At 41.7% G+C, this 120226-nt stretch overlaps 2 protein-coding genes and 1 non-coding gene across 5 annotated transcripts; 1 reads left to right on the top strand and 2 right to left on the bottom strand.

Moving 5' to 3' along the window:
* Positions 1-69808: 69808 nt before the first annotated feature.
* Zfp619l1 (zinc finger protein 619 like 1) lies at positions 69809-87629 on the bottom strand. Its single transcript, XM_087607153.1, has 6 exons — positions 87508-87629; positions 86792-86896; positions 77229-77355; positions 76998-77058; positions 76250-76464; positions 69809-76141 (listed from the first exon to the last, which is right to left on the bottom strand). Exons 1-6 carry the CDS (start codon positions 87508-87510, stop codon positions 73992-73994), a joined length of 2661 nt encoding a protein of 886 aa, XP_087463279.1. The 5' UTR covers positions 87511-87629; the 3' UTR covers positions 69809-73991.
* Positions 70520-70626, top strand: Rnu6-856 (RNA, U6 small nuclear 856). The gene has a single exon (XR_015656688.1). It is a non-coding gene; the product is annotated as a U6 spliceosomal RNA (small nuclear RNA).
* Positions 87630-100331: 12702 nt separating the features above from the next.
* Positions 100332-119980, bottom strand: Zfp619 (zinc finger protein 619). 3 transcript variants are annotated; one of them, XM_087551082.1, is made up of 4 exons: positions 119639-119980; positions 106506-106632; positions 106257-106317; positions 100332-105688 (listed from the first exon to the last, which is right to left on the bottom strand). In XM_087551082.1, the coding sequence occupies exons 1-4, from the start codon at positions 119639-119641 to the stop codon at positions 102394-102396; spliced, it is 3486 nt and encodes a 1161-aa protein (XP_087407208.1). In that variant the 5' UTR covers positions 119642-119980; the 3' UTR covers positions 100332-102393. The 3 variants fall into 3 exon arrangements, with proteins under 3 accessions (XP_087407208.1, NP_001406703.1, XP_087407282.1); NM_001419774.2 differs by having other exon boundaries at positions 119870-119965; XM_087551156.1 differs by lacking the exon at positions 119639-119980 and adding an exon at positions 114705-114882.
* Positions 119981-120226: the final 246 nt, after the last annotated feature.

Genomic DNA, 120226 nt, shown 5'->3' with positions numbered 1-120226 from the left:
CCATGATGATCATGAACTAACCTCTGAAAGGTAAGCAAGCATCTAATTAAATACTTTCTTTTGTAAGAGTTGTATTGGACATGGTGTTTACTCATAGCAATAGAACAGTAAGGCACCAATGTTGCATATCAAGCCTAGAAGGTCCTTGGGGAGAAGTTGCCCCTTAACAAGAGCACAGAGGCTTAAGGAGTTAACATTTTTGAAGTCCCCTGAGTATTTTGATGGGAACTGCTACACCACTATGAAGTAATTATTTGCGCCTATGTGGAAGTAGGCCTTTTTCTCTCTGATAACTCCCATCTATCCAGCTGGTGCTAAGAAACCCACCAAGAAGGTCTCTTCGAGAGGTCAGGAGAGAAGGCAGCTCGTGCAGTCTATGCACTGTGAGATCCTTTCCTTCTTTGCCTAATGCCCCTTGGCTAATTTTGCCCACACAACATCACTGGTGACACAGGTAATTCTGCTGTGATGATGGATGCCATCTGAAGCTAAAACCCTTCTCCCAGGAAATGAATGCAAATAGATTCCCCATCCACAGAAAGAGGTCAATTAGTGTTGAGTGCAGCTTGCTTCCGCTTCCATAGTCCTCCAGGCTTATTCCATTCAGCTGCTGTGGAAGGAACTCTGGCTTTGGAGTGAAACTGGTAACAAGAGCTGGCAACCCTGGAGGCCAGCAAGCCTCCTACTTGTTCTGTACACTTCAAACCCAACGAGGGGAAGTATCCTTGTTATTAAAGATGCTACCAAAGTCTCTTATCCTACAGACTCAACTCCATCAAGACTCTGAGGCACCACTATACAGACCTTTCCACAGCCCTTAATCCTGTGGCCAATTGAAAAACAGGAGTGTGGGTCTCCCTTTCCCCGGGGTCATTGACCACAAGTCCATGAGGACAAGGGGAGCTGAGTGGTTTCAGATGGTTTGTGAGTATGAATGGAAATGGCGACATTCTGGGATCAGTTACAGGACGACAGATCAACTTTATTTGGGGTGAATCAAGGGTTATATAGTTTTGGGGTTGGGGATAGGAATACGCAGGGTAGGCAAAGGTCATTGGTTGAAGACTAACATACGAGATGCCTCAGTGCATAGGAAGGCATTCTAGGAGCCTCAAGGGTTTGCTGAATGGGTTTCTTATTGGAAGAAAAGAAGCTGAACCTGTAATCTCACCAAGGATGTGTGACATTCTGAAGGTTGAGGGTGTGGGGGTTTCAAGCTCCCCAGACAAAGTCAGAGAAGGAGTAGTCCCACTGACAAAGGGAGTCCGCCATTTTGCACTGAACCCAGGGCTTTTCATTAATGTCCGACTTCTACCTTAGCAGGGCTCAATACGGTAGCTGCTCTTTCAAGCTATAAGAACCCAGCCCTGAACCAAGTGACCCCAAGCAATGAAGAATTAACAAAATGGTAGCTGAGAGAAAAGATGGACAGGAAAGATATGGTCAGCCTTGATGTGGGCACTTGTACTGTCTTGTTTTCTGTGTCAACCTCAGTTGAGAAATGCCTTCATGATATCCAGCTGTCGGGCATTTTCTAAAACCTAGTGATCAACAGAGGAGGGCCCAGCTCATTCTAGGTGATGCCATTCCTTGACTGGCTGTTCTAAGTTCTGTAAGAAAGTAGGCTAACTGGGCAGCAGAAGCCACCTAAGAAGTATCACCCCTCCTTGGCCTCCAGGAACCTGCCCTGTGTGAGTTCCTGTACTGACTTCTTTTGGTGATGAACAGCAATGTGAAAGTATAAGCTGAATATAAACTTTTTCCTCCCCAACTTGCTTTTTGCTCATTTTATTTTGTTGCAATAGAAGCCCTAACTAACAGCATTCTTGCAAGGCTGAGAGGTAGGAAGAACTTGTGGGCTGTACACAGATCACTTAACAGTCCTACAGGAAAATGTTACTGTCTCCAGTTTGGAAAGGAAATAACCCTTCGCTGATATCTCAAAAGTGGAAGAAGAAGAAGAAGAAGAAGAAGAAGAAGAAGAAGAAGAAGGAGGAGGAGGAGGAGGAGGAGGAGGAGGAGGAGGAGGAGGAGGAGGAGGAGGAGGAGGAAGAGGAGGAGGAGGAGGAGGAAGAGGAGGAGGAGGAGGAGGAGGAGGAAGAGGAGGAGGAGGAGGAGGAGGAAGAGGTGGAGGAGGAAGAGGAGGAGGAGGAGGAGGAGGAGAGGGGGGGGAGCCATACATGATAATTTCCTTTAAAACATGTAATTAAATTACTTTAGGAGAAAGAAAATCGAATTACTTTAGGGGAAAGAAGCCACCATTTGCTAAACAGCAACAATAAATTATATAATGTTTTACATTTAAAAAAAAGATTTGGGACTGCTGATTCTACTCATTATATTGAGGAATATCTATGTAATATGGAAATTTTACAGTGACTTGGCTTAACAAAGTGGTTATTTAAAAAATAAATAAATGGACTTACAGGAGTGCTCTGTCACCAAGATAATATGAGTTTCCAAAAATAAGAAGTAGAAAATCATGTTAGCCTTTCTAAATCCCTAAAATGGGAAAACCCCAGGGCTCTGTAAAGTCTAACCTAATATCAGTACTACGTAGAAGGGCCAAAATGTTAATTTGCTCCACCAGTAGAAAGGATTTGTCTCACTATCAAATTCTAGATATAAATACCAAGCTATAAAAATAACTCTCTAATGACTCTAAACATTTTACCAATGACAATGGATTTGAAATGCATTTTAGAATGGCAGGGAAATAAATGGATTTCAAGTGCTGAAGGCTTAATATTACTTTAAAAACAGCTTAACTGCTGTCTATGGCTGCATTGCCTTGAATGTACCTGATCTCCTCAGAGAGTGTCAAACTGTCAGCCTGTCTTCTCTGCAGTGTATGCGGCACCGTGCAAGCACTTAAAAGGTGAGGAGAGGGATGCTTTCTTACCAGAGACCACGTCAGTGCTGATATGCATAACACCACAAGAAAATGTTTAAGGTCTCCAAACTAGGTCAGTTTGCAAAAGCCTTGATGGAAAATAACACGAATCCCAGGGCCCCAGTGTTAGTGGGACCTAAACTGATCCATTACCCACTGTGTTGGTGGGAATTTTGGGAACCTGCTATGGCAGTTTGACCCAATTAAAAGCAGAAGCCTTGGCCCTCTCGGTCTGGAATCGGGTTGCATGGCAGAAAATATATCTCAAGTAATGCCGGTGATCAGAGCACTGGGGTCCCCTGTGTAGGTGGATGAGAATACAGGAAGATGAAAAGGAGAAAAGACAAGGCACACTAAGGAGGCTGGGATGGGCACATGAGTGCTTGTGGCACCGAGAAAGCCTGTGGGTCTCTAGTAGCTTTGTGGATCCCATGCAAACATGAATGGTGCCATTTTGCCTCTTCTCTGTTCCCCTGCCTGTAGGACTCCTGGACAGCAATTGTACCCATCTTGCTCTCTGTTATCAGAGTTTCTGCCAAATTGTGCCTGTATCTGAGTCAGTGGGTTCAGTGTGAACAACCCAGAATACATGTGTCACCCTAGGCAGCTGCTTCCTAGATTTTCTTTTTAGTTTTCTCTCTCTCTCTCTCTCTCTCTCTCCCTTCCTCCCTCCCTCCCTTCCTTTCTTTTCTTTTTCTTCCTTTTCTTTTCTTTCCTTTTCTTTCTATAGATGTTTCTTCTTTTTTAAGCATTCATTTATTTATTTTATGTATATGAGTACACTGTAATTACCTTCAGACACACCAGAAGAGGGCATCGGATCCCATTACAGATGGCTGTGAGACACCATGTGATTCCGGGAATTGTACTCAGGACCTCTGGAAGAGCAGTCAGTGCTCTTAACTGCTGAGCCATCTCTCCAGCCCCCAATTTTTCTTTTTTTCAATTTTTCTTTTATTGCATGTGTATGGGTGTTTTGCCTTTGTCTGCGTATCACATCTGTTCCTGGTGCACACATGAAGAGATCAGAAGCAGATGTGGAATCCTGTGGAAATGGAGTTATAGCCAACTCCTAACCACCCCACTCCCTACCTCCCCACCATGATAGGTTTCAAATTGGCACTCTAGGAGACTAGGCCTAAGAACTGGGCAAGTCGGTTAAAAAACCCCACGCTTTAGGCAACTAATCAGAAACTAGAAGGTTCCCAGCCACCTAGCCTAAAGCAAGAACAATGGGTCGGCAAGTCTCCAGACCTCCCAGGTAACAAGATTCAGCCCCCATGCTCTCGTAATGGAATGCTCTTAGACATGAAGTAAGATGGAGGTCACGGAGCCGAGGATCCCCTGAACGTGCTCTAACTCTTGTTTGCCAGTTCATTCGGTTGTCTCTCTCTATCTTGGTAATGGGGAGACCCCAGCATGCTGGACTCCTCCAGAATAAAACCCTCTTTGAGGTTACATACTGTCTGAGTCTGCGGTGTTACTCTTCCGTGAATCATGGACCCTTACAATAGGATAGATTTGTGGCAGTCCTCTGTCTCAAGTTTGTACACTGCTAGTGTTCTCACTCACCTTCTATCCATTGAGCTTCCTTTCTTTTTCAGCAAATTGGCTTGGGCATGTTCCATGTGCTACACAACGCTGGGGTTGGGGGTGGGGGACTAGCGGTCCTCTTGATGCCAACTGGCTCTTTTTGTGTTCATCCTGCATCTTTTTGTCAGCCCCTTAGCTCCTCTCACAAGTGCTCTCACAGGTCCTCTCACAGATGCTCTCACAGGTCCTCTCACAAGTCCTCTCACAGGTCCTCTCACAGATGCTCTCACAGGTCCTCTCACAGGTCCTCTCACAAGTCCTCTCACAGGTCCTCTCACAGGTCCTCTCACAGGTGCTCCCACAGGTCCTCTCACAGGTCCTCTCACAGATGCTCTCACAGGTGCTCCCACAGGTCCTCTCACAGCTCCTCTCACAGCTCCTCTCACAGCTCCTCTCACAGCTCCTCTCACAGCTCCTCTCACAAGTGCTCTCACAGGTCCTCTCACAGCTCCTCTCACAGCTCCTCTCACAGGTCCTCTCACAAGTGCTCTCACAGATGCTCTCACAAGTCCTCTCACAAGTCCTCTCACAGGTCCTCTCACAAGTCCTCTCACAGGTCCTCTCACAAGTCCTCTCACAGGTCCTCTCACAGGTCCTCGCACAGGTCCTCTCACAGGTCCTCTCACAAGTCCTTTCACAAGTCCTCTCACAGGTCCTCTCACAAGTCCTCTCACAGGTCCTCTCACAGGTCCTCTCACAGGTCCTTTTGGGTGTTATTCTAGAAAAGCCCAACGACCATGGCAGGAAGCAGATCAGTGGTTGCCGTTTCCTACTTAGAAGCACAAGACTAAATGTAAACACAGAGAAGGAAACTTCTGGAAGCAGGGACATCCTATTGTAATGGCACTCGGGCAAATGGATGTGTTGTCAAGGCTCAAAGAAATGTACACTTTAGCATTTAAGTCTTACTTCAAGGCCATTAAGGTGACCGATATAATTTTTTTTACATTTATATAATTACATTATAATTTTCCATACATGTTCCTTATATGTTTGGTGAGATATTCTATAGATGTATTAAAAACAGTGGATTTGTGGTATAATTTGCCTCTGGAGTTTGTTGGTGGTTTTTAGTTTGAATAACCTCCTTAGATGTAGTAAGGAGCTGCAGAGAGAGTCATTCAGTCAAGTGCTAGCTGAGCAAACGTAAGGACCTACATTTGGTTCCCCAGACCCCTCTAAAAATCTGGGTGCCAGGGAGCATGCAAGAGATGAACCCCGTCCCCCTACACTTTTATAGCAAACGGGCAGCTTGACCTTCATGTGGGTCTCCTAGGAGGGGAGCAGGGGCTGTCCTGGTCTGTGTTTTCTACCATTGGATCTCCTTCCCCCTCTCTGGACAGTGGGAGAGGATGTGCCTATTCCTACTGGGACTGGATGCCCCAGGGTTGGGTAGCACCCAAAGGGGGCTCCCTTTCTAGTGAATCAGAAAGAAAGAAAGAAAGAAAGAAAGAAAGAAAGAAAGAAAGAAAGAAGGGAGGGAGGGAGGGAGGGAGGGAGGGAGGGAAGGGAAGGGAAGGGAAGGGAAGGGAAGGGAAGGGAAGGGAAGGGAAGGGAAGGGAAGGGAAGGGAAGGGAAGGGAAGGGAAGAGAAGAGAAGAGAAGAGAAGAGAAGAGAAGAGAAGAGAAGAGAAGAGAAGAGAAGAGAAGAGAAGAGAAGAGAAGAGAAGAGAAGAGAAGAAGAATAAAGAAAGGAAATCTGTTTGCCCTGGTGCTCACCTGGAATCCCAAGACTGAGGAAGTGGAGACAGAAAAATCCATGGAGTTTGCTGGAGACCCAGCATTACTAGTCAGTGAGCTCCAGGGTCAGCAAAACCCTGTCTCAAAAACATAAGACAGAGAATAATTGAAGATACACAACGCTATACCCAAACCTGCACACACATGTGTGCATGCATGAATATCTGCGCGCGTGCGCGCACGCGCGCACACACACACACACACACACACACACACACACACACACACACACAGGCTAATCTAGACATAAGGTAGAGTGTTGAAGTTTCCCACTGTTACAGAGTCAGAAAATATGTAGCCACCTATTTCTTTTTACGTTTATTTTACAAAACTAAAGAGTCAGTGTATAAATATAACTGTAATAACTTCCTAATAGTGTTCCCCTGTTAATGTGAGTCATTGTGCTGGTTTGTTTGTGGCTTTCATTTTGTTTGCTAAATAGATTGATTTTCATCCTTTGACTCCCTCCCCCTCCCCTATTTTTTTGGTGCTTTTTTTTACTTACTTGAGTTTCTTTGAGACAACATGCATTTGTGTCTTGTTTTGTAATCCCATTAGTCTGCATCTTTAAACCTGTGAGTTAGGGCCATTTGTATTCTAAGTTATCATTGAGAAGGTTTGCTATTAATGATGGTGTCTAGCTGGTTTGTTTGGGATGCTCTTTTCTTCTGTTTTCATATTGGATGCTCAATGGTTCACTGCATTGGTTACAATTGACTCCCTCTCAATTCTCCTGTGTTCATCTGTGGCTTTCATGAAAATGCCTCTTTACTGTGGATGGACATGACTGCATGTGCAATCTTCCTTTAAGAATTTTCTGCAGTGCTGGCTTAGCTGTCATGAATTACCTCAGCTTGGGCCTGTACAGAAACATTCTTATTTTTCTGTAAATTTTAACTTCGCTGGGCACAGCAGTAAGAATGAACTGTATCATGTGGTGCTTCCCTGCCTCTTAATGTTACTGGTAACAGGGGTGATGCCGTTCTGGTGTTAAAGGGGAAGGATAACAGTGAAGAAGAGAGCTCGTATGTTAGAGGAAGGCATGACAGTGCAGAAAACACTGTGTATTGTGTCTAGAGGAAAGAAGAACAGGCCTAGAGTCCTTTCCAATGAGATACTACTTATAACATACTAACTGGACACATACAGTATGAAGACATACACGCTAGGTTTTTAATTTAAAAAAAAAACAAAACTTCAAATAAAGTAGAATGCAGTGGAAGCAGAGGCGTGGTGCTGAAGGCCGGCACTTCCTCCTGACTGAAGGAAGGCCCGCTCCTGTTTACTCTAGCTCTGTTTCCCCCATCACAAAAGGTCTGTGATCGATACAGCTCCTCTGAGTTGTGGCTAGAGTACGGTATGTTGAGGGTCATTCAGCTTCTGACCCCCTTCCCAAACTTCTGCAGCCGCTGCCACTGCCTTGCAGCTTGGGTCCGTGGCCTCCATCTCTGTGGCACCGCTCACTGAGCTCCACCTCACGCTTCCAGGCTCCAGGCTAACCTTCTCCTGGCAGCTGGCATACTTGGTGAGGGGAGGTGATAAGTGCAATTCTCAGTCTTAGCTCCCTAACCTTACCCTGTCTCTGAGGCTGTGTGGCTGGGAGTTGCTGATCTCATTTTCTTCTCCTGGGTTCAGGCTGGAGATCCAGCCTCTCTCTGCTGAGCTATCCCACCTGACCAATAACTGAAGCACATCGGTTTATTTACTGTTTACACAAATTAAAAACTAAATTTGTTAAGATATAAAATAAAGAAGTGCTGACAAAATCAGCAGAATGACCATGCTAAAAAGAAACAAAGCATTAACATTTGTTAGCATTTTTCTAGGCTCCGCCCCCTAGTTACCTGGCAACAGCCAGGTGCACCTGACTCCCTTTGAAAGGGGCTGCTTGTCCCCTCCTCTCTCTCTCTCTCTTGCTCTCTTGCTCTTCTTTCTCTCTTCCTCTCTTGCTCTTCTTTCTCTCTTCCTCTCTTCCCCCTCTGTCCCTTTTCTCCTTTTCTCCTCCTCTGTCTCTCTCCATGTGCTCATAGCTGGCCTCTTCTCTCCCTCCCTCCCTCCCTCCGTCCCTCCCTCCCTCCCTCTGTCTCTACTACCCCCTCAACTCCCTTCCCTATGCCCTGAATAAACTCTATTCTATACTATATACCACCTGTGGCTGGTACCTCAGGAGAAGGAATAGCATGGGCCTGCAGAAACAACCCTTCCCCTGCACCATACCGCGCCTCCACCAAATATATCCCCGGCTTCTTTTTCTTTTTCATAAAACCCGAACAGTCGCTACACAGTCTCTTGATCCTCTAGCAAGTTGTAAAAGAATACACATATTCCAAAATAAAGTAGAAATTCAGATGGAAAATAAAGTTAGGTAAAATAAGTTGTGTAAAAAGGCAGTCTTTGTCTGAAGTTTTGCAGATTCAATCATTGTTTTGGGATAAATATCTTTTAAGGATAAAATATTTAAGAAAAACAATTATGTGTATGTTACTAGGGATTGAACCTAGGGTCTTGGCCATACCAGAGCAGCAATTTAGCACTGAGCTCCTTTTTTCCCATCCCTTTTACACTTTGTGTTTTGAAACAAGGTCTTAGGAAACTACCTACACTGGCATTGAATTTAATCATTAATCTGCAGCCCAAGCTGGTCTTGAACTTGTGATCCCCCAGCCTTTGCCTCCTAAGTAGCTGGAATAACAGGCCTGTGCTATCACACTTGGCAGAAAAAATGTCTTCTAATGGTCAAACAGTAAATCTAATACTTCCTTATTTAGTAGTATCTGAAAAAACAATACTTAATATTTATCCACATTTAAGAAAGAAACGTATTCTGATAACACACGAGGTGAAAAATGTATTCTTTCCAAGGCAGTACCAAGTTTCTGAAATCCTGTGTGCTACATGCACCTCTTCTGAAGTGCACTCATAATGTATCTGGGGAAATGTGATAATATTCTGTGTGGTGGTTTGGATGAAATGTCTCCCACAGTCTCGGGTATCATCATTTGGTGGCACTGTTTGGGGAAGCTTATCAGGTATGTCCTTATTGGAGAAAGGATGTCATGGGGAGTAGGCTTTGGAAGTTTAAGGATGTGCCATTTTGAGGATTCTTTCCTTGTTTTGTGCTTCCGGTTCAGGATGTGAGGCCTCTGCTTCCTTCTGCTGCTTTACCTTCTTCACCCCATAATCCTGGACTCTAACCATCTGTTATTGTAAGCTCAAATATTCCCTTCTATAAGTTTCCCTGGCCATAGAGTTCTATCCCAGCAATAAAAAAATTCCTAATAAATTCCTTTTTTATTATTTCATTACTGTATTTTAATCAGTAGACATATTAAAGGCACGTTTTTTTTTTCAGTGTGAACATGTTTAAAAGATGTAGTTCGCCATGAATGCACAAGTGGTATTCGTACCGTAAGCTAATCATTTCAGCGGTGCAAGAAATATGATCAGAACACGGTGAAAGAAAAGCCCGTTCTTTTCAGTGATTCACAGTAGTAATCATTAAAATATTCTGTGTACACATTGACTCCAAACAAAACATTCCCTATCTGCTTCAAACCAGCACTGTTATCTACTGCTCTTACAGTGATTGCAGAATTTAACATAAAAATCCAGCCCACTCCGGTTCTTGAAAAATGAGTCTGATTAAACAGATAACTTTCCAATCATAAAACCTTTTCTTTTAAGACAGGTAATATGCAAATACAGCGGGGAAATCAGAATCACTATAATTGAGATATGATGACAGCCCTAAAAGAGCACTGCATATGTAACATGTATTGAAATTTTTGTGTGCCTCTTGCCCTCCAGACTCTCTTCATCCTCTTTGAAGTACTTACGTGTATTTGTTGGCATATTTTAGAGAAAAAAAAAAGAAACAAAAACCTGTGTAAAAAAGTAAAAATGTGTCCAATTACTCCCTACTGTTGAAGCTTTTGTGGCTCAACTTACAAAGGACTGCTTGAAGCATACAAATAGAAACAAAGTGATATTTCACTCAAGCTCAGTTAAATATACAAAATGCAAAATAGGCACGCAGTTGTTGACTTAAAAAACAACAGCTCTTTCCTCAAAGGGCATAAGAGACGATGTATTTTGTGCCAAAAATTAATAACAACATCTCAGGAACAGAGATCTCAGTTACCCCAAATTTCCTGTTCTAATGTAGAAATAGCTTTGTGAAGCTTTTATAGAAACAGGGAAAAAAGAGGAAAGTTATAAACCAAGAGCCTTTTTAAAATAGGTGAGAGACAGGCACCACTTTCTTGGCCATCCATACCCTTCAATGATGCTACCTGTCTTAGCTTTTGATTGGTAGAGTTAGTGGGTCGATAAGAGTACATTTTAAAGTTGTTCTGGCTTTTTTTATTTCAAGATGTTAAGTCAGAAATAGGGATGAACCACCCTCTCCTTCTTCTCTTCTCTACGACCATGTGCCCTTTCTCCCTTCCTCTCCCCTTCCCACCACAGTCATCTCCCCTGACCTCAATCCTTGGTGGCCAATGAACTCACCCTAGAGCAGCTTCCCAATAAACCTGCCTGTAATGTAATCTAATCTGGCTCAAATTGATTCATTTCATTGATATGAAAAATAACCTTACAGATGGTGCTGAAACCCTGCAGAAATTGAGTTCCCACCCTGGTGGGCCAGGCCAGCTATGCCAAAACCATAAGGAGATCAACTTTGAGCCCAGGCAGTGACACCCCTAATATCTCCAAGAAGATAGGGACACACCAAGAAAGGACTCCTCCTGGATTGTGATATAACCACTGAGGAAGACTGCTCCATTGCCAAGCCTGAACTGTGGACAAACCAGACACCAGACATGCCTACTATTGCCTAAGTCGAACCAGGGGGGTAGTTGCAAGTTGTTAATGGTCTTGATTAGAAAAGAAAATGGAGCTAGCTTAGACTAGGGGACTTCTCTTTTTCCCTTCCTTCTATCTATCCTTTCTTTCTTGGATAAAAGGAAGGGACTTGAGAAGAAAAAGACGTAGACATGGAAATGCCATATAGGAATAATAGGACAAAAGGCTAAATTATTGAATCTACTCATCAATTTAAAGCTATTGCTAGTATCAAATAAGGCTATTTTTGTTTACACTGATATGGGTTATTGTGTAGTGATACAGGTTTAAGGTTTTTGTTGGTACAAATCTTTGTATATCGATACAAAATTTAAGTTTAATTTTGTTAGAACATAATGTATGTTTCAACTCATATAAGGTACTGTACCTATGTAAGTCATTTAAAAATACAAGGTTTAGTCCCAGTCCTTTTAATAGCTGCTATTGCAAACTGTTTAGGATAATTGAGTAATAGTCAATCAATCAAACTCATTGTCATGTCAGATATTAAATTATATTATCATACAAATATACATCCTAGGTTAAACAGATAGTAAATATTTAGAAACAAGTAATGTTTGCCTACTCAGGTGTGCAAAAAATTGAGAGATAGGTGATAGATAGAAGATAGATAGATAGATAGATAGATAGATAGATAGATAGATAGATAGTCAGACAGATAAGTAATACCTCAGAGACCTACAAAAATGGCATTTAAAGTTATTTTTATTAATCTAAAGCTTTTTCAACATGAGATATGTCAGCTCCTGACAGCACCCCATTCAACTTGGGAAAAGAATAGCATTGAAGAATTTCCATTAGGAGATAGCTTCTAATGTGACAAAGGAAATGCCCTATTTCTTCCACAGACGAAATACTGACCTAAATGGGAAAATGTGAATGCAGGCAAGGTCATCTTCTGAACTCTGCCAAGACAGGGTAAGCAGAGCCTTCCTATTTCCTGCTTTACAAATATGTCTGTCAGGTAATCTGGGCCAGAGGCTGACTATGATGCCCCAGGGTTATAGAAATGTTGGATTCTGTTTAGGAAATCAGATCTCTGTCATTTCTATAGTTTTAGAAGCTGCTTGCTCTGCACTTCCTGTATACTCAGGTAATAATTTTCCTTTTCAAGTTTCTGGTGGGATTGAAGATGGGATTAGTTTTTAAATTAAGCTTAAGTTGTAAAGGATCTAGGAAGATATTTTAGGATCTAGAAGATGTTTTAAGGATATTAAATGGAAGGTATGAAGGTTAGAGGAAGTTGTAAATGGGTGTTTTAAGTTGGTGATACAAATTAGGATAAAAATTGAGTTAGATAAAACATTCTGAACTCACCAAGATAGGATACATAGCAGAGTTCCTTCTCTGAATAGTGCCAAATACAAATGGATAGAACACTGTGAATGTAATTCATATCCGGTAGTTCTTGTAATTATTCGTTTTGTATATAGTCTTTTATTGTAAGAGAAAGAGACTTGGGGTTGGGGCTTTAGCTCAGTGGTAGAGCGCTTGCCTAGCAAGCACAAGGCCCTGGGTTTGGTCCCCAGCTCCGAAAAAAAAAAGGAAAGAAAAAAAAAGAAAGAAAAAGAGAAAGAGACTTTATTGAACTAAAAGGAGGAGGCGTCGGAATATAATGTGTGTCTCTGTCCTTCCATACCTACTACCTAAGGCATTCTCTGATTGCCTTTAAATAAAAATCTGATGGCCATTTAGCTGGGCTGGATTAAAATCTGGAAGGGAGAAAGGAACACAGGTAGAAGAAATACAAATGTCCTTTTGCTAGGAGACATAAGGGGAGGCAGACATGACTATGGGCCTGGAAGATATAGTTAGCCTCGTGGACAGATGGGGTAGGTGGATAGGTTAGCTTAGACGAGCTAGTTGAGGGTCTTCTCAGCTAAAGCCTAAGCTTTCAAATATTATGAGGTCTGTGTGTGGTTATTTGGGGAACAACTAGTTAAGGAATAACTGCCACCATACTAATTTCCAACATTAATTAATATATATAGAATATTAATAACCATTTTACAATTTCACCTAAGTGAATAGGCTTTTTAAGTAAGAAAAAAATCACAATATAAAATACTATCAATATTTTTGTACATAGTAGATATTCAATGTGTATCATTTTTTTATATATGTTAGTTATGGGTCACTACCTGGTAAGCTTTTGTCTTACTTTTGAGCAAGACCCCATATATTCACACTAAAGACATCATAAAATTCCAAAATCATAGAAATGTTTCCACCTAGTAGATTTATGGCCAATTTTAACACTTAGCTTCCAGAATTCGGCATGGTTATTTATGACATCTGGCAATTGCAATATACTTTATCACCAGTGTAGAATGAACCCATTCCACTACACTCTCTAATGGCGGTTCTGTTTTCAGCCCCAAATTGATTTTTTTTTGCAGTGATTTACCCGTAGTTGTTATTTAAACACAAATAGCCATTATACATCATGCGTTAGAGAGGAAGATGAATGAAAATCATATAGGTAAAACTAAAAAAAGGAATGAGGCAATGTATGAGTGAACCACAGGAAATTAAACTTCCATATTTGCCTCTATTAAGAAGTTTCAAGAAGATAAAAATCACAACACGAGTTGTTTATGAACAGAAGCACAGGTCCAAGCATGATATGTCATTTTTTTTTTTTTATGCATCATACAGTTTACTACTAAGAAGCTATTCCGGTAGGTAGTTGCACTTAAGTTTTAAACATAAATATACATGACTAAAATGAACATTTGCAAACTAAAGTGAATTTGTAAATCACTCCAAATGAGAAACAAGACTGTTAAAAGCAATTTTTCATCTGGGTATAGTGGTGCACACCTTTCATTCTAGCACTCTAGAAACAGAGGTAGGTGCTCTGTCTCGGTTGCTTTTCTAGTTTGTTGTGCTAAGTCACCACGGGCAAAGCAACTTTCAGAAGGAAGGGTTGGCTTGGAGCTTATGATTCCAGACGGTTAGAATCTGTGATCGTCATGGAGGGGAGCACGGCAGCACATCTACGGCCATGCTGCTGCAGCATGAGCTGAGAGCTTCCGTCTGATCCACAAACAGAAAGAGAGCACACTGTGGATTTCAAGGGTCTTTTAAAACCTCCAAGGCTGCCCCTGGTAGCCACCACCAACAAGGTCACACTTCCTAATCCTTCTTAAACAACTGGGAATCAAATCTTCAAATACGTGAGTCTCTAGGGGTGTCATTCTCCCCTGCACCACCACAAAGTTCTCTGTGAGTTCAAAGCAGCCTGGTCTACATAAGTTACAAGTCAGCAATGTGGATGTAATAAGACCATGTCTCAAAAAAAAAATAGCAACTTATTTATTTATTCATTAGAGAGGGACTGCTTTGTAACCCAGGATGCCCAAACGTTCTACCTTCCAGTCTCCATCTCCTGAGTTCCAGAATATCAGGTGTGTACCAGGATGCCTAAATTCAATGTAATCTCAAATATAATCTTCTAATATTAATACACTCTGATCAGTACTTAAAAATTTAGCATTTGCAACCTTAAATAAGTTTTCCAAGAATGAAGGTGACTTTTGTGCTAATTCAAAGGTAATTTTACTACACAAAAAATAAGTTTGACAAAATAGGTTAAGTTTAAAACAAAAAATTACCAAGAGAGGATACTGGAGAGATGGCTCAGAGGTTAAAAGCAATGCACTCTTCCAGAGAAGCCAGCACCCATGCGGTACCTCACAGCTATCTGTACTAACAGTTCCAGGAGATCTGACGTCTTCTTCTTGCAGGTACTTTGTGCCTATGTTACATAGGCAGAACAGTCATATACACAAAACACTCGGCACAAAGACATCTACAACATATAAAAAAGCAGGCAATAAATTTAAAAATGCTAAATGTATATATCTATTATTAGAATTAATATGGGGTGTCAGAAGGATGAAGAAGGGCAATGAAATAGGTGAGAATAAAACAATGTCAGATGATCTGTGCAGATGAAAATGCTAAATGAAACCCATTACTTTTTTCTGACTGTATTTTCTTTTGAAATTTTTTTATTAACCATTCCATTTGTTTACATCTTCACAGGAAAATGCAAGTAGCTGAACTCGGAGCTTTGAGCTCTGAAGTATAATAAGTTAAAAGTTAAAGTTTAAATAATGGTAAGTTTACAATTATTATTATTTTGGCCACAGGCCTGGGAATAGGGGAAGCTTGAAACTTTGGGGAACAATCGTAATTCTTAGTTTTTTGTGGGATGTGGTTATTCTTTTGAATTTGATTTGGCAATGATTATACAATGTCTTTTTTCTACCTACTTTTGAATTATTAATAAAAGACTGGGGCGGGCTGGAGCGATGGCTCAGCAATTAAGAGCACTGACTGCTCTTCCAGAGGTCCTGAGTTCCAATCCCAGCAACCACATGGTGGCTCACAATCATCTGTAATGGGATCTGATGTCCTCTTCTGGTGTGTCTGAAGACAGTGACAGTGTAGTCATCATATATAAAATGAATAAATAAAATCTTTAAAAAATAAAGAAGACTGGAACAAGAGAAAGAGGCTGAAGAGCATGAGAGAGAGAATGAGAAGAGAATGTAAAGAGTGAGTGGAGAGAGAATGTGAGGTGTTTATGAAGATTGTGTGTGTGTGTGAAAGGAGAGTGCATGTGGCATGTGTGAGATAGATGTGTGAGGTATGTATGAAAGGTGTGTGTGAGAATGAAAGGGTAATGAACAGAGGTGTGCATGAGTGTGGGAGTTTGAGAAAAGAAAACTGTAATGAAAAAAAAGAGCAAAGTACACAAGAGAATGCAGAGAAGCTTGGGGTGTGCAGCCCCAAGCTTCGAGACAGAGAGAGAGAGAGACTTTAAGCCTTGAAGTTGCCTGTCAGTTTGTACCCAAAGAGTAGTCTGTGTATATTTATTATGCGCCTTCCAGATATCCCTGCTTCCAGTTGAGAACTACGATCCTGTGTCAAGGCTGGACCCCGGCATGGGTGGGTGCTGGGAATTGAACTCAGGTCCTCTAGGAGAGCAGTCAATGCTATTAGTCACTAAGCCATCTATCCTGTTATTTTTTTCTTTGCATCCAGGAACATCTCTCTAAAAAATATACTGCTACAAAGACTTTTAACTGTGGTCAATCATCCCTATTAATCTATAAATACCCTTCGTGTTTTAAGGCAACTCACTTAAATAGCATGAATTAAAACTACATTCTTAGAGCCATTAACAAAGTCAGTGCTTACTTAAATGCAGCGTGTGAGTATTTGGTTATGCGACTGTCCATGCTTAGATTCAGGTTCACTGGAGTCAGCAAAGGAGATATACCACGCACCACATAATGGCCACAACAACCAAATACCTTACAAGCATTTATAGGCATTTATACTGCCAGGGAGCTAGAGAAAGCACGGATGCCTGCACATATCCTACTCCAGCAAGTTAAGTATTACTCTCGGCGCCTTCATTTCTCACTCGAAAATAGAGCCCAACTGCATATTTAAAGGAGCTTCTGCGGGCCAGATGTGAGAAGATGGATTCTCACTTAATAAGATGTTCCCATAAGACCTGGTTGTCGTCAAGCCTGTAGGGCATTTTTTTAAGTTAGTGATGTTGTTAGTACTAATTAAGTAAGATGATGGGAGAGGGTCTAGCATATTGTGAGAGGTGCCATCCCTGGGCTGGTGGTTCTGGGTTTTATAAGAAACCAGGTTGAGCAAGTCATGAGGAACAAGCCAGTGAGCAGCACCCCTCCATGCTCCTGGCTGCAGCTTCTGCCTCCTGGTTCCTACCCTGTATGGGTTCCTGTCCTCACTGCTTTTGATGATGAACTGTGAGAAAAATAAACCCTTTCCTACCCAAGTTGCTTTTTCTGGTCATGGTGTTTCATCATATCAATAGTAACCTAACTAAAACACACATACAATAAGTAAGTAGGTAAGTAAATAATCAATCATCCAGGCATGGTGGTGCATGCTTCCAATCTCAGCACTCAGGATGTAAAAGGAAGATGGATCTCTGTCAATTAGAGGCAAACCTGGTCTACTTAGTGAGTTCCAGGCCAACCAGGGTAATATAAATAGTCTAACTAGAAAAAGCCTAGGACCAGATAGACTCACCTCAGAATTGTAACATACCTTCAAAGAATAAACAATATCAATTCTACTAAACTATTCCATCAAGTAGAAAATGAAAGAATTTTTCTAAACTTTCTTTAGGAAAACAATATTACCCTGATTCTTAAGCCAGGTAAAGACACAGACATACAAAAAAAAGTCATAAAAAATCTTTGACAAAATTCCATATCCTTTGTGCCAAAATTCATAGAGAGGATGGAATCCTAAGTCAACATAATAAAGGCTATAAATGACAAACCTATACCCAACATAAAACTAACTAGGGAGAAATTTAAAGCATTCCACATTAGGTCAGGAACAAGATAAAAGTGTACGCCTTCCCTATTCTATTCAATATAATACAGATGTGGTTGATAAAGCAATGATACAAGAGAAATAGTTAAATGGAAACTGAAGTAGTCAAAGTAACCCTGCTTGAAAATGGTTTGATTCTGTACATAGGAGCCACTAAGGACTACCAAAAAAAAATTATTAAAGCTGAAAACACTTTCAGCATTGTGGCCAGATTGAACAAAATAACACACACACACACACACACACACACACACACACACAGAGAGAGAGAGAGAGAGAGAGAGAGAGAGAGAGGGAGGGAGGGAGGGAGAGAGAGAGAGAGAGAGAGAGAGAGAGAGAGAGAGAGAGAGACAAGGACAACAAAAATCAATACCCTTACTATAACTCCAATGACAAACAATGCTGAGAAAGAAACTGGAAGATTGGGGAGTCCCAAACCCAAGGATCCTGGCCCGCAGCAGCTCTCTGCTCCCAGACCCCGTGGGAGAGAGACCTCACCGCCTGGTCAGGTGGGCACTCCTGAGGCTGCAGAGCGGAAGAGACCACCAACACTGCCCACCCCTGCCCACATCCCTGGCCCAAGAGGAAACTGTATACGTCCTCTGGGTTCCCGTGGGGGAGGGCCCAGGAACGGCAGGACCCCTGCGCCTGAGACACCGCCAGAACCTGAAAGGACAGACCGAAAAAACAGTTCTCTGCACCCAAATCCCGTGGGAGGGAGAGCTAAACCTACAGAGAGGCAGACACGCCTGGGAAACCAGAAGAGACGGCACTCTGCACACATCTCTGACACCAGAGGAAAACACCCCACGAGCAAACTTGAGCCTCGGGACCACAGGTAAGACCAACTTTTCTGCTGCAAGTGAGCTGCCTGGTGAACTCCAGACACAGGCCCACAGGAACAGCTGAAGACCTGTACATAGGAAAAACTACATGCCCGAAAGCAGAACACTCTGTCCCCATAACTGGCTGAAAGAAAACAGGAAAACAGGTCTACAGCACTCCTGACACACAGGCTTATAGGACAGTCTAGCCACTGTCAGAAATAGCAGAACAAAGTAACACTAGAGATAATCTGATGGCGAGAGGCAAGCGCAGGAACCCAAGCAACAGAAACCAAGACTACATGGCATCATCAGAGCCCAATTCTCCCACCAAAGCGAACACGGAATATCCAAACACACCAGAAAAGCAAGATCTAGTTTAAAAATCATATTTGATCATAATGCTGGAGGACTTCAAGAAAGACATGAAGAACTCCCTTAGAGAACAAGTAGAAGCCTACAGAGAGGAATCGCAAAAATCCCTGAATGAATTCCAGGAAAACACAATCAAACAGTTGAAGAAATTAAAAATGGAAATAGAAGCAATCAAGAAAGAACACATGGAAACCACCCTGGATATAGAAAACCAAAAGAAGAGACAAGGAGCTGTAGATACGAGCTTCACCAACAGAATACAAGAGATGGAAGAGAGAATTTCAGGAGCAGAAGATTCCATAGAAATCATTGACTCAACTGTCAAAGATAATGTAAAGCAGAAAAAGCTACTGGTCCAAAACATACAGGAAATACAGGACACAATGAAAAGATCAAACCTAAGGATAATAGGTATAGAAGAGAGTGAAGACTCCCAGCTCAAAGGACCAGTAAATATCTTCAACAAAATCATAGAAGAAAACTTCCCTAACCTAAAAAAAGAGATACCCATAGGCATACAAGAAGCCTACAGAACTCCAAATAGATTGGACCAGAAAAAAAACACCTCCCGTCACATAATAGTCAAAACACCAAACGCACAAAATAAAGAAAGAATATTAAAAGCAGTAAGGGAAAAAGGTCAAGTAACATATAAAGGCAGACCTATCAGAATTACACCAGACTTTTCGCCAGAAACTATGAAAGCCAGAAGATCCTGGACTGATGTCATACAGATCCTAAGAGAACACAACGGCCAGCCCAGGTTACTGTATCCTGCAAAACTCTCAATTAACATAGATGGAAAAAGCAAGATATTCCATGACAAAACCAAATTTACACAATATCTTTCTACAAATCCAGCACTACAAAGGACAATAAATGGTAAAGCCCAACATAAGGAGGCAAGCTATACCCTAGAAGAAACAAGAAACTAATCGTCTTGGCAACAAAACAAAGAGAAGAAAAGCACACAAACATAACCTCACATCCAAATATGAATATAACAGGAAGCAATAATCACTATTCCTTAATATCTTTCAACATCAATGGCCTCAACTCCCCAATAAAAAGACATAGATTAACAAACTGGATACGCAACGAGAACCCTGCATTCTGCTGCGTACAGAAAACACACCTCAGAGACAAAGACAGACACTACCTCAGAGTGAAAGGCTGAAAAACAACTTTCCAAGCAAATGGTCGGAAGAAGCAAGCTGGAGTAGCCATTCTAATATCAAATAAAATCAATTTTCAACTAAAATTCATCAAAAAAGATAAGGAAGGACACTTCATATTCATCAAAGGAAAAATCCACCAAGATGGACTCTCAATCCTAAATATCTATGCCCCAAATACAAGGGCACCTACATACGTAAAAGAAACCTTACTAAAGCACAAAACACACATTGCACCTCACACAATAATAGTAGGAGACTTCAACACCCCACTCTCATCAATGGACAGATCATGGAAACAGAAATTAAACAGAGACGTAGACAGACTAAGAGAAGTCATGAGCCAAATGGACTTAACAGATATTTATAGAACATTCTACCCTAAAGCAAAAGGATATACCTTCTTCTCAGCTCCTCATGGTACTTTCTCCAAAATTGACCATATAATTGGTCAAAAAACGGGCCTCAACAGGTACAGAAAGATAGAAATAATCCCATGCGTGCTATCGGACCACCACGGCCTAAAACTGGTCTTCAATAACAATAAGGGAAGAATGCCCACATATACGTGGAAATTGAACAATGCTCTACTCCATGATAACCTGGTCAAGGAAGAAATAAAGAAAGAAATTAAAAACTTTTTAGAATTTAATGAAAATGAAGATAAAACATACCCAAACTTATGGGACACAATGAAAGCTGTGCTAAGAGGAAAACTCATAGCGCTGAGTGCCTGCAGAAAGAAACAGGAAAGAGCATATGTCAGCAGCTTGACAGCACACCTAAAAGCTCTAGAACAAAAAGAAGCAAATACACCCAGGAGGAGTAGAAGGCAGGAAATAATCAAACTCAGAGCTGAAATCAACCAAGTAGAAACAAAAAGAACCATAGAAAGAATCAACAGAACCAAAAGTTGGTTCTTTGAGAAAATCAACAAGATAGATAAACCCTTAGCCAGACTAACAAGAGGACACAGAGAGTGTGTCCAAATTAACAAAATCAGAAATGAAAAGGGAGACATAACTACAGATTCAGAGGAAATTCAAAAAATCATCAGATCTTACTATAAAAGCCTATATTCAACAAAACTTGAAAATCTGCAGGAAATGGACAATTTCCTAGACAGATACCAGGTACCGAAGTTAAATCAGGAACAGATAAACAAGTTAAACAACCCCATAACTCCTAAGGAAATAGAAACAGTCGTTAAAGGTCTCCCAACCAAAAAGAGCCCAGGTCCAGACGGGTTTAGTTCAGAATTCTATCAGACCTTCATAGAAGACCTCATACCAATATTATCCAAACTATTCCACAAAATTGAAACAGATGGAGCACTACCGAATTCCTTCTATGAAGCCACAATTACTCTTATACCTAAACCACACAAAGACCTAACAAAGAAAGAGAACTTCAGACCAATTTCCCTTATGAATATCGACGCAAAAATACTCAATAAAATTCTGGCAAATCGAATCCAAGAGCACATCAAAACAATCATCCACCAAGATCAAGTAGGCTTCATCCCAGGCATGCAGGGATGATTTAATATACGGAAAACCATCAACGTGATCCATTATATAAACAAAATGAAAGAACAAAACCACATGATCATTTCATTAGATGCTGAGAAAGCATTTGACAAAATTCAACCCCCCTTCATGATAAAAGTCCTGGAAAGAATAGGAATTCAAGGCCCATACCTAAACATAGTGAAAGCCATATACAGCAAACCAGTTGCTAACATTAAAGTAAATGGAGAGAAACTTGAAGCAATCCCACTAAAATCAGGGACTAGACAAGGCTGCCCACTCTCTCCCTACTTATTCAATATAGTTCTTGAAGTTCTAGCCAGAGCAATCAGACAACAAAAGGAGGTCAAGGGGATACAGATCGGAAAAGAAGTCAAAATATCACTATTTGCAGATGATATGATAGTTTATTTAAGTGATCCCAAAAGTTCCACCAGAGAACTACGAAAGCTGATAAACAACTTCAGCAAAGTGGCTGGGTATAAAATTAACTCAAATAAATCAGTAGCCTTCCTCTACACAAAAGAGAAACAAGCCGAGAAAGAAATTAGGGAAACGACACCCTTCATAATAGACCCAAATAATATAAAGTACCTCCGTGTGACTTTAACCAAGCAAGTAAAAGATTTGTACAATAAGAACTTCAAGACTCTGAAGAAAGAAATTGAAGAAGTCCTCAGAAGATGGAAAGATCTCCCATGCTCGTGGATTGGCAGAATTAATATAGTAAAAATGGCCATTTTACCAAAAGCGATCTACAGATTCAATGCAATCCCCATCAAAATACCAATCCAATTCTTCAAAGAGTTAGACAGAACAATTTGCAAATTCATCTGGAATAACAAAAAACCCAGGATAGCTAAAACTATCCTCAACAATAAAAGGACATCAGGGAGAATCACTATCCCTGAACTCAAGCAGTATTACAGAGCAATAGTGATACCTGCATGGTATTGGTACAGAGACAGACAGATAGACCAATGGAATAGAATTGAAGACCCAGAAATGAACCCACACACCTATGGGCACTTGATTTTTGACAAAGGAGCCAAAACCATGAAATGGAAAACAGACAGCATTTTCAGCAAATGGTGCTGGTTCAACTGGAGGTCAACATGTAGAAGAATGCAGATCGATCCATGCTTATCACCCTGTACAAAGCTTAAGTCCAAGTGGATCAAGGACCTCCACGTCAAACCAGATACACTCAAACTAATAGAAGAAAAACTAGGGCAGCATCTGGAACACATGGGCACTGGAAAAAATTTCCTGAACAAAACACCAATGGCTTATGCTCTAAGATCAAGAATCGACAAATGGGATCTCATGAAACTGCAAAGCTTCTGTAAGGCAAAGGACACTGTGGTTAGGACAAAACGGCAACCAACAGATTGGGAAAAGATCTTTACCAATCCTACAACAGATAGAGGCCTTATATCCAAAATATACAAAGAACTCAAGAAGTTAGACCGCAGGGAGACAAATAACCCTATTAAAAAATGAGGTTCAGAGCTAAACAAAGAATTCACAGCTGAGGAATGCCGAATGGCTGAGAAACACCTAAAGAAATGTTCAACATCTTTAGTCATAAGGGAAATGCAAATCAAAACAACCCTGAGATTTCACCTCACACCAGTGAGAATGGCTAAGATCAAAAACTCAGGTGACAGCAGATGCTGGCGAGGATGCGGAGAAAGAGGAACACTCCTCCATTGTTGGTGGGATTGCAGACTGGTAAAACCATTCTGGAAATCATTCTGGAGGTTCCTCAGAAAATTGGACATTGAACTGCCTGAGGATCCAGCTATACTTCTCTTGGGCATATACCCAAAAGATGCCCCAACATATAAAAAAGACACGTGCTCCACTATGTTCATCGCAGCCTTATTTATAATAGCCAGAAGCTGGAAAAAACCCAGATGCCCTTCAACAGAGGAATGGATACAGAAAATGTGGTACATCTACACAATGGAATATTACTCAGCCCTCAAAAACAATGACTTTATGAAATTCATAGGCAAATGGTTGGAACTGGAAAATATCATCCTGAGTGAGGTAACCCAATCACAGAAAAACATACATGGTATGCACTCATTGATAAGTGGCTATTAGCCCAAATGCTTGAATTACCCTAGATGCCTAGAACAAATGAAACTCAAGACGGATGATCAAAATGTGAATGCTTCACTCCTTCTTTAAAAGGGGAACAAGAATACCCTTGGCAGGGAATAGAGAGGCAAAGATTAAAACAGACACAGAAGGAACACCCATTCAGAGCCTGCACATGTGGCCCATGCATATACAGCCATCCAATTAGACAAGATGGATGAAGTAAAGAAGTGCAGACCGACAGGAGCCGGATGTAGATCGCTCCTGAGAGACACAGCCAGAATACAGCAAATACAGAGGCGAATGCCAGCAGCAAACCACTGAACTGAGAATAGGACCCCCGTTGAAGGAATCAGAGAAAGAACTGGAAGAGCTTGAAGGGGCTCGAGACCCCATATGTACAACAATGCCAAGCAACCAGAGCTTCCAGGGACTAAGCCACTACCTAAAGACTATACATGGACTGACCCTGGACTCTGACCTCATAGGTAGCAATGAATATCCTAGTAAGAGCACCAGTGGAAGGGGAAGCCCTGGGTCCTGCCAAGACTGAACCCCCAGTGAACTAGTCTATGGGGGGAGGGCGACAAGGGGGGGAGGATGGGGAGGGGAACACCCATAAAGAAGGGGAGGGGGAGGGGGATGTTTGCCCGGAAACCGGGAAAGGGAATAACACTCGAAATGTATATAAGAAATACTCAAGTTAATAAAAAAAAAAAAAAGAAACTGGAAGATTTATCGTATTCATGTATCAGAAGACATAATATTGTTTAAACAATGGCCTTTCTACCAAAAGCAATCTACAAATTAAAATGTAAGTTTAATCAAAATTCCAGGACAATTCTTCATATACATAGGAAAAAGTCTTTAAAATGTATATGGAAATACAGGAGACTCTGGATTGCCAAAGCAATCTTGAACGAATCAAAGATTGCAGAACTAAAGTAGTTTTTAAAAAGCAAGGTGCTGGCTCAAATAGGCATGCAGATAGAAGGAGTAGAACAGATGACGTAGGATAGGTTCACACAACTGTGGATGCCTGACCTCTTTGAAGACGCCAAATACATGCTGAAGGAAAAACACATCCACACACAGTACAGGTGACGAACGGGGCTCTGGGATCTACAGATGAGATCTCATGAAACTGAAAACCTTCTACAGAGCAAAGGAAGCTTTCCCTCTTTCTTTGTTTCTTCTTCCCCTTCCTTTCCTTTCTTTTCCTCTCTTTCTTTCTTCCTTCCTTCCTTTCTTCTTTCTTTCCTTTTCTTTTTTTAAACTGAGTCTCACTATGTAACTCTGTCTGTCCTGAAACTCGCTATGTAGAATAGGCTATCCCTGAATTCACAGAGATCTAACTACGTCTGCCTCTCAACCTGTGTCTAGAATATAGAGAAGAAAAAAAAAAAAAAACTAAGAAAGTAGACATTGAAAACAAACCAACAAAAACCAGCTCAGTCAAAAAAAAAAAAATGAGATATTGAACCAAACAGAAATTTCTCAAAAGGGAAATACACATCACTAGTGTACCCTTAAATATGTGTTCATCATCCTTATTTACTGGGGAAGTGCAGATTAAAATAGTTAAGATGACTATCATCAGAACTACGAACGGTATACATGACAGATTGGATGTGGAAAAGGAGAATCCTAATAAGTTGTTGGAAAACTGAAAACTAATGCAGCTAGAATAAAAATCAGTTTGAGACTTTCTCAAAAGCCTAAAAATAGAATTACCAATAACCTCAATATATGCCTCCTAGTCATGCATGTACCCAAAGGAATTTGTCTGTCACTACAGAGCTGTTTACATATCCGTGCTCACTGCTGCTGTATCCACAGTAATTAGAAATGAGATCCGCAGATGCCTATCCACGGATGGATGAATAATGAAAGTGTGGTAAATACACACAATGAGATTTTGTTCAGTTAAAATAAAAACGGTATTATAAAATCTATAAGCAAATTGATGGGGATTGGAGAACCGTAAACTGAGGGATGTAACCTAGACTCTCCTAAAGGTAAATTCTGTGTGTTCTAGCTCATCTCTAAACAATGTCTTTGGATTTTTTTTTTTTTTTTTAGGATTTGTTTGTAGAACTTGGAATGTCTGTAGAGATCTGGAAGAGAAAAAAAATGGCCATGTCATGAAGGAAGAGGGGGTAGACGGTGGGGGTGGTTGTAAAACTCATTAAATACAGAACAGAAGGAGAAAATGCTGAGTGGGCAAGGTTTGAACAGGGATGGGAGTGTAAGATGTGGAAAAAATGAGGTGCAGGGAAGCCTTAACAAAAACTAAAAATGTATTATTACACATAAATGCACTACTTTATAAGCTAATTTTAAAATATAATTTTAAAAAGAATTTGAATGGAGTTACCATGCATGGATGAGTAACTCCAGTTCCAGAAACCATGGTGGCGCCAGATGTGGAATATCTCCCCAGGAATATTAACCCAGAGATACCCAAAACCACACAGATTATAGTCATGCTCTTGTTGCCTACCAGAGCTGTTGGCCAAGACCATATTGCTTAAGACAGCACACACATTAGCTGCAAAATGCAGAGAAGCCATAATGGAACTGAGCTGGAAGCATCCTCGCTACTGGCTAGATTTCATAGTGATGAGAGTTGCTGTGCTGGTACCTGGAGGAGAAATGCCAGTCATGGTGATACCAGCTTTGTGCTTTGTATACTGTGATATCACCTTGCCAAGCAGGACATCCCTCCTAGTGCACTATGGAGTAACCCACTGATTTCTGATTGTCTCTGAGGTCTATGGCACAAGAGGCAATTCATGCTTGGTAGACTGTAGATTGAGACGCACAGGTAGTTGGGTCTCTGTGAATTCAAGAACAGTCTGTTCTACATAGTGAGTTTCAGGAAAACCAGAGTTACGTAGTGTAACCCTGTTTCAAAAAAAAGAAGGAAGGAAGAAAAAAAAGGAAGGAAGGAAGAAAGGGAGGAAGGAAGGAAGGGAGGGAGGGAGGGAGGGAGGGAGGGAGAGAGAGAGAGAGAGAGAGAGAGAGAGAGAGAGAAAGAAAGAAAGAAAGAAAGAAAGAAAGAAAGAGTCAAAAGCCAGTGGCTGAGAAAGTCATAGGCATTATGGGTGAACTTATTCCTTTTGTTTTGCTACATAGACATGTTGTTAAACAGTCTCCTAAACATTTATATTTATATCCATAGACTAGGGCTGCCTTGATCCTCAATTAAAGAAGCTTCTTTTTGTAACAAATCGAAGTTAGTGTAGACTAGAGGCTGGCATGGTGCTGAGAACAAGTGACTGCAGAGGGACCAGGCTTAAAGAAGACATCCATAGCATCCCATCCAAGGCTGGACATCATGGTTGAGAAGGGAGAAAGAGCGGAAGAGTCATATGTTGAGGAATAGGACCATTGAATGCTGCCTCGTGAGTGCTACATGGCTGTGGGACTGATATGCCCACAGCTACTGCAGTTATCAGCATGTGCTTGAACAAAACAAAGCTTGTAAACTTTCAATCACAGAGGGGGGTGCAAAACTCTCTGTACTCAGATCCCGAGGGGAGAGAACTGGTTGCCCAGGAGTGCTGACACACAGGCTTACAGGAGAGTCAAGCCACTGTCAGAGCCAGCAAGACCAGCTAACACCAGAGATAAGCAGATGGCAAGAGGAAAGGGCAAGAACCTAAGCCACAGAAACCAAGGCCACTTGGCATCATCAGTTCCCCCACCACAGCAAGCCCTGGATACCCCCAACACACCGGAAAAGCAAGATTTTGATTTAAAATCACAACTCATGATGATGTTAGAGGACTTTAAGAAGGACATAAATAACTTCCTTAAAGAAATACAGGCAACACAGGTAAACAGGTAGAAGCCCTTAAAGAGGAAACACAAAAATCAACCAAACAGGTGAAGGAATTGAACAAAACCATCCAAGATCTAAAAACGGAAATAGGAACAATAAAGAAAGTACAAAGGGAAACAACCCTGGAGATAGAAAACCTAGGAAAGAGATCAGAGCCATAGATGTAAGCATTATCAATAGAATACAAGAGCTAGAAGAGAGACTCTCGGGGGGGGGCAGAAGATACCATAGAAAACATTGACACAACCATCAAAGAAAATGCAAAAAGCAAAAAGTTCCTAACCCAAAGCATTCAGGAAATCCCGGACACAATAAGAAAATCAAACCTAAGGATAACAGGTATAAAAGAGACCGAAGATTCCCAACTCAAAGGGCCAGTAAATATCTTCAACAAAATTACAGAAGAAAACGTCCCTAACCTAAAGAAAGAGATGCCCATAAACATACAAGAAACCTACAGAACTCCAAATAGATGGGACCAGAAAAGAAATTCCTCCTGTCACATAATAGTTACAATACCAAATGCACAAAACAAAGAAAGAATGTCAATCATAGAGGGGAGTAGATCATGGAACCCAGCCTTGGTCAGGACGCTCTTGGCATTAGATAGTTTTTATGTGTGTGTTAGTTATGGTTTCTATTGCTGTGATAAAACATTACTACCAAAAGCAACTTGGGGAAGAAAAAGTTTATTTGCTCTTATAGCTTGTAGTCCAGATGTGAGGGCAGGAACCTAGAAGCAGGAACCAACACAGAGTCCATGAAGGAGTACTTCTCTCCATGGATTATCAAGCCTGCTGTCTTATACCACCCAGGACCATCTGCCTAGGGGTAGTACCACCCACGATGTACTGAACTCTTCATATCAATCATCAAGAAAATGCTCCACAACCTGGTGGGGCATTTCCTGAACTGAGGTTCTCACTTCCCAACACCTCTGGCTCGTGTCACGTTGACATACAACCAACCAAAATAGTAAATAATTCGGAACTGTATAACTCCTCAAATATCAAGAAAATACTTCTTTCTTTTTATTTTATTGGTTATATTATCTATTCACATTTCAAATGTAATCCCCCTTCCCAGTTTCCCTTCCACAAACTCCTTATCCCCTCCCCTGCTCCCCTGTTTCTATGAGGGTACTCCCCCAGCCACCCACCCACCCCCCTCCCATATCCGTGTCCTGGCATTCTCCTATGCTGGGTCATCAAGGGCCTACCCTTATCTGATGCCAGATAAGGTCATCCTCTGCTACATATGCAACTGGAGCCACGGGTTCCTCCATGTGAACGCTTTGGTTAGTGGTTTTAGTCCCTGGGAGCTCTGGGGGGGTCTGGTTGATATTGCTGTTCTTCCTGTGGGGTTGTTGTTAGGCTCTTCAGCTCCTTCAGTCCTTGCCCTAACTCCTCCACTGGGGCCCTCGTGCTTAGTCCGATGGCTGTCTGCTTTCATCTGTATCTGTATTGGTCAGGCTCTGGCAAAGCCTCTCAGGGGACAGCATACCAGGCTCCTGTCAGTAAGCGCTTCTTGGTATCAGCAATAGTGTTTGTGCTTGGTGTCTGCAGATGGGATGGATCACTAGGTGGGCAGCCTCTGGATGGCCTTTCCTTCAGTCTCTGCTCCATTCTTTGTCCCTGCGTTTCCTTTTGACAAGGGCAATTCTGGATTAATATTTTTGAGATGGGTGGGTGGTCCCATCCCTCAACGAGGGGTCATGCCTATCCACCGAATATGGTCTCTACAGTTTCTTTCTCCTCTTTGTTTGGTATTTCAGCTAATGCCACTCCTGGTGGATCCTCGGAACCCCTTTGGTCCCTGGCATCTGGGACATTCTAGTTGCTACCCCCAGTTCCCCATCCCCTACTGCTACACACCTCCATTCAATTTCCTGACCCTTTGTACTTCTCCCTGTCTCCCCCCACACCTGATCCTGACTCCATTTCCCCCCCCCCTCCTCTTTCCCTCCGAGATGCCCCCCCCTCTCTCTACTTCCTGAGATTATTTTCTTCTCCCTTCTGAGTAGGACTGAAGCATCCACCCTTTGGCTTTCCTTCTTCTTGGCTTTCATATGGTCTGTGAGTTATAGTGGAGGTATTCTGAGATTTTATTTTTTGACTATTTTCCTTATCACTATTTGCAGATGATATGTTAGTATACATAAGCAACCCAAAAAAATCCACAAGAGGGGGCTGGGGATTTAGCTCAGTGGTAGAGCGCTTGCCTAGCAAGCGCAAGGCCCTGGGTTCGGTCCCCAGCTCTGAAAAAAAGAAAAAGGAAAAAAAAATCCACCAGAGAACTCCTATAGCTGATAAACAATGTAAGCAAAGTGGCTGGGTTTAAAATTAACTCAAACAAATCAGTAGCCTTCCTCTACTCAAAGGATAAACAGGCTGAGAAAGAAATTAGGGAAATGACACCCTTCACAATAGTCACAAATAACATAAAATACCTCGGTGTGACTCTAACCAAGCAAGTGAAAGATCTGTATGACAAGATTTTCAAGTCTCTGAAGGAAGACATTGAAGAAGACCTCAGAAGATGGAAAGACCTCCCATGCTCATGGATTGGCAGGATTAATATAGTAAAAATGGCCATCTTAGTGGAAGCAATCTACAGATTCAATGCAATATCTATCAAAATCCCAACTCAATTCTTCACAGAGATAGAAAGAGCAATTCTCAAATTCATCTGGAATAACAACTACAAAAAAAAAAAGGATAGTTAAAAACAATCACAAAAATAAAAGAACTTCTGGAGGTATCACCATCCCTGACCTCAAGCTGTATTACAGAGCAATCATGATAAAAAAAAAAAAACAAAGCAGCTCTCTGCTCCCAAACCCCGTGGGAGGGAGAGCTGAACCTTCAGAGAGGCGGACACGCCTGGGAAACCAGAAGAGACTGCACTCTGTGCACATCCAGGCGCCAGAGGAAAACACCAAACGCCATCTGGAACCCTGGTGCACGGAGGCTCCCGGAAAGAGCGGCGCAGATCTTCCCGGTTGCTGCCACAGCGGAGAGGAATTAGGCAGTACCCCACGAGCAAACGTGAGCCTTGGAACTGCAGGTAGGACCAACTTTTCCCCTGCAAGAAACCTGCCTGGTGAACTCAGGACACACAGAGGCAAGGTTCCTCTAGGGCCGGGCACTTCCTGTGTTTACCGGAAGTCCCACACCGGCGGATCCCGGACCGCAGCAGCTCTCTGCTCCCAAACCCCGTGGGAGAGAGACCTCACCGCCTGATCAGGTGGGCACTCCTGAGGCTGCAGAGCAGAGGAGACCACCAACACTGCCCACCCCTGCCCACATCCCTGGCCCAAGAGGCAACTGTATAAGGCCTCTGGGTTCCCGTAGGGGAAGGCCCGGGAGCGGCAGGACCCCTGCGCCTGAGACACTGCCGGAACCTGAAGGAAACAGACCGGATAAACAGTTCTCTGCACCCAAATCCCGTGGGAGGGAGAGCTGAACCTTCAGAGAGGCGGACACGCCTGGGAAACCAGAAGAGACTGCACTCTGTGCACATCCAGGCGCCAGAGGAAAACACCAAACGCCATCTGGAACCCTGGTGCACGGAGGCTCCCGGAAAGAGCGGCGCAGATCTTCCCGGTCGCTGCCACAGCGGAGAGGACTTAGGCAGTACCCCACGAGCAAACTTGAGCCTTGGAACTGCAGGTAGGACCAACTTTTCCCCTGCAAGAAACCTGCCTGGTGAACTCAAGACACAGGCCCACAGGAACAGCTGAAGACCTGTAGAGAGGAAAAACTACACGCCCGAAAGCAGAACACTCTGTCCCCATAACTGGCTGAAAGAAAACAGGAAAACAGGTCTACAGCACTCCTGACACACAGGTTATAGGACAGTCTAGCCACTGTCAGAAATAGCAGAACAAAGTAACACTAGAGATAATCTGATGGCGAGAGGCAAGCACAGGAACCCAAGCAACAGAAACCAAGACTACATGGCATCATCAGAGCCCAATTCTCCCACCAAAGCAAACACGGAATATCCAAACACACCAGAAAAGCAAGATCTAGTTTCAAAATCATATTTGATCATGATGCTGGAGGACTTCAAGAAAGACATAAAGAACTCCCTTAGAGAACAAGTAGAAGCCTACAGAGAGGAATCGCAAAAATCCCTGAAAGAATTCCAGGAAACACAATCAAACAGTTGAAGGAATTAAAAATGGAAATAGAAGCAATCAAGAAAGAACACATGGAAACAACCCTGGACATAGAAAATCAAAAGAAAAGACAAGGAGCTGTAGATACAAGCTTCACCAACAGAATTCAAGAGATGGAAGAGAGAATCTCGGGAGCAGAAGATTCCATAGAAATCATTGACTCAACTGTCAAAGATAATGTAAAGCTGAAAAAGCTACTGGTCCAAAACATTCAGGAAATCCAGGACTCAATGAGAAGATCAAACCTAAGGATAATAGGTATAGAAGAGAGTGAAGACTCCCAGCTCAAAGGACCAGTAAATATCTTCAACAAAATCATAGAAGAAAACTTCCCTAACCTAAAAAAAGAGATACCCATAGGCATACAAGAAGCCTACAGAACTCCAAATAGATTGGACCAGAAAAGAAACACCTCCCGTCACATAATTGTCAAAACACCAAACGCACAAAATAAAGAAAGAATATTAAAAGCAGTAAGGGAAAAAGGTCAAGTAACATATAAAGGCAGACCTATCAGAATCACACCAGACTTTTCGCCAGAAACTATGAAGGCCAGAAGATCCTGGACAGATGTCATACAGACCCTAAGAGAACACAAATGCCAGCCCAGGTTACTGTATCCTGCAAAACTCTCAATTAACATAGATGGAGAAACCAAGATATTCCATGACAAAACCAAATTTACACAATATCTTTCTACAAGTCCAGCACTACAAAGGATAATAAAGGGTAAAGCCCAACATTAGGAGGCAAGCTATACCCTAGAAGCAAGAAACTAATCATCTTGGCAACAAAACAAAGAGAATGAAAGCACACAAACATAACCTCACTTCCAAATATGAATATAACGGGAAGCAATAATCACTATTCCTTAATATCTCTCAATATCAATGGCCTCAACTCCCCAATAAAAAGACATAGATTAACAAACTGGATACGCAACGAGGACCCTACATTCTGCTGCCTACAGGAAACACACCTCAGAGACAAAGACAGACATTACCTCAGAGTGAAAGGCTGGAAAACAATTTTCCAAGCAAATGGTCAGAAGAAGCAAGCTGGAGTAGCCATTCTAATATCAAATAAAATCAATTTTCAACTAAAAGTCATCAAAAAAGATAAGGAAGGACACTTCATATTCATCAAAGGAAAAATCCACCAAGATGAAGTCTCAATCCTAAATATCTATGCCCCAAATACAAGGGCACCTACATATGTAAAAGAAACCTTACTAAAGCTCAAAACACACATTGCACCTCACACAATAATAGTGGGAGATTTCAACACCCCACTCTCATCAATGGACAGATCATGGAAACAGAAATTAAACAGAGATGTAGACAGACTAAGAGAAGTCATGAGCCAAATGGACTTAACGGATATTTATAGAACATTCTATCCTAAAGCAAAAGAATATACCTTCTTCTCAGCTCCTCATGGTACTTTCTCCAAAATTGACCATATAATTGGTCAAAAAACAGGCCTCAACAGGTACAGAAAGATAGAAATAATCCCATGCGTGCTATCGGACCACCACGGCCTAAAACTGGTCTTCAATAACAATAAGGGAAGAATGCCCACATATACGTGGAAATTGAACAATGCTCTACTCAATGATAACCTGGTCAAGGAAGAAATAAAGAAAGAAATTGAAAACTTTTTAGAATTTAATGAAAATGAAGGTACAACATACCCAAACTTATGGGACACAATGAAAGCTGTGCTAAGAGGAAAACTCATAGCGCTGAGTGCCTGCAGAAAGAAACAGGAAAGAGCATATGTCAGCAGCTTGACAGCACACCTAAAAGCTCTAGAACAAAAAGAAGCAAATACACCCAGGAGGAGTAGAAGGCAGGAAATAATCAAACTCAGAGCTGAAATCAACCAAGTAGAAACAAAAAGGACCATAGAAAGAATCAACAGAACCAAAAGTTGGTTCTTTGAGAAAATCAACAAGATAGATAAACCCTTAGCCAGACTAACGAGAGGACACAGAGAGTGCGTCCAAATTAACAAAATCAAAAATGAAAAGGGAGACATAACTACAGATTCAGAGGAAATTCAAGAAATCATCAGATCTTACTATAAAAACCTATATTCAACAAAACTTGAAAATCTTCAGGAAATGGACAATTTCCTAGACAGATACCAGGTATCGAAGTTAAATCAGGAACAGATAAACCAGTTAAACAACCCCATAACTCCTAAGGAAATAGAAGCAGTCATTAAAGGTCTCCCAACCAAAAAGAGCCCAGGTCCAGACGGGTTTAGTGCAGAATTCTATCAAACCTTCATAGAAGACCTTATACCAATATTATCCAAACTATTCCACAAAATTGAAACAGATGGAGCCCTACCGAATTCCTTCTATGAAGCCACAATTACTCTTATACCTAAACCACACAAAGACCCAACAAAGAAAGAGAACTTCAGACCAATTTCCCTTATGAATATCGACGCAAAAATACTCAATAAAATTCTGGCAAACCGAATTCAAGAGCACATCAAAACAATCATCCACCATGATCAAGTAGGCTTCATCCCAGGCATGCAGGGATGGTTTAATATAAGGAAAACCATCAACGTGATCCATCATATAAACAAACTGAAAGAACAGAACCACATGATCATTTCATTAGATGCTGAGAAAGCATTTGACAAAATTCAACACCCCTTCATGATAAAAGTCCTGGAAAGAATAGGTATTCAAGGCCCATACCTAAACATAGTAAAAGCCATATACAGCAAACCAGTTGCTAACATTAAAGTAAATGGAGAGAAACTTGAAGCAATCCCACTAAAATCAGGGACTAGACAAGGCTGCCCACTCTCTCCCTACTTATTCAATATAGTTCTTGAAGTTCTAGCCAGAGCAATCAGACAACAAAAGGAGATCAAGGGGATACAGATCGGAAAAGAAGAGGTCAAAATATCACTATTTGCAGACGACATGATAGTATATTTAAGTGATCCCAAAAGTTCCACCAGAGAACTACTAAAGCTGATAAACAACTTCAGCAAAGTGGCTGGGTATAAAATTAACTCAAATAAATCAGTTGCCTTCCTCTATACAAAAGAGAAACAAGCCGAGAAAGAAATTAGGGAAACGACACCCTTCATAATAGACCCAAATAATATAAAGTACCTCGGTGTGACTTTAACCAAGCAAGTAAAAGATCTGTACAATAAGAACGTCAAGACACTGAGGAAAGAAATTGAAGAAGACCTCAGAAGATGGAAAGATCTCCCATGCTCATGGATTGGCAGGATTAATATAGTAAAAATGGCCATTTTACCAAAAGCAATCTACAGATTCAATGCAATCCCCATCAAAATACCAATCCAATTCTTCAAAGAGTTAGACAGAACAATTTGCAAATTCATCTGGAATAACAAAAAACCCAGGATAGCTAAAGCTATCCTCAACAATAAGAGGACTTCAGGGGGAATCACTATCCCTGAACTCAAGCAGTATTACAGAGCAATAGTGATAAAAACTGCATGGTATTGGTACAGAGACAGACAGATAGACCAATGGAATAGAATTGAAGACCCAGAAATGAACCCACACACCTATGGTCACTTGATTTTTGACAAAGGAGCCAAAACCATCCAATGGAAAAAAGATAGCATTTTCAGCAAATGGTGCTGGTTCAACTGGAGGTCAACATGTAGAAGAATGCAGATCGATCCATGCTTATCACCCTGTACAAAGCTTAAGTCCAAGTGGATCAAGGACCTCCACATCAAACCAGACACACTCAAACTAATAGAAGAAAAACTAGGGAAGCATCTGGAACACATGGGCACTGGAAAAAATTTCCTGAACAAAACACCAATGGCTTATGCTCTAAGATCAAGAATCGACAAATGGGATCTCATAAAACTGCAAAGCTTCTGTAAGGCAAAGGACACTGTGGTTAGGACAAAACGGCAACCAACAGATTGGGAAAAGATCTTTACCAATCCTACAACAGATAGAGGCCTTATATCCAAAATATACAAAGAACTCAAGAAGTTAGACCGCAGGGAAACAAATAACCCTATTAAAAAATGGGGTTCAGAGCTAAACAAAGAATTCACAGCTGAGGAATGCCGAATGGCTGAGAAACACCTAAAGAAATGTTCAACATCTTTAGTCATAAGGGAAATGCAAATCAAAACAACCCTGAGATTTCACCTCACACCAGTGAGAATGGCTAAGATCAAAAACTCAGGTGACAGCAGATGCTGGCGAGGATGTGGAGAAAGAGGAACACTCCTCCATTGTTGGTGGGATTGCAGACTGGTAAAACCATTCTGGAAATCAGTCTGGAGGTTCCTCAGAAAATTGGACATTGAACTGCCTGAGGATCCAGCCATACCTCTCTTGGGCATATACCCAAAAGATGCCTCAACATATAAAAGAGACACGTGCTCCACTTTGTTCATCGCAGCCTTATTTATAATAGCCAGAAACTGGAAAGAACCCAGATGCCCTTCAACAGAGGAATGGATACAGAAAATGTGGTACATCTACACAATGGAATATTACTCAGCTATCAAAAACAACGAGTTTATGAAATTCGTAGGCAAATGGTTGGAACTGAAAAATATCATCCTGAGTGAGCTAACCCACTCACAGAAAGACATACATGGTATGCACTCATTGATAAGTGGCTATTAGCCCAAATGCTTGAATTACCCTAGATCCCTAGAACAAAGGAAACTCAAGACGGATGATCAAAATGTGAATGCTTCACTCCTTCTTTAAATGAGGAAAAAGAATACCCTTGGCAGGGAAGGGAGAGGCAAAGATTAAAACAGAGACTGAAGGAACACCCATTCAGAGCCTGCCCCACAGGTGGCCCATACATATACAGCCACCCAAATAGACAAGATGGATGAAGCAAAGAAGTGCAGACCGACAGGAGCCGGATGTAGATCGCTCCTGAGAGACACAGCCAGAATACAGCAAATACAGAGGCGAATGCCAGCAGCAAACCACTGAACTGAGAATAGGTCCCCCGTTGAAGGAATCAGAGAAAGAACTGGAAGAGCTTGAAGGTGCTCGAGACCCCAAAAGTACAACAATGTCAAGCAACCAGAGCTTCCAGGGACTAAGCCACTACCTAAAGACTATACATGGACTGACCCTGGACTCTGTCCCCATAGGTAGCAATGAATATCCTAGTAAGAGCACCAGTGGAAGGGGAAGCCCTGGGTCCTGCTAAGACTGAACCCCCAGTGAACTAGACTATGCGGGGAGGGTGGCAATGGGGGGAGGTTTGGGAGGGGAACACCCATAAGGAAGGGGAGGGGGGAGGGTGATGTTTGTCCGGAAACCGGGAAAGGGAATAACACTTGAAATGTATATAAGAAATACTCAAGTTAATAATAAAAAAAAAAAACTGCATAGTATTGGTATATTGGTACAGAGACAGGCAGTTAGATCAGTAGAATAGAATTGAAAACCCAGAAATGAACCCACATGGCTATGGTCACTTGATCTTTGAAAAAAGAACTAAAAACATCCCGTGGAAAAAAAGACAGAATTTTCAACAAGTGGTACTGGTACAACTGGCAGTCAGCATGTAGAAGAATGCAAATCTTATGACCTTGTACAAAGCTCAAGTCCGAATGGATCAAGGACTCCACATAAAGCCAGATATGCTGAATCTAATAGAAGAGAAAGTGGGAAAGAACCTCAATACATTGGCACAGGGGAAAAAGAAAAATCTCTAAATATAACAAAAATATCTATAAACATATAATCAGATAAATGGATACAAAGTTAATGGAAAAGAATTTAAATGGATTTGCAAACAGAGTACACTAATTTTTGCCATTACCTACAGTTTTAAATAATTGCTTTCTTTCTCAGATAAAGGAATAATAACTACCTATGCCTCCTGCCAGAGATTTTTGACTCTGGCTCAATATCAGACTTATTCAAAGAACTTTAAAAAAAAATACAGGTACTTAGGCCCCACAGTTAGGTCTATTTAAATAGCCTCTGTAAATAAATATTTTTATAACTTCATGGAGATGTTAATGTGTAGCCAATGTTGATAATTATTGCTTTAGCTGATGTTTTGCTTAGTTATATTTTAAATAAAATTAGTACAAAACAGGACTATGTTCTAAACAAATTTATATCAAATTATGGTAAATACTTATGTTTATTTATTTTATGTATTTGATTGTTTGCCTGTATGTATGTATATATGCCACATACATGTCTGGTGCCCTCAGAGGTTAGAAGAGGGAATCATATCCTCTAGAACTAGAGTTATAAATTGTTATGAATTATAATATGAGTGCCTGAAATTGAACCAGTCTTCTTAACCACAAGTGCTCTTAACCACTGAGCCATTTCTCTAGTCCCTCAAAAAGTATTTGAACCAACAACAACAAAAATGTTTTCCTTCCTCCATTTTAAGTCAAGTACGTGACAAGAGGTTTTGTCTGCTTTGGTAATCTATTCTCATTTAAGAATACCCCTCTGCTCCAAATAGATTGGACCAGAAAAGAAACACCTCCCGTCACATAATAGTCAAAACACCAAACGCACAAAATAAAGAAAGAATATTAAAAGCAGTAAGGGAAAAAGGTCAAGTAACATATAAAGGCAGACCTATCAGAATCACACCAGACTTTTCGCCAGAAACTATGAAAGCCAGAAGATCCTGGACTGATGTCATACAGACCCTAAGAGAACACAACGGCCAGCCCAGGTTACTGTATCCTGCAAAACTCTCAATTAACATAGATGGAGAAACCAAGATATTCCATGACAAAACCAAATTTACACAATATCTTTCTACAAATCCAGCACTACAAAGGATAATAAAGGGTAAAGCCCAACATAAGGAAGCAAGCTATACCCTAGAAGAAGCAAGAAACTAATCGTCTTGGCAACAAAACAAAGAGAAGAAAAGCACACAAACATAACCTCACATCCAAATATGAATATAACAGGAAGCAATAATCACTATTCCTTAATATCTCTCAACATCAATGGCCTCAACTCCCCAATAAAAAGACATAGATTAACAAACTGGATACGCAATGAGGACCCTGCATTCTGCTGCCTACAGGAAACACACCTCAGAGACAAAGACAGACACTACCTCAGAGTGAAAGGCTGGAAAACAACTTTCCAAGCAAAGGGTCAGAAGAAACAAGCTGGAGTAGCCATTCTAATACCAAATAAAATCAATTTTCAATTAAAAGTCATCAAAAAAGATAAGGAAGGACACTTCATATTCATCAAAGGAAAAATCCACCAAGATGAACTCTCAATCCTCATCTTCGGTTGGTTTATATACAACTGTGCAATTTCTAGGCTTGAAAGTAAAATGATGCTATCTGGTGCTGGATAGAGGAGCCTTATTTTTTATTATGGCAGCTTGCTATTTTTGTAACATGGTGATTTGGTTGAACACAATAAAGTACAGTAGTAACTGATCTCCCCTTCTTCCTGGATGAGTGAGGAGATGATTAAATGTTGATGTCAGCATCCTTGAGCATATTCAGATGAGCTTCTGCTTCTGTTGAAAAGGATGCTGTGTTTGACTGTGGTCCGAAGCTTTGAAGCACTACTTGGCATCTCCTTCCTTGGAGGTCTCACTGTTTAAACATAACAGATTTGATAGCTTGTTGGTAAGGTGAGGTCCAGCTTGTCTCCACTAGGTCATCTTCATGTGAATCCGGTGGTTATACGGTTTTGTTTTAGGGATATTTCATTTTTTTTAATAACAGTTTTAGCTGACATTCATGGAGAGAATGAATCCTTAGAACTGTGCCACTAGTGAAAGGAAATCCTGTCTAGAGTATGTTTCTTTACAAAGCTGTGTCACACCATCCTTTGGGCCCTCTGCTGGAAAAGTAGAATCAAGTCTCAAATAATGCCTTTTAAATTGTATCCTCTAGTATTATAGATGTAGGACAGTACTGTATCATACCTCTGTGGATGTAAAATAGCTTGTACCTGCTTTATGATACGTAGTAGTGACCGTGCTTTATCAGAGCTGTTTTTAATGATGTTGCTCAGAATGTTTTCTTTCCAGATGATGATTGAGAAGCTAATTTAAAAAAAAATGGTGCCAGGTACCACAAGAGTAACAGAACTGTACTGTTTTCTCGGGTTTTGTTTTTTTACTTTTTTTTTTTTTTTAATGGAGTGTGCTGGATGTCTCTACAGTTTTGTTCAGATGACTGCAGAACCTGGAAAAGCTGTTGCTGCTGTTGATGCATAACACACTGCTATTATTGGTCTTTTTATATAAATATAAATATATATATACAGATATATAATTTGCATTTTTGGAAACTTTAGCTGTGCTGTCAACTTTGGAAAAAAGTATCCCTGTTTACTGTGTTGAGTTGGCACTGTACAGAAATTAACAGCCGTATTGGTCTAGAAATGTTGAACTTAAGTTTTTTCCATTTGTACAGGGGTAACGCACTGTATTAAATATGTAAGGTCTTAAAAAAAAAAAGAATACCCCTCTGTTGGCTGGTCTTATGTCAACTTGACACAAGCTAGAGATATCTGAAAGGAGGGAAAATTCAATTGAGAAAATGCCTCTATAAGATCCAATTGTAAGCCTTCCGGTCAGCACCTATGCTGGGAGAAAAGCCTCTGCTATGCATCCCAAAAACTCAGCCCACACTTCAGTCGCAGCTAGACTCCCCATGTATTCTGACACATCCAGGATCACAGGTGAGACCACAACCCCTTGCCCCAATACCTGGTGGAACGAGAAAGGTAGACCAAAGGACCCAAGTACCCCACCAAGCCAGAGACCTGCACTCCTTCTGATTTGAACCTGTACCTGGAGCAGAGCATCTGCTCTGGATCCCAACCCACTTAGCCCTCCCCAGTAGCAGCTCAACCCCCAGGCATTCTTACACACCCAGGATCAGAGGATCACAGGATCACAGGAGAAACAGGCTCTAGTCAGAGACAGTATGGCCAGATAACACCAGAGACAACCAGGAAGCAAGAGGCAAGAACATAAGCAATGGAACCAATACTACTTGGTAATATCAGAACCCAGTTCTCCAACCAAAGAAGTCCCTGGACACCCCAACACACCTATAAAGCAAGATTCAGAACAAAATTTTTATTTCATGAAGATGATAGAGAATTTTAAGAAGGATATAAATAACTCCCTTAAAGAATTACAAGAGAACACGGGTAAACAAGTAGAAGTCTTTAAAGGGAAAAATATATAAATCCCTTAAAATAATACAGGAAAACACAAACAGGTGAAGGAATTGAACAAAACTATCTAAAAGTGTAAATAGAAACATTAAAGAAAATACAGGGGGAGACAACCCTGGAGAATGGAAAATGTAAGAAAGAGAGCAGGATCACAGATGCAACCATCAACAACACAATACAAGAGATAGAAGAGAGAATCTTGGGTGTAGAAGATATTATAGAAGACATTGACACAACAGTCAATGACAATACAATAAGCAAAAAGTTCCTGACTGAAAGGACAGAATGCAAAGACCAAACCTGAGAATAATAGGTATAGAAAAGAGTGAAGACTCCCAACTCAAAGCAAACGTCTTCAACAAAATTATAAAAGAAAATTTCCCTAACCTAAATAAAGAGATGCCCATAAACATACAAAAAGCTTACAGAACACCAAATAGATGGGACCAGAAAAGAAATTTCAACCATCACATAATAATTAAAACACCAAAATGCACAAAACAAACAAAAAATATTGAAAGCAGTAAGGGAAAAAGGTCAAGTAACATATAAGAGCAGACCTATTAGGGGGCTGGGGATTTAGCTCAGTGGTAGAGCGCTTACCTAGGAAGCGCAGGCCCTGGGTTCGGTCCCCAGCTCCAAAAAAAAAGAACCAAAAAAAAAAAAAAAAAAAAAAAGAGCAGACCTATCAGAACTATACCAGACATCGCAACAGAGACTCTAAAAGCCAGAAGATCTTGGGCTGATGTCATACAGACCCTAAGAGAATAAAAATGCCAACACAGGGTAATATATCCAGCAAAACTCTCAATTATCATAGATAGGAAAAACAAGGTATTCTAAGAAATAACTAAATTTTAAAAATATCTTTCCACTAATCTAGCCTTACAAAGGATAATGGAAGGAAAAAACCTACACAAAGAGGGAAACTACACCCAAGAAAAAACAAGAAATTAATCTTTTCACAACAAACCCAAAAGAAGAGAAATACACAAACATAATTCTACCTCTAACAATAAAAATAACAGGAAGCAACAATCATTGGTCACTAATATCTCTCAACATCAATGGACTCAATTCCCCAATAAAAAGACAGAGGCTAACAGATTGGATACTTAAACAGGACCCAGCAATTTGCTGCATAAAGGAAATATATCTCAGTAACAAATACAGACAGACACTACTTCAAAGTAAAAGGCTAGCAAATTTTTTTCCCAAGGAAGTAGTCCCAAGAAATAAGCTGGGATAATATCAAATAAAATCTATTTTCAACCAAAACTTGTCAAAAGAGGAACAATCTACCAGGATGAACTCTCAAATATGAACATCTATGCTCTAAATGCAAGGGCACCCACATTCATAAAAGAAAGTTTACTAAAGTTCAAAGTACACAAAGCACCTCACACAATAATAGTGGGAGACATCAACACCCCACTCTTATCAAGGGACACATCATAGAAACAGAAATTAAACAGAGACACAGTGAAACTAACAGAAGTTGTTAACCAAATGAATTTAACAAATATCTATAGAACATTTCATCCTAAACAAAAGCATATACCTTCTTCTCAGCACCCCATGGTACCTTCTCCAAAATTGACCATATAAACAATCACAAAACAGACCTAAAAAGATAGAAGAAGATTGAAATAATCCCATGCATCCTATCAGATCACCTCGGACTAAGGCTGGTCTTCAATAACAACAATAATGACAGAAAGCCCACATACTCATGGAAGCTGAACAACACTCTACTCAATGATAACTTGGTCAAGAAAAAAATAAAGAAATTAAAGACTTTTTACAATTTAATGAAAATGAAGATACAATATACCCAAACTTATGAAACACAATGAAAGCGGTGCTAAGAGGAAAACTCATAGCTCTGAGTGCCTTCAAAAAGAAATTGGAGAAAGCATACAGTAGTAGCTTGACAGCACACCTAAAAACTCTAGAACAAAAAGAAGCAAGTACACCCAAGAGGAGTAGACAGCAGGAAATAATCAAACCCAGGGCTGAAGTCAACCAAGTAGAAACAAAAAGGACTATACAACAAATCAACAAAACCAGGGGCTAGTTCTTTGAGAAAATCAACAAGATAGATAAACCCTTAGCTAGACTAACCAGAGGGCACAGAGAGCATATCCAAATTAATGAAATCAGCAATGAAAAGGGAGACATAATAACTGAAACTGAAGAAATTCAAAAAATCATCAGATCCTACTATAAAAGCCTATACTCAACAAACCTGGAAAATCTGGATGAAATGGACAATTTCCTAGACAGATACCAGGTACCAAAGTTAAATCGGGATCAGATAAACCATCTAAACAGTACCATAACCTCTAAAGAAATAGAAGCAGTCTTTAAAAGTCTCCCAACTAAAAAAAGCCCAGGACCAGATGGGTGTAGTGCAGAAGTCTATCAGACCTTCAAAGAAGACCTAATACCAATACTCTTCAAACTATTCCACAAAATAAAAACAGAAGAAATACTACCCAATTCCTTCTTTGAAGCCACAATTATGCTTATACTTAAACCACACAAAGACCCTGCAAAGAAAGAGAACTTCAGACTAATTTCCCTGATGAATATCAGTACAAAACTACTCAATAAAATTCTCACAAACCAAATCCAAGAGCACATCAAAATCATCATTCACCATGATCAAGCAGGCTTCATCCCTGGGATGCAATGAGGGTTCAATATATGGAAACCCATCAATGTAATTCACTATATAAACAAACTCAAGGGAAAAAAGCACATGATCATCTCATTAGATGCTGAGAAAGCATTTGACAAAATTCAACACCCCTTCTTGTTAAAAGTCTTGGAAAGATCAGGAATTCAAGGTCCATACCTAAACATAGTAAAAGCAATATACATCAAACCAGTAGCCAATATCAAACTAAATGGAGAGAAACTTAAAGCAATCCCACTAAAATCAGGCACTAGACAAGGCTGCCCACTCTCTCCCTACTTATTCAATATAGTACTTGAAGTCCTAGCCACAACAATCAGACAACAAAAAGAGGTCAAAGAGATACAAATTGGAAAGGAAGAAGTCAAAATATCACTATTTGCAGATGACATGATAGTATACATAAGCAACCCCAAAAATTCTACTAGAGAACTACAACAGATAAACAACTTCAGCAAAATGTCTGGATACAAAATTAACTGAAACAAATCAGTAGCCTTCCTCTACTCAAAGGATAAACAGGCTGAGAAAGAAATTAGGGAAATGACACCCTTGACAATAGTCACAAATAATATGATAAAAATAGCTTGGTGTGACTCTAACCAAACAAGCAAAAGATCTGCATGACAAGAACTTCAAGTCTCTGAAGAAAGAAATCAAAGAAGATCTCAGAAGTGGAAAGGTCTCCCATGGTCATGGATTGGCAGGATAAATATATTAAAGATGGCCATCTTGCCAAAAGCAATCTACAGATTCAATGCAATCCACATTAAAATTCCAACTCAATTCTTCATAGAGTTAGAAAAAGCAATTTGCAAATTCATTTGAAATAACAAAAAACCCCAGACAGTGAAAACTATTCTCAACAATAAAAGGATTTCTGGGGAAATCATCATCCCTGACCTCAAGCTGTATTACAGAGCAATAGTGATAAAAACTGCATGGTATTGGCACAGAGACAGGCAAGGAGATTAATTGAATAGAACTGAAGACCCAGAAATGAACCCACACACCAATGTCACTTGATCTTTGACAATGGAGCTAAAACTATCCAATGGAAAAAACATAGCACTTTCAACAAATGGTACTGGTTCAACTGGCAGTTGGTACAAAACTCAAGTCCAAATGGATCACGGACCTGCACATAAAACAACAGATTGAGAAAAGATGTTTACCAACCCTATATCCAGTAGAGGGCTAATATCCAAAATATACAAAGAACTCAAAAAGTTAGACTCTAGAGAACCCAATAACCCTATTAAAAATGGAGTACAGAGCAGAGCAAAAAAGGGAAATCTCTACTGAGGAATCTCACATGGCTCAGAAATATCTAAAGAAATGTTCAGCATCCTTAGTCATCAAGGAAATGCAAATCAAAACAACCCTGAGATTCCACCTCACACCAGTCAGAATGGCTAAGATCAAAGAGTTGGGTGACAGTGGATGCTGGGGAGGATGTGGAGAAAGAGGAACACTCCTCCATTGCTGGTAGGATTGCAAGTTGGTACAACCACTCTAGAAATCAGTCTGGAGGTTCCTCAGAAAATTGGAAATAGTTCTACCTGAAGACCCGGCTATACCACTACTGGGCATACACCCAAAAGATGCTCTAATATATAACATGGACACATGCTCCACTATGTTTATAGCAGCCTTATTTATAATAACCAGAAGCTGGAAACAACCCAGATGCCCTTCAACAGAGGAATGGATACAGAAAATGTGATACATTTAACACAATGGAGTACTACTCAGCTATTAAAAACAATGACTTCATGAAATTCGCAGGCAAATGGATTGAACTAGAAAATGTCCTGAGTGAGGTAACCTAGACACAAAAGAAGACACATGGTATGTATTCACTGATAAGTGGATATTAGCCCAAAAGCTCACAATGCCCATGATACAATCCACAGACCATATGGAGCACAGAAGGAAGACCAGGGTGTTGATGATGCATTGAGAGGAGAACAGGATGATTGGGGGAGGTAGATGGAGGGGTAACCCAGGAAGGAGAAAGGAGGGGGAGGAAAAAGGGGGGGCAGTATCCCGGTACTGTAGGGAACAGGAGATTGAATAAAAATAGGTAGCAGGGGGGTGGGTGGGATAAGGAAATGGGAGTAAAGAGAATCTCCCAGGACCCAAATGGGATGATTTTAGCAGAGAAGGGCAGATAGAACCTGTAGAGACCACCTATAGTAGATTGGCATGGCCCCCCAGTTGAGGGACAGGGCCACACCCATCTCAAAAGTTTTTAACCCAGAATTTTCCTGTCCAAAGGAAGAACGGGGGAAAAATTAAGCCAAGACTGAAGAGTCATCCGGGAACTGCTCCACCTGGGGATCTGTCCGGTCTGCAGACAAGAAACCTGACATGGTTGCTGAAGGAACCTGGTATGGCTGTTCCTTGGGAGGTTCAACCAGCAACTGACTAATGCAAACATGGCTTGGAGCCAACCATCAGACTGAGCTCAGGGACCTTGGTGGGAGAGCTGACAGAAGGACTTGGAGGAGCTGGGGGCAGGGGTTGCAACCCCATAGGAAGAACATCACCTGGGCGGACCACCCAGTACTCCCAGGGACTAGACCACCAACCAGGGAGTGTACAGGGAGGAATCCATGGCTCCGGATATATAGGCAGCAGAGGATGAGCTTGTCTGACAATGGGAGGGGAGGCCCTTGGTCCTGTGGAGGTTTGATGCCCCAGCTTAGGAGGATGCTGGAGGAGTGGGGTGGTAGAGGGTAGGTGGGGGGGGGGGGCGGTACTCTCATAGAGGCAAAGGGAAGGGAGGAGATTGTTGGATGGGGAATTGTGGAGGGGTAACTAGGAAGTGGAATATCACATGAGATGTAAACGAATGGAATGATTAAGAAAAACAACAAAAAATAAAATATATTTTTTTAAAAAAAATTCAATCGTAAGACATTTTCTTAACGAGTGATTGAAGGGGGAGGGCCCAGCTCATGTGGGCGGTGCCATCCCTGGTCTGGTGGTGCCGGGTTCTACAAGAAAGCAGGCTGAGCAAACCATGAGAAGCAAGCCAGCAAGCAGCCTCTGTGTCAGCTCCTGCCTCCAATGTCTTACCTCATTTGAGTTCCTGTCATGACTTCCTCTGGTGATGAACAGCAATGTACAAGGTCAAGCCAAATAAACCGGTTCCTAAACCTGTTCCTCCCGTCTTGCTTTTCGGTCACGGTGTTTCGCTGCAGCGATAGAAACCTAAGACAATCCTGGAAGTCTACTTTGCGAACAGGAAACTAAAGACTGTATGATTTTTGTATGTTTGGTTGGCTGGGGTGTTTGTTTTTTGTTGTTTGGTAGGTTTTGTTTTTGTTTCGTCTATTAAGTTGTGGAGATTAACTCTCAATTTTAAAAAAGGAGTTTCTTATTATCTAGATATTCCACGGTCTAGAAGAAAGGCACATCTGTGTCTCGGATCCCTAAGTTTTCAAACTGTACATTTTGGATTAGAAAGGAAAACTATTTTCCTCTAAATAGAAAATCAAGACAGCATTGCCTTACATTTGATACCATTCTTGTTTCTCCATCAACTATTGTCATCGTTAGGATGGGTCTGGGGTTCCAAGAAAACAACCACACAATCCAAGGTATTTGGGAAACGTCGAACATTTCCTGTGTAGAATGGTGCTAGGCAGGCAAGCCCGGCTGGCCCTGCTGGGCGTTTATTCATGTACCTCACTCTGATTGGTCAGAGCATGGCCTCACATTCCCATTCACCCTGATCTCAGGAAAATGCTCGGTGGGGAAGTACTTGCCACATGGTGTCTTTACAAGTTTCTTCCTTTGTTTTATTTAATGCTTTGATAGAAAAAGAGTACATTTCCTTTACCATCCCCACACCAATCAGAATACTGAAGGGCATTGTTACTGGTTCCCTGGAGATGCCAATAAGCAGAGACAGCCATCGAATCTTTATACTGTGTTTTATTTTAAGAGGCAGCTATCTGAGAAGACAGTGAATTAGAACCCTAAGAAATCTGCCTTTCCTTTCATCTTTAAGCAGTGACTACAGCAGGAAGGAAAACAAAGGCAGTCAATCATGTGAAGACTTAATCCGGCCCCTCTGGGCAGGTGGCCAGCCATGTTTCTAAGCCTTAGGAAATCAGGACTTTCTCCCTATCATCTCTTCTGTACGTGTAGTGGGAGTGGGTTCTACTTCTCCTCCTTGTCATCTCTGTGTAGCAGGGAGAGTTCACCTAAAACAAAGCCACTGAGTTTGGCATTCTCCCGAGCCTTTGTCTGAGTGATAAGTAGAATGAAGTTTCACTCAGAACATTAACAGTGCAAGTACTGAGCTACTTGAAATGTGCACATACAGATTTCCTCCTACAGAATGAAGTAGAAATGTGGTTTTGCAATGTAGAGTACAAGGAGTGCTACGCCATAGTGAAACCCTCTCCTGTGGTCCTCTCCTCCGGTCTCCCACCTGTCAGTAGTGTAAAAGGCATATACACAGCTTATGTCTTACTTGTATAGCCAAGGTTATTGGATGAGAGTACATTTTTTTTTCTCCAAGTGACTCTGCCAGACACATTCCATGAAAGTCAAAATGAATCACTGGTGTTTAAGACCAAAGGTGTCAAACATGGAAGAAAAAAAAAAAACGGCAAAGCTTATCAAAATTCTAGCATGTAAATGACTATTCTTCTGCAAAATAGGACGCTCACAATGGGAGAAGTGGAAAAGCTAAGTAGAAATCACAGATAATTTATGAACAAGGCATACACCATTCTAAACCAGGTAGATATATTAACTAGACTTAAGCATTTTTTTTTCATTGTATTTTACTTTTTAAAATGAGGATACTTAGTCAAACTTGGCTCCACAAAAATATAAAGCCTTACTATTTTATATTATATCATTATATCAAATCTTCTCACACCGGGAAGAAAAAAATATCTCCTACAGAACTCCTCTGCATGTAAATTCTAATTTTACACTTATTTTCAGCACAGCCTCCTGCTCATGAATACATCAAAACATTACTTCTCTTAGACCACCATCTAGTGGAAAGATAAACACCGCACTAAGGTAATACCAAAGAGCTATTACAAGGTACAGACCATATTCATCTTCCTGAATTACCTCACTCAGGATGATTTTTTTTTCTAGTTCTATACATTTCCTGTTGTTTCCTTTTTTTTTCTTTGTTCTTTTTTTCAGAGCTGGGGACCGAACACAGGCTCTACCACTGAGCTAAATCCCCAACCCCTCCTATTGTTTTCTAATGTGTAAATGAACCGCATTTTCTTTATCCATTCTTCATGAATAGAACAGCAATGAGCATATTTAAGCAAGTGTCCTTGTGGTAGAATGAGGTGTCTTTTAAGTATATGACAAAGAGTGGTATAGGAGGACATTGAGGTACTACCGTATTGATTTCCACAGTGGCTGTACACATATGCACTCCCACCAGCAACAGTAACCTTGCCACTAAGGGCCACCTCTTGTGTTCCTGGCCTTAGCCATTCTGGCATGTATAGGATGAAAGAGTAAGGAAGCTTTTATTTGCATTTCCCTGATGGCTAAGAACATTGAATGTTGCTTTATATGTTTCTCAGCCATTTGAGTTTGCTATACTGTGAATTCCCTACATAGATCTGTACCTGTTTTTTTTTTAATTGTATTATTTCATTTTTTACAGTATCTAATTTCTTGATATATATATGTATATATATATATGTATATACATTGTGTGGGTGGTGGTGGTGGTGTGGGTGGTGGTGGTGGTGTGCGTGCGCGTGTGCGTGTGCGTGTGCGTGTGCGTGTGCGTGTGCGTGTGTGTGTGTGTGTTCTTCCTTCCCTTTGATTTTGCTGATCTGAGATTTTTATTTCCTGTGTTTTCATGGATGCAGTTCACCTCCTTAGGTTGTTTTCTTTTTAGCGCCTTCTCTAGGGCTGGATTTATAGATTAACCTAGTTTAAGTTTGGTTTCATTGTGGAATACCTCATTTTCTCCATCTATAGTGATTTAAATTTTTGCTGAGTATAACAGTCTGGGCTGGCATCTGCGGTCACTTAGAGTCGGCCACACACCTCCTGGGGCCCTTTTGGCTTTTAGAGTCTCCATTGAGAAGTCAGGTGTAATTTAATAGGGTCTGTCTTTATAAGTTACTTGGTCTTTTGCACATGCAGCTTTTAACGTTCTTTCTTTCTTCTGTATGCCCAGGTTTTTGATTATTAGGTTCTTAGAGGATTCTCTTTTCTGTCCTGCATGATGTTTCATATGATTCTTGTACCTTTATATTGCATCTTCTTCAAGTTAAGAAGTGTTCATTCTATGATTTTTCTTGACGATAGTTTCTGGGCCTTTGAGCTGCATTTCTTCTTTTTCCTCTGTTTCGCTATTCTTAGATTTGATCTTTTCATAATGTCCCAGAGTCCTGCGATGTTTTGTGTTGGGAGTTTTTAGATTTAACATTTTCTTGACCAATGGATCTATCTGTTTCTTGTCTTATATTTTCAGCACCTGAGATTATGTCTTCTGTCATATGATTGAAAAACCCAGAGGCCACTCAGCATGACCAATGTTCAAACTGAGAGTCAGTATTAAGCTAGCCAGCTAGCAACTGTCCAGGGAGAAACACTTCTCACAGAGTATCTTAGAGTTTCCATTGCTGTGCAGAGACACCATGACCAAGGCAGCTCTTAAAAGAACAACTTTTAATTGGGGCTGGCTTATACCTTCAGAGGTTCAGTCCATTATCATCATGGCAGGAAACATGCAGCACCCAGGCAGACATAGTGGTGCTGGAGAAGGAGCTGAGTTCTGCGTCTTGATCCGACTCCAGCCAGGAGAGACTGTCTCATGGGCAACTAGAAGGAAGCTCTCTTCTGCACTGGACAGAGGCTGAACATAGGATTTCAAAGCCCACCTACACAGTGACACACTCTCTCTCTCCAAGGCCACACCTAGTAAACAAGGTCACACCTCCTAATAGTGCTGTTTCTCATGGGCCAAGATTATTCAAACCACCACACATAGCAACCCTGAATGCACATTATTTTTGTTTGTTTGTTTCTTACGGAAAAAAACATAGAAAAGGCCACATTTTGGTCATCAGTTGTAATGGGAAGCAAGGAGCAGTTTAACATGAGCCAAGAATGTGCAGTTAGCTGGGTCCTGAGTTTCTAGAACAGGATTGGGTGGTTTTCTATGGGCCTTTTTAGGGCAGGGGTTAGATAGCAAGGATGGCTTCAGCTGAGATAAGAGGAGAACTTTGCCCTGTTACGCTTCTGTCCCTTATGTTACTTTGGTAAAGCTTGCCCCCTCCGTACTTCCTGTTGAATTTCTAAATCTGTCATTTCCAGAATTTCCTCAGGTTTAGTTTTCTTAATTGATTCTATTTTTCTTTCTCAGTTTTCAGTTGTTTCATTTGATAGGGCTTTCCTGGATTTCTTTAAGGGATTTATTCATTTTCTCCCAATGTTTCTTTATATTCTCCTGGATTTCTTTAAGGGATTTATTAATTTCCTCTTTAAGGACTTCAATCATCTTGATACAATTGGCAATTTTGAGGTCTTTTTCTTGTGCTTCTGCTATGTTGGTATATCCAGAGCTTTCTGTGGTAGTGTTACTGTGCTGTCATGGAGACATATGCCCCTGGCTGTTACTGTTTTTTTGTTTTTGTTTTCATTTTTGTTTTTGTTTTTGTTTTTACACTGGTATCTAGGCATCTAGGATTGGGATCATTGAAAGTTTAGATGTTGATTTCTGGTTTTGTCTTTATTGGGTGGGTGTTTTGTTCCTTGGTTTCTATTGCCTCTGTGAATTTTAGGAGAGTGTGATGGCTGTTTGTTACCTGGTAGGAAATTATCTGTGGTCGAGATCTCTGTATTCACTGGGGGTACCAGATAAAACATGTTTCTGAGTATTGGGAGCTGACACTGAGCAATGGGAATCGGCCAAGTAGTCTAAAGGCTTCACGGGAGGGAGAAGAATACAGCGTTAACTCGGGATCTGCTTATTTAGTCTCCTTGGGGTGGGGGTAGATAGTGAAAAGAAGTCACCTCCAGGAGGTCTGCTATCGCATTAGAGATTGCTATACTAAGGAAGTGTTCATGAATCCTGAAACACCAGTCAGGAGCCGATCCAATGCCAACATCCCCAGGATCTTTATTTGAGCTAACTCAGGCTTAATTCACTGCCAGGCTGTAGAATGGTTCAGGAGGAGGAAAGTCCTGGAAATTCATTGAGACAAAGTTGTATAGAAAGCAGCAAGCAAGAGATGAGTGTTTCTAGCCTGTCAAGCATCGAATCAGTGTGCTACTGTGGTCTTTAGCATGATTGGCTGATGCTGGGACCCAAGCCATAAACTTAACTTTCGATTTCATTCTAATTTGTGGTTGTTAGGTTGAGGAGTGGATTTCTTGGGGATTAGCCTGGAAACTAGTGCTAAACACTGGATTTGTTGGGAGAGATTAACCTGGAAACCCAGGTTTTGTTGAGATTAGTCTAGAAACTGGATCTAGGCTTGGGTCTTGTTGGGGGGTAACTTGGACACTGATGCTAGGTACTGGCCTGTTGGCTTACTTGAGTTCAAACTTATGTTCTCTAAGACAGAGTTTGAACCCAAAAATTTGGTCTCTCAGGATAAGCCTGGAAATTGGTTCTGGAAGAACAGAAAGGGGAAAAGATCTAATCAACCTACTTGCTTCCCTGTCAGGAGTGACCTGTGGGTTAGCAAGGGGAGCCTGCACGAGTTGGGTGCTGGGATAATGCAACAGTGGTGAGAGGGAGGATAGGAGTGGAAGGTTTGTGGATCCACAGGAGATATGGCTGGGAGCAAGGAGGAAGGCCTCGGCAGGTTTCTGTTGCAGAACTAGGAAGGAGACAGAAGGGCTGGGTTTAGAAGAGAAGGAGCGGTAACGGTCTTCAGTTAGCCTGCCTGCTCGCCTGATCGTCCTGGCTGATGTCCTCACAGGGAATGCCTGCTGGGATTGGAGCTTGGATAATGGGATGAGTTGGGGGAAGGGAGACTGGAGGAGATCTTTGTGATCCTTTGGGGATGGGATCAAAGGGAAAGACAGACTGTCCACATCTTCTGCTACAGAGGTGGGGATGGGCTGGGGATTGAGACTGAAGGAGCAAAAGGAGAGATGAAGAGCTGCAATCAGTCTTTGTGTTTCCTTCCCTGGAGGGAGTGGCCTTTGGGTTAGCAAGAGGGGCCATGCTGGACTAGAAAAGAGCAATGAGTGAGGGAAAAGAATTTGGGAGGGGAATATCTGTGGGATCCACAGATAGGCCAGGTTAGGCAAGGAATTCTGTATCAGGTATTCTATTGCAGAGCTGAGGTGAGACTGAAGGATTGAGTTTGGGAAAACAGAGGGACTCAGCCTATCTCTCATCTACATAAAAAGGCAAGAGTGTGACCGAACATGTTAAGTCAGTTAGCTTGGCTTATGTCCTAACTATAAGACTTTGGGATAAAATTGGATATTATTCATGTTTTTTAATTAAACAGTCATCTTTCATACTTCAATTAATTTTGCTATCTTCCCAATCATTAAGTTAATCAAGGGCTTTTAACTCTAGTTCAAGTAAATTTCATTCAGATTTACAAGTAGCAATTGAGTTAGATATTCTTCAATTATATTTTAAATTTTTCTTTATAAGACTGGGCATGGTGGTGTACACTTTTAATCCTAACACTTGGGAAGTAGAGGCAGATGGATTTCCGTGAATTCAAGGCCATCCTGGTCTTCTTAGAAAGTTCTAGAAAGTCAGAACTACATAGAAATACCCTGTCTCAATAAAGTCTTTATAATTTATTTTGTTTAGAAACAAAATTTAGTTGCCTCTGAACTTTGTGCAAATTTCATTCCATAAGTTGGCCAATATAATCCATGGATTGTTTTTCCAATATGTATATTAGTATACAATAAACACCTATAATCTCAGGTGAGAATCTACACATTTAACACAACAATCACACTTCCCCATTTCCTTATCTCTAACTCTAAAAAAGTGGGGGGGGGAGCTAAAAAAGGAGATGGGATTTAAAGTCAGTCACTGACTCAAAATGGTGAGAATTGAGAGGAATAAAAGCTAGAGAATACATCAGACTCCTGAGGTTCTTTCATCCGCTAGGATGGCTATGGACATCACCGTCTTGAAACAAAGTCATTTCGATGATTCCACGGGAGACTCCCCAAGGAGGAGCACATTAAGCTTCTCTCAAAGAGGGGGAGTGAAGGAAATGAGACTAAGAAAGAAGAGCCATTTCCAGAGATTCCAATCATCATTATCTAAGAGAAAAGTTGGGGCTAGAGAGATGGCTCAACTGTTAAGAGCACCGACAGCTCTTCCAAAGGACCCAGGTTCAATTCTCAGCTTCCAAATAGAAAGTCACAAGAGTCTGGAACTACAGTTTCAAGGATCTGACATCCTCACACAGATATACACGCAGGCAAAACACCAATGAATATTAAATAAACAAATAATAAATAATTTTTAGATAGAAGTAAATGGTTGACTGACATGGGACTTCTCCGTTGTTTCTGCCCTTCTAAGTCACCCAGGGAACATGCCACTTGTGGGTGTAAGTAATAAACTAAGTCAGCTAGGAAACATAGCAATTTTGGCGGGGGAGGGGCTGGCAATGCTCTGTTATACAGAGTAAATAGCTGTTTGTCTCTCCAGGAAAAATCACGATACAAACAAAATAAATGACATGCTCTGTTCTCAAAGGTACATGAAGGTTGAACATTTCCTATAGTTGGCAGTAATGAATCACAGCAAATGCTTTCTTCAGATCATCTAGAGTCTTCCCACGTTCCTTTAGTTAGAACTACCTTTTTAATTGAGAATTTTGCATATATGTATAATGTGATCAAATCCACCACCTCCCATGTTCTCCTCTCCAATTCCTCTCTTATCCCCTAACCATTCTCTCTCCAAACTTCATGTTTTGTTTTCAAACTCTCTAGGTCTATTCAGCACTGTCTGTATGTGCATGAGTGTAGAGCCAGCCACTGGAGCATGGGTAGTCTCTCAAGGCTACATAGCTGACAGAACTGTCTCACCCACCCACCAAAGCAATCAACTGTCAGTAGCTATTCAGACAGGGGTGGATCTTATTCAGAACTTCTGTTTGTAATCCAGGTTACTGTGGGTTCATGTGTGCAATGTACTATCATGTCCAGCAAATACTGTGCTTAGAGAACAATCTATTACTATCATTTTGCTAGATGGACTGTGCTGGTTAGTTTTATTGTCAACTTGACATAACCTACTGCCCCAAACCTGCAGGAATAAGGATCCTTAATGACAAGTGGAGGAAGCTGGGCTTAAAAATAAAGAAGGTAAGAAATAAAGAAGCCAAAGTAATAGTTGAGAGCAAGAGGTCTTGTATCAGCTGATGACGTATGCCAAGCAAGTTTATTAAGAAGAACAGCAACAGATATACCATCTGCAGGGAGGAAAATGGCTAAGGTCAGAAGAGAGCTAAGTCACACAATGTTGGAAAAAAAAACACAGATCTCAGGCACATTTGCCTTATCCCTGATAACCACAGGCCAGGGGAACGGTCAGGTCCCCAGAAACCACAGCCTTGACTCCTTCAAGGCAATGCCTCTAGCCCTAGACTGGCCTTGCCAAGTCCCCTCTTAAACAAGAACACAGATCTAAAGACACAGAAAATGAAGTTATTTATTAAGCCTTACAAGTTGGATGGTTGAATCAGCCATCAATTTCTGGGGTATATTTTTTAAAATAAAACACATTGAAGGACTGGAAAGACAGCTTAACGATCAGGTCACTCACTGTTTGTATTAGTTAGAATTCTCTAAAGGAACAAAAATTATATATCTATGGATTTGATAGAATGGCTTTTTTATTAGAATAGTATTAGGGGAGCTTACAAGCTGCAATCCAGTAGCTGTTCAGTCCATAAGGCTGGATGTCTCAGCTGGCCTGCTATTCCAAAGAAGTCGGCTCTGATACAAGCGAAGAAGAAGGGAGGGCAATGAGGCAGAGAACAACACTTCCTTCTTCTGTGCCATTATATAGGCTGCCACCAGAATGTATGGCCCGGATTAGGGAGGGCCTTCCCACTTCAGATAGTTCAATCAGGGAAATTCCCTCACAGAGATGTCTGCTGCCAGTGTTTTAGTTAATTCCAGATGTATTCAAGTTGACATCGAAGAATAGTCATCACCCTGCTCTGCCAGAGGATCTGAGTTCGGTCCCCAGAAACCACGCAGGCAGCTCACAATAGCCTGTATCTCCAGCTCTAAGGGGCATGGCACCCTCTCCTGGCCTTCATAGGCACCAACAGAGAGATGACTCACGGTGACACATAAACCATGACAGGACAAAGATTCCCCCCTCCCCATCTTGTCTCAGCTGGAGCCATCCTTAGTTTAATATGAAACTGACTCCCTTTCCTACCACCATGAAGAAAGGTCACATGGGAAAGTACCCAATCCTGTTCTAGAAACTCAGGTTGAACATCCCGCTGACTGCATGTTTTTGGCTTCAGTTAAAATGCTTGCTTGCTCCCCACCACATATCCCCACGACTGCCAACAAAAATGTAGTTTTTCTCTGTGCTTCGTATTCAAAGGCTCCCTATAATGTGCACTCAGAGAAGAGTTTCTCTTCAGGCAGTCACTGCCAGGCTTAATACAAACTCTGGACTTTGGTCGGGCTAAGTGGTCTTTGGGCTTCTACCCTGCAACAATACAAGAAATACTTTAAAAAATTTAAATACATCGAACCTGATAAAGGTGTTTGATAACCTCAGATTAAATTTTTGACCATTGTAATCTAACCTGGACTAACACTGGTCCTGCCCCTGAGCCGTTACATATAAGTTATCACCCTCACAGACTTCCGAACTTTCATAGATTATGATTTATGAAAAGCCTTCGACATCTCCATCTCTGTAGTGGTTTGAGTGAAAATGTGTACAATAGGCTCATAGGGAGTAGCACTATTAGGAGGTGTGTACTTGTTGGAATAGGTGTAGCCTTGTTGAAGGAAGTGTGTCACAGAGGGTGAGCTTTGAGGTTTCAAGTGCTCAAGCCAGGCCCAGGGTCTCTCTCATCCTGCCTGTCAGTTTAGCTGTAGAATTCTCAGCTACCTCTCCAATATCACGTCTGCCTATATACCATCATGTTCCCTGCCATGATGATAATGAAATATCTGAAATGTAAACCAGTCCTAGTTAAATGCTTTCCTTTATAAGAGTTTCCATGGCCATGGTGTCTCTTCACAGCAAAAGAAACCCTAAGACAACATGAAAAACTTTATATTAACATTTCATAACCACCTTAGCTATGATCATCAGTATAATGCTAGATATTTCTATATTATTCCCATCTGCACTTCCCATATTCTATATTGTTGATTCTATGAAAGTAGAAACTTAGGAGGTCTTACTTTCGCCCATGTCTAATGGTATCTCTTTAGTCTGTCTTTGTGTCTCTCTCTGTCTCTCTGCTCTGTCTGTCTCTCTCTCTGTCTCTCTCTGTCTCTGTCTGTCTGTCTGTCTCTGTCTGTCTGTCTGTCTCTCTCTCTCTCTCTCTCTCTGTGTGTGTGTGTGTGTGTGTGTGTGTGTGTGTGTGTGTAGCTTTGCCTTGTCTGGAACTCACTCTATAGACCAGGCTGACCTCTAACTCAGACATCTACCTGATCTACACGGTGAGTAATAGATAATCTCCTCCAGTGCTATGAATAAAGGCGTATGCCAGCATTACTGGCTTTCCTTATATCTACTTGGTCACAAAATCCCAGCTACTTCACTGCTCCATAGAAGTCCATATTTCTTCTCCATGCTACGGTTCTTTCTGTTTTACCTCTTAACTGATCTCCCTTTTTCTTCCTGGCAGAAGCCAAAAGTACCCTTTTCAACATAAAGTTGGTCCTATTTTCCTAATAATGATATCTCAATGACTTCCCACTACTCTAGGGCAAAATTGGCCTCTATCTGGACTCCTGGGTCTGTCTCTCTAAGCTCTGTGTTCTCATCACATTGGCCTCTCAGGCCCTTAAACTTTGCACCTTTTACTTCTTCGGATAGCTCACCCTCCAAACCCAAGTTCAAGCTCACATAAGTTCATTTTCTCAGAAGACAACAATAGAACATCAATCTGACTCATTCTCAGGATACTCTGGAATCCTTCGTGGGCTTACTTGCCTTTGTCGATCACATAAATCTTGGCTAATTACGCCATCAAGACTCATAACCTACAGCTCCCTGATGACAGTAACTGTATATGTTTCATGCACTAGTCACTTGGGACCCAGAACTCAAATATTTATTGAACAAATAAAAACCCCCATTATTTGAACTTTTCCGGTCACTGGCCAGAATGTGTGCCCTCAAAATGAAGCACAGATTTATCTCGATTACTCTTCTTTGCTGGCTTACTTTTGTTTCTGGGTGCTGTGGAAAAATACTCAGACAAAAGCAAGTCAAGGGGAAAGGGTTTATTTCAGCTCACAGATCAAGGGTATAGGCCATTAGAGCAGAGAATTCAAGGCAACGTAGCTTGAAGCAGCTAGTCATAATCAGGAAGAAGAGAGCAATGGATGCTGTGTTCAGCTCACTAACTCCATTTACAGTCCAGGATCCTATCCCAGAGTACTGTCACCCACAGTGGGTGGGTTTTTCAATTAACATCAAAATAATCCCCCAGGGCAGAGTTAGAGACTGGTCCTAGGAAATCCCAGATTCTGTGAAGTTGACAATTAACATTGTCTTACATGTCATCCAAGTTGCTTTCCTCAGGGGACATTATTGTAGGAGCACTAATTTTTGGAGAAGACATTTTGTCTTAGCCAACTATGTTATGATAGAACCTAGATAATCAGAATTAGGTTGTTAGACAGTGTTTCTTAGTAAGGCTGTCTGGTCTTAACTTTGCTGAATAGTTAACTGAATCACTTTTTGCTGTCATCCCAACTTGGGTTAGGTGAATGGTAGAGTTCAGATTATAGAATCCAGAGGTGGCAGATATCTGTAATAAAATTGTGTTTTCTAGACATAACAGGGCAATTATACATGAACCTACAGTGGTCATGCCAGCATGCATAGGGTCTGAACATGATCAAGCCAGACAAAATCCCAACATGGAAGCAGGTAGTTGTCCCAATGTCCCATCACTAGCACTCATTGGCAGTTCAGGGTCTGGTAGGCAAGAGAGAGTCAGCTCTCTTTAGGATTGCACCACCTGAGAGGCTGTTCATGCTACATTAGATGGCCTCACACAAAGATTCAGTGTCTCTTTTAAAAAGAAAACACAGATACAAACACACACACACACACACACACACACACACACACACACACACACACACCAGCTGGTGGTGGCAAACAACTTTAATCCTAGCCCTCGGGAGGCAGAGGCAGATGGATCTGAGTTCAAGGCCAGCCTGGTCTACATTCTGACTTTCAGGAAAGCCTGAGCTACACCGAGAAACCCTGCCTTGATGAAACAAACAAGCAAGCAAGCAAAACCACCACTGATTTAGGGTCACAGTGCAATAGCAGAATGTCATCCTGGTCCATTGTACTATCACAATGAAGCATCAACATATCCTAATAAGGCAGTGATGGCACAAGGTAGCATTTTATTCGTGTTTACACTGTTGAAGTGAAGCATTGTGACATCCATGGACATTAAAATATTAGAATTGAGCATTGTGCTGTCACAGTAAAACACTATGAAGACATAATAGGTTTTGTAATGTTAGAATGACACAGGGATGTCACCTTAGAAAGCTGTAATGTCCTAATGGACAATGATAATGTCACAAAGGAGCATTGTAACGTTCTGTACCACATTATGTTGGCACAATGTGGGTAATGTGCTGTCCCAGTGGGGTATTTTATGTAAAAATGGAGCTCTGTAATACCATAATTCATATTCTGATGGTACAAGTGGACACTGACACTATAATAGCATTTGGGCGGCATATTGAAGTATAGCTAGCATACAAAACCATTAAATTATCAGAATTCTCCTTTGTGGTGTCACATTAGAATATTTTGTTAGCATATTGGAGAATTGTAATGTCACTATGGGGGCATTAACATATCAAAATTAAGCATTAACATACCATAATTTGTCTTATGACGGCACACATGGGCACAATGTCAGGATGAAATATTCTGGTAGCACAATGAAGCTCTGTGATGGCATAATGAAACATTGTAATGTTACAGGTTATCATTATTTGTAAACAGATTTTTATAATTATGATGCACAATTTAAAAATTGTGATTTGGGTCCAAATGATTACTTTTAATTAATAAATAAACTCAAATAAAAAAATTATTTAGCATTTTGATGGCATGTTTTAGCTTTCTGATGTCACAGGTTCTTAATAAACAAAACTAGTTGCAAGGTGACATAAAACAGAATTGTAATGACATAATATATTATTGTGGTGGCAGAAGGAAGTATTGTGGTGTGAAAATTAAACAATGTGATGTCTCATTTTTACATTATGATGACAAATTGGAGCAGTGTGATATCACAATTCAGTACTGGGATGGCAAAATGGAACTTGCTAACATTGTAATTCATCATTCTGATGTCACGATTTAGTATTGTGGTGTTAAAGTCAGCATTGAAATGCATGTGAAGCATTGTCGTCTTACAACGCAGCCTTAGGATGCCACAGTACTGTACTTTGATGTCACGGTGTAGCATTGAGATGGCAAACTGATCTTTATGATGATACAGTATACTATTGTGAGACACAATACAGAATTGTAACATCCCAGTGTAGCATTGTTCTAGGATTATGGATCTTTGTGATGGAGAGCTTTGTTGACAAATTATACTATTGTGATGGCAAAATGTAACATTGTTTCACAACAATAGAATATTGTGACATCATAATTTGGCAATACAATGGCACATGAAACACTTGTTAATACCCGAATTCAGTATTGTGATTGCAAAGTAGATAGTTTGATTATGCAATGTGGTTATGGCAGAAAAAAAGCATTGTGATAACACATTTCTGCATTGTGGTGACAAAATGAACCATTGTGACGCTGTTCTATACTGCTGTGATGGCCAGATGCAGTGAATTTTTGTAGTGGCATAATGCAATATCATAATGTGATAAATCAGCATCGTGATGACATTACCCAGGACAGTGATGGCACAGTGGCGTTCTTTGATGTCATAAGACCACATTATGATACCAAAATTGAGAAGTGTGTTGTTATTAATCCAACATAGAGACGGCACAGTGGAGCTTTTTGATGTCACGAGACCACATTACAATACCAAAACTCAGAAGAAGTGTGTGGTTACAGCTTACCATTTCCATAGCACAGTGGAGCATTGTGTTGGTGCATTATTCTATTACATTGCCCTAACGGAGCCTTGTGATGTCAAAACTGACCGTTAGGAGGGTTCAAAAGAGAACATTTGTTGTAATTTAGGAGTGTGGTGACACAATGGAGCATTCTCACATCACAACAGAGTGATGTGGCGTCGCATTGAAGCCGTGCGATGGCACACTGGGGCACTATGAATGCACACTATGTTGAGGAGATGCTGGTGTCTTGTAAGCTGATGGAGGATTGGGACGATGGCGAACGCTGTGTTGACTTACACAGTTGTGCTGCCACAATGTACCGTTGTTATGACATTGTGGACTGTTGTCTTTATGCAGGTGAGGGCTGGCATAGGCAAGGCCCATGATTGGACAGTAAAAAGTAAAGCGGGGACAGAGTTTTGGTAAAGGGAGAGAGAGGGAAAAGGAGAGAACCAAGATGGAGGCAGAGAAGGATCACCCAGATCCGTGTAGCCTTACATGGCCACAGGTAGTTGTGAATATTTCTTAAGGGCTAGATTTCTATAGGTCAATCTATCTTATCTAGGTGGCTGGTTTATATCATTATCTATTGGTTGTGAGTTTACTGTGTGGATGTTTTGTGGAATGAGAATTTAAGTTATAGATCCGATTGCTAAATTACAAGCATCTGGAGTTTTGATCTTGGGTTGCTGGGAGTTAATACTATAACCATTAGGGATGGGTGCTGGGAATGTAAACAGAGCAGTGGCAGAGAGCTGCGAAAGGGTAGCCACTGCTGGGGCCAGGGGATGGTTGCTGGGAATGTGAGCAGAGTTCGAAGAGAGCCACGAGGTAGGCAGTCTGTGTATGAAACTGGCATGGCAGAGACCCACCTTGGGACTAGATGGATAGAACGGTTGGTGCCAGGCTCAGACAGTAGCTGGCGGCAACATGGGATAGAGACTGGAAGCTTAGCAGATGAGACACTTTGCTGACCGAGATGAAAATACCCTACTAATGCCGTAAGGCTTGACAATGCGGGCAAGTGAGGGTATTTTTAGTATTTACCGCAACATGACATAATACAGCATTGTGCTAACAACTGTTAAAATTCAGTAGACACAATGGAACTTTGTGATATTACAAGGCCACATTGTCATACAATGTGCCATACCACAAACTTTAACTTTAGCCATTGCAATAACTAGCCTCGGCCTAGTCCTATCTCTAAACAAAACAATAACTGTATTAACAAACCCTCACACGATCTCAGACCTAATGGTAACCCTTTACTATCTGTACTGGTTTGAATATGCTTGGCCCAGGGAATGACACTAATAGGATGTGTAGCCTTGTTGGAGAAAGTGTGTTACTATGGGGGAGGACAATGAGACCCTCCTCCTAACCACATGGGAGCCAATCATTTCCTGGTGGCCTTCAGATGAAGATGCAGAACTCTCAGCTCCTCCTGACCCATGCCTGTCTAGACGATACCCTCCCACCTTAATGATAATGGACCGAACCTCTGACCCTGTAAGCCTACCCCAATTAAATGTTGCCCTTATAAGAGTTGCCTTGGTCATGGTGTCTGTTCTCAGCAGTAAAACCCTAAGAAACCTTCCCAAGTTAGTTTTCATCATAATACTCTAGGACAGAAACAGAAAAATGAACAAGACTACCATTCTAGTTTCAACCTTAAACAAACTTAACATTAAACTCTAGACCTAACCATAAGCAATTACTCAAACCAACCCCCTAACACCAACCTTACCACTAAGCATAAGCATAAACTCTACCCCTAACTCTAATATTAGTCCTAACTCAAACTCTAACCCTAAACCAAGTACTATCATCAGATCAAGCCCTAATGTAAATTGTAGATTTAGCTTGCACCTTAACCAAGTCCCTAATGTACCCAACACTGACAATAAATAGCCTTAGACTTACACTAAAGTTTAACCCTAAACCACCCAAACTGTAGATATACTAATATGTAGATCCTAATATGAACTCTACTTCTTGCCCTAACCCTAACTTTTCCCTATACTTGTTAAAGCCTAGTCTTAATCGAACCATAAACATGCTATATACATTAATAACCTTAATCCAAACCCAAACTTAACCCCTAACATTCACCTTCTCCCCAACTTTAACCTTAATTCTAGCCTATCCCCAATCCTAAACCTTACTATATGTAATCTTAGCTCTAAACCATCTAATCCATAGCTCTATTACCCTAACACTAATATTAACATTTAATATAACTACAGTCATTACTCTATCACTAACCCAATAACCCTAATTTTGAATTCTAGCCCTCATGATAACTATGATTCTCTCAATCTAATTTAACCATGGTACTAAATTCTACCTGTCACACTAGATGAACCCTGTATCTAACCCAATTTCAAAAACTCATCTTAACTAAAATCCTAATGGTAACATTGGCCCTAACACTAACCTCAAACAGAAAGCTAAGCTTTCTTACCCTAGTTCTAACACACACTTACCCTAAATCTAATTCTAGCTACCAGGCAAACCCTAACACTAAGCCTACCACTAAGCCTAGCTTTATCCCTAGCCCCAATCACAGATGTAACTTTAAAACTAACCCCTCATATCCTGACTCTAAACTCAACCCTAACCCCAAACTAAATCTAACCTCATCTCTAACCTTAATCCTGACCCTAATCCTAACCTTTACTCTGTTACATCTAACCCTAACCCTAAACTTAATCCTAGCCTTTCTCAAACTTTAATCCTAAACAGTAACTCCATGATCATTCATTAATACTAACATTAACACTGGCTGTGGTGGTTTGAATATGCTTGGCCCATGAGAAGTAACACTAGCAGGAGGTGTGGCCTTGTCAAAGTTAAGTGTGATGTTCTTGGAGGAAGTGAGTCACTATAGAAGTAGACTTTGAGGTCCTATGCTCAAGCTCCACCCAGTGCAGAAAAGCCATGAACCTAAGATTTACCCTAACCCTAATCATAACCCTAGCTCTCACACTAAACCTCATTCCATTCCTAACAGAATCTTGAATGTCAACTTAAACCTAGCCTATAGTCTAGCATTAACACTATCCTAACTCTAACCCTAACAATGGCTTAATCTTTGCCCTGACCTAATCCTACACTAGTCACGACAATAGCACTATACATAACTCTAACTTTCAGCCTAACCCTAACAGTAATTGCCTAAACCCTCACCCTACCCTTTACCCTGGCATTAACCTAACCCTATCTAACCACAATTCTAATACTACCCTACCCCTAACACCAATTCCTAATTCTAAACATAACCTTAAAAGTATTCCTGACTTTAACCATAATCACAAACCCAAAATTAACCCTATAGCTACCTTTCTAATTGTATTCCTAATATAACTTAACCTCTCATCCTAAACTAGCCTCTAAAATTATCTTTTATTTGCCTCAGTCTTCTAACCTAGGAGTAGTCCTGGAAGCTTCTGGCCTCTGTACAATCTTATCTAGGCCTAGAATGTTTGGCCAAGCTCACCCTTTCTACCTTTTTCTGAACTCTTGCTAGCTAGCTCAACTCAGCTATTCTGGTTTGAACTCCTCTCCTAGCTGACTTACTCAATCTGGCTTTTCTCTCAGCTTCTGAATTGCTCTGCTGTCCTCAAACTAACTTAAGTAATCTTTTCTAATCTTCTGGATCCTTCTCATTCTCTGGCCCGTTCTGTCTTCACCTTTGTCTAGCTTGTTCTCTCTTCAACCTGTCTCTACAAAACTCTCCTGGTAATGCTGCTTCCTTTTTCTCTCCCTGTGCTGCTCTACTCTCCCTCTCAGTTCTACTGTTCCTCTCCACATACATTTCTGTACTGCACTCTCTTTTTCCTGGGCTGTCTGTCTCTCCCTTAAGTACCTTCTTTTTTTCCCACTCTTCTTGTGAGAGTTGGGCATATCCTGTTCTGTCAAATCTTTCTCTGATTCTTCACATTGCCACTCAATTAGACATCAATTTCAAATATGGGTAATTCCTTCTGAAAACTAATTTTACCTACCTGTACTCAATCCAGAGGGATTAAAGGTGTGTGTTAAGGGCTGAGCCACATTCTAACTAGAAACAGGTTCAAATATCCTGTGATACTAACCTATAAACTAACCCTAACTCCAATACTCACCTAGATCTTAGCCTAGATCTAACCTTAGCCCCAACACAATGCCAACTCAATACTTAACATGAACCCCAAACCTTAACCCTAATATTAACCAGGCCTTAACCCAAGCTATGTCCAAACTCTAATACTAACCTTAACCCTAAAACTATTCCTAACCTCAGCCCTAAACCTATGCCAAACCCTCACCCTAACAGTAAGTCCTAACCCTAATCCTAGTACAATTACTAAACTTACCGCTAAACTTAACCTCATTCCTAACCAAAAACATGACTCTAACCAGGACCCTTACAATGAAGCTATATCTAGCTTATCAATCAATAATTCTCACCTTACAACTATTCACAAAAATCCTAAACATATCACCAAACTTAACACTAACTCTAACACAAACAGTCCTCTAGCCCAAATCATAACTCTAATGATCAATTAAGTTCTAGTACTCTTGCCAACAATAACCTTATCCCTATCCATACCACGAACCCCAACTCTAAAGCTCATCTTGTTCTTAACTCTAACACTATCCTAATCTACTTCTACCCCTTATTCTAACTCAGAACTAACACTAACTTAACCTTGGCATTTTCCAGACAGCACTGAGTGAGGGATATCTCTCAGGACAAATGGCACAAGCGCTGCCCTACCAAAAGAAACAGAGCTGGGATGGCCTGCTGTCAACACTAAGATTGGCCTTTGGTGTATACACAAAGTCTGAGTTTAAGGAGGCAGTAAGGAGTATTGTGCCCTAGGATGGCGTGTAAGGGAATTTTACTGGAGCTCTAGGGGTTTTACTTGCTAAACAAGTGTGTACTGTGTGGATCATCACCTGTCAAATAGAAAGGCCTAGAAAGTGAGCTGAGGCAGGATTAGAGGTGGGAAAGAGCTAGGATTCTGGGAAAGAGTCAGGTACAGGAGATTTGTCATGAACACTGATGAAAACAGACCTGTGAACCTGAGAGTAGTTTAAACAGGATAACTAAGTTATGAGCTAGTGGAAACAAGCCAAAGCTGATGACCTAGGCCTTTGTTCATAGAAACGAAGTCAGTCATTATTTTGGGAACTTGTGCTAGGTGGAAATGCCCACAATTACAAGTATTTAGCATGACTACAAATATCGTTCCCACCATCTAAAAGATTTGATCATTTTTTTTAATTATCCCTAACACTTTACAATGAAATGAGTTATTGAATTAAAGCTCTTTCACTACCAAGATAAGGCTTTAAAACACAGACTTACTTTTCTCTTTGATCCTTACATGGTTTTTACACAACAATCTTTTATGATTCAGTTTACCAAAATAGGTATAGCTTAACAATGCTAGTAAAAACAAGGTTAGTAATATATCTTTAAATCAGTTTCTGCTAGGCTGAATAGACTAATAGACATATTTTTAAGACAGTGATTCTCAATTTTTTAAAAATATTAACATTTTAATATTCAAGTTCTTTGTCAGACTGCATAAGGTCAACATTTTATTGCATTATAAAATAGGAATTTTTCAGTCTCTGGCGTTCAGTTGTGGTCCTAATTTTTAGTTTTTTATTTATCCATTCATCCACTGTAGAGAGCGGCACGGCGAAACAAAGATGGCGCCGACATCCAGCCTTGTCTGGATGTCGACAACTTACTGCACATGTGCAGGCTTGTCCCCTTGCTAGGGCAGCCATACGATGAGATGTAGGGCGCCCTCCAGTGGTGCACAACGGTACTGCACATGTGCGGTTTTTGCACCAGGTGTCAGTTGACCGTTAATATGCTAATGGGGTGATTCATTCTCCGCCAATCCCTGGAGGACAAGTAGTGGGGTGATCCATGCCCCACCAATCCCTGAGAGATAATTAGCATACTGTTGTGTATATAAGTCGAGCGACTTTGCTGCTCGGGGTCCCCTGTCCCTGTTCAAGAGAGCTGTAACACTAAGAAGAGCTGTAACACTAAGAAGAGCTGTAACACAGTAAAGGCTTGCTCGCAGAAGAATCCTGTTGCCACGCGTTGTTCTTGCTGGCGGGACATTGGGTGCGAGACAATCCACTACAATAAAACATCTGATAAATTTTAAAATGTCCCAATGGCTTTATAAATTAAAGCATTTTAAAAAGCTGTTTATAAAATATAGTTTTAAAACTTTCTGCAAAATTTTACTTTCTTTAAAGAAGTTTAAAACCTATCAATTGTTTTTGTAATGTCAAAACAAAATACCACTTTTAAGAGGAAAGACAGAACACAACCATAACGTTTAGTATGCAAAACTAAGTCTTACCAGTGTTAACACAGTGTTTCTAAAATCAATACCAACTAGGTTACTTTTTTTGTTACAAAGTTTGGCTGCCAGCAAGACGAGTTCTTGCATAAGATTGCATCTTTAATATCCCCTCTTTCTGTTCCTTCTCCTCCCCCTTCTCTTCTCCTTCTTCATCTTCCTCTTTTCTTTTTTTGGTTTTTAAGAGGACAGAAATTATATACAAATCTTATCCCAATGTAAAAGTGTCTTCAGAGACCCGTTTCCTTGGCTGGCTTCTCACATGTGCTGCTGTCCAGAATGGCTCCAACCTTGAGTTACCAGTTTTAACTTTTGTTACAGATGAAAGATTTTTAACCATACCTGAGCCCATAATAACCATAACCACAAGCCAATAGTCTATAACGAAGACGTACGGAACACTAGAAACTCATCAATTATGACCAGAAACATGTTGTGGCCACACACATTTATATATTTAAAATAGAGACAAAACTTTGCTTATGTCCTCCAGCTATAATTTCAAGGGAGCAGCATCTTGCTACCTGCCGAATTAAATTCTCATGGGCACAGTGATTTTGTAACAGGAATAACCTCCAGCTTCCTTACAGGAAAAAGCTGAGGGGCTGCTGGTGCTCCTTTAAAGAGTAGCACCAGCAGGAAGCAGGGATTCACTAGTGGTGATCAGCTCCTAGCTGCAGATGCAGGGCTCCAAGGTAGTCCCAATTCAGCCCTTTTTTTTTTTCCTGAACATCCTTGAGATTCATTAAGACTAAGTCAAAGGGTGAATGGCCAACAGTTTGGTCCATTTTTCCAAATATGAAAAAGATTAACAATGAAACTAAACTATAGACACATTAGACATAGCAAGTGTTCCCCAGTGGAAACCAGTGAGGTGCCAAGACATCTCCTGTCCACCTCTGACACCTATTGAAAATGGAAGTTTTATGCAAAAGGGCTTCATTTTGGTTCCTTCTTATAAAATGTTTTCCTTTGTAAGAGTTGCCATGGTTGTGGTGTCCCTTCAGAGCAATGAATCCCTAAGACAGAGTAACGACTTAAACTACACCTAATACTAACTATAAGCATAACCCTAGTCCTACTCTGTAGCCCAAGACCCCTAACCCAGACTCCTAACTCTATCCCTCACGCCAACCTAATCCCTAAACCCACAGAATTCAAGAGACTTTGTTTTTTCAAATGTGTATTTTGAGCGTTCTTGTAAATAAAACAGACCACGTAGTTGTAATTTTATTAGCTTATACATTGGTCCTCAACTCTATTTCATGGATCTATGGATCTATTTTTGTGCCCAAATTATGCTGCCCTTATTACTACAGAATACTACAGCATTATTACTCTGTAGTATCACTTAAAATCGGACATGAGAAAATCTCAAAGTGTATCCTTTTTAAGATTTATAAGTGCATAGCATTCATGCATGTGTATGCGCCATGTATGCCCAGTACCCCTGAAGGCAGAAAAAATGGTGTCACTTCCTCTGGAGTTAGAGTTGGCTAGAAGCCACTATATGGGTGCTAAGAACTGGACTTGATCTCTGCGAAGTGCTCTTAACTGCTAAGCCATATCTCAATTATCCATTATTATTGTTCATGACTTCTTTGGCTATTGAGGTATTGTGAGTGTGCTTCCACATTAATTTTAGGATTATTTCTGCAAAGAGGCGTTTTTAATTTTATTGAGATTACTTTGAATCCATATTGTTTTGGTAGGATAGCCATTTTTACAATAGTGATTCTTTTGATCCATGAACACAGAAAATCTTTTCATCTTCTAGTACCTTCTTTAATCAATTTGGTTTAAACTTTGATTATTTTCACTGTAAAGATCTTTTACAACCTTAGTTTTATTCCAAGGTGTGTTTTGGTTTTGTTTTGTTTCACCTTAAAGATTATAGTGAGTGGGGTAGCTTCCTTGATTTCTTTCCCAGTATATTTGCTATTGGTGTATATGGAAGACTCATTTTTTATATATTATTTTTGTACTCTCCCAATTTGCTGAAAGTGTTGTCAGAGTTTTCTGATGGTTTAAGGTTTATATTCATCACCTGCAAACTGTACTTTGTCTTCTTCCTTTTTCATCCTGTGCTTCTCTTGTCTTAGGTCTAGTTAAGACTCAAGGATCATATTGAGTGGAGAAACTGGACACCCTTCTCTTGTTCCTGATTTTCACGGAAATGCTTTGTTCTCTAATATTTGTTATAGGTTTGTGACAGACAGACATTATTTTGATGTATATTCCTTCTACTGAGTTTCTTCAGGACTTTTAGTAAGACAGTGGATCTTCTCAGAAAGCCTCTTCTGCATCTATTGAAATGACCCATGTGATTTCTGTCCTTGAACCCATTTATGTAATTTATAACATTAAATTACTGACTTATACTGAACCATGCCCGCATTTATCCCATTTTGGTTTAATTTTAAGTCAAGTGTGTCTAGAAATACAGACATTTCTTTAGATTTTCCAGTTTTATAGAATATGTCTTTAAGGTATTAACTAATGACTTTCTCAATTTCATTGGTATCGATCATAATGGCTCTCTGTTCACCTCTAATTTTATTAATTTGGTTTCTGTATGCCATCCAGATTCATCTAAGGAGTTGACAACATTGTTTAACTTTATGAAAAACTTATACTAATTTCATTCTCTTGTAATAAAATACTGTCCAAAAGCAACTTGAGAAGAAAAGGATTTATTTCATCTTGCACTTCTAGATCACAATCCATCACTTTGGACAGTCAGGATAGGAACTCAAGCAGAAACCACGGAGGAGTCCTGACGGCTCGGAGGAGTCCTGATGGCTCGTCTGTTCTCTGGCTTGCTCTTTTGGTCATGTTCAGCTAGCTTCTTCTGAGATAGCCCAGGCTCACCGGCCTAAGGATGCAGTGGGCTGGGTTACCCCACATTACATTTTGGTAACTAAGATCAGGTATGGGAGGGAAGCAGGATTGGTGAGATGTGAAAAGTGGCAGGGAAAGAAACCTTGGGGTGCTACAGGCTGACAGATACAGTTAATGAAGAATAAGTATATACTTACTATAAGTTAGTTAAATATAAGTTAACCAAGTATGTAAGTTAACTATGGAAAGTTATACAGATTGTTATGTGTGTTTGCCTGTGTGAGTTCATGTGCACCACAAGGACAGGTGTCCATGAAGTCCACATAAGTACAGCCCTGGAAAGTTATAAACAAAGTACAAAGGTGGCAGTAGAGGTGTCTTTACAAGACCTGGATTGGTTAACCACTAATCACCATCTCTAACTCCTGTTCTAGAGAACAGGATGCCCTCTTCTGACCTCTGTAGATGTGATATCAGGAAAAACACAGACATAGGGTTTTTGCACAAAAGAAGGGATGTAAGTATGAGATAAGACAAGACATACAATGTGCTCGCTTCAGCAACACGTATACTAAAATTGGAACAATACAGAGAAGATTAGCCTGGCCCCTGTGCAAGGATGACATGCGAATTCATGAAGCATTCTGTATTTTTTTTTTAAAAAATACATAAATAAAAGGGGATGGAATGTAGGTGAAGAGAGCCCTTGGGTGAAAAAATATACAGAATAATCCTAGAACCTAACAACACAACACAAAGTGTAAGCAAGCACTGCTATGAGGGATATGCATTAGAGGTTGCATAAGAAGAACTTAAATATTCACAGAATGAGACTGGTGACACAGCTGCACTGAGTTGAAAGGTGCTTCTCAGATATTTTTTTTTTCCTAGCAAGTTGTACATGGTACAGTAGTCTGTGTTCCGGGTGTCTCTGTCATGTGGGGGAACACTTGTAAATTCTTTCCTAGTATATCCCCCAGAATCCATTTTGACCCCTTCCAATCCTGCAAGCTCCATGTACACAGAGCATCACTTCTCACAGTTTCTACTGCTCTCTCAGAAGGCTTGTTTGGAAGACAGAATATGCTGCTGCTCCACAGTAACCTTTAATCTTATCCTAAACCTAATTTCAATCTCTTACTCCAATACTAAACACACCTAACATCCCAAATGCTAACACTAGTCCTAACCTGACTCACTGAATTAATTCTACCCCTAATCCTACTGTAACCACAGCTAATACTATCACTACTCCAAACTCAACCAATCCCCTCTGATCCCAACCCAAACCAATGATACACAACACAGCAGCTCATATTCGACCACACTTATCATTATCTCTTAGCCATACACCATTAATCCCTAATGCAAAATCTAAATGTAAATCTAAAACTTTAACCCCTAACCCTAGTGCCCAACCGCAAGCCTTACCACCATTATTTACCATAACCCTTAACGGTAAAAATCCTAAACCCTATGCGAACTCAATTTCTCCTCCTCTAATTCTAAACCTGATCTTTAATCTTAACTCTATCTCTCGCTATACTCTGGCCTCCAAATAGAAGAAAATAGACCCTCCCAGTATCAACGTGACAGTGGCAAACTTTTATTTGGCCACTCTTCACACCGAACAAATCAGCTTCTGGTTATATTGCTTCTCTTTATACACACACAGACATAAAATGACTGTAAGTTAAAACATCCTTAAAAATAAATCCATTTTAAAAATTCTTGAGTAAACATAATTTTACTATTTATTAAAGATGAAAGCAAATTTTCACACTAATCAGATGAGGCTTATTTTTACAAACAAATTTTTTTTCTTTTTTTTCCGGAGCTGAGGACTGAACCCAGGGCCTTGCACTTGCTCTACCACTGAGCTAAATCCCCAACCCCTTTTACATACAAATCTTACCTGAATGTGGCACTTGCCTTTAATCCTAGCAAGTACTCACGAGGCCAAGGCAGGTGAATCGCTAAATTCAAGGTCAGCCTGGTCTACATACTGAGTTCTGGGTCAGAGCTACTTTGTCTCAAAAAGAAAAAAAAAAAAAAAAAAAACAAAACCCGTAATATTTTAGAATGCAAAATATAGAAACCCAAGTTGTCCAGAGTTGAAATCATCAATGCTGAGTGCCCAATACATAAATGAGTACAAAATGGCAAAAGTACATTTAGAACCATTTTAGAAACTATGGTATAATCCCAAACCAAATAATCCTAAACTAAAATTCACTACAACTTTATAAAATACATATTGGTAAGTTACAGAGAAAATTCTAAAATCAAGCTTTCTAATACAATATAGTCTAAGTTATACTAAATTCTTACTTGCATACTGATGAGTGTCTAGAAAAGTACAAAATTTTTTTAATTTTGCAAAGTGAAAAAGTTTTGAACTAATGTACTGAGCCAAATTTTTTACAGACAAAATCTAAGTCTAAAGTGTTTATAAAGTTACTAGTAATGATCTTAGCGTACAGTACTGTCCTTAACATCGACTAAACAATAACTCACTCAGAGCAGCACCTAGTCCAGAAGACTCCAAGTATAGCACTCGCCTTTCTAACCATTATCCTTTCACATATATACACCAAATACTTTCAGTTTCCTAAATATGTAGTTGTCCTCGCCTAAAATCAGCAGTAAAATGCACTACCCATGTTTGGAGCAGTATGTAATATATTTGTGATCGCTGATATCATCTTTAAAAGATCTAGAATCCCCTGGGAGATGAGCCTCAGGGTTTGCCTGTAAGGGATTTAAACTGAGACAGGAAGACCCACCCCGAAGGAGGTAGCATTATTCCATGGGTTTGGGTTCCAGACTGTATAAAAGAGAGAAAGCTAGGTAATCATGGTCACACATTGCTTTTTTTTGACTATAGATACAGTGTGGCAAACGGTCACTAGTTACTCCTGGACTAACTTCTGTGACATGTCAAACTGTGACAGCTTAACTTCTTGGCCAAAAGAAACCCTTCCTAGCTTGTTTTTCTTGGAACATTTTATCACAGCACCAGGAAAAGGAACAGAAGACACAATGATCTTCACTTATAAAATTGTCCAAAAATGTATCTTATCACAAACTATCTCTACTGTTGAACACTTAATGTCTGCCTCTCTAAAAGAAATGGCAACTCATTCTCTTGGGATTCTTATTCTTTTGAGTACTGAGGACTGAACTTACAGTCTCATGCTTGCCAGCTAAGTATTCTACCTAATTAGCAACACACCCAGTACTCTTCAACTTTTGATTGAAAAATAGGGCTTATGTTGCTTGGGCAGGTCCTGAACTTGCGATTCTCCTCCATCAGCCACCTGAGTAACTAGCACTATAGGGCTGCACCACCATTCCTTCTGTGATCACTAGTAATTGCAAATCAAACACAACCTACTCCTAACCTATATAATATTCATATTACAAAAATCTGAGCATTATAGGCTAATTTGCATGAGGATTTTAAGATACATATGGTTTACACCAATAGTCTTCATGACTTTTAGTGTAGTTAAAATTTTTACAAACTTTACTTTCCAAACTATTTTCAATCCAACATTTATTCTTATACGAGCTACCTCTATTTGCACTATCATGTGTGTATTCCAGATGATACATGAAAAATCAGGTATCCTTACATTATATTCATTCCAAAGGTATTCCACCAGAGATGTTCAAGTCTTCAAATGGAACCAAACATCTTTTGTTTTTTGAGGCCGGGTTTCTCTGTGTAGCCCCAGTTGTTTTGTAACTCACTCTACCCAGTAGGCTGGGCCTGAACAAGAGATCTGCCTACCTTTGCCGCCCCAGTGCTGGGATTAAAGTCATTCACCACCATGTCAAGCTTGGAACTGAACATCTTAATTCACTATTATTGATAGGTCCTTCTTCAGTAGTCTATGATTAAAAACGCCACCACCACCACTTGTTTTATACCACCAGAATTTCTTCCCAGGAGTTACTTTTAAACACTACAAAAAAAATTGGAAAGTCTAAAAATTTTTGCTCACTGTCAACATTCATGGGGCCTTTTCTCCAGCATGAGTTTTTCCATGTCTTTGAAGGGATCGGTGACATCTAAAGGTCTTACCACACTGTGTACATTCATACGGTTTTTCATGACTATGAGTTCTTTCATGTCTTTGAAGGGAACTGTGACACCTGAAGGTTTTATCACATTGTTTACACTCAAAGGGTTTTTCTCCTGTATGGATCCTTTCGTGTACTTGAAGAGAAGGGAGCCGCCAGAAGGCTTTACCACAGTCTTTACATTCATAAGGTTTTTCCTCAGAATGAGTTCTTTCATGTAATCGAAGGGAGCTCTGAACTCTGAAGGCCTTACCACACTGTTTGCATCCATAAGGTTTTTCTCCAGTGTGCGTCCTTTCATGTCTTTGAAGAAATGACGGATAAATGAAGCTTTTACCGCATACCTTACACTCATAGCGTCTCTCTGCAGAATGAGACCTTTCATGCATTTGAAGTAAGTATCGAGAAACAAAGGACTTACCACACTGTTTACAGTCACAGAGATTTGTTTCAGCTTTCTTTCTTTCCTGTATAGGATTACTAAGACTGAAAACTTTATCATGCAGGTTACATTCATCAGGCTTTTCATGAGTGTGAGATAGTTCATGTACTTGAAGACTGCTGAGGACTGTGAAGGCTTCACCACATTGTTTACATTCATGTGGCTTCTCTCCAGTGTGGGTTCTTTCATGTAGCTGAAGGGAACTTGAACAACTGAGAATTTTATCACACTGCTTACATTGGTAAGCTTTTTCTTCAGTATGAGCCCTTTCATGTACTTGGAAATAATTGAATCTTCTGACGGTTTTATCAAATTGCTGACATTCGTAAAGTTTTTCTCCAGTATGAGTTAGTTCGTGTAACTGAAGAGCACCAGGACAACTGAGACTTTTACCACACTGTTTCCATGCATACTGCCTTTCTTCAGTGTGAGTTCTTTTATGTATGTGAACATAAGTGAGACTCCTAAATGTTTTACCACACTGTTCACACTCATAGGGTTTTTCATTAGTGTGAGCTCTTAAATGCTTCTCAAGTAAGCAGGGAAAACTGAAGGACTGACCACACCATTTACATGCAAATTTACATGGATAGCTCTTTTTTCTAGTGTGAATCTTTTTATGTCTTTCCAAGGAAGAGGAATAAAAAAAGGCTTTACTACATAGCTTACATTTATAGGGCTTTTCTACAGTATGAGATCTTTCATGCACTTGGAAGGTGCTCCAATCTCTGAAGATTTTACTACATTGCTTACATTCAAAGGGCTTTTCCTCTGTGTGCATTTTCTCGTGTCTTTGAAGGAAAGGAGGACATAGAAAGGCTTTATTGCATATCTTACACGTGTAAGACTCTTCCACAGGATGAGCCCTTGCATGCAAGCGAAGGGAGCTATGGCTTCCAAAGGCATTACCACACTGTTTACATTTATAGGGTCTTTCCCAAGCATGAGTTCTTTTGTGTCTTTGAAGAAAGGGGGAACAAAGAAAGGCTTTACTACATAGCCTACATTTATATGGTTTCTCTCCAGTGTGAAATCTATCGTGTGTCTGAAGTAAATATGGATAAGTGAAGGACTTACCACATTGTTTACAAGCATAAGGTTTTTCCCTCGGATGAGCTATTTTATGTCTCTGAAGAGAAGAGTGACTTCTGAAAGCTTTACCACACTGTTTACAATCATAGTAATTCTCTCCAGTGTGGCCTCTTTCGTGTATTCGCAGGAAACTCTGACATTTGAAGGCTTTATCACACTGTTTACATGCATAAAGTTTTTCTCCATTGTGAATCCTTTCGTGAACTCGAAGGGAACTGGAAGAACAGAGGGTTTTCCCACATTGCTTACACTCGTAGGGTTTCCCTCCAATGTGAGTTAATTGGTGTAACAGAAGTGAACTCTCGTGTCTAAAGGACTTTCCACACTGTTCACACTCATAGCTTCTTCCTCCAGGATAAACTGGCTTTTGACTCGGAAGGGAACTGGAAGAACTCAGAGCTTTTCTGGACTGTTCACATTTATAACATTTGTCTTTACTGTCGGTTCTTCCATCTACAGAAAGAGAACAATGGCAAACGACGGCCACTCCACATGGTTCATAGGATGTTTCGGCGCTCTGACTTTGGGGCTGTATTCCCCATGAACCTGGAAAATAAAAAGATTTTGAAAACATTTCGTTTTCATAAGGTATCATTACATATTTGTGAGTTTAAGATTTTTTTTTACATTATTTACACTTATATTGCCTCTTACCGTATTTGTGTTCAGATGGTTTGTCCCCTAAGTGAGACATGATGTGCTCACTAAAGGATAAATGACACGTGAAAACTTTGCCACACACACCACATTCAAGTTGTTTTACTCCAGTAGAAATGTTAGTACTCCTACGGAAATTTGGTATCCAGGTAAAGGTTTCTTGAAACTGACCACCTTCTTTATGCTCGCAAATTGCATCTATCATGTAACTTCTGTAAAAAAGAATAAACATGTTAGCAATGGCTGCTTCACTAACAACTGCCTGCTTACTAGTAGGTGTTGTACTTACTCTAGTCAGAAAAGGAAACCGGATGCTTTTGCCACCTGAATAGTCTCACAGAAAGAACTAATGATCTACACTATCTGCACAAAGAGCTACTATCAAAACAGCCCCATCCAGGCCAGAGAGATGGCTCAGCCATTAAGAGCACTGGCTTCTTCTCTTCCAATTCCCAGCATCCACATGGTGGCTCACAACCACCTATGACTCTAGGCCCATGGAATCCAATGCTGTCTTCTCGTGTGTAGATGTGTCTGCAGACCCATATACCCATGTATGAGAAATACATAAGTAAATAAATCAAATATATATATATCAATCATTGCTCTGAGGTATTTCTATCCTGTGAAACTGGTGATACTGCTGAATGCTTTACCATCCTTCCAGCTCCTTTTGTTTTACTTTTCATAACATGTTTAAGAGTTTCTCAAGGAAAACTTTCTTCTACATGTATATGAAAATTACCTTAGGTATCTCCAAGAATGTCTGTACTGCTCTTCAATGTTCTGGTCTTCCCATTTGATGCCTAAAATCAAGATTATACCCCCACATCACAAATTATTAGAAATAACAGAAAAATGAGTTTCTTGGTTTGACATACACTGGGCCCATTCCTGTTCATTGATTTCTTCCCTTTCCAAATCAAACAACCAAGGAACACTTGTTCCTGTTCAAAATAAACAGTGGCTTTCTTACCTATCGAAGCAAGGTTATTGCAGGTTTCCAGCATCACATCTCTGTATAGTTTCCTCTGAGAAGGATCCAGCAAAACCCATTCTTCCTGGCTGAACTCCACAGCCACATCTTCAAAGGCCAAAAACTCCTAAACATCCCGAATGTATACAGAAGAGAACACATGAGACTAACAGATCTAGAGGTTTTATACTCAATTGATAAGATGTCCATATAACTTTTTAGTATTCAGGAATTTATTCAATGAAATTGAAATTCTAATGCTAGCCCTGAGATATTTTTTTTTAAAAAAAGACAACAAAGAGGTCTAGATCAGCCAGGACTACACAGTGAGACCTTGACTCCATGGAAAGGAAAAGGAAAAAGGCAGGAAGACAGGAAGGAATCAAGGAGAGCACAGTAGGAATACTCTTCATGACTATGCCTAGGATATAAATGTGCTGGTAGGCCATCTCATTTTTTCCTTCTAGAGGGATTTCTAATGCCTATAATAACAGGATTCTGCTGAATGCTATACAGGAAAGAGCCAGCATTAGGAGTCAAGAGGTTGCTTTTACTTACATATTTCTACACACAGAGTGAACTTTTTCTGGTATTAAGGAACCTAAGATTTTGGGAGACGTCCCACTAACATAAATGGTAAGAGCAGTTCTCTTATCCTAAATGACTACATGAACACTGCAATTTTCTGAGCTGTTAGTTTTCTTAATGTTCTATACATTTAGAGGTAGCAAGAAAATTCCCCACCGCCCCCAATGATGTGAGCAATGAGTCTACTGAGTTTCTCTGAAAGATAACACTTCATGCATATTGTCACTTATTAAATGGAGAACTGATTACACCAAGAAAATACATTTAGAAATCTCAAAAGGAATTCATACCATGCAGAATTTACCACAACAAGAATGATTGATGATCCTAACTACAATAAAATCAACATCCATTAAGTAAACAGAAATGCAGAATGAAACAATTAGATGATATGTGTTTTTATAAAGAATGCAATGGTGTCAGGAGTGTTGGCATGTACTTATAGTCCCAGCTACTTGGGAGACCAGTATATAAAATCACTTGCATTCAGGAGTTCAAAGCCAAGCTGTACTCTATTGCAAGGCTTCCACTTCAGGAAGGAAAAAGGTAGTGAATAAATGGGAGGGGGAAGAAAAGAGTGATCAAATGTCATCTCTTCCGGATTATACCTTTATAAAATCACATGAAATTAAAAAAGAAATAAAATAAAGAACAGACTTATAACAAGAGAGAGGCCCAGAGGGCAATGAATGGAAATCTTCAGCTGCAGGGAGTGGGGTGTTGGGGGGAGTCTCTAGGAAGTCCCAGAGACCTGGGGTGGAAGAGGCTCTCAGAAGTCAAAGTGTATGACCTTAGCAGAAATGCCTTACAGTGGGGACATGGAACCCAAAGAGGTCACCTCCTGTAGCAAGGCAGGACCAGCAAGAGAGGGATAAGGACACCAACACATCCACAAAAGCTTCAACCCAAAATCTATCCTGACTAAGAGAAATGCAGGGACAAAGATGGAGGAAAAGACTGAAAGAATGGCTGACCAATAAGCGGTCCAACCCATGGGCAAGCACCAATCCCTGATAATATTAGTGATACTCTGTCATGCTTGCAGGCAGGAGTCTAGCATACCTAATCTCTGAGAGGCTTTACCCAGCAGCTAACAGAAACAGACACAGATACCCATAGTCAAACATGGACTGAGGTCAGGAACTCTTATGGAAGAGTTGGAGGAAGGACTGAAAGCCCTGAAGGGGATGGGAACCCCACAGGAAGACCAACAAAGTCAACTAATCTGAACCCCTGGGAGCTCTGGGAGACTGAGCCACCAACCAAAGAACATACATGGGCTGGAATGAGGCCCTCAGCACATATGTAGCAGACGTGCAGCTCGGTCTCCATTTGAGTCCCCCAACAAAACAGAGGCTCTCCCTAAAACTGTAGCCTTACTGTGGTATCCCAACAGAGCTGCTTTGTGTAGCCTAAGGGGGAGGGATGTGCCTCATCTAGCACTCCTCTTAGAGAAGGGGGAGGAGGATAGCGGGGAGGGAGTATGGGAGGAGAAGGTGGGACGTAAATAAATAAATTTAAATTTAAAAGCTGCAACTTATCAGTAACTTAACTTTCTACTAATCCAAATGCTTAGAAACTGTCAGTCTTCTAAACAATAAAGTGATGGTTTGCCTAGCACACAGTAAAGACTTTCATACCATGCAGACACAAAGGGACAAAATAAAAGCAAATCTCCACATTTTGAAGATTTCATGGCACTTTATTTAGTGGCACTAAAAAAACGGCCAGCTTTATTTTAAAAATGCAAAATTTACTACTCTACAAGATAGGGTATTCATATATCTACCTTGATATCAGATATGGACCACACCATAAGGAACCAAGTCATCCTTCACCCTCTGATCTATGCAGCTCCCTCTGTGGGCTGACTGCCTCCTTGAAGTATTTCAATAACCTCTGTCTGTACGTGTCTTTGAGAATCCTTTTGACTGTCATCGGCCTTCCAGGTGTTGTTTTGTCCAGCATTTTGATGGCTTACAAAGGGACTCTCTTCTTACCTCTGGTGTTTATGGTAATCAGCTAAAGGTTGCTTTAAGTGACTCTAAAGCTTTTGTCTCCCTTAAGAGAATACGCGAAGGAAGTCCTTTTGGGTTCTTACAGAAAGATATGTTTCCCATTCAAAACTGATGGACACGGGCCAAAGCAATCTTTGTTGGTATTTTAAGGTTATGGGGGGGGGGGGGGGACCACTAACTGTTGTAACCTACAATTTTAAGGGACTTCGTTTCTCCTGTTCTCTAGACTCCTTCGCTTTCTACCTGCAAGTCTCTTCCCCCTTATCCAGATAAATTCTACTTTCACATACATGTTCACCCAGGAGTTTGACGCAGAGAATTCAGAAGTAAATAAAAGCTATACTCTGACCTTCAGAAAATATTCCTCATGCTGGATGTGATGGTGCATGCCTTTAATCCTGGTATTCAGTAGAAAGAATCAGGCCCATCTCTGAATCTGAGGCCAACCTGGTCAACATAGCAAGTTCTAGGCAAGAACTAAGTGGTGAGACCCTGTCTCAAAAACAAAACAAACAACAAAAAACACAAATCCATATACATGTATGAGGTGGCCAGTAGGGACCAGCACTAGCCAGATACATGTGTCTTTTCCTATCTAAACTGTTCCAAATCTCAACTGTGATCCCAAGAATCCCCTCTCCCTGAATTAAGGAATTCAAAGGTCTAATTGTAGTCTTTTGACCTAAGCTGGCCAATACATTTATGTAATTTTATTTTTAAAATATTTCTGTGTGTTTGCCTGCACTTACGTCTGTGTACCATATGCATACTTGGTGCTCATGGTGATCACAATTGGCCATCAGATCCCCTTGGACTAGAGGTATAGACAGTTATGAGCCTCCATGTGGGTGCTGGCAATAGAACCTAGGTCCTTTGGAAGAGTAGCTACTGTTCTAGCCAATGAGCCATCTCTCCAGTACCTATCTATAGCATTCTAACCACTTGCTATATGCATACAAAGAGGTTCCATACCTAGTCTTCGGTGGGGATCTGAGCCAATGAGAGCCACAGTCATAGCCGGGATAACAGAGATACAACATTCACAGGAAACCCAAATAATCATATCAAGACCCCTACATGGGAGACAATTGGGAAAGAACCCTCAGGAATATGACTTCTGTTTCTTAGAAAGAAAAAGGCTGCTCAACGCCTTTAACAATGCTGTGTTATGAACATAACAAAGGATCCTTCCAAGAACCTCATTCTTCTTCATTTAGCATGGGTTGGCTGATCATGAAACAATACTTTAACTCGGCTAAAGGAAAACTACCTGTGTATTTTATAAAAACCTCTTCAGATATTAAACAAAAGTTTCAAAAATCAGAACAGGGACCCTAAACTCCTTTTCTCCTACTTTCTAGATAGAGCCTTTAAGACTGTATTTAATAATTAAGAAGAGGACTAGAAAAGCCCTGTGGTCCATCATAGTACTTCAGCTGTGAGAGCACAAAGCAACCCAACTATCATAAACCTCCCGTGAGACCAATCTAAATTGCAAACTGAGGGCCACTAGAATCCACCTCCTGCCATCTTCTATCTAAAAATCTCACACTGGGGCCAACCATGAAAACTGACCAATACCCTAACTTTGGTCCCGTACAATAAGGGATTACTTCCCTTTTGAAGACATGACGCTGGGGTTATTCAGGCTCAAGTTTTCCTTGGTACTCCATGAATAAGCCTCAGATGATCCAAGAAATACCAAGGGCTATGACTATACTGCATTCTCCTCCCGGTGACCTTTCTAATTTAACATCTGGGTCCTTAGTCTTCCTCCCTAGCACTAATGGAAAACTCCAACCAGCACACTATACACCTCTTCAACACATGGGATAAACATCATTCATTCATTCCTTTTGGTTCTCCCCAGCTGCCCAATTCCCTTCCTAAGTAGGACATTTCAACCAACCTCCAGGCCATTCATCACATCAGACACCCTAAGCCCCTACCCTAAAAAGGCCCAAGAATGTCTAGGGCCCCAAACATTCTCCCCTATCTCTACTATGCACCCCTACATCTTATAACAAGTTCCCCTTCAAGTGTGAGGCATCTCTAATCCCAGATGCTAACAGCCCCTTCTGCCACAATTGTCATTAAAGACAACTTTCTTCAAAGGCACAATTAAAAACCTAAGACTTAGAAGGGGTTACCACTTTTTGTTGACACATCCTTAACTGTGATCCAACCTTTCCACGGGTCTTAATCTTTACATTGTAGGAAGAAATACACTCTTGTTGAGACTTTAAGGATGCTTTATCTCTGTATTTGAACCCACCCAGACTCAGTTCCTATTTGGCTTTAAATGGCAGAACCCCTTATCCCAGATAGTCAATCATTCACCTGAAGTGTCTGGCCTCAAGACATGTTGGACACCCCTACCCTTTTGCCATGGAAGAAAACCTTTCTTCCTTGAAATTAACAGATACCTCTTAGTACACAGGTGATTTATTAACCTCTATTAACAAACTTCTTACCTCACAGCAGAACACCACTATTGCTCATCAGACTAGTCTCACAGAACACTTAGATTTCCCATTCTAAGGCAGTAATCCCCCTACTAAGGATTTTATATCAATAGGCACAAGGAGCCTTCCCAGACACAAAAGACATCCTACAAGATATCTAACCACAAAAAAATTAACAAATAACCTATGACCATGACTTATCTGCCAACAGTTAAAGCTTTTTCACCCCAGAAACTCAAGAAGCCTACCCACGTGAACCTCTTGGAGATTTTCATTTCTTCCCATGAGACCAAAGTAAAACGCACCCCACACACCTGCAACTCCAAGTGCTTTTTGCTTTCACCTGAGTTCTATGACTGTACGAGCCCTACCTTCTTATTCCCTTGATGTCACTTCAGGGAATGTATCCCAAACCTGTTTCTTAAGCTTTAAATCATGCCACAAACAAGGATATCGCCTACGTCAGGTTCTGATGACCATGTTATTCCTTTACCCCGAGACAGCAGAGCTAGATACCTCCCATTCGTCCATCTTTCCAGCTGCTACTGTCATGCTCCTTATCTCTCTTTGTAAAAGTTGTGCTATGGTGCCACATTCAACCATTATGGCTTTTGTTAAAGATAGATGAAAGGATAAAAACATACATGTCACCACTAAATTTTGGAGGGATGACTCTTTTAGAGACTTAAAATCTAACTTTTCTAACTCTTGCTTATTGGTTATGATTGGTGTTATGGGTAGGGAGGCCCTTGCTTAACCTTTTGGTGCTATAGACGCCTTCCAGATCACAGGTTATTAAGTTGCAGATGCTACTATCTCAGAGATATACACATTAACATAGCATGGATGTAGGCATCAAGACAACACTCAACGGTGGACCTTGCTTTCCAACTTGAGGCAGATCCCTCACTTCTGCTACTGCACTACATATTCCCCAGTTTCCAGGGGATCCTCCCATCTCTTTCTACCATCTCACCATGTGACTACAGACATGCACTATGCATCTGCTTTTTATGTGGGTTCCTGGGGATAGAACTCAGGTCATCGGTTGAAGCAGCACATGTGTTTTACCACTGAGCAGTCTCATATTTTAATGTTTGGAGTATTTGAAATAATTCACTCTCCTCTAATTTTAATTTTCCTTCTGGCCAGTTTCACTCAATCCCATAGCTATAACCTCATGTAGCCTGGTCAATTCTGAATTTAGGAAAGACTGGCCTTTGATGTCTAAAATACTGTAACTCATTTGTGACTAACAGTTTCATTTAGTGTTAGTTTAGTACTGCACTGGGTTTTGGCTGGGGAAAGTAAATGTTTCATCAGTGGGATAGTTAAGTTTTAGGAGACAATTTGACAAAGCACCTCATTAGAGTCTCAAGGAGGGGACAATCTAGATCAGGCTCTCATTTGGGTGAGCCTATGGAGAACTGTCTTGACTATATTAACTGAGGCAGGAAGAACCAGCCACCGGAGGTAGCACGATCTCCTAGGCAGGACCTGGACGACATAAATGGGGCAGGAGGGGGTGCTGAGCACAAGTAAGCACGAATATATCCACCCTCCCTCCCTCCGCTCTAAGTTCTTGTCCTGCTTCCCCCTCGATGGACTGTAACCTGGGACTGTTAGCAGAATAAGCCTTTCATCCCTTAATGCTGCTTTTATCAGACCATTTTACCACAGCATCAGAAAGGAAACTAAGACTTTAGCAACAATCCTCTAGTTTCCAAAACTGGTTAAGCCCTTTCATTTCTTTCCTTAAATGAGTTAAAATCCAATTAAAACAGACTGCCCATCTGTCGCTAGTTTTGTCTAGGGCTCCCAATTTAGCATGTTAAGGAAAAGGAAAAAAAAAAAAATCCAGGCACAGTGCAAAGGCAGGCAAATCTAAGTTCAAATCCAGCACAGTTTACAGAGACCCTGTCTTAACACCCCACCACCACCATTAAAAAAAAAAAGACTCTCAAATGTTCCTTACTGAAGAAACCATGACAAGCTCAGCAGCCAGAATTAAACATAACACCAGCCGGAAAACCAGATGATAGCTTTTCTCAAACATTTATGACTTTGCTGATTTCTTGATCCTCAAAAATCAAAGTATCTCTACTTTAAGTAGGGAAACTGCTTTGGATCAGATTTATATGCTGGCAAAGGGAGGAGCTCTCTGCGCTTATTTTCTCCTGCTGTATATCATCAGGTTTGTCCTGGACATTTATGATAATGTGAGGATGCTCAAGATACTAAGTGATCAACCCTTTCTATGTCTTCCTGACTGAGCCAATAAAGGTTCTTGCAGCCCAGAAACAGGATCTATTTTGAGGTATCAGTATAAACTGATTAAAAATCCTGAAACTAGAAAGACAGCTAAGCGGTTAGGAGCACTAGCTGCTCTTCCCCAGGACCTAGGATCAATTCCTAACGCCCACATGGCAGCTTACAACTGTTTGTAACTCCACCTCCAGGGGGATCTGACACCCTCACAGGAATATACATAGGCAAACCACCAATGCACTTAAAGCAAAAATAAATAACAAAACCATTTAAAGTGTTATTATAAATCCTGGAGTAGTCACCCTGACACTTCTATCCTGGAGAAAGGGGTGCGGGGGAGATGGAGAGGAAGAGAGGAAGAGAGGGAGAGAGGGAGGGAAAGGGAGGAGACAGACAGACACACACACACACACACACACACACACACACACACACACACACACACACAGACTCAGAGAGACTAATTTTGGCACCTTTATGATTAGGTACTAAGAATTCCTAAACTACAGGCAGCACACTGGAAAATGTGGATATTAAATCAAAGTTTTACATAACACATAATAAAGAAGAGGTCTCAAGAAAAATTAAGTTATTTCAACAGAATCAAAAGGACATCTTACAATAACGTATGCCACAAAGCACAAGCCATATTTGGGAGAGATTAAAACAATAAATGCCAGTACTACAAAAAAAAAAAAAAAAAAAAAAAGGAGAGACAGCTGAAAGTAAATCATTCCGTAATAGGCTAGGGGAAGAACTAAATCAAGCAATCAGGAGACAATCAATCACTCTAACACTTGGCTTTTCAAAACTACTGTTAGAACTGTTTCGTCTACAGCTGCTCTGCGAAACCAAGCAGGATTTGGCCTGCTCAGTACTGGGATGAGGAAATTATACGGTGCCATCATTAGCACGAACATTAAAGGAACCACAAAGGCACACGATGAACAACCCCAGACCACAAATTTAGTAATTTAGAAGAAATGAACAAATTTTCTGAAAGGCAAACAGGGAGATGGCCAGTATGAGTATGCCTATATGTCCTGAAAAAATGAAATCACTACTTCAAAATTAAAAAAAAAAAAAACGAGCTGCAAATTATCTCAATCGTCAACAACTAAGATATGGCAGTAATTTAGTAAAACACCCTCTAAAGAAAGCAAGCAAATCCTGGTTCAAAATTCGAGATCGACATTACCACAACACCAAAAACAACACAGGAGAAAGAAAAAAAAAAAAAAAGCTAAAGAATGCCCAACGCGAAACCTCTCAACAAACATTAATAATCCAAGTTTTCAAGTGTATTTCTAAAATAACTAAAATCAGGCAGTGTGCACACACGTGTCTGTAACGCTAGCATTTGGCATGCTGAAACGGAACTGATATGTGTTTGAAGCCTAGCCTGGTCTGCAGGATAAAAGCCCACCTGAAAACAGAGTCCATCCCAAACCATGCCGGAAATCACCGCGGTTCCAGGAAAGTCCGTTCAAGCCTCAAACTTCAGACTGTGAACAAGGTTCCATGGGAGAACACATGCCCAGCGTTATGCAAATGGCTGCTTTAATCTCCATCAGTAAAAACTTAAAAACGTGATCCACCAAACTGAACAAGTTAAATGGCAAAACCATGTCATCATACTAGTAACTGCCTACAAAAACCTGTACTGCCCGAAAAGGCAGCGCACCAGTCAAACTGTTAAAATGAAAGAATCCAAGAACCAGCAAGACTTTAGGACACCAGGAACTTGTAAGACTTGCCAGATTAATATACAAACTGTACATCAGACGAAAGAACACTGGGATGTAAAATTAAAACCACCACAGAGCTGATATAGGAAAGTTAAAAGTGAGACACGTTTGCATGTTAATGTAATCGACGTCTGAACACAAAAAATTATTCATTTCTAATACAAAAACAATCAAAAGAACTTAGTAAGTGGAGGGGTTTACATGATTTTGGAAAGAAGCCTCAAAATTGTGACAGTTATCATTTTGATCTACAGATTCAACAAATCCCAAAGTAAATCCTCACAATTTATGCTGAAATTAACAGAAAGTTGATCTAAACATTATCTGGCAAGAGATACTCAGAATCGGGAGAAAAGCTTGACTTCTACCATGTGGCCCTTAATTCCTTCCCCAGAAACACACACACACACACACACACACACACACACACACACACACACACACTCTCACAAAAAAGGGGCCATATAGACACACACCCTTAATCCCAGCACTCTGGAGGTGGGTTTAGGTAGCGGGATCAGAAGTTCAAGGTCTTCCTCGGCTAAGAGAAAGTTTGAGGCCAGCCTGGGAAACACGAGATCCTGTCTCAAAAAAAGAAAAAGAAAAAAGTTAACGCAATACCGAAACATTAACAGTACACTACCTGACTTTACGACTTCCAATAAAACTGCGATAATCAAAGAAGTATGGTATTTCGAAATTAAGAAATATCGATTTAAAAAGTCAGAAGCAAGCCCAAAATACAGTAAGCGATTTGACAAACCAGTGAACCAAACACACACGTATATAAACAAAATATTGGGTAGACTTTACCACTTTGGCAAAACTAACTTGAAGTGGATCCAACATAAACAGGAAACGTAAACATCAAAACTTCTATAACTCGAAGAAACTAAGACTACCTTGACTTAGCAACAAGCCCTCCGGACAAAAAGAGCATAGGCTCTGAGCGCCTGCACACCTGCGACGTCACCAACCCCAGCGTCCCCAGCGCAGGGCGGAGCCTTTTGCTACTTCCTTGCTCTGCGCAGAAGCAGCCGAGAGGCGGAGCTGCCCAGAGGCCACCGGCCCACGGCCTAGGTTGCTTCGCGGGTTGTCGGCCCCGCCCCAGTCCCGAAAAGCACCCATCACAACGGCTCCGATGGCTCAGCCACCGCCCCTCACCCTCTGGGGACAGCGGCCCCTCGCTCACCATGGCGCAGCTTCCGAGCTCGCCCACGTTCTCCTCAGAGCTCCTGATACCAGCGATAAAAGCAGGGCCCACTCGTACCCTTGTCGGCCACGGAGAACCCACACACACCCGCGACCCAAAATAAAACCCGCCTGCCGGAGATCCTGATTGGACGGAACGCTCCAATACTCTGATTGGCTAGCGAGACCAGCGATGGAAAGAGCTCCTTTAGGGAGGAAGCCCAATTCAAAAGGACAGGGACCATGCGTTTTAGAAGTTGCTCTTGCCTCTTGCACTCAGTAGGCACTCTTTACCTTTCCTCCGGGTCACAGGGTTGCTAGTATTAGTATAACTCGTTACACAACGTCCAACGAGTGATCCCCGCCCCAGCTGGAAGGGTGCCACCTTAGAACAGGTCCTGAGGTCCTCTAAGGATCATCAATCTCAGTAAAGCACACCTAGGATTGCTCACATCTTCTCTCTCAGGCTGCATATTTTCAGCCAGAACAATAGTAACAATACTTAGCCTGGTATTGTGGGCGAAGCCTTCATCCTAGCACAAAAGAGGAAGAGCTAGGAGGATCAGCAGCAGTTCAAGGCTGGCCCGGGTTACATCGGACTGTCAATAAATGACACTAGGCAAGAGATTCTTTTAAAAAGGGAAAAAAGGAGTTTAGAAAAAATAGTAGAGATTAGATCAGCAGTCTGTGAAATGGGTAATCCAATAATAACAAACCCCTAAAAAAAAAAAAAATCCAGAAACAGCACTAATGGTGTTTAAAACTCAAAAGCTGAGTTTTTAAAAAAGATTTTTGTCTTCTGTTTGTGTGTGTAGAGTAACATATCCCCTGGAAGCTAGAGTTACAGGCTGTTTTGAGTGCCAAGAACCAAACACCCCAGCAACCTCTGAGTGACCTCTCTGAGCCCCTAAAGTTGATCTTTTTAAAGCTAAACATGACTGATAAATTGACTTATGCAGGGAGAGGAGACGAAACTAAATCCAGACGTGAAAGAACAGCTACTGACGATTTAGTCCTGTAATCCCAGCACAGAGAGGCTGTATTGAGAAGATTGAAAGTTCAAGGAATGGGGCGAGAGCCATTCTCCGGGGTTAAGAGTACTGGCTGTTCTTCCAGAGGACCAGACACGAGGCAGCTCACAACTGTCTAAATCCAATCCCACGGAATTCAAGACACGAGGCAGCTCACAACTGTCTAAATCCAATCCCACGGAATTCAAACATCTGTTCTGCTGTCCAAGAATACTGTGCGTGCGTGCGTGCGTGCGTGCGTGCGTGCGTGCGTGCGTGCGTGCGTGCGTGCGTGCGTAAGACCCACAGATGGAGGAGGCTCTCGCTCCGATCCTGAGGACAACGCCACCCCATGAACACTTAGGGACTCAAGTCTCAATGCAAAAGCAAGTGGTTTATTCGGGATACCAGTGCACTAGGGCTCGACACGGTCCTCACGCAGGAGGGATGTGAAGAGTCCCGGACAGCAGAAATATAGTTTATATAGACGATACAAGGTCACAGCTATATCTATTTAGCACAGCTATTTCGGTACCAAGGATATCTGACTTGGCAGATGTTTCCCGCCCTGTAGTTCCCAGAATGACACAATCTATACCATCTGTTCTTATGGTCAGCTGACTTCCTGGAAAGTAGGTGGGAATGTACTGTACTTTCTGGTCTAACGTCTGGGGGCTAAGAGGCCAACTTAAAAATTTTTTATTCTTAAGAGATGGTTCCTAAGAGATGGCTGCACTGATGTCAAGCGGGGATCTTTCGTGTATGTGTGTGTGTGTGTGTGTGTGTGTGTGTGTGTGTGTTACACAGATATAAACAGCCAAGGCACTCATACACATAAAAGTAACAATAATAATTTTTTTTTAAAGTTCAAGGCACAACTGGGCAACTTGAGCAAGACTGGGTTTCAAGGCCACCCTGGACAAATTTATGAGATCATGTTTCAAAATTAAGACGTTTTAAAAATTAGAAGGCTTGGAGACTGACAATGGCTCTGGGATTTAGAGTGGCTGCCACATTTCTATTCATAAGCATCCATAACTCCAGTTATGGGATCCTACACACTCTTTCACCTCCCTGGCATCAGGTATGCACATGGCCCACAGATGAAATAAATACACATAAAAAAAAATTTAAAACAGAACCAAAGCAAAGCTAGACTTAGCAGCACAAAACTGAAATCCCAGAATTCTGGAAAGCAGATATTGGAATTCTAGACAGATCAAGTTCCAGGAAAGACAGAGAAACCCCAGCTTTAAAAATAAGGGTGGGGGGATGGGGAGAAAGAAGAAAGGGCTTAGTCTAACATATGAGAAACTCTAACTGACTCCCGGTGTCTCACTAAAACAAAAATGAAAGATATTATCACCAATTACAGAAACAGAATGGACTAGAAGAGAATAGAACTGTGGAGCATTCAATAACCTAGATGTGACCGACAGATTTCTACCATAACTCAATCAAGAAAAACTAAAAAAAATCTGACTAGAAAAATGTACCCAATGAAAAGATGAAATCTATCATCAAAACTCTCAACAACTAACTATATCACATATTTTCGGAGGACATAAGAGACCCTCTACAAGCTTTTTTTTTTTTTTTTCCTTTTTCGGAGCTGGGGACCGAACACAGGGCTTTGCGGTTGCTAGGCAAGCGCTCTACCACTGAGCTAAATCCCCAACCCCTACAAGCTTTTAAAAACAAGTGAAAGTACCTTTCAATTCATTCCTCGAGACTACTATCAGGCTCAAAGCCAGGCAATGGCATTACAGGAAAAGAAAGCTACAGAGAAGCCCTGAAATCTTTAACAAAATACTAACAAAGGAATGTTCAGCATGTAAAACAATTCTAAATGAAGTCTTTATTTCTAGGGTGGAATAATGGCTTACCATAAAGGCATTTGCTATGCTGTACCGAGTTAGTGGAGGGAAGAACACAATGTGGGATGGACTCTTGACATACAGTGATAATAAGTCTTGCTTTCATGATACAAATGGGCACAGACTCTCCATTTGAAATGAGATATGTTAGGGTACATTAGGACACACCTATACTCAGTTCTTGAATTAGGGAGGTTGAGCCAGAAGGATCAAAAGTTCCAGGTGACTCTGGGCCACACAGTGAGACCCTATCTCAAAGGAGCAAAAGCATAAAAACATTATTGGGGCCCAGGGATCTCTAGGGAAACCAAGAATGTTAACCATGCAGTGTTTCCTCAATGGAGGTGATAAAATAAAATACATGCATTCCACCCAGAAAGCTGATAGTGGAGGTTGTTTAATGACCTTTTTGCTTTCTGTAGACACAGATCTCAGCCAAAATGTTTGTCAGATGGAGCCAAACTGAAGCCATTTTGAATAAAATGTCCATTATAAATAAGGGTCAAATAAAGCTTAAGTTCCCAAGACCTCCCTGGGAAACTGACATCCTGTTTGGCAGAAAGAGACCTGAACCTGGGTAACAGACATTCTGGCTGGCAAGTTTAAACAAATGCTAATGCTGTGCCTGAGCCCCAAAAGACCACCAAGGAGCTAGTTCTGATGCAATCACATTAGGCTGTCTTCATTACAAGCTCCAGCTCTGGCTTCCTGCCAACCCTGACACAGCAGGATGGGAAGATTGAGCTCTGAGCCTAGTTTCAGGCAAGCATTTACATTAGCAAGCAAACAAGCAAGGGGGTTTCTAGCCAGAAACACATTTGATTGGGGTGGTGGGGGGGACGGGCATTAAGGCCTTTTACATAATTGGCTGGTTCTGGGAGCCAAACCATAAACTTAACTTCTGCTTTTCTCCCTCCGCTTTGGTGGTTGTTAGGAGGTGAAGTGCCCAGAGGCAGGCTTGTTACCTGGAGGTGTAGATTTGCTGGGGAGTAACCTGGAAACCAGTGCTAGGTGCCAGTTTGTTAGTTAACTCAGTTCAACCTTAGGTCAGGTTCTCGAAGATGGAGTCTGAACCCAAAAGATCTGGTCTCTCACTAGACAAGTCAATCTGTCACAGTTGAATAACTCAACCAACGGCAACAGGATAAGTATACCACAAAGACATGTTCCTAAGGAAGTTCCCTATCCCTAAATCGGGATTGGTGGGAGTATTTACCCGTGACCTGGCACAGATGTTTGTGGGTTTCTAGAGTGATTTTAATCCAGCAACCTGGCTACTCTGGCTGGAATACAGGCACACCCTCAGTCCACACCTGTGGGGCAGTGAAAGACCCTGAGGAGGTTTGAAACCCTGGTGACCCTTTGGGACAGTAGGCATTTCACCTGACTCCCAGGAAACCAGGATCCTGTCACTAGCCTGCAGCCCTCCATAGATTTGTGGCCATCAGTCACATAAGGGCAACGCCCCAATCCCCTTCACAAGTAGAGGATGTGACCACAGGTCACGTAGGCTCAAGACAGATCTCCATTATAATGAGGTACCTAAAGGCCTGGAGGCTTAGCTAATCACCTTTTCTTCCTCCCAGCAAAAGGTATTTAATCGCAGGCCCACTCCAAGAAGTGTACTGCTTCACTCATCCACCTTCTGCCATGACAATAAACGCCTTGAAATGCACCACTAAACTCAAGCCTACCTCCTTTCAGCCAAGGACTACCCCACCCCCACCCCACCCCCGGCCCCAGCCATCTCTGGCTGTATCCTGTGCCTCAGACCCCACTTCCCCAGCCCCGGAGCGGAGCGGTGTCCTGCAGCTTCCCACAGTGGCTGTGTGGGGTTAGCACGGGTCAAACTTTCCACAGCTAGCCTCCCGAGTGCCTGAGCCCTGTGGCAGAGCGGACTTGGGACCCCCGCCATTAATCCTACACACACCTTAAATCCCAAACAAGAAGGTAAAGTTAGTTAGAAGGGAGCAGTGAGTTTGTTTGTGAGTTTAGTGTAAGTCAGCAGAGGCAGTTAAAGCCCAAGAATGAGAAGAAACCAGATTAGAACATGTTGCCAAACTTAGTATGAGGCCAAGGAGAGCAATTCAATCGGAACTGAGAGAAGCACGTTTGAGTCACTCAGCTTGGAGAGGCGTTTAAGACAGAACAGCTGAGCATTCAGAACCAGCCAGTGAGAGTTCAGAAAGAGCTAAAAAGGGTGAAAACAGTAAGTCAGCAGTAAGTCTCAAAGGCTGAAAACACTCTAGACCTAGATAAGCTCGTACAGAGGCTAGAAGGTTCCAGGGCTAGGCCTAGCTTAGCAGATTTCGGGCTTAAAAACTCAATGATATTCTGTCTCCTGGTAGCACTTCAGCTCCCCAGTCTGTTCTGTGCCCCTGATCGATCAGTAGCAACCAGAGTACGATAAATTTTTCTCATCTGCTTAAATACTTACTAAGATAAATGTTCAATGATGCAGTCAGCTCCAGGGTCAATGCTATGATCAGTTTTTGCTACCTAATTCAAATAAAGATATAGCTTTGCCAGACTCTTGTGCCCACTTGGGCTGTTTTGAGGTTTTTTTGACCCTAGCAGTTTACCAGAATCTCTTTCCCTGGACATATATCTTTAGCTCTGAGTAACAGACCCCATTCTCAGGGGAGGTGTCATATGTACTTTATGACTTGCTGAGCTCCATGCTCTCTGTCAGAGACCACACTAGATTCTAGGTTTTCAGCTATAGGGTCTATGGTCTTAGCTGCCTAGAAGCCAGTCTTCCACTAACAGCCTTCAGATGAAGATGTAGAACTCTTAGTTCTGCCTGCACCATGCCTGCTTAGATGCTGCCCTTCTCCCACGTTGATAATGACAGACTGAACCCCTGACCCTGTAAGCCAGCCCAATTAAATGCTGTCCTTTCTAAGACTTGTCTTGGTCATGGTGTCTGGTCACAGCAATAAAACCCTAAGACGCTACTCTATAATTATAACCACCTGGCATCGGACTCCCTGAAGTTGGATCCAGGCTGACAAAGTTAACTTGAATTGAGTTTTCATTCTCATCTCTTCGAGGTTAGCTTCCCTACAGGGATCTCCTCAAATGGTAACATGACATTATGAATGTACTGACTTAGTGTCCTTAAAAATGTTGAAATAGTAAATCAAGGTATGCATGTATTACCATAAAATGCTTCAAGACCAAAACAGAAAAACAGAAATCAACCGGGATGTAATGTAGTTGTCTTGGATTTTTTAAAAAATAAATAAATAAATAAAACCAGATAAATAAGAACAAACTACTGAAAAGTTCTATTAACAGAAAGAAAAGACCCTGAGAAAATGAACAGAACATCAGTGAGCTGTATAATAAGAAGCCAACAGCAACTGGTAACTGGATTTCTTGAACGGCAGTAAAGATAGAAAAGAACTAAATAATGTTGCTGAATTTTTCAAATCAAGTTGAAAGTATAAACCCAGTGATCTCAATTTCTATCTACCTATCTATTTATGTCTTGCTTGCTTGAATTCACTAGAAGACCATAAAAAAATAAATAAATAAAAAATAAAAAAAACTATACCAAAGCCCTCCATCATCAATTTATCTTAAAGCAAAGGAAAAGAAAACTTTAGACTGAGTCGAGGAAAAAAACAGAGGCACCTACTTCAGAGACTGCAACTGTGAACATAATTATCAAAAACAATTTGGGCTGGAGAGATGCTCTGCAGTTAAGAGCACTTGATGGCTCTCCCAAAGGACATGGGTTTGAGTTCCCAGCACCCACATAGCAGCTGACAACCTTCTGTGACTTCAGCCCTAGGGGATCCAGTGCCTCCTTCTTATCTCCTCAGTCACAAGGTATATACACGGATGCAGACAAAATATTGATACACCTAAAATAAATAAATCTAAAACTACAAACCAGAAGACCGTGAAACATCATCCTTACAGATATGAAAGAACAAAAGTATCAACTGAGAAATCAACTCCCCTGAAGGAAAATTGGAGATTTTATTCAGACACACTCTATAAGCCAGGATTCTCTAAAGAGATATAAAACTAATAAAACGAAAATATATACATATATAAAGGGAATTTATCAGAGTGGTTTACAGGCTGTAACGGATCTGGCTACTCCAACAATGGCCATCTCCCAAAGGAACGGCCAAGAATCTGGTAGTTATCCAGTCCATGGGGCAGGATGTCTCAGCTGGTCTTGAGTCTACACTGGAATTCCAGAATGACTGAAAGTTAACACTCTTGGGTGTGCCTGATAGGTAGGCAGTATTTTAAGAACACATCACATAGCTGGGTGTGCTACTATATACCTTTAGTCCCAACCCCGACTCTACCTCGGGAAGAAGCAGAAGGATCTCTCTGAGTTCAAGGTCAGCCTGGTCTGCACAGCAGGTTCAAGAGCAGCCAAAGAGGTAAGAACACCTCCTACCAAACAAAACAAAACAAAACACAAAACAAAAACAAAACGCACCCACATCACAGTTTCTACTCAACTCTCTGAGAACTCAGGTGCTGCTTATAGCTTAACTGAAAATCCTCACGAAACTGTTAGAAACAAATAACTCTACAGCCCAGAATGGTGGTGCCTGCCTTTAATCACGGCAAGGCAAACGTAAGTGAGTCTCTGTGAGTTCCACCCTCAAAGCCAAAAACAAGAGTCTATTGGTAGCTCTAATTAGAGTGGACTCATAAGAGGTGGAATGTGGATCTGGGAAGGGACAGGTGAGGGGGATGAGTACGACCAAAAATATATGAAATTCTCAAAGAATAAAAATAGATAAATAAAAATCAGACAAAGCATTACAGAACATTTCTGAGAAGTTTCCACTGCGCCACCGTCAAAGTAAGCCAGGATGAGCTCCTTCGCTGTCGAGACGCTGAGTTTTGCCACATTTAGAAAACCCGTAAAGTAACACTGCAGAGTACCAAATATCTACTCGCCAAGGCCTTGACAACAATCTCAAAATTTAGAGGCATGAGGGAGCCTGAGGGAAACTGATTTAAAAGAAAGAGAGGAGGGGAAGGGAGGGAGGGGAAGGGAGGGGAGGGGAGGGGAGGGGAGGGGAAGAGAAGAAAAGTGATTTTTTTCCCCAGAAGTTGTAAAAGTCTGGAAAAGTGTCCCCCTTTCCCCCTTCTCAACCCTTTCCCGCCAGCCACAGAGTAAAAGTTTGAGTAAACAAGTCACACTTTTTACAGAATTCCCCACTGGAGAGCGCACGCATATCCTACACAAATGCAGAAAACCTGATATCCTGAGGAGAAGCCACTTGTTCCCTGTATCAAATAGGTCACTAGCCCCAAACTGTCTTAATGTTGAAGCCAAAACCACTCGCTACTAAGTAGACTTTTGCAGAGCTGTGGCCACCACTCGCTATCTTTGTGCAGGGCCTGACACAGGCTGCAATTGCACAAAAGGCGTAGAACTTAGTCAGCAATTTCTCCACGCCCCGCTACAGAGAGGGCCAAAGACAACAATCTCTTCTTTACTGGACCTACGACAGCCTTCCTGAGGTTCAGGCCAGGAAAGTGGCCGACCTGGCCATACTGCTAAAACTGGGGACAAATGGGGACCGCATAGTTGTAAGAAAGGAGGCTTCAGGAGATCCTATTAACTCGGGACTGGAAATCTTTCGGAAGGGACCCCCCAGGGACAGAAACGACGCCAGGGGACCCAAAGAGAAAGGAGACCGGAGAGGAAAGGAGTCCGAGTGGACAGCAGAGGGAGCTGCGGGCGAGTGTCGGGATGGCAGTGTCCCCGCGCTGAAGACACAGTCGCCCCGATCGCTCCGGCGGCTACACTACGCGCAGCCGCAGACAAGGACCCCAGCAAGGACCTGGCAGCTCACGGGGCCAGTACCCAGACTCCCAGCTCCTCACCGAATCACGAGGGCTCCTCCACTCGCCAGCGCCTTCACCGCCTGCCTGAGAACGCAACTACCGACAACGCAGTCGGGCGCAAGGCGGAGCCGAGGCGCGGTAGGAAGATTTAAGAGTAGGAGGACCTTCCGGAGCCTACGCCTTATCACTGGCTCTCCAACCGAGTCCCGGGAGGGTTTCAATTCTCTCGCGGAATCACCGCTCCCCCAGCCACTAGGAGGCTCGAGAAGTGGGCGGGGAGACCGCAATCTGAGTCCAGCGCGAGTGCACACCACTTTCCTGTACATCTCGTTGAATCCTCGTTAACCTGCCTCAACCTTCCAAGTGATTACAGGCCTGTGTCACCTTGCCTGGCTTGGGTGGCTTTATTTTCAACTTTAATGAATTTCTAGAATGGAGGGATAAAAAAAGCGGTTACACATAATTGTAGTAGGAAATCTCTTACTCTGTGAGCCTGGGTCCCCCATCGATAAAATGCTGCTCCCTTACTCCTTCAATGGGGTTATAACAGAGTCAATCAATCATCATCATCAAATGTAGTTCATAGTGGGAAGTCAGGGGCATTTAAGGCATGAGATATGCATTTGATAGAAGCCATCTTCTGTCACTGGAGTTAGGACCAGAGCCTGTGTCCTGACTACTCTAATGAAAAAGCCTCCACCTCTCATCCTTCTATTAAACAAGAGTTAAATTAAGAGTGTAAATAAGCCAGCCATGGTGGCCCATGCCTTGCCTAAATCCTGGCTCTCAGGAGGCAAAGACAGGTGCAGCTCTGATTCCAGAGCCAGCCTGGTCTACCTAGAACGTTCCAGGACAGCCAGAGCTACAGAATAGAGATACCCTGCCTCAAAATTAAACAGATAAATACATATATAGCAATATGTACAGTAAAGCCTCTATGTGTGGCTCTAAGTGAAATGTATATAGACGTCTCCCTCTGTGTCTGGCTTTGAGTGATATGTTCCAGCAAAGCCTTTGCTAGGTTTGGATTAGTCAGTAGAGAGGCTGAGAAATTGATGTCTCTCTGGATGGGCTGCACTCATTACCACATGAGAGCTCACCGCTGCACAAACTTTGCTCCGAAGACACTGACAAGCTTGGAGTTCTTCCTGTTGATTATGTTTAATCATTGTCAAAACAAATTGATATTTGTGTGGGTTGTCTGCTCTCTGGGGCAGCAAGGGCGAGATAACATTGGTAGTTGGAACCTCTCCCAGCCCAATTAATGCTCTCTAAGGATTGACTAAGAGTCACCAGAATGAGCTAGTCGGGGTCGGTCTTTTCCAAGAAGGCTTGAACCTGTGCTCCTTCAGAAAATGAAGGCTTTGCATCTCAGTGAGCTTCTCTCTAAATCTACTGTGACACCTAGAATCAACCATCAATCAATATAAATAAGTGAAAGGCAGTATAAGATTTATTTTATCCCCCGTTGAAGGAATCAGAGAAAGAACTGGAAGAGCTTGAAGGTGCTCGAGACCCCAAAAGTACAACAATGTCAAGCAACCAGAGCTTCCAGGGACTAAGCCACTACCTAAAGACTATACATGGACTGACCCTGGACTCTGACCTCATAGGTAGCAATGAATATCCTAGTAAGAGCACCAGTGGAAGGGGAAGCCCTGGGTCCTGCTAAGACTGAACCCCCAGTGAACTAGACTGGTGGGGGGAGGGCGGCAATGGGGGGAGGGTTGGGAGGGGAACACCCATAAGGAAGGGGAGGGGGGAGGGGGATGTTTGCCCGGATATCGGGAAAGGGAATAACACTCGAAATGTATATAAGAAATACTCAAGTTAATAAAAAAAAAATATATTTATTTTATGTGGTTACATTCGGAAGAGACATGACCACATCCCTTAGTCCATCTTCAGGGTCCTACAACCGGATGAAGTTTCAGTAGAAGCCAGCAAAAAGCTTAACTAAGCAGTCCAGCCAAGGTATGAGGCGAGGCGTAACCCACCCACCTCCCTACCTTCAGCTCTAGTCTCGACAGCCTGGTGGAAATACAGACCTAGAAAAGTTTCTCCCATAGACAAGATCCTCCCCTGGTTTTCCTCAACCTTTATTTCTAGAATGAGATGCCTGAGAAGAATCTAATTTGTTTCAAGAGTCTGTTGGCCAAAGAGATACAAAGATGCCTCTTTAGAGTAGCATTCCTACCAGGCAGGCTGAGTCACATAGACAACGGGGTGGCATGAAGATCTAAGTGGGGATGGAAGAATTCAGGACCAAACCGTCTCTAACAGCTAAGCTGTCTCTAACAGCTAAACTGCCTCTAACAGCTAAGCTGCTGCTTCGGGAACTGTGGAAAGAGTTTACCTTATTAGATCATAATCCCATCCACAGCACCTGAGGAAACAACCCATGACCTCAGTTACTTAAAGGAAAGTAAGAGAGTCTTTCATGAACTGTTGGGGATGTAACCTCAAACATCTTGAAAGTTGTATGTATGGCTGTGGTAACACTTACGGGTGGCTCTCCCTTGACAAGTCCACACTTCCCTGAAGTGCCTTTCTTGTTAATAACTACGCTTAAATTCTCTTCTCAATACACTCCGGGGCGGAAAAGATGGCTTAGTGGGTAAAGTGCTTGCCCTCTAACTGAGGACCCAAGTTCCCATCCCCAGAGTACAAGTAAAATCAAATACGACTGGGATGCCCGTGCACCTGTGACAGATAGGCGGCGTAGACAGGAGAATCTCTAGATAATCCCAGGCATTCATAGACGGCAAACAAGACACCTGCCTCAAGTTCAGTGGAAGGTACCTTTGGACTCTAACCTTCACCTGGATGCCATAGCTCACAAGCGCACACACGCGCACGCACGTGCGCACACACACACACACACACACACACACACACACACACACACACACACCAGTAGACAAACATAAAATAAAACCCCACCTCCGCTCTGTACTGACTCAAGAATTCTGGCTTCAGTAAAGTAGAGGTCCCTGAAGAGAACCGTATCACGACAGAAAGCAGCGTAAAGCTGTGTTTCTCTTTCTCTCCCTCCAATACAGTTGCTCTCTCCGTCCGACCACTCTAATGTGCCACCTGAGCTGGGCTGTGGAAGAGCATGCTGGCAATCTAGCACACGTGAGGTCGAGGTAGGAAGACCATTGTGGGTGTGAGGAAAGCCTGGGCTACACAGTGAGACACTGTGCTGCCAAGTAAGAGACTAAAGGTTAAACCTGAGGGGCAGAGGAGGGGAGCCCTGCTGGGCTGCAGCTGTGTCTTTTAAAATGACTTCAGGTGTCAGTCATCGGTTTCTATAGCATCATCTTCTTCTTCATGAGGTGATTGTTGTTTAAAGTGGGTACTCCTACTTCCGTTAACCTAGTCAAACGACCCCTGACAGACATGCCAGAGGAATCCGTTTCCATGACTACTCTCAATTCCAGTAAGACAACAATGGACATTAACTATCACGTTGATCTTAACCCAACTCTGTAACTCAAACCCCTAATTCCTAACCCTAACATGGCCAAAATCTAAACCTAACCTTTTCATGGCTCTGGTTCACAGATCACTAGAGGAAACTTAAATTTCCAGAAAATTTTATGTGGGGAGAGCTGCACACTGCACTTAAATCAGTTCCTGGTGGATTCCCTCCCTCCTCTCTCTCTCCCTATCCTACACTGCCCCTACTGTCATAATATACTACACTAATGGAATCTGGAAGTCTTTTTTGATGTGATTCAGGTGATACAGCCTATCGTGCCATGAAAACAAGGGGACAATGTTTCCACAGTAGCCAGACTATACACTAAACTTCTCACCTTGATAGTATGAGGACAGAGGAAGAAATCCAAGAACTGAGTCATGGTTCCCATGAATCTACTTCCTCCAGGGTCGCCATACCTGCCAAAGGTCTGCCAAGGCCCCAGACAGCGCCATAAGCTGGAAACACTGGCGTAACTCAGTTTTGGTTTCGGTTTATTTTTGACTCCCTTTGTGTGAGAAATTGTGATGCATCCCTCAGTAGACAGGTCTTATGAAGAAGCGGGAGCTCAAATGAAACATCTACTCCTTAGAAGTCAAAGAAGTCTACTTAAAAGCAATTTGGTGACTAGACAATTTTATCATTTATTATGAAGGTTAAGTCTGTATATTAATAAGATGGGCATACTTATTTTTTACATAAAAGAGTAAATCTCAGCTGAGTATTTGATAATGCAGCACACAGAGACTCAATGATGTTTTTCAGAGCCAATACTTTGGTTTTATACTTGGCAAATACAGAGAACATCACATAGAACAGTCAGCAGAAATACAGTTAGGACCATTTTGTAAGTTGTTGAAATATTTTTTTTTCTTTATTGAAACCCGATAATCATTGAATGACTTTTTTTTTCCAATAAAGTACAAGTCAGTAACTCGGACAACTTCTAAAGTTAAACTATACTATACAGTACAATACAGAGATAAATTAATTTAGTACCTACGTGCTGAGGCATGGCACTGGGAAAACAAAGAGGTCTGTTTCCCACAATGAAATCACTATATTTAGTAAAAGTACTTCGGTTGGCAACATTCGGCAAGCCTTGTGTGTGAGCTGGTGCCTCGGGAGCTGCTAATAGGCACTGTGTGGCATAATATCGCATGCAGTGCCCAGGCTGTATGATCAGAACAAAGTAAGGTGCAGTTAATCACAGGATGCAACATGGGGGAGTGACGTGGGAAGCACACGAGAATCAGTGCACATATAAATCTGAACGCCACGGACACCAACCTCCTGCCTCTATTCTAAGGGAGAGCTGTTTTCACAGACAATTTAAAAAAAAATCTACAATGCAAAAATTATAGAATAAGCATACAAAGAAATAGTTTTAAACAATAGCAAAATGGTTACATTTTAAGCAGTGTTTTCGCAGAAATCAAAAATAATAAAACTGTACACGCTGTAAGAAGCTTTAAGTCAATTTATTATTGGGGAAAACAGCAATATACTGGAAATTAAGTCTAGAGTGTTGATATTTTATGGTAGATTAATGTGTCCTAGGAGTTTATTGATATTCACCTAAATCTCTGATTGAACAAAATCCAGTCTGGAAGACTCTAGTCGTTATAAGTAGCTTCATAGGTAGAGCAGTTACTTTTTTGCCAAATCTTTTGTTTGATACATATTTGTTGGTACCAGGCCTAAAATATACAATGAAGCAACATTGCAAAGACTAGCAGGGTCTTTCATACCATGGAGCATAAGCGACTGGTGGGCTACACTGTGTGGTGCATAGATGGTAATTAGGAAATTGTCTGGCAATCTGCACCAGCCACTACTGCTCACGTCTACACTCAGAACACTTTCACCTCAGTGTTTTCCTGTCAAAGAGATGGGTATTCACCAATGAGAAACCTTCTCATTTCTCCTGAAGCTAGGACTAGAAATTAAACCGGGAAGACCAGAGCTAAATGAATGCGTTGCTTTATTTTTTTTTTTTTCCAATTTTTATTGCGTTGTATGGGCTGGCCCTGAACTTGCTATCAGTTGCAGCAAAACCCGAGTACCTAAGCCTGATCTACCAGGTGCAGCTGGCAATGTCTTCAAATGCCAATCCCTGGAAAACACCATACATTCATAAACCGCATAGCTCCTCGTTCACGTACATTGTAACATGATTCGCTTCGACATTTCAACACACGTACATTGGTAGGATCTTCTAATTGGAGTTATCGCAGGATTTTTTTTTTTTTTTTTTTAGTGTCATTAAGATACAAGCTTTACTTCCCAAAAGGCAGCAGTTTCAAATCCCATATCTCTTTCTATAGGACTACCCTCGTTGGCTTATGTGTTTGAGTAGACCTAAGAAATGAAATATCATATTCTATTCTGGGTTTTCCCACTAGGTAGTTTCATATCTTCAAATGGAACTGAAGGTCTTAGCACATCTCTTAGATACATGGGTTTGTTTTTTGCTTCCAGTGAACCCTTCCAAACTTACCATAACAAACAGCAGCAGCAGCAGCAGCAGCAGCAGCAGCGACAACAACAACAAGAACAACAAAAGCTTCCCCGTTTGTTCTATACTCGTTAGCTCTTTTCCCAGCACTTCTATACATTTAAGAGAACTAGAAACCCTAAACGTTCTTGCACATTCGCTTGCATTTACTGAGATTTTCCCCTCAGGTGTGTGTCTTTCCATGTCTCTGAAGGGAACGGGAACACGTAAAGGCTTTCCTACAGTCTTTGCACTCATAGGGCTTCTCTCCAGTGTGAGATCGTTCGTGAATTTGAAGTAAATACGGATAAGGGAAGGACTTACCACACTGTTTACATTCACAACGTCTTCCCCCAGCATGAGCTATTTTATGCCTCTGAAGAGAACTATGACTTATCAAAACCTTACCACACTGTTTACATTCGTAGGGTTTTTCTCCTGTGTGGGTTTTCTCGTGCATTTGAAGGGAACTGTGACTTCGGAAGGCTTTCTCGCACTGCTTACATTTATAAGGCTTTTCGCCCGTGTGAGTTCTTTCGTGCATTTGAAGGAAACAGGGATAAAGAAAGGCTTTACTGCACATGTTACATTTGTAGAGTTTCTCTCCGGTGTGGGATCTCTCGTGCATTTGAAGGTAGCACGGATAAATGAAGGACTTACCACACTGTTTACATTCGTAGGGTTTCTCTCCGGCATGGATCCTTTCGTGTCTTCTAAGGGAACTTTGACCTCTGAAGGCCTTACCGCATTGCTTACACTCGTAGGGTTTCTCTCCAGTGTGGGTTCTTTCATGTAGCTGAAGGGAACTCGAACAGCTGAGGATCTTGCCGCACTGCTTACACTCATAGAAGCCACTGTGGGTTTTTTCGTGTATGCGAAGGTAACCAGCGCTTTTGAAGGTTTTGCCACACTCCGCGCACTCATACGGCTTTTCACCCGTATGGGTTCTTTCGTGCGCCCGGAGGAGACTGTGACATCGGAAGGTTTTACCGCACTGCGTACAGTCATAGTGCTTTTCTCTAGCGTGGGCTCTCTCGTGTAACTGAAGGGAACTGAGGCCTTTGAATGCTTTACCACACTGCACACACTCGTGGGGTCTCGCGGCACTATGAATCCTTTCATGTCGTTGGAGGAAAGAAGGGCAAACGAAGGCCTTACTGCAGATCGCGCATTTGTAGGGCTTCTCCGCAGAGTGAGACTTCTCATGCTTTTCAAGTAAATACCGATAAATGAAGGACTTACCACACTGCTTACACTCATAGGGCTTTCCCTCGGCGTGAGTTTTCTCGTGTACCTGAAGATTGCTGGGCCGGCGGAAGGTTTTGCCGCACTGCTTGCACTCGTACGAGTTTTCTCCGCTGTGGACTCTCTCGTGTACTTGGAGGGAGTTGGAAGAACTGAGGGTTTTGCCACACTGTTTACACTCATAGAAGCCACTGTGGGTCTTTTCATGTATTCGAAGGTTACTGAGGCTTTTGAAGGCTTTACTGCATTGCTTACAAGCATACGGCTTTTCGCCAATGTGGGTCCTTTCGTGGACTTGAAGTAAACTATGATACTTGAAAGCTTTACCGCACAGTTTACACTCGTGGGGTTTTTCCCCAGTGTGAATTATCTCGTGCACTCGAAGACGACTGAGACCCCTGAAGGCTTTCCCGCACTGTTTGCACTCGTAAGGTTTCTCCCCGGTGTGGGTCCTTTCGTGCAGCTGAAGGGAACTTGAGCAACTGAGAATTTTCCCACACTGCCTACACTCATAGGGTTTGTCTTCGGTGTGGGTTCTTTGGTGGACTCGAAGGTAACTGAAACCCCTGAAGGCTTTCCCACACTGCTGACACGCATAGGGCTTCTCTCCAGTGTGTGTCCGTTTATGTAACTGCAGGGCGCTGGAACAGCTGAGGGTTTTACCACACTCTTTACATTCATAAGGCTTCTCTTCAGTGTGACTTCCTTCATGTATACGAAGGTAACTGAGACTTCTGAAGGCTTTGTCACACTGCTGACACTCATAGGGCTTCTCCCCGGTGTGGGTTCTGAGGTGAACTTGGAGTAAGCATGGGTAAATGAAGGACTTACCACACTGTTTACATTCGTAAGGTTTTTCCCCAGCCTGAGAAACTTTCTGTCTCTGAAAGGAGCTCGTGTCTTTAGAGTCCTGACCAGATTGTTTACATGCATAGGGCCTTTCCTCACAGTGAATCCGGCCGTGTCTTTGGAGCAAAGAGGAACACAGGAAGGTTTTACTACAGATCTCACATTTATAGGGTTTCTCCCCGGTGTGAGCTCGTTCATGCAACTGAAGGGAACTCTGACCTCGGAAGGTCTTGTTGCACTTTCTGCATTTATAGGGCTTTTCCCTAGTGTGAGTTCTTTCATGTCTTCGGAGGAAAGAGGGGCACAGGAAGGCCTTACTACATATATTACACTTATGGGGTTTCTCCCCACTGTGAGACCTGGCATGCAATCGAAGGGAACTGCGACCTTTGAAAGCTTTACCACACTGCTTACACGCATAGGGTTTTCCCCCGGTGTGAGTCCTTTCATGTCTTTGCAGGAAAGAGGAGCAACGGAAGGCTTTACTGCAGAGGCTGCATGTGTAGGGTTTCTCTCCGGTGTGAGATCTTTCGTGGGTTTGAAGTAAATAGGGGTAAATGAAGGACTTACCACACAGTTTACATTCATAGGGTTTCTTCCCAGCATGGAGTATCTTATGTCTCTGAAGGGAACTGTGGCTTCTCAGAGCTTTTCCACACTGTTTACATTCGTAGGGTTTTTCTCCAGTATGAGTCCTTTCGTGGACTTGTAGATTACTGAGACGTCTGAAGGGCTTAGCGCACTGCTTACATTTATAGGGTTTCTCTCCCGTATGAGTTCTTTTATGTCTTTGCAGGAAAGAGGAACACAGAAAGGCCTTACCACATGCCTTACACTGATGAGGCTTCTCTCCAGTGTGATACCTTTCATGCATCTTAAGTAAGTAGGGATAAATGAAGGACTTACCACACTGCTTGCATTCATGGGGTTTTTCCCCAGCACAAATTCTTTCATGTCTTTGAAGGGAACCGTGATATCCGAAAGCTTTGACACGCTGTGCACAGTCAAAATGCTTTTCTTCATTATGAGTTCCACTGGGAAGTGGCAGGTAATTGAGCGAACCCGGAGTTGGACCACATGGTTTACATTCAGAAGAGTTTTCTTCAGTGGGAGGTCCTCCACGGATGCAAAATGAGCTGGGACAAATGAAGGCTGTTTCACATATACTGTCCTCATGGGGCTGCTCTCCACTTTGAATTTGCTTATGAGTGTCACAAGAACGTGGGACACCAACGGGTTTTGCACAGAGCTCACATCCATCGGTTCTGCTCACAGGGGGGGTTCGCATGTATATGTGAATAGTTGTGAGAGAGCTGGAGGGATATTGCTTCTTCCCATGGTCCTCAAGATCGTATGGTGTATATTCGGAGCACGTTATGATGTTCCTATTAAAGGATGAATGAGACATGAAAACTTCCCCATACACACTCCATTCACATAGCTCCCCGTGGGCAGCAGTCTCTAGACTTCTATTGGCATTTGATTCCTTGGAGGTTCTTCCAAATGCATCAACCTCCTTTATCCTCACAGGCCAAATCTAGCATTTGACGGCTGTAAACGCCGGCAGGCACGTTCCTAATGGTTGATGGACTGATGACTGTTTAGCTATTAGTAGGTCTCAGTCTCCCACTATGGCCTAAGTCAGAGAAAGCGTACGCCTTCCGCAATATTTAAATGTTCTCTAGCTGAATGGATGGGTGATACTGCAACATGGCTCTTAAAGCCAGTCCTAAAACAACAAGGATCATAACTGCATTTTTCTCAGTACTTTTTCCAAGTGAACAGTTTTCAAATCGGGACCTTTCTTACATGGAATCACATATTTTTGTAAAATTTTTATAATGGTAAATAATTTAAATTTTTGTCTGCCTTGCTAACTTGTTCATATATTTTTCATAACATATTAAGATTCTCTCAAAAGATATTTTTTCCCAACGAATACATGCAATTTACCTTATATTTTTCCCAGGTTGTTTATACAGGTCTTCAATGGTCTGGTATTCTGATTTGATTCCTAAAATGCAGACCCAGAAAAACATATTACAAATTACCAGAAACTACAAAAAACCCCTCTAAGTTCCTAGGGTTAATGCACATTGTGCACATACCTGACTTATTTACACAATTCTTCACCTTCCCATTTTCCATTTTACAGAACGAAGGGACACTGACAAAGTAAAGGAATTTGATCAACACTCTTACCCACAGAAGCAAGGTTACTGCAGGTTTCCAGCATCACACTAACGTACAGCTTCTTCTGAGGAGGATCCAACAAAGTCCACTCTTCCTGGGTGAAGCTCACAGCCACATCCTCAAAGGTCACTGAGTCCTAAAATATCCCATATGTATACATAAGAAAATGGGTGAAACTAACAGTCCTGTGTATGACTGGTAGGATGTTCATATAATTCTGCAGTCTTCACTTGTATCTAATGACAGGTAAGTTCTAATGCTAGGACTGACGTACTCAGGGAGGAAACTGCCAAAGGAGTGGACTAACGCTCTCCTCTCGTTACCGCAGCCAGGGGCTGCAGGGCTCTACAGGGCAGAGTCAGTTTGTCTAGGATGGATTATCTCGTAGCTGTGATAACAAACTCCTACTAAGTGACGGACGACAGTCACGCGGCTGCATTTTCTCTCTTTTTTTTTTTTTTTTCCGGAGCTGGGGACCGAACCCAGGGCCTTGCACTTGCTAGGCAAGTGCTCTACCACTGAGCTAAATCCCCAACCCCAAGGCTGCATTTTCTTAGAGCTCCCTAGGCCCAAAGAGAAGCTTTACTCAGGTATGTGCACCTGAGATTATAGGAGACATTCCCGACATAAATGGTGATAGTACTCACTTAGTCTAAATGATTCTGGGAAACATTTGGCATCTTCTGAGCCTTTGTTCCATTTCTGGAAAGTTCCACACACGGCAATAAGGAAAGAATCCATCCCCACAGTACATGTAGGACAATAAACCTAATGAATTTCACACACGTTGTCACAACTTGTTGTATGGGGCACTAAGCCTGTGCTATGTGACGGTGGCAAGGGAAACATTAAAGTCCTGAAAGCCGTTTACAATCACCCAAATTTAATAAATGCTCCATTCAACTATCAGCCTGGCTCTGCAGCAGGCCTAAAGGATTTAGGGGCATGACATCAGACCATTGTTTTCCAGCAAGGGACATACAAACTAAAATATTTGTTTGGCCTACTACCGAAAACTTTACTTACATGGTCACTGACCAAAGCAGTTCTCTGGTGGGAACATAAGGTGAAGGGGGAGAAGACAGCTAGCTAGAGCCCATGATTAAATGGCTACTTTTAATGTTTCTGAAAACACCTGACTCTCCCACCTCTGGTATTTTCTCCAATCACTCTATTCCTTTACCCACATACATTCTCCTTCACATATTCATGAAAGAGTTTCACGTAGGGAACTCAGTGAGCAACTAAAAGTCATAAAATAATATTCCTCTCCTTCATACAGCAGTCAATGAAGACCCTGGCACCACCCAGACACGTGACTCATTTCTCACTTCTGATCTGTCCTCGTCACATAGCAATTTCTTCCAAACTAAAATAGGCCATCCTGGAGGGAGACGCCTTAAGTCTTGGGAGTTAAAACAAAGTGCCATAAACTAACCAGATACATAGCAACTGGTGTAGTCCTGAGAATGAGGTGATTGTGGCTGACACAGTGGCCCTGTACTTTGTCTTACATAGATAATCTGTATGCCACCTCCTCTGAGTTCAGGGAACAACCCCAGAAGAGGAGGCAGGCAGACTCTCAGAGCTGCCTAGAAGAAAGCATAAAGTATTGTATAGCATTTTCCTCCGAGCTGATGATTCCATGCTGAAGAGAGTCTCAGGACCAAGACACGCTAACTCTTGTAATTGCTTCTGAATCGGGTTTGTGGCCTATCCCACAGAAATTCAGATCTTATCCCACAGAAATTCAGATTCAAATGTAAACCTGGTCAAATGCTGTTAGCTCAGGATATTACAGGCCCCAAGAGGAAGTTATCATTGTTTTGCTAAGAACCGTGTTGTCAGATTGCCTTTAAATATTCATAATACACCTATAAATTAACTCTGCTGCAACCTTGGCCAGAGGTAGCTTCCCTCAGCAGCGGTCATTACTTAAGCAAAAAAGTCAGAACTTGTTGTGATGGTTTGCATATGCTTGGTCCAGGGAGTGGCACTATTAGAAGGTGTGGCCTTGTCCGAGGAAGTGTATCACTGTGGGGTGGGCTTGGAGACCCTCCTCCTAGCTGCCTGAGGATGCTCAGTCTGTTCCTGGCTTCCTTTGGGTGAAGACGTAGAACTCAGCTCCTCCTGCACCATGCCTGCCTGGAGGCTGTGAGGCTGCCATGTTCCCACCTTGATGATAATGGACTGAACCTCTGAACCTGTAAGCCAGCCCCAATTAAATGTGGTCCTTTATAAAACTTACATTGGTCATGGTGTCTGTTCACAGCAATAAGACCCTAAATAAGACACTTGTCAAAGTGCCTAAACCTAAACAGGACTCCTATGTCAACTTCCCCCAAGTTCACAGAGCATCACAGAGGGAGGGAAAGAACACAGAAGCTGGAAGGGTGCTGAAGAGAACTGTCAAAAGCTATCTCTGGTACATGACATGGCCACTGCACCCATGAATTCACTGCAGTTATAACGGCAATACTCATTGGATTCAGTAGGCTGTTAACAGAGAGAGACAGAGACAGAGACAGAGACAGAGACAGAGACAGAGACAGAGAGACGCAGAGAGAGAACACACAGGAGGAAGTGCAACACACTGATGGTTTCCGTGAGAAATGGCAGGGGTGCCTGGAGGGAGTAGGGAAGACTTGGGGTGCATATAATGTTTTACACTTACGAAGTTGTAAAAATAAATAAATGATATCCCACTTAAAATATAGAAAATGAGAAAAAATTCATTTAAACATTCCATTCTAGAAGGAGGTTCATTAAATGGTCACAGCATTAGGAAGGTTGAGAATCACTGCTCTGGAGGATCAGAATTTTAAGAAAAAAATGTATGTATGTATGTATACACATATACGCATATATTCCAACAGTGGCTATCAACCAGCAGAAAGTCCACTAATCCAGTAGTTGTTCGGTCGGTCCACGAGGCTGGACGTCTCAGCTGCTCTACAACACATACTTGAATCCCAAAGTAGGCTCTAATGCGAGTAAAGCAGTGAGGGTACAGACTTGCTAGCAGGACTGAGAGCAGGCAGGCAGAGAGGAAGCAAGCGTCCTTCGTCCGTGTTCTTTTTCATAGGCTACACGCCGAAAAATGAGACTGGAAAAATGAGGTGGATCTTCCCGCCTCAAAGAAACAAAATGTGCTCAGCCATTTTGGGTTTTAGTTAATTCCAGATGCAGATGCACTAGGCTGATGACAGAGAATCAACGAATCTAAAAAGGTGCCTCCTTTTCTCATGAGTTTCTGAGAAAAGGAACAAGAGCTAAAGAGTCTCCAGGCAATGCTCTAGCAAAGGCGACCGGGAAGACCTGGAAGACAGTCACTGTGTCTTCTTTTGTCTTAGAGAAGGAGAGTTTTCAGCAAAAGCTCCTACGGCTGTGTCCTTACCTAGTGGGATTCCTTCCACTTAGAGCCTATATGTAAATGGAGATAAAACGTGCTCTCTATTAAAAAAAAAACTAAGTATTAGATTGCCCTACAATTCGATCTCTTTATTAGAGGAAATGTATTTAATATGTATGCTGGCAAGCTTTATGACAACTTGATATAAGCTAGACTCATCAGAGGAAGCTTCAGTTGAGAAAATACCTCAATAATGATGATGGTGATGATGGTGATGATGGTGATGATGGTGATGATGGTGGTGATGGTGGTGGTGGTGGTGGTGGTGGTGATGGTGATGATGATGGAGGTGGTGATGATGGTGGTGGTGGTGGTGATGGTGTTGATGATGTAGTACACAAGCCTGTATTTGTTTTCTTAGCGATGTGAGAGGGACCCAGCCCATTGTGGGTGATGCCATCCCTGGACTAGTGGTCCCAGGTTCTATAAGAAAGCAGGCTGACCAAGCCAAGAAGAACAAGATAGAAAGGAGCACCCTTCTACCACCTCTGCATCAGCTCCTGCCTCCTGCATCAGGTTCCTGCGTGGACTTCCTTAGATGGTGAATAGTGATAGGGAAGTGTAAGCCAAAGAAACCCTTTCCTCCCCCAGTTGTTTTGGTCACAGTGTTTCGTCACGGCAAAGGTAATCTGAATAAGACATTGAGTTTTTCACATTGTCTGTAGACATATTTAAAAGAATGATGCTGTGCAATCACACCTTAGTAAAAGAAAAAAGGTTTCCAAACAGTTAATCACGCCAATTCTAGCTAGAGAGTGTCTCAGGTTAACCATTAGTAAAAGTAAATACTTCTTTTGGTCTGACCTCCTCAATCATGTGTTCTGCCATGTACTCATGATGACCCTTTAAAATTCAAGTATTTTTGTTTAAGTTTCATGTGCATTTAAATCTGTGTGTTCAGTGCTCAATGAGACCAGAAGAGGGCATCAGACCTCCTGGGACTGGAGTTACCTTGTTGTGAAACATCAAGGAGGTGCATGGAACTGAACCTGAGTCCTGGAAGAGCAGTCATCGCTCTTAACCACTGAGTCATCTCTCCAGTCCCATGCATTACCCAGTAGATGACAAAGGTCATGTAGACAAAGCTACATCAGTTAGAGGACAGTCAGGTGCTCTGGGTCCAGCCAGTTGCCACTGACCTCAACAGCAAGTCTCCTACCCTCTGTAAACCATGGGGCTTTTCACAGAGAAACAAATGCCTTGTATGTATTCACTGAGTGGTAAATCACCATTTGTGGTTGAGCGCTCAGAAGCTGGCTCTAGAGGTGATAGTTGGTCTTCACGCTTCAGACCCAAGCATGTTTGTTTCAAGGTGTCATCCAAAGCCTCTTCCCTAAGTCAGGCTGTCCCTGATTCTGCCGCAGGGAGAAAGAACAACGAAAGAGCCCAAGAATAAAAACTCTGTGCTCTTGAGAATACCGAAGGAAGAAACTCTTTCCAACAGAGATTATTATTAATCTCATAATAGAACTCTATCGATAATAAAAACAGCTAATAAAGTAGTTATTCAAGGAGAGAACAGAGAGGACCCTCTATCTAAAGTTAGAAGCTCTCAACAGTATCGTAGTTTTAATTGGGCTTCCCAGGATGAGTTTTGCAGGATGTTGTAAGTAAACATTAATTTAATGATTTTGATATATCCGCTGCTTCTCTATCTGCTACCTAGAGTCATTTCAAAACCAAAATCACAGTACTAGCAAATTCTATAAATTTACAAAGACTTACCTTGTTTTCTGTTTTCTTTAGAACTTACCTGGGGATTTACATAGTATTACAGCATATGCACAGATAATGCTAATTTTTTACATTTAATGGAATACACCCTAAGTATGTGGTTTTGACTCAACTTTCTTTTTTTTTTTTTTCTTTTTTTTCTTTTTTTTTTCGGAGCTGGGGACCGAACCCCGGGCCTTGCACTTGCTAGGCAAGCGCTCTACCACTGAGCTAAATCCCCAACCCCCAACTTTCTTTTACTAAGGTGTGATTACACCAGCACTGTTCTTGGTTTTCATGACTTCACCTGTGCTGATCAAAAGATCACGACAGCTGGTTTTACTGACTGTTTTTTTCACAAAAGGACGGGCGAGGCAAGGCCACTGGACCCTAAGTAACCTTCCATCCCTTCTCGACAATTGTATATAACGCTATTCTAATTGCACGTGGATCCATGGACTGGAGGAGAAGTTAAAGTATAGAAGCTTAGGAAGGCTAGGGGAAGGGGCACCACCATGTCTATGAAAAACCCACACTGCATTGAGAGTGCCTACAATTGAAAATGCATGCTAAATCAAGTTTAGTCCTGCCCACGCTTTATTTGTATAGGAACAGTAGTGACAAGTACCAGAGTGGAATAACCGATCTTCTGTGTGTTTAATAATCGGAAATAGAGGCTATACTGATATGGGGTCAGAGAAATAGACAAGAATATTGTCCCATTCCTCTCCAAGGTCAATGAGTTCCGAGGGGACTGTGGGACTTCTCAAACTGTTCTGTATCTGTCGGAAGTCACTTATTCTCCTCTTCAGGGAGGCCCCAGAGACCCCAGTTTGTAGACTCTAACACTATACAAAGAAGAAGGTCAACACAGAGGAAATTTTCCTCTATGCTTCCAAGCAAAGCCACGGTCAAGCAAGGCTTATCCTCACACAAGGGGACAACTAGTCAAAGGAAGGCTCCCAGCCCACGTGACCACCCAAGGACCAGATCCTCAAGTGGACTTGGCAGTTAAAAAAATAATTAGCGGATCATGGTGGTACATGCCTTTAATCCCAATACAGTAGGAGGCAGAAGCAAGTACATCTCTAAGTTTGGGCCTGCCTGGGCCACACAGCAAGATCTAGAACAGGGAAGTCTCAATTAAAGGAAAAAGGTGCATTTAATCTTAGTCACCTACAAGGCCTTAAATATCTGGCAGAAAAGTCTCACCAAGGACTACGATGTTGGTCTTCTAACTGGCTAATGAGTTATACTGCCCAGACATAAGACATAAGTCTAAATAAATTCCCATTTAGACTTCTAACTAATAATTTTCTTTTTGATAAGAAAAAAAGTGAGCCTTCATACCTGGGCCCAATTCAACACAGTAGTGTCTACCTGCAGCTGTAAGAGATAAGCTGACTATTTAACAACATAAAAATCAAATGGTGGTTAAATGTCCTCTCTCTCTCTCTCCCTCCCTTCCTCTCTCTACCCCTTCCCTCCCTCCTCCCTCTCTCTCTTTCCCCTCTCCCATCCCCTCCCCCTCCCTCCACCCCCTCAAAGCCATCTGGGTGAGAGCATGCACTACAATTCTAGCCACTCTCACAGCGATCAACAAGACTAGAAACAGATCCTGGGAGCATCACTGCCAAGTCCAGCCTTGGAGGAAGAAAGAATGACAAGACCAAGTAGATGAATGGTGACTGGGAGTCCACCAAGAGTCTAGTACACTTTGGCTTAGATATATCTTAGTTCTGGCTTCTGATTCCAGGCTGCTGGTTAAGTGCCTTAACTTGAGACAAGCTGGAGTCTTCAGAGAAGAGGGAACCCCAATTGAGAAGATGCTCCCATCAGAGTAGCTTGTAGGGAAGCTCTGTGGAGCATTTTCTTAACGGATCATTGACACGGTGCGGTCCAGCACACTGTGAGATATATACCCATACTGTGGCCTCTATAAGAAAGCAAACCAATGGGGTTGGGGATTTAGCTCAGTGGTAGAGCGCTTGCCTAGGAAGCGCAAGGCCCTGGGTTCGATCCCCAGCTCCGAAAAAAAAAAAAAAAAAAAGAAAGCAAACCAATAAGCAGCATTCCTCAGTGGTCTCAGCTTCAGCTCCTACCTCCAGGTCCCTGCTTTGAGTACCTGCTCTGGCTTTCCTTCATGACCGACTGTAAGCGGTAAGGTAAAACAAACATTTTTCTCCCCGCAAAAGTTGATGTTGGTCATGTCTGTCACACCAATAGAAACCAAACTAAGCCACCTGCCTAGGCTTTTAAGTCTTGGCTTTCCTCCCCACTCACGTCTCTAGCCAGACAACAATCGACGACTTTAAAACCCTACATCTAGCCGAGTATGGTGGCCCCACACCAATGATCCCAGTTCTTGGGAGGTAGGGGCAGGCAGATCTCTGAGTTGGAGGCTAGCCTAGTCTACAGAGTGAGATCCAGGAGAGCCAGAGCAACACAGAAAAACCCTGTCTCAATAAAATAAAATAAATCCTACACCATACAGTTGGGATCCTTTTAATTGACAACCCCCCCAACCCATCACATTCAATGGGACGAGATCAGCTTAAAGCTAGACGGGTCTCCACTCCCATTCCTACCAACAGTTAGGGAACAACTCATAACCCAGGTTGATGGAGAATACCACACAGAAAGATCAATCTCCTAGAAATAACCAGCAGGACTCCAGTAACTGACGTTCACCAGGCTACTAGCCAATGTTTATAGATACCTTTTGGGGCTGTGCAGAATCATTCCCCCACCCAACTGTTCAAATAGTGGCTTCAAAGCTCCTCCAGGAACTGGTCCTCGGATTTGGCCTCCTCCTAGCAATGAGGTCCAATAATACCGCAGCTCTCATAAGCCTGCACCATTCAATTAATAGTAAAAGCTTTAGGGACAGACTGGAAACTTCATTGTACATATAGACCTTAAAGTTCTGGGCATGTTAAAAGCGAACAACAATCGTGGTGGTCGGAATATGCTTGGTCCATAGGGAGTGGAACTGTTAGGAAGTGGAGGCTTGTAGGAGGAGTGTGTCACTGTGGGGGTGGTCTTTTTGACCCTCTTCCTAGCTGCCTGAAAGCTAGTCTCACCTGGTTGCCTTCAAATCAAGATGCAGAACTCTCAGCTCCTTCTAGAGCACCATGTCTGCCTGCATGCCGTCAGGCTTCCTGCTGTGATGATAACGGACTGAACCTTGAAACTGTAAGCCAGCCCCAAATAAATGTTTGGTTGCCTTGGTCATGGTGTCTCTTCATAGACATGGAAACCCTAAGACAATAATAAACAGGACAATAAGAAAAAACTAACAAGAATCTCAGGAGAGATCAGCAAAGGGTAGACAGACCTCCTTCCTTTGCTTAGCTCTGGGGCCACTGTATCTCATATAGGGAGGGATTTATCCCTGTGAGATTAGGTTTCGAAGACCTCCCCCCACTGCTTCCCTGGCTTAGCGACCAGCAACTCTCAGATTCTATAACCATTCCTTTCTCAAGTCACTACAGGCCCTCCCTCCGCTTCTCCATGCAGGCTACTCATTAGACTATCTGAGAGACACAGCTAACCTTCAAGTCTATCCTCCCCACCTCCGGTTCCCCCCTGAAGTCCAGTGATACCGTCTGAGTCAAACAGTACTGAAAGCAGTGTTGGGACTGCTTTTCCAACTTGGAAAGGACTACACAAGGTGATTCTCTCCATTCCCATGGCTGCGAAGGTTGCTGGCATTACACCATGGATCCACCACACCCAGCACACTAAGGCAGAAGCCACAGACACCTCTGCCAAATGCACGGTCTCCCAAACTATGAATCTGTTAAAATTAAGGTCTTTCCACTTCCTCCACCTCTTCCTGAGTTGTATGTTTGGTATGAGTACAGGATAATGGTGCAATACCCAGTGACCTCAAGCCTGCACCTGGAAACTAAGAAAGACAGACACAGGGAAAGGTATCAACTAGCCTGACTACAGACCAGCAACACATATTCATCCTGACCTCTGCCCATTGATGTTGACTTTAAGTGTTGTTTCGCTGTAGTGGAGAAAGGAAAGATGCGGGAGTTGTATCTTTCGAGATAGGAATACAGAGTTTACAATTCTACGCATGTCCTATAGCTCTGGGCCCCCTAATTGCCAAACACAAGGGAGTTTCCACTCCAAAGACTGAAAACACACAGATGACTGCATAGGAAGCTTCCTTCCAAGAAATACAAAATAGGAAAATACAATCCAATGGCCATAAAATTACAAATCTGGAAATTCCTTAAGAACAATCCTAGCCTTTGGAAAATAGGGAAAACCTGGAGAATCAGACTATGCCATGCCTCACTGTGACTGGGGACAGCCCAGATTAATGTTAGAGGACTTACGAAGGACTGAAACTTGTCCAACATCCAATACCTTTTTTTTTCTTTGTTTCAGAGCTGGGGACTGAACCCAGGGCCTTGCACTTGCTAGGCAAGCACTCTACCACTGAGCCAAATCCCCAACCCCAATATCCAATACCTTTAACCTAGGCATGTCCCCTTATTCTGATGCCTGCTATTCTGCCTTGTGGGTTAATTGGTCTAGATGACAACATTACTGAGTCCCTGAGACTACTTGGTGGGCCTGTTCTAATGGTTTGACTACACGTGCCTCTTCTGATGCTTTCCAAAGTAAGCAGACAGGTTGGTCAGGACCTAAATGTATTAAAAGTTTCCATTTCTTGATTAAAACAACGCTTAAGATTCCCTTGCAGAATTGGTGCTAGACCATGGCTCCAGCTGCATATGTAGCAGAGGATGGCCTTGCTGGGCACCAATGGAAGGAAAAGCCCTTGGTCCTGCCAAGGCTGGACCTCCAGTGTAGGGGAATGTTGGGGGAGGGGGAGAGGTGGTAAGAGGGGGTAGATGGGGAGGGGAACACCCTTATCAAAGGGGAGGGGGACGAGTTAGGTGGCTTATGGACAGGAAACCGGGAAAAGGAATAACATTTGAAATGTAAATAAGAAATACCCAATTTAAAGAAAAAAATAATTGGTCCTAGAGAACTGAAGATGTTTAAACTTCTCATGAGATAAAGGAAACTTCTTATACATGGCTTTGGAAGATACCTGTTATTTTTGCACTACTTGACCAAGAATAACTAGAAAACATCTTGCCACAGTTGAGGGAAATCTCAAAACAAAACAAAACGAAAGATAAAAATAGATGCCAGTCTCTTTCCTCTTGGTTCCCCAGGCTGACTACTCTGCTATGGGTATTGTCTAGACCTTTAATTCTCATTCTGACTGGATTCACAGCAGGGATCTGCATCTTAATCTCCACGGCTAATTATGCATCAGTTCAGTAGCTGGGATCAACTATGCCTCCTTAAAGTGGGATAAGCCCACCACTGGGCTCATTGACATGCTAGGGTCAATGGGCAATGTGACAGGCTCCCAGATCTTAGTAGGCCCAAGATCTTAGCACAACTAACTCCATGATTCTCTACCAATCAGATCACAAAACTCAGCCCACGGACAAAATGAAAACAAACCTTTAGCCTATCGGAGTCCATAATTGTGGAAAAGTCTCTAAATGTATTAACTTCATTTTTTGGCTTCTGTAGATCCACTGCTGGGTAACTGTTCTTGTTAACTTAAGTCATCAACCCAGAATGATGATTCTTATACTTAAAATCTCACATGGAGAAAGGTTCAGTGGTATACTGGGATCCTGAGTAAGCACTGTAGAAAAATAGAACGTTGTCTTTGACCACAGAAAATCCCTAGACCCAACAAAAATTCAAGGAAAAAAATCACAGCAACCAGTAGCCTAGCACTTGGAAGGCAAAGGCAAATCTAAAAAGGGCCAGAACAGCCAGAGGTACAGGCTGAGACCCTGTCTCAATGAAAGAAAGAAAGAAAGAAAGAAAGAAAGAAAGAAAGAAAGAAAGAAAGAAAGAAGGAAGGAAGGGAAGGAAGGAAGGAAGGAAGGAGAGAGAGAGAGAGAGAGAGAGAGAGAGAGAGAGAGAGAGAGAACCTGGAGAGATGGCTCAATGGTTAAAGGCACTGACTGCTCTTCCAGAGGTCCTGAGTTCAAATCCCACCAACTACACGGTGGCTCACAACCATCTGTAATGGGATCCACAACCTCTTCTGGTGTGTCTGAAGAGAGCAACAGTGTACTCACATGCATAAAAATGAATCTTTTTTAAAAAAAAATTTAAAAATAGATAAAAAAGAAAAAAAGCAAATTTGCAAAATTACTGAATTAATGACCTATCATTTTCCTGCGTATCAGCACTGAAGATCTGAGTTAATAATTTAAAAGCATCATTTATGTAGCACCAAAGATAAAAGGAGTTAGAAATACATATGCCTTTAATAAAGATCTATAAACACAAACTTTATATCCTTAATTGAAAAGTTAAATGAACAGAAAGATTCCAATTGTGGACCGAAAGCCTTAAAATTATGTCGCTTCTCAATTTGAGCTACAAATTCAACCCAGAGCTCAAGAGATCTCAAGATATGGTTCAGCATATTAAAGGTGTTTGCTGCCCAATCTGAATTCCTGAGTTTGACCGCTGGGATCCATACATTATAAGGAAAAAAACTGACTCCTAAAAGTTGTCTTCTGATGTTCACACATGCTTGGTAGTGTGCCCACCAGTCTACACACACACACACACACACACACACACACACACACAGGATTTTTGAGAGATTTGTAGACTCAACACAACCTCAAAAAAAAAAAAAAGTCCTAACTACTTAATAACAAATCTGACTCTACAGGTTATATGGGAAGGCTAAGGCAGAGTTTTCAACCTTCCTAATGCTGTGACCCTTCAATATAGTTCTTCATGTTATGGCAACCCCCAACTGTAAAATTATTTCCTTGCTGCTTCATAAGTGTAATGTTGCTACTCATATGAATCATAATGTAAATATCTGATGTACAGCATATTTGATATAAGACCCCTGGAATAGAGTCGTTCCACCTCCCAAAGTGGTTTTGACCCCCACAGGATGAGAACTGCTGGGTTCAAGAGATGCCTATGTGGTTAAGAGATCTTGTTCTGGCAGAGGTTAAGCACTGGGTTCCCAGCACTCATGGTGGTTCACAAACGTCCAACTCAAGCTCAAAGGGACATAAGACCATCTTCTATCAGAGGGAACCAGGCATTATGTAATGTAAACGCGTAAAATAAATAAATCTTAAAAATAAAGGTTGTGCAGGAAGGTAAAAGCACATGGACTGGTATGTAGCACAGTTGGTATAAAGCTTCCCTGGTAGCGGGAGCCTTGGGCTCCGTTTGAAGCGCCACATAAAACCAGACGCGGTTGACTCGTACCTTTAGTCTTTAGACGGGTAGTGTTGCCGGTCTAGTTTCTCTGAGTTATCTGTAAGAGGTTCTGTATTTTGCATTTCTTTTACTCTTCGCAAGAGTGAGTGAAGGAAGAAAGATCAGAAGTTTAAAATCACCCTCAGTTCACAGCGAGTTTGAGGCTAGACTGAGTCATCAGTGTACTATCTCTTAAAAAAAAAAAAGTCAGCACACTCGAATAGTACACACACAAACACACACGAACTACCATCATCTGACTTTAAAACTCTGAATAAACTACAATAATAAAAGCAGTCTACTTCTGGCGGATGTTCTCCCCCCAAAACCTTTAATCAAAGCATTCGGGAGGCAGAAGCAGGGTATCTTTGAGTGCAAGGCCAGACTGGTCTACAGAGAGCTCCAGGAATCAGGACTTCGTAGAGAGATCGTATCTCAAAAACCAAAATAAATGTTCTATTTCACAAGAAACAGATTAAAATTTGGAAATAAAGGTAAAAGAATACAGCTAAATGTTTTGGACCAAGAAGCAAAGAAAACTTAAGTAATTTCCTTCATTAACAAATATTGATGAGCCACCATAACATCTATATGTAAGAAATTAATAAAAGACTTTATAACTGCCACGAAAATTAACTCTAAGTGTATTCTAAACCTAAATAATGAAATGCGAAGTACAGAACCTCTAGAGATAATGCAGAGAAACTAGACCTCATACCATTACCCAAGGTCCCGCACCGAAGTGACGTCACCAGCAAAAGCGAGAGGGGCGGAGCCTCCCGCCACCTTGCTCTGAGCTCTGCGCAAACGCGGTCGGAGGGGCGGAGCTGACCAGAGTTGGGCCCCAGAACACCGCTCCCGCTCCAGCCACAAGGAGGCTCTACCAGACGGGTTCCGGGGGCTCAGCCCGCCTCTCTTCCCGGTCTAAGGACAGCAGCCTTCTGCTCACCATGGCGCGGCTTCCGATCTCGACTGCACTCTTCCCACTGACCCAGGCAGCGGAGCTCACGCACCTCGGTCAGCCTTAAACGGGAGCCCGGAGCATGGCGGCGAAGAACCCGCCTCTCGCCGATCCGCAGCGCCCTTTATTGGGCAGCTAATCTGGGTGCTCTGAATGGCTAGCGAGGCCTGAGTGACAGGGACTGTTATGTCTCAGAGAAAACAGGGAGCCGTTGGCTTGTCCCGGAGTACACACATACAGTAGATCTGGGTAGGTTTCCTTTTAAGAATTTGCTCCTGCCCTCCAGAGCTGGCTCTGCTGTCTCATACTCCCTTGTCACAGAGTCGCGCATGTGCACTGTCCACT

Source organism: Rattus norvegicus, chromosome 1 (assembly GCF_021556685.1).
Source record: "Rattus norvegicus strain SHRSP/BbbUtx chromosome 1, alternate assembly SHRSP_T2T, whole genome shotgun sequence".
Taxonomy (NCBI): Eukaryota; Metazoa; Chordata; class Mammalia; order Rodentia; family Muridae; genus Rattus; species Rattus norvegicus.
This window is presented reverse-complemented; position numbering and strand designations above follow the sequence as displayed.

Bases quoted from the DNA above. Each gene is read 5' to 3' on its own strand.
- Zfp619l1 (XM_087607153.1), bottom strand. The intron at 77,356-86,791 runs GTGTGTGTCTAT...CGGGATGTTTAG, and splicing joins CCAGAGTGCTGGGATTAAGG to GAGTTTTTGGCCTTTGAAGA. The intron at 76,465-76,997 runs GTAATTTTCATA...TCTTTTTTACAG, and splicing joins CATTCTTGGAGATACCTAAG to AAGTTACATGATAGATGCAA.
- Zfp619 (XM_087551082.1), bottom strand. The intron at 106,318-106,505 runs GTAAGAGTGTTG...TCTGCATTTTAG, and splicing joins CAGTAACCTTGCTTCTGTGG to GAATCAAATCAGAATACCAG. The intron at 105,689-106,256 runs GTAAATTGCATG...ATCCTTTAATAG, and splicing joins CAACCTGGGAAAAATATAAG to GAACATCATAACGTGCTCCG.